At 39.7% G+C, this 144,179-nt stretch overlaps 2 protein-coding genes across 7 annotated transcripts; one reads left to right on the top strand and one right to left on the bottom strand.

Annotated features, from left to right (window-relative positions):
• Positions 1-50,441: 50,441 nt before the first annotated feature.
• ACTR3 (actin related protein 3) lies at positions 50,442-79,911 on the bottom strand. Its single transcript, XM_018072667.3, has 12 exons — positions 79,803-79,911; positions 64,437-64,492; positions 60,088-60,212; positions 59,453-59,563; positions 58,399-58,494; positions 57,762-57,869; positions 55,532-55,675; positions 54,637-54,810; positions 54,168-54,260; positions 53,599-53,724; positions 51,769-51,852; positions 50,442-51,363 (listed from the first exon to the last, which is right to left on the bottom strand). The coding sequence occupies exons 1-12, from the start codon at positions 79,844-79,846 to the stop codon at positions 51,268-51,270; spliced, it is 1,257 nt and encodes a 418-aa protein (XP_017928156.1). The 5' UTR covers positions 79,847-79,911; the 3' UTR covers positions 50,442-51,267.
• Positions 79,912-94,255: 14,344 nt separating this feature from the next.
• SLC35F5 (solute carrier family 35 member F5) lies at positions 94,256-123,947 on the top strand. 6 transcript variants are annotated; one of them, XM_029959835.1, is made up of 17 exons: positions 94,256-94,307; positions 97,391-97,461; positions 97,554-97,633; positions 100,045-100,186; positions 101,340-101,483; positions 103,718-103,780; positions 105,238-105,319; positions 106,639-106,829; positions 107,984-108,065; positions 108,814-108,901; positions 109,474-109,538; positions 109,893-109,997; positions 110,455-110,614; positions 112,106-112,196; positions 114,521-114,675; positions 115,128-115,216; positions 116,132-123,947. In XM_029959835.1, exons 4-16 carry the CDS (start codon positions 100,052-100,054, stop codon positions 115,207-115,209), a joined length of 1,443 nt encoding a protein of 480 aa, XP_029815695.1. In that variant the 5' UTR covers positions 94,256-94,307; positions 97,391-97,461; positions 97,554-97,633; positions 100,045-100,051; the 3' UTR covers positions 115,210-115,216; positions 116,132-123,947. The 6 variants fall into 6 exon arrangements, with proteins under 6 accessions (XP_029815695.1, XP_029815696.1, XP_029815697.1 ...); XM_018072608.2 differs by having other exon boundaries at positions 94,288-94,307; positions 97,394-97,461; XM_018072607.2 differs by lacking the exon at positions 94,256-94,307 and adding an exon at positions 96,447-96,716.
• Positions 123,948-144,179: the final 20,232 nt, after the last annotated feature.

Here is a 144,179-nt window from a genome sequence, read left to right as displayed (position 1 = left end):
ATAAAAATAATTCAGAGACAAGACTTTCCCGTAGCAGAGAGCTACAAGCTCTGGAGATGATGCTCAGACAAGCGTTAAGTGACAACCAAAGCTCCCAACCTGCAGCTTAACAGAAAGGCTTCACACCACCCAGTTTTGTCTAATATTCAGATTCTGCTGTAGTACTTGCTGACAGAGTTAAAACGCCTGCACCCTGACAGGGGGATGGCCTGCTTTGTGAAGAAGTTTAAAACAAACATGAGAAAAGGTAATATTTTGCAGCAGAGTGCTCCCACAGTCCTAATCAAAGCCTCCCCACCTCTCACAGGGATGAACCCTTCTTCTACACACCATGACTATTCCTTTTGAACTTCTGCTGGGGTTTTAGTTCTGATTTGAGAACAAGCTTGTGGATCGATTAGCGAGAGAAAGGGAAAAATCTGGCTTTGAAACTGTTCTTTTGAAGATATTTTCTTCCAATTTTGTGTACATATCCAATGAATTTTGGAAATATTTTCGGTGACATTCAAGTAGCAGGATACAATCTTAACATATACAGAAGTTTCTGATCTGATTCTACTGAGTGCTGCAGAGATTTGGATGAGTGAGTATGCACTTGCTATCTCCAAGAGCTACATTGTAAATCCAATTAGCATATCAAAATTAATTTGTATTTAAACAACTGCAGAAATTAGTTTCTTTCAAGCACTCACTTTTATAAATTGCAAATACAACTTCATTATCTGATGAAGTACAGTGCATGTTGTCAAATTCAGGAAGTGGCACACTAATACAGTAACCGAGCATGTATCTACGAATAGCTCTTATAACTTCTCAAATTTTAGTGTATAACTATAGGGACATTGGCTAATATCTGGAGAACTTTAGCTCTAGAAATTTCTGAAGATAGATGCCTTGATTAGTTGGGCTTTAGAGCAATGTATGTTACAACCAAACCTCCGTCACACCTGGGGAGATCAAGCAGCTCCCATAGACAAAAAAATACCAATTCAGAGCATGATCTAAACTGAGACAAACAAATGAGAGGAAAAAGCCTTAACCCCACTTGACAGAGAACTTAATCTCAGAGCAAGCTGCAGAAGGGAAGCCTCTGCCAGAGGAGGGACCTGAGCCAGCTCCTTCTCAGCTTTGGTGGTAAAACTGTCCTGACTCAAACTGTCCTGACTCAAACTGTCCCTCAGTGTTACACAGTGTTCCTTTCGAGAAGTGTTTATTGTTGACCTCTGCCTGCTGCTTTTAAAGTCAATGGCAAAGCTCCTACTGATGGCAATATGAGCACAGACAAGCTGAGCCGAAGAGGCTTTTAAGACGTTCCCCTTAATATGCACAGTGAGAAAGCAATTTTACTTGCACCGTTGGTTCGAACAAAGCATTATCATGCTTTGAGCACACCTATTTTCTAGTGAGCTACAGTGGTTGTTTGAGCATAAGCACAATCTGCCATCACATAAAGTCAGCACATTACAGCTTAATTGGATGGAGTCATTTACACAGTAGTAACAAGGACTGAGATGCAAAACACAACTCCTCATTTTCTTAAATCTACAACCAGCTGGTTTCACTGCAGGAGTAAAGGATATATGCCTCACTCGCCTCTTACTCATCTTTGCTTTTTGCCAGGTAATTTAAGAAATGTTTACTAAAAAACCCACTGTTTTCAGAGATTGAGGCATTCAGCAACGCAGCTGCTTGCAAAGGAGTCATTCTGCATGGGATTGCAGGAGGAGCTCCTCCAGCTTTAACAAAGGTGCAATATTCCTGGATACAGAAGGCAACAACCCAAAAGGCAAGCAAATTCCTTTGCCAGAAGAAAAGCCCCAGTGATGCAGCTGTTCCCTGAAAACCTTTGGTCTCATGTACAGCCCTCAGCTGGAAGCTTCTAGAAAACTTCCGAATGATAACTTCAAGTTGTAGAACCACAACCCATGTTTCCATAGTTCATGACTGTCAGCCACAGGCTGTTTGGAGACTGTTCCCCCCACCTAGAGTTTCACTTGCTGAGTGATGCCACATCAGCTGTGCACGCACCGGTCACACACTGCGTTGACACATCGCAGGAGCACCCAGGGTTGGCATCATTTCAGAGCTCACACTTTGCACCCAGACAATTAAGGGGCATAGCTAAAAATAGACAAGGGGTTTCTGAGGGTCCTGATGGCAAAGCTAAGTTCACCACAACTTTCTGAAGGTTTCACATGGCCTCCTTCCTAAAAACATCTATTCATACACTCCTGCAAAGTAGTGTGTGGTTTCTGAGTGTTGCCATGCATTTAAAAATTCTGGACTGAATCCCTCTTTTCTCTATAATTTTTGCTAATCTTCCAGTTAGAGGAGCTTCAAAGGGAAGAGGAGGCAAGACTGAATTTTGCTGTTTCACAGCACGTCTGAGGTTGAGAGGTTTGGGCAGGCAATGGACGCCTCCACCAGCACTGGCAGGTGCCACATGGGTGCCCCTATTGAGCTGCCTCCCCCTTGTTTGCTCCAACATGGAAAAATGGGAAAACATCTAAATGGATAAGCCAAGCTAACGACTCGTTGTTGGGCCAAACTGTCATTCTTTGAGTGGCTTTTTGTACTGTTTGATACTGTTGTGTTACTGAGCTGACTGGCGTGAGGTGGCATCAGATACGCAGTGTCACCACACAGTGACTAAGAGATGACAGATGTGGGGGGGTGAGAGCCAAGCCTCCCCCAGCATGTCTGTGGGCAGCTACCAAGCAGACAGCAGGAACAACACAGGGCTTGTCTGACAAAATACAGCTTAATGAGTAAGCTGACAGAGGCAAGGCATTCTACAATGATGTTTTAGGAGATTTTATTATATAAAGAGAAAAGCAAATGTAGCCATAATTGATTAATTATTTGCTGCAAGCTATTTGCCAAACTAAATCTCAGTATTTCTTCTAATGTATTTTCTGGTTACATTTCATTCTAAATGAAACTTTATAACCTTTTAATCACATCTTACTAATTCTCCCTTGCTGGCTTGATTAGCACTAATCAGATGAACCATTTGACTGGATAAATACACTAATGTCGCAAACATGCACTGATGGTGCCACTTTGTCAGTGTCAAACATACAACTTCAAAACGTAGAACTGCTGTCCAACATCATCTTGCCAATAAACTAAATGTTATGGATGATTTTAGAAAGTAAATTCTAAAGTTATGCAACCATTGCCAAACATAATGAGTATTTCCATAAGTTCTTTGGAAAAATTCATCTGAATCTCATAATTTTGTTTCTTCCCCTCACAATGTTCATGGAAGGGCTTGTTTTTCAGCAACAGCAAATACAGTTCCACAGTATAGGCAGTGCAAAATAATCTAATGTGAGAATATCTACATCCAGAGACTGACTCTCTGGTCATCTGCTGCATGGGTCAGGACTAACAAGTCAGACTAATCCCCAAATCTGTTTTCTCCAAGAAGCTCTATATTAGAACTGTCTAGAAAGAAGAACTGAGATAAAATTTTAAAAAACCCTTACTTCTCTGACATTTTAGCATGTCCAGAAAAAAAAAATCACATTTCTCAAAGAAAGAAAAGATCTTCCCAAGCAAGTATCTTTCCAACTACAATACATTCAGGAGGGTAACCTGTGCAGCCTGGGCCAGCTCCTTGCACTTGACAGGTCCTGGCTCAGAGCAGCAGCCTGGCACAGTTGCTGATGGGACACAAGGAGGGTTTCCAACAAAGCCCACAGTGCATTGAAAGATTAATCCAGTTCAGTGCACTTCCATGAAATATTTTGCTTATGGCAAAATTGACGTATTCTGAGAAATAAACAAAACACCATAAAAAAATTTCTGAATAGCTTCGATTTCTGTGATTTTGCTACATGGATAGATCTTGACAGTGTTTATTACCATCCACCAGGACTCCATTAGCAGAACAGAAATTCAGCATAATCCGCTTCTTCTAGAAGGCAGTCGTCATTTAAAGTTTCAACTTCATATATAATTTTATATCTTTGCTCCTGTTTCTCTTTAAGACATATTTTCCACGTTATGCTATTGTATTATATGTCCCTGAGTAATCTGTTCAGTCAATTTTTGGAGTACCAACTCATTGTAGAGACTGACCTAAATGAAGTCTTTTAGTTTCTTTAATGCTATCTACTTCAAAACAAATACATTTAAAAGCTTTTTTTAAAATGACAGCTCACATTGTATTGTTTGGATTGGCACAAGGTTATCCCTGCAAAAATCATCCTTTGAAAGTACTGTCAGGTCCCACAAAGCAAAGGTGTTTCTCCTCATTGCAGTAGGTTCCTCATCATCACCAACAACCAACAGCCTCCCTTTTCTTAACCGAAATATGCTTAGCATATCATGAAGCATTTGTTTGTCTCTCCATTTGTAGCATATGGAAACTTATGAAATAATGCCTTTACAGTGATGGCAAATAGTGCAGCCTGGTTTTAAGCTAAAATGCCTTCAGATAACTTGAAAGATGGAGTAAAAATTAGAATGACCAAGTCATTCTTAAATCCACATACAAAAATTATTCTCTAGTTCAAAGAAAGAATCTGGGAGTTTGTGAAATGTTTTCTCTCTAAATTGTTGAACAAAATCCACCAGTGTTCAGAATTAGCAATAACAATAAACTCCTTTAGTTTTCCCAGAGATAGTGACAAAGCAGTATTGCCTTTCAAACTAACATGATGTGAATAGCTTTGATACCAACTATTGCCTTTGAAACTGCACCTGAGAAGGTTGCTTGTCATTGTGGAGGAGGCTCATGTAATGTTTAAGACCCCAGTTAAGACCCCAGCGATGTCGGTGTAGTCACTCCAACCTCTCCTCTCTCTGATCTGCAGTGGGAGAATCACTGCCCACAGACTTTCAGATTTCAGATTCAATGCCTAAAGTCCTGTGGCAGGTATCCAGATCAAGCATTGCAATACCTTTTACTGTGTTACAAGGTGCCTCTGTAAAACCCTCCTTGGTCTGTGACAGAGCTTTATGTGCTTGAGTGAAGCTACAGCAAGAAATGTGGAAACCTATTCCTACAGTTTCTCACTCTGAAGAACCTTCTTCATCACCAGGACCACAATGAAAGGACAGTAAAATTTGCCAAAAATGTTCCTTTTAAAAAAAAGCCCACATCCCAAGGACATGAGTGAGCCCCAATTTGTGTCTTTAAACACAAATGGGAGTAATGGGGTAAATGATAGATTTTAATTATGTACAAAATATCTTGTTGAAAAAACAGTGAGTGTATAACCCTGTATAATCCGACAAAAACTTGTTCTTCAACATCAGCTTTGTGATTTACCAGGGAGAAATAATTCCTCAAAGGAATTATATAGTACCATTCATTTAGCACTGAATTTTCCCTAGAGGAAGGGGATTTTATTTTTATTTCCACATATTTGTTGACAGAGCCTTCACAGGCACTTGCCTGCAATAACTTCACTTTAAGAGGCAGGTCAAGAGAAAAGGCTTGATTTTACACCTCTGCTGTCGGGGGAGTGGAGGCAAGGGGGTAGGGACACCAAATCTTGCTCTCTAACCACCTCCATTGTCTTCTGCACAGGTACTACAGGACCTTGTACATCCTACAGTGGCTTCCTGCTTGTAGCAAATTGTGAGAGGAGAAATAGTCCAGGCCAACTTGTCGGTCCAGTGTTAACTGCACATTATACCCACCAGGAGGTTTGGAAGACACAGCAGCTGCCTGGGACTGAGCAGGCACAGCTACTCAGCCTGCTGCAGGCTGCAAATGTGCAAATGCAACATCAAATTTTCTTTATTCCAGAACTTGCTAAAAATATTTTGGATGCTCAGCAAACTTAGACTCAGGCATTCAACCTGAGTAAGAGAACAGAAAACCTTGTTCCTCAGATAGAATACTGCTCTTATTCCTTTGCTGTGATGACATTGCTCTTGTAACATCAGTCAGTCCCTCATGCAAACTAAATATTCCTGCACATCTCTCTCATTATCCCTCTAAATGAAAGCACCAAAGTAAATATGATTTAAGATTAGGCTGAGTACACTCTGGTTTTGATTAAGAATATTGTAAAGTTTGTAGTGAGATCCACTGCTTTCTTCACCCTTGCTTAAAAGTTAATAGCTTTTTCATGGCACACACAAGCTACTAGATGACCTTATTCTGGTCATAAGGGAAAATCAGGCCCTTATTTCTAAGGGCCTGATTAAAAACATGCCTCCTGGGCTTCTGATATGCTCTCAGTTGCTGCTGAAAGACCCAGAAGCTACCACAGCCCAGACAACCTGTTCCCAGCTAAGGTCACCTGAAGGCTTAGCACCTGTTCTCACAAGCGAAGACCAAGTAATAAACATATAGGACTTTAGCACCATAAAACCAGTCTACATTAAATGCTTTAGGGATGACCTTGAAGAACTTGGTAGCCCACATGGTGAGCAGTATAAGTCTGCTTCCTGAAGGTTCCCAAGTGACTCAAGATGTTGGTTTTATCAGACAAAGCCCTAGCTTACCCTCACACCTCTCTATTTCTTAGCAGCACAACTGCTGGGGCTGCAGTCGAGCTCAAGAACTGAGCATTGCCAGAATGAAAAAAGCCAAACATTCTCCTTTAGAGTCCTTGACCTTTAAAATTTATATTTACTCAGTTCCTAATGAACCAGAGACCAATAAACCTTTAAGGCACTTTTGCCAAACACAGCTTTATACCACTGCCCTAAAGCAGATTAGAGTGGTGGGAAACTGAACAGCAAATTTAGGAACTATTTTGATGCATATGTTTGTAGTGAGTTATTTGATTTCAGGTAGGGTTGAAGAAGAATTTATAAACATCTACTCTACATTGGATTTCAGAGATTTTTTTCAAGATATACACAGGGTTAGATCTTTTAAAAAATAATCCAAATAAATGTATAAAATATTGATCTTGTCTGACAAGACCAAAATAATGCAGAAGTTAAAGTACCCTGCTCTCAATGCACATCAAATTGATCAAAAACTAAAGCAAAACACTACAATTAAATGTTTAGGTTTGTGTCCTTTACGCCAACATCCTTTAGGTCCTGATGTCCTGCAAACATTTTCACCAGCTGCTGCTGCAGAGGGACATTCATTATTTATGCACTGTGCATACTTACAAAGAGCAAGCTCTTTGCCATACTTAAGTAGTCTCTGAATAACACAAAAAAAGTGCTGGGTTGTGCAGGGGAGCCCTAAGACAAGCCCTGCAAAGGCTCTTCGCAGGCCACTCTCTTGCAAACTGTAACCCAGAGATGTGCCGGGAATGCGGCTGCTGGAAAGGTCATATCGAGAGTGAGCAGCTTCACATGTCAGTGGGCAGTGGTGGCCCAAGACACACAGCCCTGGGACAGTGAATTACCACAGTGCAGCTGAGCAGTCAAAGATATTTTAATCCCTTTCCCTGGGCTGCGCTTTCTGTGCTTTACCTCCTACACACCACAAAATCCTACCCGTGGTTTGCTAAATACCTGGAAGTAATGCAAGACAAGTGCTACAGGATGTGCAGTGTTATAACTCCATGTATGTCTCAGAGAGAAGAGATATAATCCCAATTAGTGACCTGACATAGCTGAGGCTGACATGAAAACTGGTTATCCACTCATCCTCACAAACAAAGTGCTACTCAGAGGACCTGGGAACTTCTCAGAACCCCTGGGTCTGGGCCCCTTGTACTGGGTACTCTGCGAATAGAGAGCCAAACTATCCCAAGCAAGAAGAAAGTGTATGGAAAAAACAGTGGGGATGTAGCAATGCAAATGGACTTCTAAACACCATTCAGAAGGTCTTACTGTGGTTTATAAGAACATGAGTCGGTGTAGGTTAAAGTCTTTAGCAGAACAGGAATATGCTGGGGAAAAGCCCCTTTCACAGTCAAGAAGCTTCAGACAGTGAATATTTCATACCTGACTGAGCTGGTTTCACCCAGGGAATAGGATCAGCACAGTTCAGGCATTTGGGGGGTAGCAGGGGCAGTCTGAAACAAGACCTGGCACATCTGGAAACAGGGACAGGATTAAGGTGGATCCTCCTTATGCATGACTGGTTGTGTAACCCAAGTGCTACCTCACTGGTTAGGTAAGAAAGCGTTCAGCATTGCAATCCTTTTCCCTGACCCTACATTTCAGTTCACCTGGAGTGTAATGAATAAAGATTTTCAATGAGATTGGGAAAGGTTTATCTTTATCAGGCTGGCCAGCCACAAGTGTTTCTTCGTGTTTTCAGTTCCCAGGACAGATACTGTTTGTGATCTTGTTTGTAAGTATGTTACTACGCATTTTTATTACAGTGCTTTTATTTGTTGTATTCCTTAATTAGGATTCTCAAACTTTTTCTGAATTCACTCCTTTTAAATGCTTGGTTTTCTGAGTTGCTTATGGCCTCTGGTTATTGCTGTAAGACACTGAGTTACCAACTACTATGTGATAGTATGTAAAATTAAATGCAGTATAAGCTTGAAAAAATAGAAAGACCAGTTATGCAGCCATAGCTTGTTTCTCATTGGCCCACAGCAATTTCACTTAAAACTTCTGCCATCAAATTGTCTACTACTTGCTTTTTTAAAATAAAATACTAACTGTCTTTCCAGGGGGGTGATTGGAACAATACATTAAAAATGGAAGTTGTAGTGTCTTTAGCATACACTGTTTCTCAAAAGGCCTTTGTTCAATTAATCAGACATAAAGAGCTTGACAGTATCACAATCTGTATGTTGATGTCAAGGACATCACCCATGTGTCAATTCTGTAATCAACCCAATTTGCTAAGCTCCCGAGTTCCTTCCCACAGCCTTTAGAAGGAAATGAAGCCCACTTGTTAATCATGAGGATAATGGATTTTGCAGTAATTGACAGTGACAGAAGTAAAAATAAATTGCCTTGGGTAAACAATGAACTAGCAAAAGCCTCAGCAGCAGCCAGCTATGATCTGCATTTCTGAATACCAAAAGTTGCACAAATAATGCCAAAATAAGTGGCAGTGAGAGTATTTCCCAGTATTTCCTGAGCCAGATGCATCTTGTGTCAGATACAATACATAGCAGGAGACCACTCCTGCCCTACAAGTTAAGACCACGTAAGATCAGGTGGAAAGAGGGTGATAAGCAAGTTGTCCAGAACACCACTGCCAAAGTACCATCTCCCCAAATGCATATATTTGGAATATTCAGCTACTCAATGCACTACTCTTTTATCATAACTTCAAGTATTAAAACATCTACTAAATGTAAAGGAGGAAAAATCTTTTCTGCTAAAGGCATATCACTCAAAACTATAGCAGTAATTTAAGTCAATACTACTTAAATTGTAAATGTTGAGAGGTATGGAACATCTAGTGCTTACCACATAATGCAGAAACAAACAGTTCAGAAGCAGTGAAGGCCAAGATTTACAAGCAAAACTTATCTAGGAAAAAGCTTAATAATGGTCATTTTTATTTGCACCCTGCTGTCACTCCAGTGGGTGCAGTCCAACAACAGATGTTCATCTCAATACCAATCCCCACTTTCAGATTATTAAAAAAATAACCAATTTATCATTACATTTCAGAAAAGCACATCAATTTCAGAGCCAGCAGCTCCCTGGTTATGGCTCACAGATTTAAAGGACTGCTGGGAGAATATGATGAGAAAACTGTTACTTTGGAAAAATAGTACATTCCAACTTAGCAATGAAATACAGTCATCAGAAAGCAGGATGTGCTTGGTAAAGAGCATGGATATCCAGCCTCATAGTTGGCCTGGGAGCTGTGGAAAGTCCTTACTCTTTCCAGACGTAACTTTTCCCTTAGTCAACCTGCCACACAGCACTGTTGCGTTGTGGAAACAAAGACTGTATTTGCACTGTAGTTATCAGAAGACTTCACTTAGTTTAGCTTCTCTGGGCACCTGCAGGAAGCAAAAGATTTCACATTCATTTTGCAGAAGAACAAACTGAGTAATTATGAAATCAACTAAACTACTAAACTTCAGCAAACAAATGAAATTACAAGACCTCCATATGGTATATTAGATTTCCTGATGATACTGAAGATACAATAAATGAAAGACCCTAATACTCACAGGAATAAAGATTCTGAATGCTGCTTAGCTTCAGCAGCACCTGTCATACAGCTGGACATGACAAATCACTGGTTCTTTTGCTGTATCAGTATTTCTGCAAAACATGTCTAATGTACAAAGTAAGATTAACACATTGACAGGCATCATTAACAGTGCCACTGTGCTACCAGTTCATTCACTCTCTTATTTCTGAATCTTCCACATTTAAGAGTTTCTCTGTAACAAATGTAGGAAATTTTAAAATTCTAACCTTTCCTAAGTCTCTTTTTTTACTTTTAACTTTTTCCGCCAGAAGCATCATGGGCAACATGTTGGCAGCTTTGACACACTGCAAAGCACTTGTGCTCACCTTGCAACATTTGTCACATATCATCACTGATCCAATGCCTCACAAGCTGCTCTTATATATGTTATATGCACAATATGAATTCTGAGAACCTGCTGTCAAACAGCATTATAAAAATCCTTTAGAGCCAAGTTCTTTAAACGTTTATGGCTTACTGCTATGCAAGTCAAGTGCACTGTTTATATTACCAAATGTCATATCTAATTCCCTCTTATGAACCCTTGAAATAAAATTATGTGATAATTACACAATCTGTTTGAAACCTGACAAATATATTCCCAGTTCAAATGATTTATGAAGATAATGTGTTGCTATAGCATAATGGTACTTCCTAATGGAAGCAGTAAAGCTGTTTCCTATGCTCCGATAACCACAGTGATTTCTTACACAACTACTGATTAAGCAATAGATAATGTAGGCATTTTGGAAGCTATATGACACAGATTTGTTTCAGACTGTTTAAAAGTTATGGCCTGTCTGTCTAACTGGCCTGTTAGCATGGTATGAACTTCATTCAGGCTGTTTTACTCTCTCCTGCCCAATTTAGTACCATTGCACTAGATTTATGTTGAGTGTAATGCACAGTTTAGTCTCTTTTTGTAAGAACTACTGTTAATCAGAAAATTAATGACTTGGTTGGTGTGGTGTGAGACATTAGTAATGCCTACCCTGCTCTCCTGGAAGGGACTTGGGATTGGTAACTGTGAGCATGCAACTCCCACATGAGGGAAAGGCTCACTGCTGCTGCTGAGCTGTCTTTGATGAGCAAGCCCTGCTGCTCAGAGGCCACCACTGGTGACAGCAATTGAGGCAAAGGCAGCACAGTGCAGCAGAGTGTCATCTCCTGTGTATCCTCCCTTTGCTCTTCCACTGTGTGCTCTCCCTCCCACCTAGAGGGGAAAGTGATGCTAAGAGGGCAAGTGATTCAATACACCAGCAACTACATATTATATTGTTTTCCTACTTCCTTTTCCCACCAAATGAGAAGATAAGTCTCTTCTCAACTGTTTCAGCATCATTATAATTAGTATGTATGTCAGATGATCAAATTAATTGTTTCTGGGTTCAAATCTAGTACTGGTAAGATGTTAACAATTTAAATGAGACCCTCAATTTTCTACACATTTCTGCAGAGAGTTTAGTAATTGCTTTAGCTTTGTTCATTCTGCCAATCCATGCTTCAGAACACTGATTTCATTAATGAGCAGCTAAACATGACTGCCCTGCTGATGATTTGTTCCCATGCTACCTGGGAAATGTCATTTGAAATGGTATGAGCTCAGTAAAAGGGCACTGAAAAATTTTAAGAGGCAGCACTTTGTTTTACTCCAAAGTGCTACAAGTAGAAGAAAAATTGTAACTTATACAGCCATATCCAAAAGCCCATCAAGAAATTATTGGTGCAACTTGCAAAATCATATCTGGTGTGAAGAAAGAAGAAAACTCTCACTACGAAATTCTTTCTGAGTTTTAACTCTCATAAATGTATATTCTTCAAGTGTATTAATGCCAGAATGGTAGTCTGCTTGAGGAGGAGCTCTGGTTTGTCCTTGCCTTCACTCTACTTTTTCAGTAATGTAGAATCAGGAGATCAAGACCCCCAGGGCTGGGACCCTGTCAACTAGAAACACTTATTCAGATAATGGAACGCTTACTTAGCTACACCACACAAATCAATTCACTGAAATTCCAGGAAGGTTTACGATTGCACTAGGGTTTGCTTCAACATCTTGCCTGCTACTGACTGAGGTTAGATCTCTTCATATAAAAGGTTGACCCTTCCAGTGCTCTGTTGCGGGCTGATGACCAAGACACCTGCTGAAATTGTTGTAAGAGTTTTTTATGAATCAAAAAATACAATTTTTTTTCCTTGAGCTTTGTTCTGAGTCAACATTTCAGTTAAGGCATTCCTAAGAAAAATATGTCTGTGACACACTAAAGGACTGGTAGTTGGACAAAGTTATAAGCAACAGAAAGCACAGTCCTAAGAAAAGAAACAAACATACTACCTGCACTGCCAAAGCAAGAATTAGCCCTAAGAGAAGCATCAGCAAATTACTGTCCTCATGAATAATTTTAAGGCAGTTATTTAAACTAGAAGTACAGCAGGTGTTAGATACTAATCTGTTCTACAAAATAATTACATTAGTTCTATGCACTGTAATTGCAAATGAGTGTAACAGACACTGAAGTAAGGGTGAGAGATAAGAGTAACAAGGGTAAAAGCCTGCAACCACACAGGTGAATGTTGTGCATTTGTGGATGAGGTAGAAATGGGAACTTTCATTAGTTCTGATGGACATGTAACTATGCCATGGCCAAGCAGAGCTACCAGAATGCCTGCCATGAAGCAGTTGCCTGCTCTCCACAGCGTTTAAAAGAACAGCTTGAAAAGTGCAAACAGGTTTTGTCAGCTGCTATTTAGTTTGTCAAAAGGGAATAAAGTTCACTGATATTTTTTGACATTCACAGGTGCAAGAAGGGAACTTCAAGGAACCTCAGACAAATTTGATTCAATTGCTGACTGCCTGTTTCCCTTTCCACTGCTTTTCAGGCACACACATCAGCAAGCTTGGATGTCTCTCAAGAGAGAAGCTGGCTCACCTGGAGGCCAGTCTGCAACTTGTCTGCAGGACAAGGCAGGTCCACCAGCAGTCCTCTACCTGGGAAGGTTAGGAGTATGTTGCCAGCAGAGAGAAGGACCTACTGGTACGTGAGCCTGTGGGGTCCCTGCCTAGAGCAGGTAGTAGGTAACGTGAAAAGGTGCAAGGATTTCCGCAGGAGAAGATGGCTGATGGGAGGGAAGAGTTTAAGGGAGCCAAAACCAACTTCACAGGAATGCAAAAAAAATGCGTTTTTGGTTGGGGAAACAGATTGAGGTGGCTTGAGGCTGAGACAGGCCAGAGAACAGTGAAGGAAGGAGAGGAAGTTTCTAAAAATCCCACCTACTGTGTAGAGTGTCAGGTTACCCTGAAGAAAACAGGGTGACGACTGTTGAAGACCATTAAAACTTAACAATATGGATTAAGATCACATGATCAAAGGCAGATCTACTGGAAAGGACTTCCCAGGTGTACCAAGAAGTACATTGATTGCCCCTCTGACTTGCCACCAGCAGAGGACGAATGCCCAGAATCCCAACCCTTCATGAGGTTCTCTGCACATTTTGAGGTGTTTATCCAGAGCCAGGCACTTCTCTTGGCCTTTCTTTTGCAGGCATCTCCCAGGCACTTCCCACATGGAGCACTTCAGGAACTGAAACCCAGGTCCTAAGGTTCCCTGGGGGCTTTATGCTCTGAAATTCTGCATTCATCCATGACAAGACACAATCTCATGTCTGTTCTAGCTTCACATGGAATTACATGGTTTCTGTGATTCTCGGTTTTCTGTCTAACTAGAACAGAATGTTCTAGAGCTTGGAGTAGGGAGAGCACAGCTCTATTGCAAGAAAGAAGTTGGAGGTTTTTTGTGTAGACAATTCGCATGTAAACAAACACCTTAAAATCAGAGCAGGGGAAAAGATTTTTCTCTGTATTTTGTAGCTATTGACCTCTGTCAGTGTCCAAAAAGTAAATCACTTGACTTCTGAGTGGGTTTTAGTTGCTCTTTTAATTCTCCAAGAATCCTGGTGTGAGGATTAGATCAATTCCTGTCCATTAGAATTTGAAATTAATCTATTTTGCAACTCACGAGTGCCCTTCTATTTCACTGAGCATTTTTGATAGATGGATGAATTTGAATAGAACAAAAATGTATCTGATAATGAAGCCATTATGCTTCTTCTGATTTAATCTGAATATTTGTACCATATAAGTCCATTAGAATATCAACGAGATGATTCATATCAGGTTTCTTCAGGGAAATAACAAGCATTTTTTAAAATTTTATACTTCCACCAGCATTACTAGTCTTTTACAACCATCTACTTCACACAAAGCTTTGGTATGTTCATTGTGCATCTCTGCAGCCCTACAATCCTATTTCAGTGCTTTATTAACAAAGGTGCCATCATTTAGAAGGTGCCATTTGAAGAACTGTGTTTTACCTTGAACAGGTATCCATAGTTCACATGAGTGTTTAGAAGCAAGTGAGTGTGTAAACTCATGTCAGACAGAGCTTCTGGGGAAAATCTGCTGTTTCTCAGCCACATAAGGAGAGCCAGGAGCAGGTAAGGATCAGGATGATGGCACTACCAGTGCTGCAGGACAACAAAGTCCTGCCCACCCAAACCAGGAGCCCCCCAGGTGCTATGACAGTCTTTGGGGAACAGGTCTTTAATGCCCAAATACATGCTACATCTACTTTTGGGGCTGTCTCACAACCCAAACAGCTGTCGGGCCCATCCCACCTCCCAGATCCAACAGATTGGATCCCACCCCACTGATCCTAAAATAGTCCCATGACACAACTCTGATTACTCTCTCATCCTTCCTTACTCTCTCATCCCTGAACCTGGGCCCTGACTGATCAGGTGTAACAACTGCAGAGGCATCTGAGCACACGGATGAAAATTCATCATTACCTAAACCCCTTTTGTTGCCAGGCACCAAAAACCACTGTGAGAAACAGAAGAGCTTGATGTAAGCACTGCTCAGCAGTAGTTAAAACACTGGTGTCTTATCAACACTGTTTTAATCACAAATGCAAAACTCAGCACCATACAGGCTCCTATAAAGAAAATCAACTTCATCCCAGACAGGCTTAGAACAGGCTTTATTATGAATTTCATTCAGTGTCTTCACCAGTGGCATTTAGATGTTTACTAGTTTATGGTCATGTGAAAGGTTGTATCAAGGTAAAAACCAATTCTCCAACTTTGAATTATTCATATTAAACTTCACTGTAGGCTTTTCAGTGGCAAAACCAGGATTGTATGTCTTTTCTCATACTCCAGTTCCTGAAGGCAGGTCCCAGAACACATCCCTTAGGTCAACATACCTTTCTCTGGACAAGCCTGTGTGCCCAGTCAACTGTAAGCTAAACACAGGCTAAGGCTTAGCTCACACACATCATACAAGGGCTAAAGGAGCAAAAAAGGTATCCACATAGAGAGAATTCAGTAATGTGGCTCATTTCTATACTGACTGGTACAGGCTGAGGGCAACTCGACTGAAAGACATTTGATTGTGCCAGTAGAAAAGCAGAAGAGAACAACCTCTAAATGAAGTAGTTTTATGGGAAAATGAGGCATTAACAAAACGCTCGTAACTAACTGCTGTTTGCAAGGCAGTTTTCAACCAAACTTTTTTGGTCTATATATTTTGTCTCACATCCTTCCCCATGTACTGAACAGGTGATTATAACTAGTCACAGACATAGCTAAACTTTAGCACATATTCCTAATTACATCCTAAATGTTGAAATATCTCAGATAACGATGCTCTGAGTTCAGTCAATCTCTACACATTAGTATATATGATACTTGAAAGATACATCTCATTAGGTAAGGCACTTTAAGGAAGGATTTAGAAATTTCAGTTCCAGCATATCACAAATTTCAGCTCAATCCAGGCTGAAAACAATGAAAAACCTGAGGATAACAATGAATGAAACTTGTAAATGGTCCTTAACAAAAAAGGTGGAAAAAGCAGTGTTTCAGTAGTTTTAAGGTTCACAGGCACTTATTTTTAAATTAGAACCGTTTTTACTTCTTTGACAAGTATGAGTTTAATTTCCATGTTTGACTGGAGTTAATAAGGAAATAAGAGCATTTTCCCTTGTTCCTCCATGGTTTTCAGACCTGTTGAGTCTCACACACCAGGTGCTTAGCAAAGGTTTCACAGGCAGTAGAGCTCATTTAACCATGTATTACCCCAACACAGCAAAGCAACATTGCTCTCCACCCTCTCTAACCTCCCCCTGCCTCACTATAGTGTGCAGATCCCCCCTCTTCCCTTTTCCAGCTCCAGAGGTTCACCCTTCACCTTCACTGTTTAATTGAAATTAAGAGACCACTACCTGCTTCTCTGTACTGGTTTTGCTTTTCTGCAGAAAGAGGTGCAGCAAGGACCAGAGCAGGCACAAGTTAAGGGGAGAGAGGACACAACCAGAAGCCAAACCCCACCCACATTCCTCATGATGGGGAGTCGTTGCACCACCTCATGTCTTGGATCTGCACCCCTGACTCAGGCAGCTGGACCTCCCCCACCCAAGGCACAGTATGTTTCAGGTCAGCACCAAGCTCCCCGGACATCCATTTTGCACCTATGAAAGCCAGAGCAGTGAAAAATTAGTTTTTCATCCTTTTCCATGTCCCAGGACATAAAACTCCTCTGTATTTCACACCCTTCCCACCACATCTAAAGCAGCATCACCCCATGTAGAGGTTCTGAGTGCATTCAAAAATAAATGTTTTGATGAGAGGGCTATTTGACCTCCGATAGATACTTCCCCTCCAATCATTCCCTTTTCCCAACTGCAATTCAACTGAGGCTGCATTTGCTCTAAGTTGTTATTTATTGCTCTGCAACAACTCACTTGACATCAGGTGAGTTACTGGCTATTGACTGACACCAAATGCTGTCCCATCCTCTTCTGTCAGTCGTGCAGCCTGCAGAAACCATTTCAAGAGTAACACAGGAGAGCAGAAAGGGTGCTGCTGCATGGCAAAGGATCTTGACTCTTGCTTACCTCATGCTTGGAAATGAAGCCATGCTCATGCCAAGCATAGCTCCATGTTAGAAACCAGTTCACTGCCAGGAGAATTGATCTTACGGGGTTGTTTTCTGGAGGCCTGAAAAGCCACAGTGCTGAGGGATCTTTCAGAAATTCCTGCTCTAAGCATATTAGAGACTTCAAATCCGCTTTCAGGACAAAAAAAAAAAAAGTCACATGAAAAGTTTCATGAAGTCAGGCATTTTTTTTCCCCCATGAATGGATTGACCTGAATTGCAAGACAAGGTTTTCATAAAGCCGTAAGCAGTGCAGACACCAAATAAGTGGTGTCAGTGGCGATTAGTTAAAATTCTCTAACTGGTTTTTACAAAGTATAAACTTTCCTTTCCTCTACCATTTCTGAAAATCACTTCAGAACAGTCTCTGTTGGAAGCCAGGTTTCAGATGCTTAGCTATCCCTTTCATTCACATAGGCTAGATGATAAGTATCAGTGTTGCCTAATTCAAGTGATACAGTCTGCAAGAGCTGCCTGTATGTGCTGCACAACTCTAAATTCACAAAGCATCATCCAGAGTAGCTCAATTAAACTCTTTGCTCCAGGCACAGCAATGGTCAAAAAAAATCTAATCAAACAATTGGGTGCCAGGAAAATGTGATAGAAAATACTGAAATTAGAATGATGTCCTCAGATCAATATTACTCTTTCAGAATTCAAATAATGAGTGAACAGCACAGCTGCAAAGTGAAGTTATAAGCTTCAATTTTTACTCAGTCTACAGAAAGGCATAGAGCTGGCAGAAAAAAAGTATAAACTGGTGTTGCCCTGATTTTAAAATCACTTGGTTCCCTCATTACAGCAATCAGTGTGAAGGCACGTGAGGAACACAAACCCAAGGCTCTGTCAGCACTTGCAGTCTCTCTTCACGCTCTCAATCTTACAGCCAGAACACTTTATGGCTCAAGCTGTCTGAAATAGATACTGTGGACAGCAGCACAAATACTGAATTTGTCAAGAGAGCTGACACTGCGTTCAGCACATCTGTAATTGCAATCTGGCCCCTACCAGAAGTAATTCCAAGAAACCACTTAGGAACAATATTTTTTCCCCCTCCCTTCCTATTTTTAAAGAAACTCAGAGAAAGTGTCTACAGATGACTCAGGGCTCCTCGCTGCTTCATCCTACCAGACTGAGAAGCCGACCTATAAGTGCAGGTGCACCCACACACCACTGGAAAAAATACCAGTTGCTGCTTGTGTCCCTGCTGGATAAGTAGAGTCCTCTCAATCTCTTGGTTAATAACTTCAGAAGGAAAGTGTTTTCCTGCAGCAGTCTAGTAAACTCCTTTTTCCACTGCAATCTCATTATCATCCCACCTTCCCAGGACTGCTCCAGCACCAGGGAAATGCTAACTGCTTCACCAGCCAGAAGGAGCTACAGAGGCTGTCAGGGAGTACAGATACCTGGGCCATCACTTTCATTAAAATCACAAAATAAAAGCATTTACAGCTACATTTATCTGCAGCCTCTGAAAGCATAAAGAGGAAATGACAGAAGCTTCTCTCCAGAACTGCTTTTAGATGAATACACCATTTTCATTGAAGGAAGAAGAGTCTTACAGCAAAAAGTGGTTTTGCTATCGCGCCCGGTTAGCACACAAAACACATTTATCTGGTAAGATATGATCAAGAGGGAATTTTGGTATGGGTAACTTAATCACTGTGTTACTAATAGAAAGGAAATTCAGAACTGTTAAGGCTCACAGCAGGTGCCTGCTAGCAACCAGCATGTGCTTAAATCCTGCAGTACTCAGTGGTAGAGGTGTTTGCAGAATTGAGATCCCCACGATAATGGCATTCAAATGGTAGCAGACCTGAAACAGTTTCACTCATTTTAGAATAACATATGTAAAAAATTTGGATACCTTAACATAAAATCTCTGCTTCCCTTAAACAAGTGAAGCTGTAATTTATAGCTTTCATATCTAGAATCATGCACTCTGAATCTTGATTTTATTATTATGCATCTTCACACTGACTTCTATTTAAAACTGTTTATTTAGCACCTCACTGCACAGGACCACAACTGAAATTAAACTTGATCAAAGCTGAAGATGTTTTGTAGACAATGACTACTTAGAGAAACAAAGCATTTAAGAAAGAACAATTACCCAAGTAAAAACAAAAAGGAATAAGCTAAAAGGTTGTTACCAATTACAGTATTTTCTAATTGAATGGCATCTTGTTTTTTTCCAGCTTTTTATGAAAAAAATTGCTGCCCTGGTCTATGCAGAACTGGGACCACACTGCAGTCACTCAGACCCACAACTTCTTTTACCACTACCACAATATCATATAGAAAAAACCCAAACATTTTTCAGGTGAATTGTTTTGCCAATGTTTTTACTTTTTAAACAAATACTGCAAGTTTTTTAAAGACAGAAATCAATGACTGCTATAATGATTTTCAGTACAGCAGTTCCAATGCCAAGAAGTAATTGTGGTTTATTAGGTTTGCTATTTTACTGGAAATGCCCATACTTATGATAAATTATTACATCACTTGGTCTGGATGTTAGACCACATCCAACATTACAAAAAATTTAGAGTTTAATTAGACTAGCTGTGATACCGAGCTGTCTCCTTCCATTCAATGGTACCATCTTCCCTGTGAAAGTGCAGAAAATATCTGAAAGTTTAGATTGGACACAACTCATGCAATAAATTAAGGTTCAATTTTTCCCACAGATAATTTTTTAATACAAATTTAAAATTTAAAATACTTAATTGCTACCTTTCAGCCATACTTTCCCAACAGTCATTTTAGTTGTGAATGTTTTGTAATTATGGACAGGCATATTTGACTGACAAAGATATTCTCTAATCATTTTTGTGGCCTTTTTTTTTTTGTTTGGAATACGGCACTAGCGTCAGTGAGAAACACTGCCTTGCATATGAAGTTGAAAGAAGTTGAGCAAGCTTGAAGTAGTCACCTCTTCCATGACTTGCAAGCTCTTGCCCCTTGCTGTAGTGCAGAGATCCACCCGAAGGAAGGAGTGGAACTGAAAGAGGTCACCAAAGCACACACATGCTGCCAACCTCCCAAGGATTAACACAAAAAGCTGCCTGACAGGGGCTCATGAATGCCTGTCCTGCTCCATACTGTCCTCTCCTGTGCCACCCCAGCCAGCCCTGGTGCTGCTGGGATGGGCACAAACCCACTGGGTGAGCCCTGAGGGGGTGACCATGAAACCCCCTCAGGTGTGGGGTGGGAGCCGGGGAAGGAGAGCCCCCAGCTTCCCACAGCCACAGGCATGGCTGCAAAAGGAGTGTTGCTTTTCTAAATTTAGTTCCCAAAATAAAGGGAGGTTGTGAGTCATCAAATAATTAAAAACACTGGAGGGAAAAGTAAAAAAATTAAAAAAAATCAACTTACAACACAGGGTGGGAAGTGTGGGCAGGTGAGGACTTGCTCCTGGCAACAGCCAGCTGTTGGCTCTCTCGTTCACTTGTCACCCTTTGTTTTTATGTTTGGGATTGAAAGTTCAAATGTTTTCAGTCAAGCCTTGGGCTGGTTGTTCCTGTCCAGGTGCTGGCTGTGGGGACTCCTGTGAGGAGGTTCCTGCTGTCTCTGCCACAGCCCCATCGCAGGGCACAGCTGGGCCCCTCAGAAATGCCACCTCTGGGAAATTGTGTTTCAGAAAGCTCAGAGTGCGTTTTTGTGCAAAACTCTGAGGAGCACATCCATTGTAGTGCTTCAGTGGCCCAGAGGTCTTTCCTCGTATCAGAAATCACCAGATTTCTAGGGAATTCAATGCTGTTAAATAATGCACTTCTGAGATCAGCAGCGAGAAACAGCTCATGCCATAAACTGTAAAAGTTTTATCAGAAATATTCATCAGAAGACAGCTATGGCCATGGAGGCTGAATTATTTCTCTCTAAACATCTTGAGCTCAGCTCAGGACTTTTGCCGAATCTTTGCCTGGCTCCCAGAGCTGGGCTGATTTCCAGGGAAACCTTGCCAGAATCCTTAGATCTAAGGCAGATCTGCCACAAGGCATATTTCCTCTGAAAAGGGATGCTATCTCCAAGTCCTGTCAGCCTTTCCAAGACTTTTTCATTTCTGCCATACACTCAGGAAAGTGGCTTTCCAGCACTGCAGTTAGAAAGTCTCACGAGTGCTGAATGTAGTCAGGCTCCAACAGCTTCCAAATTCTTGCTGCAGGGGTGGAACTGAGGCTAGAAAAGAGCCTTCTTTATTTGGATGTTTGGGGTTTTTCCTAGAATTTCTGATTGGTAGGAAAATCTGAAAGTTTGCAGCGAAAACTGAAGAAATTCACTTGGGATTGAAACCACATATCAAACCCACACAGGCAGAAAAAATCCTGGCAAATTTGCCTAATCTGTCCTTTAAACCTTAGCAGTGGAAGTTCTACAGACTTTTTCACCGTGGTTCAAATGAAAGAGATGTGAAGGAAGAAGAAAATCCTTGCCCATGACTCCTTCACCAAGGCAGTGTGACAGATTAGCTAGTTGCCAGTCTGACTTGGGATGTATTTTAGTACACTATGATGTATTTGGAGCATCCTCAAAGAATCCTCAGAGGGCATGAGGATTATGCTTAGCTAGCCCAGAAGTACAAACATTTCCTAATGTCTGAGTCCCACTTGCTTCAGTTTAAGTCCACTTCTTCCTTCATCTGTCATATCCATGGAAACAGTATCTTTCTCTTCACACATTTTTTTTCAGCTATATTTTAGGGCTGAGGCATTTCATTGATCGTTCTACAGGACACAGGTACAGCACCTCACTCTTTGCTCATACATCTCACTTTTGGTAGCCCTGTACTCCCTGGGACAGGTCCACTTCATATTACTGAGGACAGAGCCACTTATACCAGTGAGCCCTGCCCAGAGCACTGTGCACACACCACTCCAGGCATTTTAAATTCCACACTCCTCCTTGCATATTGCAGTATTTGAGGAGAGAAGGAGAGGTGCAAGAGTATGATGTCTGTGATTTTCTGATAGCAGAACTGCTGGGGGGATAAATCTGTGTGACTCAAAGATCCTTTTTATAAGCATCATTTGTCACTTGCTTTACACTTTCTATAACAATTCATTTTAAAATTTCAGGTCACTAAAAAGGTGACCTGAAAGTTCAACTTCCCACCCCTTCTCCACAGCAGGAAACTTTGATCTCAATTCCGTAAGGAACAGCCATGCCTCCAGAATACCTTTCTCTGTAGAATTGTTTTCCATGCAGAAATCTTACAAATTGTTGGAGAGAATGAAAGTGTGCTGTCTTTTATTCATCTTCTTTATTATCTTCTCCCTCTTTCTTGTCTTCCCAAGAACATTTTTGTGATCATAATTGCAAAAAACTGCCTTTCACCATCCTACTCTAAATAAGTCCCTTGTGCTGATCATATCAAAGCAACACAAGTCCTTCTTCTGTTGACTCCAGCTTTCTTCTGGAACCTTAGTCTGTGTGCCTGGACAGTCTGTTCCTTCGCATAAAGTGTTTCATGAATCCCAGTCTTCCCTTCAGATGATGCTGCTTGTTTGTTGTTGAGATCCATCCATGTGCTTACCTTGGCTTCTACCACTGGCACACTTATCCTTCATTTCATTCAATGGCTTTATTGCCCACTACTTTCAGGACCTCAAAGTAGTTAAAAAACTCCTTCCTTCACTTGCCTCGAGTGCTTGTAAAAAAAAATCTGGTTATTTTTTAATTATCATTCCCAGTGCTGTACCTTGACTATGTAAATTCCCATTGCCACTCCTCTTCCTGTCACATCTTTGTTCAAGGAGCAGCTTGTCAGTCACAAATCTCATTTACTATTCAGCAATTTTACAAGCAAAGATACTCTTCCCATCATTAGATCATCTTTTAGATTTTCAGATCATCTTTTTTCCACAGGTTGAATCACTGTACTCTAGATAACTGATGGAAGGGGGCAAGTTCTCATAAATGTGTTGTTTAGCAAAATACAAATAATCACAGTGGTTTGGAACCAGAACATATTTTAATGATTCCTGGCTTTTGAACATTCATGGAACAAGAATAGAAAATATCTGTTATATGTACATTGAGAAATTTGTGTGTATGTATAGACAAACAGAGTTATATATTTATAAATAAAAAAATTTCTTCATCAGCAGATTCTATACTCTTTAGTGCTGTTTCCTTTGACTTTATTAGCCAAGATAGCTTTTCTTTAGATCAAAGTCTAGCTTCCTGGAAGCACATTTTCATAATTTATTAGTTTTAGAAAACAAAGTCCAAAATACTGCAAAATTTCACATGCATATCCCATGACACTTACTTTGAATACAAAAGGCCATATGCTGCTGATCTTGTGGCAGTAAAACGCCCACTCAATGAAGTTACATTTTTGCTTAGGGGAGAATAGCAGGTTTCAGTCCAGGATGTTATTTGCTTTGATTCTTAAAGATTATTTTCTGCAGAATTTTAAAGTGAAGACACTTTCCAAAATGCAAAGCTATGCAAACATATTAATCAACTGACAGGTGGGTACATCTCTTCCACAGAAAATTTGTTATCCCTTGAAGGTAAATAAGGTAAAAATTGTGTAACTCTTGCTCATAAAGGACCATGTCGACCCAAGAATGCTAAATGTTTTAAGACAAATGGAGCAGAAAAAAAAGATGACAAACAGTTCACTTTTACTGCTGTAACACCTTCTACACAATTGTTTTATTCATCATTTTGACTACATAGAAAAGAGTTTCACAAATCATTTCTTGTAATTAAAGTATTTATTCTCATTCCATGGCCCACCCCTGATGCCGTAAATAGAAAAACTCTCCAAATCTCATTCTGCTGCTGAAACCTCATGCACACGGGTGGCTGCTTACATCAAATAAGGTGAAAGCCAATGCTCAGCATGGCTAATGGGGCTCTGCATGACTGAGACTCTGCAGGAGCCCCACAAAGCTGCTCCGCAGTCCTGCAGAGCACTTGCACACAGGCCTCCTTGGCAACTCAGCTGGAACTGCTGCCACATCTCACTGGGTTCAAAGGAAATGAACTTACACGGCTTTCCTTGAAAGTTTCACAAATTATCAAGCTCTGGATGGTTTGCAGGACCAAGGTGAGGTCTGTAATTGCTACAGGAGTCAGCCAGATTGAACAGTTGAGAATATCAGAGGATATTTCTCTCATTGTTCCATAGGAGATATCTCTGCATATCTGCCTGGGAACCGCAGGCATTATGTTGGGCTTGGCAAAATATCTGTGTCTTGGCCTGGACCAGGGAACAGAAAGCAAATCCTGGCAAGGACTGCAGGGCAGCATCAGCACAAGCCACAATCATGGAGTTAATGAACTCAAGGAGCAGAGCTCTTAAAGGAATGAATATCCCAAAATTAATGAAATTTTTCATTTCATTAGGAAGTGAATACTCTTTCTTTTTATTCTACATCATTGAAACCATAAAGACAGCCCCTATGGAAAGGGAAGACTCATCTGAAAAACTGATTTCATCTTTATCCATTATCTTTCTAAATGCAGCATCTTAGTGCCTGTGCTCTGAGTGTTCTCCAGAGAGTCAATGAGATTTCATAATGGACTCTGTGCTGGGCTGTGGGAGGATGGCTCTGGCACTTAATTCCTTGCATAGCTTCACCCAACAATGTAAATGTAGCACTGCATCTGAGGAGTGATGGAAGTTGTCAGTTCTTGCCTTGCATGTGAGAATCTCTCTTTTTCAGTGCATTTGGGTGTGTCTTCTGCCAGAGACAATGCCAGTCCAAATTTCTGTGCAATATTTGAAACACAATTGTGTTTAACAAACCCAGAAAAAGTGGTAAGCATTGCAACAGTGAGGTAAAGCCCAGACTTGTTTCCGAACAAGCCCTGAGCTAACTGAGCCAGGGAGGTCTCAGGATCTGTGCCCAAGAACGCATTCAGCAGAATGGGGTGTCACAGGGAGCCACAGAGAGCTGCAGGAGGTGCATGGGGCCTTGTCAGGGTTGGAAGGGACCTCTGGAGATCATCCAGTCCAAATCCCCTGCCAAGGCAGGGTCACCTGGAGCAAGTGACACAGAAACAAATACAGGTGAGTTTGGAATGTCTCCAGAGAGGGAGACTCCACAACCTTCCTGAGCAGCTGTCCCAGTGCTCTGCCACCCTTAGTGTAAAGACATTCTTCCTCATGTTGAGATAAAACTCCTTTTACTTTGCTTTATGACCATTGCTCCTCATCCTGTCACTGGGCTCTACTTTATTTAACCAAAGATGCCACTCTGGGCCTAAGACAGCTGCTCACAATTTGAAAACATTGAGAGACTTCAAATCAGCTACTTCACTTTGTAATATGTTCTAGTGATTAATCATCCTCACTGCTAAAACCCGTGCTGGATTTCTCACTTTAATTTATTTGGCTTTAGCTTTCTGCTATTCATGGGGGTTTTTTCCCTTTTTTTAACCTGAGCCACTTAACTCTATAGTAAGCATTACTTTTCCCATGTGGATTTCCACTGTAATCAAGTTACCTCTCCATTTCCTTTTTGATAATCTAAAAAATTTAAACTCCTTAAGGCTGCTACTTTCAGATGGAGCCTAAACAATTCTGCAGGCTGAAATTCTGTGTACAGCTTTTTTTTCTACATCCCCAATAGTGTTCTTCAACATCCTTTTTAAAATACAAGGCTCATTAAAATCAGATTGAAATGCGTTTTGCCCAAATAAGCCCTGCCTCCCAAGTGATCTGCATGACTTTAAAAGATATCCCCATCCTTGTGTTCATTCCCACTTTGCAGCAGCAATGGGTTTACAGTCCATGTTGTTATATTTGCTTTGACGAAGTGCACTAATGTTGGGGTGCTCCTCTCCACCAATCCCAAAGCCATTTGGGGCAGGTGGCAACTCCTCATGCACCTCTGTAGCTTTGCACTCTAATAATACCCTGTGTAACATCTGCATTTTCCCCAGGCTGATTCTGTGAAGTGGTGACCTGTCCCTCCTGTGACAGTGAGCTGAGGACCTGCCCAGGGTTGTAGCTGCAGAGTGCAGCTGTTCCCTGCATCCCTCTGGATCAGCTCCAGCCATCCCTCCTCTCTCATGAGAGTTAGGTGTGTGTAGTACAATAGCATTTACACTCCTCTACATTTTTTGAGGTATTTTCTGTGCAGGCAGCATGATAAGTAAAACAAGCAAGGCACGCAACCCAGGGGTTTTGCTGATGTGTGGTGCAGTCAGAGCTCCCTTTGCTGTGTTCCAAAACCCATTTGTCCATGAGGAGGTGTGAAATGAGCAATTGTAAAGCCGAGAACAACTTCAGCTGTTCAACATTTTAGAAATTTCCTTTTTTGAACCACCATATGTATCATATTTTTCATCACAGAACTTCTACAAGTGCCTTATCCTTTTTTTCTTTCCAGTAGTGCTGGTATGTCCAGTTCGTTCAAGACAAAAAGACCATGAATAGCTAATAATAGCTAATAATATCTTAGCTAAAATTGCTATTTACAACCCAGAGTAACAGCAAAAAAACAAAGGCTGGGCGATGGTAAAGAGGCGGCATCAAAAGCACCACTCTTGGCCATCTCTCCTTCCTCCCCACCTTTTCATGCAATCCCACCCACTGCTCCAGAGCCACGGGTTTTGCAGAGCCAGTGATGGCCATGCCTACAAACTTGACCTTCTGGACTTCAACTGTGTAAAAGAGGAGATGCGAATTCCAAGCCCTGATGCCTGTGGGTCTACAGACACAATCGTATTGTGGATTGTATTTATAATTCAATGGAGTTTTGATATCTCTGGAGGAATTAAGGAAAATGGGGTTACAATGAAAGATCTCTTGTATTTTCAGAATGTGCCTTACGAAAACCCTCACAGGATTCACCTTAATGCATTCCTCTAGTCAGGAGTGAGTAATGTGATTTAGCATCTACATTTTATGGGATCTGCAGCTGTAGAATTAGAAAACAGAGCCAAAATAAATAATAAAAATAAAACAAGTGCCAGAAAGACACAATTTCCATTCTAAGCAGAAGGCAGCTCCTGTAAATGGGAGCGTCAGGCAGAGCCTGCTGGGCTTCCTTGGGGAAATAACGGGACAGCATCTTTCCGTCACTGAAATCATCTGGGAAACAGCCTCTGTAGGAAGTTCTCTACAGCTCCTTGCTTTTTGTGTTGTCTTAAGTTAGGTCAGCCATTACTCAGGGCCTGCCATAGCTTATAATTTGTAACATAAAGGTTCATATGTGCACAGAGTCAATAGCAGATACCAGCAAGTGTAAAAATGGGCAGCAGTGGCTGTTTCTAGCCGCACACACCCTCCTTTGTGGTGCACAAAGGCCAACACTAAGCAAAGCCTGATGTAATATTTAGGGGTTTAAAAGTGAAAATAGTAGAAGAGCCTAACCTGACCTAATCTCCTGGGAAGAAGGAATCAATATTTCAGGAGGTTGGTTTTTTTGGGGTGTGAACTTAATGTCAGAGAAACCCCTGCCAAATGCCAAGTTTTGTTCATTGCCTTTTCACTGGCCTGTGTGATTGCAGTGTGGTACAGCACAGCAGGCACGGGATCCATCACTTCCACCATGAGGGGAGAGCACTGGTACAGTGCTGAAGGGTGCACAATGCAGCAAACTCAACCCTCAGGGCAGCAAACGATTTTAAAGCAGATGGTTTGTAGTACCATACAGTACTAAGACATTTTAACTCTCTTCCTTTCCTTCTCTCCTCCTCCAACCACACTTCTCTAATAATTTAGCTTTTTTATTTGCTAATGAAGTCAAAGGAACTGAGAGCAGCACCTTCAATGCTGCATGAAATGCCCCTCCCCTGGAGTGCTGAGTGTGTGACACAGCACAGAGAAGGGCTGGAAGTTGAGTTGGGCTTTCTGTGGAACAAACTTGACATCCTTGCCTAGACACGCGGGCTGACAGATAATATATTTCCTTTTCCCTATCACCTTAAAATAAAAATCTGAACACTCAGTCTTTCAAATACCAATGAAACATATTTTTTAACAGTTCAGAAACTTCTTTCTGGTTTTATTCTTTTTCCCAGACAAGGACTCTTCTGCCTGGTACTTACTGGAATCGATTTTTAATTCAAATGATTCCACCTCTAGGTCATCTTGTCAGCCTGAAAGGTACAACCATTACATTTCTGTCCTCTAAGGTTTGGAACATATTTTTCATTTTGCAGCTACAGAAATTATCTCTCTTTTCTCCCAAAAGAGCAGTAGCTACCAGAAATGCACATCTTGAGCAACAGAAAAACAAAAAGTGGCATTAAGCAAAGCCCTGGCAGAAAGCCTGGGGAGTGCACCAGTGCCCCGTTGGTGTTTTGGGGCAGCTCATCTGTTTGTAGCTAATGAGGCCAAAACTCAGGGAGCTCTCTGGGTGGAGGAAGATGGCTGTAGTGTAGGGAAAGCAGGTCTGTAAAGGTGCAACCACATCCCAGAGACACTGATTTGCTGTGATTTCCCTTTGGATGCCATGACCAAATCCATACTTTGATATGTTTCAGCAGGTAGTTCCACTTCTTTTTTATTTTATTTATTTATTTATTTATTTTAATCCAATAAAGTTCAGGTTTTACATGAAAATCTAATTTCCATTTGGGATGCTGATTTACATTTTCCATCAGTTCTGCTGAACTGATGAACTTGGAGTTTCTCCTTTCTTTGTTTTTCAATGTGGCCAGAGCACTGCCTCTCTAAATGCTGTGTGCTTTGTCGCGTCTAGCTTCCACTTATTTTTTCTGCCTTTGTGAATGCTGTTCACATTTCACATTTTGGAAATTGCTTTAGATGAAAATAAATCCATTTGTGACTCCTCACTCAGGATTTTAAAAGTTACTAGAAAATTCAAAGTAACATACGACAGATCTGAGCCTTTGCTGCTGATTCACATAATTGGTTTTAGGGATTTTGGTTTTCTCATTTTCTTCTTTTATTAACAGATGTTCTCTTCCATTTTAAAAGGCCTCAAAATGTTAATTGTTTAAAGTACCAAGTCTGATCATTCTTTATCCTCTCAATGTTTTTCTGCTTTTTCTTTCTGCAAGATCACCAACCAGTATTCGGCACATTTAATAGACTCTGCAGACCACAGTTACAGGTTAGTAGACTGATTCCTTTCACACAGCATGCTGGGATTTAGAGAAATGGAAGTAAGCAGAAAATACTGGACTTTAAATAGAGGTTCAGGCACAAAAACAAGTTTCCTGGCTTGGAAAGTTTATAAGGAGCAGCTGGGCTGCACGTCCATGCTTTTAGCATGAGTCAAACAGGAAGATGCTGATTTAGTTTTGTCTGTAAGATAGAAAGAAGAGTAAAGGCCACCTGTTTGGTATTTCCAATGATTCAGACCATGCACACAAACCATAGGCACAGCTCAGCCTGGGCATGGCAACTTTCTTCATTTGTGGTCCCATTTTGCTGCCCTTGAGCCCCACAGTCATTGTCTCAGATGGAATATTTTGGATAGGCTGTAGGGCACATTGTTTGAGTTGTGTTTTATCATTAAATATACATTTGTGCTTCAGCTTCCTGTAGCTTTCTAGGCAGGTGAGCTCTTCCAAGCTGAAACTGAACAAGGCACTTTGAAAGACCACCTGGAAAATCCTGGCTCAAAAACATGCCTCCAGGCAGAAGCTCCAACGCCCCAGGTCACTTTACCTAACTTAGAACAAGGGACAAATATCAACACTTGAAAAGGGAAAATATCTTGCCCTTCTCTCCTCGGTTACAGTTCCCAGACCCATCCACAAGGGCCAGAGCACAGCAAAGGAGAGGTAGAAGTTTTATAGACATCAGCTTCTTCCTACTTGAGGAGCTTTCTCTAAGTATTCAGAAATAGCATGAAGAAATGGTTTTGGTCATTGAAAACTGCTGAAGGTGCCCCAGTGATGAAGCAGCAGCAACAATGGTTTGCCCCCCTCACTTTCCCTGCTCCTCTTCGCATCTGTCACGCACTGTCCGTAACCGAAGGGGGTTTTCTTACCCCGGTGGGCCTGTTTCTGATTCTCAAATAAAGGTTTTCCAAGACTTTCATGGGAAGCTCCAGAGAAATTCAACATCCTGTCAGAGCTGGGGCACAAACTGACTGAGGAGATGACGCACAGCCCTGGGGCTGCCTCAGGGAAGGGTTTCTTGTGCCCTCATTCCCGTTCGTATCCCTGTTGCAGCTCCAGCAAAGAGCTCTGGATAAACATGACGTGGGCCTTTAATAATGCACAGCTTACAGCAGGCAAGACAGCAACCTTGTGTGCCTTTGCCTTTTCAAATGCTGCTTCTCCTCCACTTCCTCCATCAAGGTGAGAGGCAGAGGCAGGTTTAACGCTTCCCTGGCTGATTGCAGGTTGGCTTGGTGATGGAGAGAGGACAAGCACGAAGGCTCAACACCCCTTGCTGGGGGCAGCCAGAGTGATGTCAGACAGGGGGAGTTTTGGGGAGGTGGCACAGATAGGCTTGGAGCTGCTGCCTTCCATTCTGTCAGTGATTCACCACTCTCATTTCAGCGTAAACAGATTGAAGTGTATGAGGCACTGGTGACTTGTCATCTTAGGAGGCTACTCGATGCAGTAATGATGCCAAGAGCTCCCTTTGGTTGTCTGAAGGACTAGTGCCACCCGAGGGGTTATTTGAGGGCATCTGAGACCTCCTAAAGGCAGATGTGACACAGGGCCCAGGGACATCCCCCCACCCAGCTGGAGGTATAGCTGATGCCCCAGAGGCATCCCAAATGGCACCAGATACTCATGTCTAAGCAGCTGCCTTGCAGCCCCCTGGACTGTAACAGAAGAGCACAGCTGCCAAAAATACGCATTTTGCACCTTAATGTCATTCCACAGTCATGTTGGGTTACAAATTACAGATCCAAGTGCTGACTTTGCCTGTCACAATTCCCAGCAAGAACTTTCAGTTAGGCCCATTAAGACTCAGTCTAGTTACTTCCTGCAACTTATTTCTGTTAGGATTTCAGCAATGGGCCTGGCTGCCAAGTGACATTTCTGAGCACTTTGTTCTAAGTTGAGGCAGCCTCTGATGTTCCAAGCCACCCTGCGAAGACATGAGCAGTAATCCCTTCAAAGACACAACCCTCCTTTCCTCTGAAATGTTCAGTTCCTTTCTGAAGTTCGTTCCTTTCTGAAGGAAAACAGCAAGAACTACAACATGATATATAGTTTATTGTTATTAATTTTTGGATATGTTCTTCCTGAGCATATCCTATCTCTTGAAATGTTTTATTAGCTGGAATCATTTTCACCATTTAAGAAAATTGGCCTTTTGAATTGTGGGGGTTTTCCTACTTATTTAAGCTCCAAATGAATTTCACTGTTGACTTTACTGATATTCACTTGCTCAGTTCAAATAAACTGGACACATGTTTCCAGTTGCTACAATAAATACTTACAGCTTCTTTGTAGCATGGACCAACTCACTTTTGTAAGGGTGGGAGATATCCGTAAGAGGATATGTCTGAGTGACTAAAAGCCAAAAGTCTTCAGGAAGTGTCTCTAATCACCAGCACTGCACTTGGTCAGCACAGAGCTGGCAAAGAGGCAGATAATAAAGGAAAGGAGGTTTAACCAAGACATGTGGTCCCAGTCCAGGTCTTCCTTAAACAAAGATTTCTCTTCATGCATTGTTTTCCATATCACCTTTTGAAATAGGTGGGAAAGACCAATGAAACTGCTTAGAGAAAAACCTGGAGAAAGAGCAGGAATTATTAAAATGCCATACCCTGCCTTTGCTTGTACCTGCACCTAGGTCAGCCCATGCCACAGGCACTGGTAACAAATCCTACAGTCAGTGCTTGGGATTTTCTGGATGGTATTTCATGTGTTTGTAGAGAAGGGAGTTCAGAGACAACTTTTCCAAACTCTGGAGGTGATCAGATGTGAAGTTTAAATCTGTTTCATAGTTGGGATAGGGCATAATAACATACTGCTTTACATATAATTCTGCATAATATGGTTTTTCTGTCTCAATCTGTCAGCTACAGCACCTCTCTTCATTATTACTGCAGCCCAAAAAGCCTCATGTTAAATCTTCCCCCATCAGTCTTCTCTGTCATGTTTACACCAGTCTATATTATTGTCTTTAATTTTGCTAGCCAGGACTTCATCATGCCTTACACTGTTCTCCTACTATCCTCTAATTTTATGCCATGTCGTTTATTTTGTATTTCCAGGCAGTTTCCATTTCTCTTAGTCCTGTTGTTTTACATTATTCTCTTGAATTAACTATAGGATCATTCTATTTTTCACCTTCTGTTTTCCCCAGTTCTGATGTTTTTTTAATTTATTTTTGCTGGGAAGGGCTTGGTGTCAATTCACCAATTAATTCTAGCTGTCACCACGTGTTATTAACACAGGTTAGGTGGCTATGTATCTTTGAGAACTTGAGCCCAAATTTCTACCAGTTTTAGGGGGAAACAAATGGCTCAGGGCTAACCTGCCAGTTTGGGAGCCCTGAGGTCTTCAAAAGGTGCTTGTATTGGATCAGGTAGTAGAAATCTGCAGTATCTCTCATGAAGAAAAGAATGAAAATAGGAAACTTACCAAGTTTATTACAACAGTAATGATATCACAGTGGGCATGTGTTGCCTTATTCCAGATTTATAGCTGGGATCTGTGAATATCCCAGGGCTCAGCATGCAATCCCAAAGACACTCTATTTGCGTGTACTGCACATTCAATAAATAAAAAATGGAAGTGTCAGAGAAGCATTTTAAAAGACTGTGTTATTAAGCAGTTACCAGCAGATCTTGTGCTTTTTGGTCATTAGTCTCCTACAAGCTCTCCCTGTATGTTGTGACAAGCTGTAAATGTTTGAGCTTTAGTGCCAGACTGAGAACCAAAGCGAAGGGGAAAAAAAAAGGAGGGAGAAAAAGTTATCTTTAAATCTGTGTGTCTTAAGAAAAATCCTGCCTGCAGAGAGACTCATGGCAGAAGGAGTGATGACTAAGCCCCATTTCCTTCTGCGAACAGCCACTTCGCTGACAACCTCAGACATGCAGCCCTACACACCAAGGGACACTGATGGTCCGTAAAATTTGAGCCTGTATCAATGACACATTTAACTTCCCATCCTTCACTCCAGTTTCAGAAAGACATCATTCATAAAGGACAGGTTCTGCAGTTAGCAAACAGAAACAAAGCCGGTGTTAAACAATCCATTCTTTTTCTACAGATTCAGGACCTGAGAGGTGATTAAAGCAACACAAGATTATTACTTGGAATGAAAGTATGAGGATATTCATTTCCCCTGAGGGGTAAAGCATGCAGAGGGAAGAGTGAGACGTGCAAGGTTTCTGAGCAGAGCCCTCTTTCACACCCCCATCTCCTTTTCAAGCTGTCTGTCCCCTCCCCAGCTCAGCTCGTACCTCTGTCCAAAACACACAGGACCACCATTGCTGCAGCATTTTCCTTCTTCCCCAGAAGTCTGTGTGAGTGGACAGACAACCAGATCTCACTCCCTCTTTCCTGATGACAGCAAGGTTGAAGTTTAACATCTCCTCTCATCAAAGCTGCCAACTTGGAAAAAAAAAAATCAGGTGGCCCAGAGGGAGGTCCCTGCATTGTCACTGATGTCCTCCCCGTGGTCGCCTGCCTCCTGAAGCTGTCCATGCCCTGGACCTCTCCTCTACTTTGTTGTCCATTTTACTGCTTATTTCTCCCTTACCAGGATCTCCTGATTTCACTTCTGTGCATCACACAGGTTCTTGTCAACTATTCAACCCAGAGATACATCATGTGTTTAACCACTACAGTCAGTCCCCTTACTTTTCACCCTCTAGAATGTAACTTTTTCTTTTCAGCAAAAGGCAAAGCATTGCCATGTGATGATCTCTTGAAGGTAAGTAAATTTATAGCTCTCCTATCCCTGCAAAGGCAAAAGTAAAATTTTTATTTACTTTCCTAAAGCAGGACTTTTCCCACTCCATTATTTTGGCACTGACCCACTGTCAGGGCCTTAGCACACTGCACAGTGTGAAAGAAAGAAAGAACAGGAATTCCACAGTCAGAGGAAATAAAATAATTTGTGCTATAAGGCACCTCAGCCACTAGGTAACTAATCTGAGTTATTTTTGTGTTTGGGCTGGAATGGAAGGATGAGTCCTACCTCAGTGAGAGGTGAACTTTTCTGTGCCTCAGGGTTTTTGTCTGTGCCTGCGGATATTTCACTACTAAGTACCACACTGGCACCTACACAGGTAATAACAAACATAAGCCTGTGTGTCTCATTTCCCCATCAACTCTGCCAGGTTTGATGACTTGGTTGAGATCTTGCTCTTTACCCAGTGCCTTGAAGCTATAGTCCCCAAAGTCAAGGTGCCAACAGGGAGATGGGTGAGCAGAAGGAAACTTGTCCCTAAACACCTCCTAGCGCTCCCTCTGCTGCCATGTCCCATCCCAGAGGGTTTCCATCAGCCAACACCTTCATGGCCTCCTCCTCCAGGCTGGGACTATGGCTGCCAGCTCTGCCCAAGCAGATGGGAGGACAGGGCTTGTGGCCCCAAGGAAAAGCAGTTGAGGCTAAGCATGTCCACCTTAGCAAGCTAAGTGACTTTTGCAAGCACACCTGGGGATGGGTAAACATGAGCCAAGTCCTTTTCCTAAACCTGAGCTAAGCTTTGCAGAGCATTTAGTCATCAGGTAAACAAGGAAGGTCACGGGGGCAGAAAACTCCTAATCACCATTTACCCAAAATGAGAAAGCAAGGATTGTTCTTCACTTAAACAACGTCAGGAGCCAGTTTCCAAGGAGCAGTTGCAAGGAGGACTGCAGCAAATGGCAGGTGAGGGTAGGGAGAAAAGGGAGGAGTTGTGTCTCATACACATCTTCAAACTCATTTTTGTCATGTGTCATTAGAGGGTCCTACCACATGTGAAATTACCTGCGTCCCCACGATCATTTTCCTGATTTATTGTTGGGTCATCCCAGAAAAAGCATCGTCACAGATGAAACTGTGAGCTTGAAATTCGCTGTCTTGGGCTTTTTGATTATTATTCTGTTTCCTCTGTGAGAGATGAGCTGCATTCCCAACTCCGTGTTCTTTATTTGCAGGTGATTTTTACTTAACTGCACTATTGATCCCAAGACAGATAGGAAGCCCAGCAGCTTAGGCCCTGTCCCCAGAGGTATGAAAGCTTCATTAGATTTATGAAATTCTCCACGATATACTGAGTCTCTGCAGTCCATCTAGCAAAAAGGCTTTACATTTTACTCACGTTCCCGTGATTTGTATTCCTTGTTGAATTATTATTTGTTATTACTATTAGCCTCAAGGTTTCTCCTCTAGCTCAACTCCATGTGAAATGCAGCCAATTAATACATAGGGAGAAGAGCAGTCAAGCCCCCATGAGTCTCAGATATCCCATCTCTCACACTCATCTTAACACTATCATCTCCCCTTCACATCCTTTCTCTCAGGCAGGACAGATTTGGCATTTTCCTCCAAGGGAATTAATGAGGCTTCAGGATCTCCCATTGTTTTTGCCTGGGATAAAAAAAAAGCATCTTTAGAAATGGTCAGATAAATGTAAGAAACAATGACCTACAGGTTAAAGATGTGTTCCAGTTTTGACTGGGGTGGAGTCAATTTTCTTCACAGTAGCTGGTATGAGCTGTGTTTTGGAATTTTTATGGAATCGGTGTTGATAACTCAGGAATGCTTTCAAAGATTTCCTTATCACTGAGCAGTGCATACACAATGATAAGACCTTTTCTGCCCCTCATCCTGCCCCACCAGCAATAAGGCTGGGGGTGCACAAGGGACTGGGAGGTGACACAGCCAGGACAGCTGACCCCAGATGACTCAAAGGATATGCCAGACCATATGGCATCATGCTCAGCATATAGACCTGGGGATGAAGGAAGAAGGGGAGGACATTTAGAGTAACGGCATTTATCTTCTCCAGTCACCTTTATGTGTGATGGAACACAGTTTTCCTGGAGGTGGCTGAACACCTGCCTGCCCTTGGGAAGTGTTGAATGAAAGTCTTTGGTTTGATTTTCTTGAGTACACAGCTTTTGCTTTACCCGTTGAACTGTCTTTATCTCAACGCACCAGTTTTCACTTCCACTCTTCTGATTTTCTCCCTTATCCCACCGTGTGGGAGATAGCAAGCAGCTGCATGGGCCTGGGTTGTCATCTGGGGTTAAAATACAACAAGATGCAAATAAAACCTGGCATCACCTTCAAGCAGCAATGCTCAGCAGGAGCATCACCCAGCAGTGGGGTCAGAGCTGAGAGGCAGCACACCAGCTTCATGGCTAAAGGATTGTGGAGCACCAAAGGGACCACTTAGGACCAGTATTTTTTAATAAGTTCCCTCACCATGTGTCGAGGGGGGAAGTAGTGGCCGATCCCTGACATTTGTAGAAGAGACTAATTCAGAGGCTGAGAATCCAGAGAGGATAATGAAGTCAGACAGGTATTAGCTAAATGAGAGAAGGAAAAGGCCACCGTGTAAATAGAAGAAATACAATCTAAAATGTGGAATTTTTGTTTAGAAAGAAAATTAAACTTGGAAAGCAGCAAAACAGTAGCAGTCCAAGAACAGACAATAAATAAGCTGAGTGTAAGCAGAAAATGGTAAATGTCACCAAAATGTGATTGTGACTCAGGGCTGTTCCCTGGAACAGCTGCAGGCTCTGCTGTCCCACAAGGAATAAAGGCAGACAGTGCTAACATTGGATGGGTACGCTGGCAGGATTGGTGAGGAGGATGGCAAGGACTGTTGAGGAGCAAGAAGGAGACATGACAGCAACATATTTGAGGATTTTGCAAAATAGGAACATCCAAAGGAATCCAAGTAGGTTTCAATATAGCCGTGTGTGCAGGGAATGTAAAATAGCCAGCTGGGAGAGCAGGAATACCACCTGACAGCCAGATCAAATTGTCTGTGAAGTCATACAGCTTCCAAGAGGCAGAAATCCTTCACACATTTTTGACCAGTGGGAGATGTCTCCACACGGACACTGGTACCCAGGTACAGACACAGACTTGCCCCAGTCACCTCCTCTGGACTACCCAGAGACAACTTCACACCTCCCCCAAGGCAACACTGCTCCAGCAGTTTCCCATCTATCTCAAACATTCCTGCTTGCCCTTTTCTGCAGTTTCAGGTGAAGCTTCACCATGAAAAACCCTTAGAGAAATGACATCTTTTCAGGTATTTGCAGTTTCTTGTCGAGAGCAAGAAAACATGTTTTTCTTCACATGAAATAGTGACTGCTCTTATGATAAAGTTTCAGTTTGGATTTTCATTACATTTTCTACTTGCAAAAACCATCAGACACGCCATTTTTTTTAAGCATAGCTCTGACAATTATTATGGCAGTAGTAATGAAAGCAGAGCTCTAAAAGACTCTTCACAGCTCTTCAATTTTCCTAACTTCTGCCCTTAAAGCATCAAAGTTTTTGTTTCCTTGTTTTTTCAAGGCAGTATTTTTCAAGTGATAACATACTTCCAGTATATTTTTAAGGAGATATTTCACAGGCAACCTCCTCCAGCTCCTCAGAAAGCACTATCAGATGTGAGAAGTGTAACTGTAATTAAAACCCCCTTGCTGAAAAACAATTGCACTAGGCAGCCCTGTGCTAAAAAACGACTGCTTTCAGCTCCAGGCTCCACGTACAGTCCTGGCTGACCTTTACAGAGCGTTTCTGCTGTGCCGTTAATTTTCACGGGTCCCTCAGGTGGGCACTTCAGAGAGTCTTCACTCGCTTCGCACACTGCAGTTCCAGGGTTATGGCATTCTCAGACACAGCAGCCAAAGTCCCATGCAGGCTTATTTTATGCAATGGCTATTTTTATGCATCCTTTTAATCAAATATTTGGCTGCTGCAATCATCTTGATTAATGAATGTGAGCAGGACCCCTCTGTGTTCAATGCCTGGGTCCTTCTCTTCATTTCACACCTGCAATAGACCATTCCCCCTCTAATATAGGGACAGGGCATCTTGTCAGAATCTAATTTATTATTTCTAAGTATTACTAGAATGTATTTCTTACTCTTGAGCTAGAGTCTGAAATAACAATTATTTTCCTGTAAGGTAGGCTACCTAAATAATTAAACCTTTGACCATGTTATTAATTTAAATATACTAGTTTTAAAAGCTGGGCAAGAACATCCACATCTCTTCAAGGCCATTTTTCAAGATCTTGCTTTATTTAAAAACACAGCCCTCATAAGAAAAGCTCTGAACGAGACCACTAAACATATTTCTAAGATGCCCAAGAATTATTTGGGCTGATTTACTAATGTCCGTGCATTACAGCTAATCCAGGTGAACACAGCAGTGACAAAGGGAGGCCAAGCCTGTTAAAGGTCCTGCTTTGGAAAATCACATCCCAAGTAGCAGCCACTGCCCTAGAAGAGCTTCCAGTAATTACAGCCCCACAAGAGGCATAATGGGATGTAATCCAGTGCATTTATGAAATTCGAAGTACACCTGTGGTGCATCCCAATTCTACGAACAACTATGACAAAAAATACAGAGCTTTCCTTTGGGGGACTAGTGAAAATTATACACCCAAGGACTAGAAATCTATTAAGCCATTCAGCAGGTAATAATTTCTGCCAAATCAGGCAGCAATGTTAGCTGCTTATTAGCTGTATTAGATACCTGCAGACAGAAGGCATCCAGCACCAGTCTGTGGCACAGCATTATCCTTTGATTTGTTTCAGGCCACTTGTGTTTGTCACCCATCCCCTCAGGAAGCCAGAGCCACCACCTGACATGGGTTTGCTGGAGGCTTTTCTCTGTAAACTGATCTTTGTGAATTACAGCGGCAGAAGCTTTGGGCTGAATTACACCCAGCGGTCTACAGGGTTGTTTTAAGAGAAGATTGTACTTTCGACTGAGGTGAGCCAAGGAAGGGATGAGCAAGTTTTGCTGCTGCAGCACATCATGCCCTGAAGGCTTCGTGGTCTGCCCCAAAACAGTGCGGCACAAGAACACACACGGACCAATGGTCCGAGCAGTATTAGCACTTGTATGCAACATCAGACTTAACAGATAAAACAGGCCATGCTCCTGCAAGATAGGAGTAGAGAGAAGATGCAGTCAGAGGCATTTTATAGGCATAAAGCATAAAAATTAGATTTCTGTAAGTTATGTGGCTTCTTAACCAATTATTGATTAGTAATCTTGGAGAGCAATCTAATTTAAATTTCTATTTACTGTAGCTACTAGGAAAAACAACAGCCAGTCCCTCCCCTCCTTTTTTCCTGATTGTCTTCATCCTTTTACTGTGGAGCTGCTTATCTGAAGCTCCATTTGGAGCACACAGGCCTTAAACCCTGGGGCTAGGGGCCCCACACTGCAGGGGGACATCCCCACTCCTGTACAAAGAGCTCAGGCACCTTTGTGCCCCAAGTGACCCACTCCCCTATTGCATGACTTACTCAAAAGCCACATCAGATTTTAATCACCACATTATTTCTACATTAAAAAAACCAAACAAACAAACAAATAAAAAAAAACCCAAACCAAAACTAAAAAACAAATACCCTAAAATGTCATGGTAGAGGGACATCATAAAGAAAACATTATGCAGCAAATCACTGAAAACTTGCACTCATCATATAAAGACCTGACTGTTAAATGGCCTTTTCCATCACATCTTATTTTTTTTAATTTAAAAGGGTAGATTGAGTTATCAGAGACACTTTTACCTAAAGCTTAATTTACACGACAGCCTCATAGTGTGTGATCCAGCCATGAATGTATAAAATGTCTTTTCAATATTGCCTGTACACATCAGCATAAAGACAATATTGAAGTCAGATGTGTTTACCTACTTAACATGCATCTTTTACATGCTCACTTAAGCCAGCACACTGTCAGTGGCAAGCCAAAGTTGTTAAGACAAACACAAGTACTATAGAAGAACTTAATTCAGTTTTTATATCTTTGTAGATGTCTCCTATTTTACATTCTCCTGCTCCTTTTTTATTCCCTGTGTGAAGTTGAGCACCATTCCCCTTCTGAAATACTGACACTTCAAGTTATAACTTCACCACAGCAGAAGAGCCCCAAGAAGGTGGCTCTTGATCCTGCTGGCAAAGTGCTGGGTGAGGGGTGAAAGATGATGGAAGTCACCAGGTTGGGCTGGTGGTGCCATGGCCAAAAGCTCGAGGCTTGTGGTTTGAAGCAAAGAGTCTCTCAGCCGTGCAGCCTTGCCTTCTGCTTCCTTGGCAGGTATTGATTGTTTATCAGGTATTGGAAAAGTACTTTACTTGACCTACCATCCCAGTCACTGAGAGGAGCCCCTGTACCATTATTACCTTCCTCCTTATGTCTGGACATTTGTCCTGCCTCAGGGCTGTCTCTGGGAATTCCCAGTCCCCCTCTGCTGCTCAAATACACCCAAAACAAAATACGCGAAGTTATCCCTGTGCTGAGCAAGGGGAAAAAACCCAAACCAAATAGTACTTGATAAGAATCAGGGCTTAAAGGCAAAGAAAGAAAATCCTGAGACTCTCTTCCACTCTGTCAAAAGGGAGACAGACTGTCTCTGTGTAAGTCAGCCACTTACAGGGAGTCTCCAGCTCCCTGCATGTGCGGCAGCCCCTCCAACTAAACCCAGTCCGAGTGCTCAGCCAGCATCCTCAAAATCCTTTTAAGTTTGCACAGACACCACCTTTTGAAAGCCATCCATGTGGCAGACATCCCATGGACAAACTTTGCTCCCAGAGAAGAAAATCCCCTGATTTCAAACATTATACATAAAAAAAAAGAAAAAAAAAAGTTTGCACACTGAAGTAAAATAAATCCTACATTTTCATTAATTCCCCCCTAATTTTTCCAAATAAAGAAAAAAAATAAAATAATTTTTCCTCAGGGAAAAGAAAGCAAAGCAGCAAAGTGACTTTCATTACTTTCTGGCTTTGGCCACAGCAGCAGGTTGTCAGGGGTCACACGTGTGAAAAGACTCAGGGGACTCACTGCAGCTGTACATCCCGTGGTGTTGCAGCAGTGGCAGCAGCACCTTCTCCTCCTCCTAGATCAGGGCTGAGGCAGCTGCCAGCACCTGCCACTAGAGAGAGAAAAACCCTGCAGATAGGATCAGACAGGCGCAAGTGTTTTCTGCCAACAAAATTTGAGATTTCCAGTATGTTTTGAACAAAACTTTTAACAGCTTTTTTTTTTTTTCTGGTGAATATCCCCTCAGTTTTTTTATTTAAGCTACTTCAACTTGCTTGAGTTTCTAAAGACCAAGAACTCTGAAAATTATTAAATTACTACACAGCTATGTATTTAACAAAGATTCAGTGCCTAAGGACCAGCAGCCCCTTCTTACCAGTCTGGCCCTGAATGCCCACCTACAATGACCTGCAGGATTCAGCCCTGTGCAATCCCTCTATCTGACTTCTCAGCCTTGCTCTGACTGCTGGGGCCAAATAGATTTCTCATTTAAAGGTCAATTAACCTTCCAGGTGAAAGTCAGGGGTCCAGACTGCACAGAGGTGCTGTTGCTGAGAAAACTGGAAACCCCAGTGGCAGGGCTGCCAATTCAAATCCCACTTCACTGCATAGCATTCTCTCTGTCTACACAAGATCTACTTATATTTTATCTGTCCCTCTAACACATCCGTTTACAACATGTTTACAACTTTAAGGGCCTTAGAAAATAGTGTTTCATGCTCGGTCTTTCAGAGACTGGAAAAGCCACTGCTGCATTTCTCATTAGGGTTGGAGAGGATCACAGCATGTGGGCTCTGACAGATAATACCTGGAGAAAGTATTTAACCTGCTATCCAGTAGGTTTTTCGGCTGGGAGAAGAGGTGGGGGGCAGGCCTGTAGAGGAAGGCTGTGTCCAGTCAGCTTACCCAACCCATGACCATGGTCTAGACCTCATCATAAATGGCACAGATTCCCCCAGCCCAATGTCTGGTTTCTCATCCTCCTTCTCAGCTCTGGTACAATTGCCATGGCAACCCCACCCCATTCATTAGGGGAATTATGGACACGCTGGAAAAAAAATCAAAAGAGAAACACACAAAGGCAGTTACAGAGTGCAACAAAATGAGACATCGACCCCACAGGTCAAGGAGCATTGTCCCCTGTAGTCCTCTTGATCATTAGTTTTGATCTATTTAACTCTGTAGGGCACAGACAATAAATGTGAAACACTTTCCCTGAGTACAACAGGAGAAGGAGGGGGAGCAAGGGACTGTAGGTATTTATGGGGCAGTATTTGTGCCAGCAGAGAGCTGCCATCACCAGTTTCCCACACAGAGGCTCAGGGGCCTTTGCCACATCCACGCAGCAAAGAGCTGAAGAATCAAGTGACTTAGTCCGCCTGAGAAACCCCCGTGGGGGCCCCAGGAATCCCAACATCACCTGGGAAAATACACATGGGCCATGCTGCGGGATGCACCTCCCCTTCACCTGCTCCATTACCTGTGCTCAGCCCCTCTGGCTCAGCTCCCAGTGCACTCTCTCACCTTTACCATGGAGACAGGGCTATGTTTGTCTGACTTTAACAGATTTTAGCAGCTGCCAGGGCACTGTAGAGAGGGTATAAGAGGTGTGGAAGGACCAAGAGTGGGATGTGATTGCACAAATCATCCTCCCCTCAGGATACTTCACAGCTGAGGAAAGGTGTACTCTGATGTTTTGGACCTCACTGTCAGCTTGCACAGTTTGGCAAATAAGCCATGTTTGACATTTTGTAGGTCAGAGGAGTTAATGGAGGTGAGAGAAGAGCAGAAGGTTGTCAGGTCATGACTTTGATGAAATCAAAGTGCATTAGATAATAATTAGAGGAGTTCTATAAATACACAGTGGTTTGTAAAATACAAGAGGCACACAAGGCTGCTGCCCAGCCCCAGCCCAGGATCACTTTCAGGGCTAAGCCCTGTGATAATACCAAAACAGCCTGGTTATGGTTCAGCTCCCCAAAAGAGAGCTGCAAGGTGCAGACTGTCTTGGCACGTGGCTCCTTAATGCTGTACTTCTCATTGAGTAAATCCTAATGTATTTTTGTATGCATTTAATCCCAGTTCTGTGTGTCTGCAGCCAGGCAAGCACAACTGGGGGGGGGCCACCAGCACCATATCCCTGGCCATGTCTCATCTCTCTACCCACCAAGAGCATCAGGTTTTGCAACAGCTACACAAGCAAGAGAACAGAACAAGTTTATAAGGCGATGGCCAGGGAGATACTTACGTATCCCACTTAAAATGTCCTTTCCAGGAAAAATAACTAATCTGGCTTTGGCAGGCACAGTTTGGACACAATTAGGTCACACTAGGCTGTTTGCATTTGGGGGAGGGTCAGCCCCATCCCTGCTGCCCATCTGCTGCCCCAGGGTCTGAGCAGCCCACCCTGCCTGTGGGACGAGTGTGCAGGTGGGATGGCTTGTGCTTTCCATCCCACAGGAGGCTTTCTGAAGTCTGTGCAAACCTAGGAAGCTTCACAGTTGCCACACAAAACTTCTCAGGCATTCAGAGAAGATATATAATCAGAGACACAACAAAAGTAGAAATGGCAAGTTCCTCAATGTAGTTCATCAGCTTGAGTCATTTCCACAAACCAACTCTCAGGTAACAGCACGTTTTTCTCAGAAACACCTGACGAGCCACACTGACAGCAGTGCTGAGACATCCCTGCAGTATCACCACAGCAGGGTGAGATTATCACTATCTGCACTCTGTGGATGACAAGCACAACATGCACCTCGTTACAACAAATCTCTATCAGGGCTATGATAGAGCAGAGCTCTGCCTGGCCTTATCTCTGCTTGTGGGTACATCAGGTCTTACAAGACATCAGCATTGGCCACAGCATCCCTGTGCTGTCTCCTGTGCACTCCCTATAACCAGGTGTAAGGAAAGGTTGAATTAATTCAGAAATGAATTGCAATGAGAGTACAAAACCTCCTCATAGTTATCTCCTGAAGAGGCTCCACATACTGCATGTGACATCTCCCCATTCACTGATTCCCCTCCAGTGCACTTCTGATGCTTCCTGTGCTGATGGACTCAGTCCTGTTCGACACCCAGAGGCAATCTCAAACCACTTCACTTGGAGCAACTTGCAGGTGGCTGAGCACCCACATATCTGTGGGGAGACACTGATTCATTGGCTCCAAACAGGAAGACAAGGCTCCAATCTTCCTCACTTTGATGTGACTAGAAGGCACCAGCCTTTCCCTGAAGGTTTGCCATCAGATGTTTTCAGTTAGATGTTTTTTTTCCAAGCAGGTTGTGCTAAAGGGTTTTCCAGGTTGCAGCGATGCTGGATTTCTTGTGGGAAGGTGCCATCCTGTGGCTAAGTGTGAAACCCTGACAGCATTGAGCCTGCTCACTCACACAAGGCAAAGCCTCCTCAGACAACTATAATATGACTAGTAAAGAGACATTTAAGTGCATCCATGCCAAAAAGGCCAATGGCCCTCACCCATTCCCACGGTAGTTCAGCTGCAAATCTGCTTTAGAAGAGATTCTTCAATTTTCCTTATTTTTTGGCTTCCCTGGGAGTTTTTACCAGATGCTTCATAGTTGTTATTTATTATTATTTGGGGTATAACTTTTATTATTCTTCACCACTAACAGGGTCTGGCAAAATCCCAGAATTCAGAAGTTGGAGAAAACAATAAAACCCAGCTAAAACTAAATGCCACCTTGCTGAATGGAGGGTCTCAGGGGTTTCATCTCAGACCAGAGTCACAGCTGACAGACCCCTTGCAGCACCATGGGCAGCACCACCCAGCCTTGGGGTTCTGCCACAAGGGAGGGATGGGGACACTTTTGGGACACTTGCTCGGAAAAGCAAAGCTGGACATCTGGACATATTTTTGCCTTCACACCTGAAGCCAATTTAGAAACTCCTCCTCCCCTGGGTACCAAGCACAGGTCAGGAAAGAGCCAGATTGTCATTGCCTTGAATCACCAAATTTCAGACATCAGCTCATTAAAAATAGCTGGTTTAAGACACAAGGCCTCTACACTGCAGAGCACTGAGCCCATGTCTATGGAATTTCTATGTGAAAGATCAGGAGTACTTTAATCTGACCTCAGTGTTTACTTACCCCTTAAATCCAGCTACACTTGGAACCTTTCAGCAAGTAAAACACACTAAACCATCCTGACAAAGAAGAGCACAGACATGCTGAGGATTCAGCAAAGCCTCTGAGGTGTTTCACACCTCGAGCAGAGGAGTGACAGCAGCAGTGAACGGAGTCCTCACCCTGGGTTGTTACTGCTCTTGCAGTTTTTAGATTCTGCCCTGTGGGGGAATTTGAGTCCCTAAGGATCTGCCCAAGTTTGTCCATCCCTGTGGGCAGCACCAAGCTGAGACCCCCAAAGTCAGCAGGCAGAGCAGGGAGCTGCTCACCCCAACCAGCCAGGGAAGGGCAGAAAAAAGAGGTGGTGTTGCCCCCAGGCCACTGGTAAAATCCACCCAGTTCAAAACCAAGGGAGATGCAAGCCTGGGATGTGAGTCATGAGGTGTAAGCTTTCTCCCAGGATTCCTGACCCAAACAACAGAACCAGTGAGAAAACTTTCCACACAGCTGAGTAGCCAGAGTAGTTAGCTGGGAAGTAGAGATGTATTTAAACCCCTGTCCATTTAAATTTATTAAAAAATTGGAACAACTTCAACTAGATGTCAAAAGAGATTTGTCCTGGATGCTCATGAAGTAGGTTGACTTCTGGGCTTTGGAGAAGTGAAAATGCCTTCTCTGATGGTCTGTCTTTTGAACAATACATCTTTCTTGATCTTTCTTTAAATTCATTAAAAGAAGAAGAAAAAAACCACACTTGTCTCAGTCATATCAGTGTTACACGTTCCATATCAAGCACTACGCCTTCAGTTCCTACAAACTCATTGCTGTTGCATTCTCTGGGTCTCTCTCCAGCAGTAAATGCATTTACACTGAAAACACCACAACCTTGGGAAAAAAACCTACAGCCACTCTGTGTGCTACTGTGAACCAGAGCAAACAAAGTAGCTTTCCAAACCACTGTGGCAAAACAGAAATCTCAGAAAGCATCTTGAATCTTCATCCAAAACATGACTCACAAGTCTCTCTCTAGTCCAGCTTCAGGAAAGATGCAGAAGGGCATTTTCCAGCTGGAGTAACACCACTGACGAAACAGCTACGAGTAACATGCACTACAATTACCAGAAAACATAGACAACCTATATAATATGGGAAAAAGCAGCTGGGGTAGTGAGAGCAAAATTCCAGAAACTGCCATCTATGTGCTGGTATGGGGATTCCAAGGGAGCAATACATCCAAACACACAGGGCATCGCTTCTCCTGGGGGTAAGGCACAGCTGCAGCTGACACAGGTCAGGCTGTGCCTTCCCTCTGGTAGCCAAGTTTTTGATAAAAATGTTGAGAGGAAAGAGACATCTGCAGTATCCACATGGGAGCTGGGATCTCTGCTGTTTAAAATAGAAAACTTCAAGGTTTATACTAGAACGGGGTGACTGGCACTTGGAGTCCAGCACTGCTTTTCTGAGGGAAATTTAAAAAAAAAAAAAAAAAACAAACAAAACCAACCAACCAACCAACCAAAAAAAAAAAACCAAAAAAAACCCCACCAAAGTGATGCTAACAACATATTTCTATTACTTTTACTGCCACATAAGTTTGCCCTGCACAGAAAAGGCCATGGGTATCAGGCAGTCTTTCACAGCCCTACCCCTCCAGCCCGCAGCAGGAGCACACTCAGTTGAGCCTGCCCAGCAGTCGCCTCCAGGCAGCTTTTCAAGTAATAACTCATTCATCCCAACAATACCTCAATGTTTGGTCACAAATGTTTTCACAAAATGAAGAGATGAGCCTAAACCGACTTGACAGTGACCTTTGATTAATTCCAAGTTCAGCTGCATGAAAATACAAGCTTTTAAGCACATCGAGCCAGTTAAACCTGGAGCCCTATGTCAACTAGTGGAATAAAATCAAACTCCTGGAGAACAGTAAAGTGATCCAAGTTTGGGCAGGCCAGTCGGCCACTTTTTAGTGCTCCTTGCAATTTTCCATGCAAAAACAGCACTGCTCCAAGTCACTGGGCAGGCACAGGACAACAAAAGTGTAAGTCTCCTTTACAGAGTTATAGTATCATTTAGGTTGGAAAAGGCCTTTGAGATGACCTCATCTTTCAGCACATGGGGACAGTCTGCTTCTGCATCTAAGACTTCCTTCTTGAAGGATTTCCAGCCTTCCTGGACTCCTTTGCCCTTCAGGACTGTTTCCCAAGGGGCTCTGTCAACCAGTCTCATGAACAGGCCACAAAGCTGCTCTGTGACATCAGTCGCATTAAATCTTCCATTACACAATAAGCACAGTCACTTTGTGGAATATTTAATAAGAAACAATGACACAGTTTTTTTGCCATCTCAGATTTCTGCATGTCTACTTTGTGTACTCCAAGCTTAATTTAAATTATAGGGGGGCAAATCATAATTGCCTTCTTCATGTAACCTCCCCAATGACAAGCCTTTAGAGAAGAAAAATATAGGGGTTTTTGTTTTTTTTTTTAAATACTTGCCTTTGCAATTAACCTTCTGGGTGCTTTAAGCCCAACTCAGCACAGAACAATGGGAGGTGCAAGTTGCAGGAGAGCATAGGGTTTTTCTGACATTACCCGTGCTACATGTTGTACAGTGTGTGGTTTATATGATGCCTGGGATGACCTACCCACAGGCTGCTCAGCTCCTCCACCTCACCAGCAGCAAATCAGATTCAAATGCGGTGTTACAGGTGCAGAACACTCATGTGAACCATTTCCAGAGAGTTATTCCCAGCGTACACGACCATAATTGAGTATTATGTCCGGTGTGTATAAGTATTAATGACTCTTCGTGCAGTCCAAGTTATTACTAGGAGCTGCTCATAGATTTTTTTAGTTCCTTAATGCACCAGAAGTCAGCTGTGTCTGTGTAACTTCTCTGAAATGATCTCTACAGTATATAAAAAAAAAATAGAAAACACATTGCAAAACACTGCTACTTCATTCTATGAGAAACTTCAGATAATTTTAGTTTACAGCTACAACAAATTGACTTCTGTGTAAGGGTATTTCTGCTTTCCCCTCCATTCCCTTCCACACAAATGACTAACAGAAGTTTAAAGCAACTTCCTTGGAGCCTCAGGAAGATGAACAAAAAGTTAACAAAAAGTATAACAAAAGACTGAACTCCTACACCCCTGATTCATGTGCAGGTAGCTAGATAAAATTGTACACATCTCACCTGAGCAAGTCAGGCAACACATGGGTTGCTCCTCAGCACGTGGGGCACGTCACCTCTTTGGAGAGCTGAGGTGCATCAGAGAGACAACACAGACACAGTTTCTCTCTGGAGCAGATTTCTAGTTCTGTGCACAGGATCAAGAGTTCGGTGCTAAAGGTGTCAAAAACCACACTGTTGTGGGTTGCTTCGTCGTTTTTATTAATTTATTTCTATTTTGGCAGCAGGGATCCCTTAACCTAGGAAAAAACTCCCAGCCTTACTCCTGAACATATGGCATTCATGATGAAAACCCTGGTAGTACCTGCACTTTTTGTACTTGAGTACAGCTGGAATGCAAAAACCATCTTATTTTACACTTGGCAGCAGGTCCTGCTCTCAGCTTGACACGTCAACTCTCCCTCCCATCACGGAGCTCACATGACCTGGCTCCATCCCTTGACATACCAGCCATTTGCTCATCCAGTTATGGCTGTGCTAGATGCACAGTCCAGCTCTGGAGGGCTCCTCAGCTCTAGGGAAGGCATTTCTGTAAAATCCCACCCTAACAGACCTGTGTCAGACACTGCTCCCTCCTGGTGCAGACTGTCTTTCCCTATTCCTCCCCTATCCTGCAAGAGCCCAGCTGACACACAGTCTATGAGAACAGCCCACCTCCTCCTTACCCACCACAGCCAAGTTCTGAATGTTTGGATGCCACCACTCTAATCCTGGTAGCTGTTTGCAAAGCATATCCACCCAGCACTCAAGCCCAGGGCATCAGAATCCTTACAGCCTGTAAAGGCTCCGTAGAAAACCACATTTGCTTTAAGTCTCACCCAGAGCACCTCCCAGAGCTTCCCCAAGCCATCTGTGACCACTCAATCATCTGCACCACAACTCCCACCCCTGCACATCAACTCAGTTCTGCTGGAGCCTCTTCATCAACTGTCTCAGTTCATCCCATACACAGCAAGAGAGGCCCAAACATGACAGGAAAACCACACCTGATCTGTATTCCAAAAGATCCACAGAGCTATGATTATATCTAGGGCTGCCTGCTTACAGCTTTCAGCTAATACACACCAGGCCCATCCTTCAGCTGAGAGTGTACTTATCTTCAGCTAAGATACACATTCTGTGCATCTTTGCACATAATCCTAGCAACCTACATACAGCTGGGTGTAACAGGAATAGGTATTCACTCCTTTTCTTTAAAATTCTTTACTCTTATGTATCTGCTTGTCAGGAACTCGAGCTTTTCAAGTGAACTTTTAAGGTTCTACTTTCTAGAGAGAGAAAAAAAATTGCCCTATCTTCAAGCCACTGTAACATATCAAAAAACCCAGTCACTAGAGCATGATACAGTTGCAGATCCAGGACCGCTGAAAAAGCACAGCTTAAATTAACTTCTTTATTTTACACATATTTGACTATTGGTGTTTCTTACCACATAAATCAGTCAATAGTTATGATTCAAATAGTGACTTTTTGAAAAACTCTAAAAAACTGTAACACTGATAGAAAGATGTTAATCATAAAGTCTCATAATACAATTATTTAACAATTTCTTGTTTGGATTGTGTTCTGTTTGACTCCAGCATGTAAATTTTTACAGTGCTTTCTGTAAAAAACAATTTCCTATATTTATCCTTGTTTTGGAGTCACATTTACCAAGCTTTGAAATGACCAGAAACTCTGGCAATTGATAAGCTTCCCTGAAATAATCTGCGGCATCTTTGCAATTCAGAAGAAACCAGATCTCCCTCTTGTGGTCTTCTATGTAAATAGCCTTAACTACATCTGTGTGCTCAGAAGTGTCTAAAGAGTTTTCTTTCATGAAATATCAACAGAAATTCACTATATAAAGCGTTCTTCCTAGAAAGAATGAGAAGGAGATTGTTTTCACTTTATTTTTATCTACATGGTATTTTCTTGCAGAAAAACCACAGAGATTGAAAATGCAGTGCTGACTCCTGTATGCCACCACCTGAAAGAAAGTGGTGGGGAAAAAAGTTACAGAACAAAGTAGATGAACAAACCTAACAGTGGAGGAGCCATTAGGTTTCTATAGGTAAGTGCTATCTAGCTGAACACACAAACTGCAGTTCTAAAATGCTCACACTTCAGTTACACAAAGCACATGACAATCTCTACCTCACAGACCAATCTTACTCCTCAAAAGCCACAGTGGATATGCAGGAACCCATGCTCAGAACTTCCCACTTCATGAGATTAACAAGTCTGACACCAACATAAAAAGAAATTTTGTGCCTTTATTGGAATGGTGTTAGGCTTTAAATACACCAATTTTGATAACCTGATTATTTGGTTTAATTAGAAATGACACTACAGAACTGCAATACTGGTCCAACAGTCTTGTCTTTACTTTTTTTTTTTCTTTTTTTAAAGCAAGAGATAGTATGAAAATGCACCAAGTAATCAGAAAGCACTAGCAGGCATCGGTTAATCCAAGATACTAGCTTCTTAGTTCCAAAAGCACTCGCATTGTATGGAACCCAGGATTTAGACTGGTCATGATTTGCAAGAGCTAGTTGCATGAGTCATGACTTTTTCCTCTTTTTTTTCTTTTTTTAATTTACTTTCAAGTTGGTCACTGGTAAAATTTTTCCTCAAATATTACAGTTTCTTTAAGTCATATTTTTTTCCTCAAAGTATAAAAAAGTATGAAATATAAACAAGCTCCTGTATTGCACCCATGAAAGGGTACAATGGAAGCATTAGAGAGCTGACTATCTACACACCATCAAATCCCATCAAATCTTGGATACTTCATTAATATACAAAATATCAGGGCACAGAAAGAACTAAAATCCACTTTTTTGTTTTGTTACGCACAGGTTCAAATAATCAATCTAAAGAAAAAATGTGATCATTTTGGCTTTCCACTACATCCGCATGTTGAGACACTTATTAAAATAATCCTGCTTAATTGTGTTTGGTCTTTTTCTTACTGTCAAGTCATGTTTGTTATCTTAATACCAGCCATCAGACAAACAAGTAATCAGAAAGACTCTTCCTCCTCCCCACTTCCCTATCCCTGACCCCTCCAGGGTCAGCTTTAAGACATGACTCCAAACACAGGGTTGTGACGACAGATGCTAGGACCAATCTCTTCATAATCTTTTTTGGTATGGCATACTTGGTAGAATTCAGGCTGCAAAAGAAAAGAAAAAAAAGTTAGTCTATGGTATATACACCTTGTTTGAACAATATCAACTTTTATGCAGCCATTGGAAAAAAAAAACAAATACAGACAGTACTAGAAGTCCTGAAATCAATACACATTATGCGTGGCTAAACACCAATGAAAACGTGTTCTGCCACAAAACTAAAATGCACTATTTAACAACTCATATAAAGCTGTTCTTTGGCTTTAATCTGCTCTTTCAAACTTTAAAGTCTAACACAAAAACTTCAGAGAGGGCAAGGAGGGTGTATTTGCTACCTGAGGCCTATCAGAAATCCCCTAACTGCATTTAATATGAAATGCAGGGGAGATGAGAACTCCAGAAGCTTAGTCAGAATGGCTCAAACATGCTCAGCTTTACAGGTAACTTACTGTGGAAGCCAGCATTGATCCTCCAAACCAAACTGCATATCTCTGCATATGGTGTGTGATGACTTGTACATCAATGGGCTTAGGCTACAGAAAGTAAGAGGGGAGAAAAGAAAGATTAAAAGTCACTTTTGCTGGTAAAAACTAGATCTATTTTTAAAGAAGTGTATCTACCAAGCTTACTTTCCACAAATTAGTACTTTCTTAAGTGTTGTGTATGTAAATTTACAATTATAGCATCAAATTTTCTCTTGTACAACCCAGATTAAGAAGCAGTTGTTGCTTACAGATCACCAGTTACCTCTTTTATCAGATATAAAGAGATACTTGCACTCACACCAATTTTTTTTCACACTATTTTCTTCTGAATTTCTTGATGGACTATTTATCTATGCAGTTGTAAGCATATATCCATACTACCCAGCCCATTCAAAACAACACACCTTAGAATGATAATTTTTAAGTTTCACATTATTATTCTAACAAAGCATCAGTTACAGATTGAAAGTTTACCTAGGACCAGTGCAGTGGTAGTCACACTTTTCTAAACTAAAACACTCATTCCAGTCAGCCATTCTCTTTCCCTCCATATCCACATAAACCTTCATTCCTTACTTTTGTTTATCAAAAATGGTAGTAAATGTAACAGTTTCAGAATTTGTTTCAGAACAATCTGCTGGAATTTGAAACCGTATCTAAAAATGGCCTGCAACACATTTGCAAAATTCAAGGCAGTGAGTAACTGCTTGCCATGCCTGGCACCCTGAAGAATAATGACATCAGATTTCCTTATTCATGTCCTACTTTCTTACTGAGTGGCACAAGTCTAGTAAGGAGAACTGAGAATAAACAAGGTTACTTGGACTAGAGAACCATGTGTAACTGAAATTTCAGAGTTGTCTACATGGCATATTAAGAAGCTTAGTGGGGGTTTAAGGGATTGTTTGAGTTCATCTAGCCAGATTACTACTAAAAACTAAGTCAGGAAATCACTTTAAAAGCACAATTTTTTTTTCGCTCCTGGTATACAGAGTCAACAGAAAAATGTAAAAGTTAGATCAGAGGTCTGAAGGGGAAAGAACACGAATTAAGGATTATGCAGTTTAGTGAAAACATGAAGTCACAGGATCATAAGATAACTTAAGTGGGAAGGGACCTCAGAATGTCTCTAGTTTGTCCTCCTGCTCAAAGCAGGGTCAACTACAAGGTCAGAGGAAGGTATTCACAGTTTTATCCAGCTGAACTTCAAAAACCTCCAAGGATGGAGACTGCACAACCTCTCTGGGAAGGCTGTTCCAGTGCCCAATTTCCTCACAATGGAAAAGTTTTTCCTTTTATCCGGGTAGAATATCTTGTTTCTATTCATCTGTTGCCTCTCATACACCCACCGCTCAGCACTGTCAAGGGCCTGGTCCCACTTTATCAATAATCTTCCCACATGTACTGAGGTGCTGCTAATTAGGAGTCCCAAAGCCTTCCTTTCTCTAAACAAGGCTCCCTCAGCCTTTCCTCACAGGACAAGTGCTCCTGACTATCCTGGTGGCTCAACAATGAGCTTGTTTCATCTCCTTTATGTTTAAGTTCAAAAGACTGAGGATGATTTGTAACTAATCATCTTACTTCGTGCAGTAAGCACAAAGAAAGCTGGGGAGTGATCAACTGCCAATATGTAACAGATGTAATACACAAATCTCTGAAGAGCTTCTGTAAGAACTTCATTTGAAGATAAAGACATTTCAAAGAACATCATCACTGCAATACGTCATCTGCATGTTTTCCAGGTAACAGGGGACCGACAGATGCTTGTTAAATGCATTGGCTGCACCAACTAACCTTCAGTCTGCCACCACTAAGTTCTTCACTAAGTTTCAGTCTGGCATCAACAGTCCTTTTCAAGTCTCGCTGTAAACGGCGACCGAAGTCCCTGAACATGGTTGAGCCTCCAGAGAGGACAATATTCTGTTTTGAGTAACAAAAATTGTTAATCACTTCTCAAAATGTGAGTCTCCAATTTTATCCGGTTGCTGAATTCTAAGCATCTAAATATATTTTTTAAAGCTCCAGTTAGGAGGTATGCTTTTACTGTAAGATTTAAATTATTTAACGCTTAAGTATGACAGAATACGAATTCACAAAGAGTTTGTCACAATGAAATTGGCTGTGCTTTAAAATCCATTTATGTCTTTTTACATCTCACCACTTTTGCTCATATTTGTGTTTCCCTAATGAAACACCACATTCTGAAAAAAAGTGAAAAACTTACTGAACTGCATATTGGATTACTTTCTACAAAAATAGTTAATTTTATTGTTTTGTGTGTGTCAGAGTTTCAAATACATATTTCTATATAAAGCACAATTAATCTAAAACAAGTATTAAAAAAATGCATTGTAGCTACTGACCTTATATAGAGGACGTCTAACATCAATGGGACAATTTTGAATAACTTCATCTACTACTTCTGAGATTGGTTGTGTAAAGTCGGGATTAGCAAACTACAAACAAGAATAAAATTAAGGCACATCAATGTGGAGGACCACATATTGCAAAAGAAAGGAAAAGAAAAAAAGAGAAGAAAAGAACCACACTTTCATACTAGATGTCGTGAAAACTAACAATGGAAATAGTTATGTTAGATATTTTTGCTGCCATTTTTAAGTGCTTTATGTATCAACCTGAAGTTGTATAAAGATGAGTGGCAATCAAGAATCAAAGTCATGCTGACTTATAACAAATATAGAAATAAATTTAAAAATAAGAAGAAATATAAGACAGGACAACAACTTCTTTACACGGCTGCAAATAGAATTTATATGCTATCATCCAAAATGCACTTAAAACAAAAAGCCTAGACAATTCAAACAGACTTACCTCAGGATGAAAGAAAATCTCTGGCCCCAGGAATCTCTCATAGCCAACATCAATGGTAAACTCTTTCTTTGAGATAGCATTAATTCCAGTATACTGTTTAATCCACTTTGTACCATCTGTGTCATACTTGTTAAATTCTTTTACTAAGTCAGGGCAAACATAACTAAAGCGCTCCTGAAAAATGAATATGTACAGTTAGAAGTACCCAAAGTATAGCAGAGAACCTACTGTGAAATTTTTAGAAGTACAGCAATTCAAACTTTTAAGAATAAGTATTAAATTGGCAGATAAAGAATAGGCCTCAAAACAGCTGGACTGACATTTCCTGTACACAGGTAGATAATGGCTCTGCTAGTACAGATCACTTCTGTGCAGCACTGAAAGCTCTTGCTGAGCTAAATTACTTTTCTTCTGCTTTTCCTCTGAACTTCTACAATTGTGAGAAATTAATTCTAAAGTACTTTGAAGAACTGCTATAGAAACAAAGTTTAAGTGTACTTTAAGCTGAATGTCTCTCAGAAGAGCTTTATACTACAAAAAAGAACATATCAACATTCAGAAAAACAGTAATTACAGCTCTTTGCATTACACATCCCACCAAGAGCAATTGCTATGGAATATCACAATAACAAAAGTAACAAGAATAATAACAACAGTAATAATGATAATGGAGGGGAGGAGAAAGGGGAGACTACAAGCCAAGAGTGAAATTCTAGGCCAAACTGAGTATAACCCAACTGCATACCTTAAGTTTAAGCTATTTCATGTTATTACATTTAGACATTTTTATATCATTTAAAAACAGAAAGATAATAATTGCGATATTATTGCATTTTCAAAACAGATATCAGGCTCTGATCTAAAATAACTTGAATGTCTGCAATGTTTATATTACCTTCACTGCTTTAGCTGTTTCCAAGGATTGTTCAGGAGGAATTCCTACTTCTCGCTCCCTCAGCAGCTGCTGAATGAAGTATGTTATATCTCGCCCTGCAATTGGAATGTGTTTGATACAGCTGCCAATCACGTATCCTTCAGCCTGTGAATAAAATTAATGGGAGAAACACACTGATAAGAACTCCTGTCAATAAAGCTAAGGAGTCTATACTCCCATTCGCTACCTGTGATTGTGAGGCTGAAGCCCTTTAGGACTGGCTCATTTAAATACCACAAGACCAATTCTTCACAATATAGCCTTATTTTACTTTGCATTGCATTGGTTCACAATTCTTACAAGGTTAGGAGGAACAGAAAGGTCACTACAGTACATAAGGCAGACAAATGGCTATACTCACTATTCCTTGGCCTTTATTTCCTCTTCAAAATGAGGTTACTCTTACCAAAAAGGTCAAGGAACCTTTTTCATGAAATATTATTTTAGAATAAATGATGTGGCCCTGCAGTCACAGCCACTGATGTAAGGTGTTACAATCCACATGAACCAAAATTAATTTTCTGAAAGCAGGGAGAAAATGCATCATTTCAGCACAGCAACTGAGACTGCTTAGAAATCAGACTGGCCCATAGTCATCCATCAGCCTACCCTTGCAAGTCACACTTGTCCTGAGGACCAGTATCAAGGCATTAAAATTATCTGTTCTAAACATAGAAACCAAGTTTGAAAGACTGACCCTCAATCTTACCAGACCTGCTATATCCAAACAGATGAATCCAGGTATCATACTGATATTAAATGCTTAAGTTTTTCTATATACACACTCCTTGCATTCATACAAAACATTCTTACTAACCTAGAAAATAATAAAGTCATAAAAACATGTACCACTATTGTTAGCTTCAGTACAGAGAAGCATTTGCTAATTCCTCTTTATCTATTTACAATAAAAGTGATAGACCACTGCTGACAACTTGTTCAACATGTTTAAAAATTCCAGAAATCAAGCAAATGGCATTCTGCAAAGGAGCTTAATGCTTCCAAGGGAGATGGAATACCTACTCTTATTTTAATCGGAAAAAAAAAAACCAAACTCAAAAATCAAGAAAAGTTCAACTCTTTTAGGCAGAAATTTGAAGTATAATTTTAAAAGTTTACCTATAGAAGGTCTGAAGTGTCAGTTGTCTCCTAAGTCTTATTAAAAATATGCCATCTTGGATGAACAGTCTGAACAAAGATTTAGTCACTATATTCCACCAAAATTAATAAGAAATTGCTACGACAGCATATGTTTGATCACCACCAATGCTCCTATTTGTTATAACAAAGAATTTTTAAAAATTGACGTTACTATGGCACGATAAAGCTTTGTATAGATTTTTCTCTTAAAAACTACAACCTAACATCATTCTAAAAATACAAATGCATTTGGTATGTAGACATGAATTTACTTCCCAAGGAAAGATGGGCAGAAATCTATAACCAGCCACTTGAAACAAAGCTCACTATTAAATATTTCAATTATAAAATTTCAAATATGTAGCTTTGTAAAAGGAAATCCATACCTGCAGTAAAAGCAGTAATTTGACAGTGAAGAAACTGCAGCTGTAAGTGTTCAATATTTAATAAAACATTACACAGTTGTATAAGTTTTTGCTTTTAGCAACTTGACATATTGGAACAGATATTTAACATTAATTAACCTTGAGGGTTGTTCTTTTTCAGTCAGGCAGGAACTTTTTTTTTTGCTGATGCATCACGGCATGTGACAAAACACTGGGCAGCAGACGGAGAAAAACTGTAAACAATACTACATCTACCCTCAAATACTTCCCATTATTTCTATTTAATAAAAAAATTGAATGAGTCAAATGAAAAAGTTCCCAAATTTTTGGAACTGACTGTTGTAAAGAGCATATGCACTCTCACCAGCAAAGCAAATTGGAGATGTGCTAAAGCAATATAATTTCATCCATGACTTGGCATGGTCTTGGCAAATCACCTTTTTTAAGGTAAGCCACTGAAAGACAATATGCCTTGACAAATTGAGGGTGTTCTTCAGGAGTTTCTGCACTACAAAATAAACCAAAACTCACACCCACAATCCTGGAAATTATTATTTTTGAAGATTCCTAGCTATACTTTAGTCTGTGTAGGTGTATACTTCCGAGAACTTACAGGACAAACTGTTCTCCAGTTAATTGCTTCTGTAGTTTTGAAGCACACTTACCACAGGAATAACGTGAGTGACACCATCCCCACTGTCTATAACTGTGCCAGTCAGCGTTCGTTCTCCTACTTGTCTTGACGTCCAAGATGCAGCTAAGGCAAGGACAGCCTGGGAAAAACACACACCAAAGCCAAATCTTAGTAAAACCACTGTACTGCAGATCGATCCCACTTTACATCAGTTCTCCCAAGGACACCCAGATTGACAACCCCAGGGTAATTTACAGCATGGAAACTGATTTAATAATATTATACATGTTTACACAATAGCTTAGAAAAAAGAGGCTGCAGAAATGCAGCTTTTGAATCCTGCCTGATGCTTTTTTAGCCATGCTCAAACATCTTCTTTTGTTACTTTATATAGAGAGGGATTAAACTCTTGGATTTATACAATTATTATGATGTTGTGTGTTTTTTTATTTATTTATGATGCAACAGATATTATACTCCACTGTTTAGAAGCCTTATAGAAGTAAGAGAAGAACAGTACCCAGCTAACTGACCAGAGAATCAATGCATATCAAACATGCAGTGGTGGAACTGCTAACCAGAAAAACATAAAATTATTCCAAACAGGAAATTAATTTTAGCCCAAGGAGAAATACTGTAGCCCTAACTTTCAACAGTCCTGCCCTTACCTGAACAGCAATATATAGCCCTGGAACGTTGAAAGACTCAAACATGATTTCAGCAGTATATTCTCTATTTTCTGGAGTATTTAATGGAGGCTCAGTCTGTGAGACAAAAAAAAACCCAAGTTTTCACTTACATTCAAACCAAACACTTGACTTTGAAAAAAAACAACCACCAAATTGTAAGTTTTGAAAGATGAGTCATTCAACAACAATAGAATGTAAAAATAGTAACAAGCAGAGGGTGCTTAAGAATTTATGCAAATTGCATTAAAATAAAGAAACACAGAAGTGCAATAAAAACATTACTGTAATTATTGCTTAAGAATTTATATAGCAGGCCCCCTTTGTGAGTTGCTTAGCTCATTACAACTTTTGATTTCGTTTGAAAGAATCAAGGGCTATCAATCAAACTATGTCAAAAGATGCAGTTTAGCACATTTTAAAAATGACAATTTTTAAACTTTCTCAGTGAAAAGAGCTGTTTTCCTTCAGAAGGCAATCACTATAAAGTAAGTTCATATGCTTAGCTGTAGAAAAGTACTCAAGTGAGAGAAGCTGGCAACAACATACAAATATGCCATGAAGATTTGAACATTGACCTTAATTTAGATCAAATGTGCCCAAATATGACAATCATTCCAATTTCACAGAAAAAAAATCCCAAAATTCACTCTAGATACGTCATCCAGATGGTAGCACTGTGAAAAGAAAGTAATTGCAGTTGTGTAAAGTCTAAACAGACAAAATTTTTTGTTTTGCCTCAAAAATGTAGACTTGAGATCATTGAATTCAGTGCAGAAGTAAAAGAAAAAACTGGTGAATCAGACACAATTTGGAGGGAAACAAAGAGAACAGAAAAATGCTTGCAGTACAGACACTCTGACATTTTTAGAAAAATTAAAAGAACCTGGATGGGATAAGCCAGGTCAAGAAAGTTCCAGGTAATTGATTTACTTCATTTTTCACAGTATGCATATTTATATTTAAGAATTTACAAAAGTCAGCACATTCTTATTAGTCATATACCATTTCTTATGTAGGACATAATTTAACTTACCAAAAGAAAATAATGATCCTCGGGTTCTGCCCTTAGATATTTAAAGATTACTTGCTCCATAAACCTCTCCATCAAGTCCCAGTCTTCAACTATACCATGGCGGATAGGCCACTGTTGCAGAAAAATATCGAATTATAACTGAAATCATTTATCAACAGTTTTCAACTGCAGTATGATCTACACATGCAAGAAACCTTGCTTTAGGTTCTCCCTATTTCAATGTGACACCTATGAAAAATTCTGATTCCAACCTTGAACAGCAGAGACAACACATTGCATTTTTCTCAGTACAACAGAATGGTGGCACAGGATAAACCAAAGGTTCCGCCCAGCCCAGCATCGCAACTCTGATGCTGCTGACAGAAGTTGCTAAGGAATATGAAAGAATGAGTATTTCTGCTTAACATCCTTCCAGCCTCCATTCACTTCAAAAGAAATATATATTCACATACTGTCTTGTAAATTCCCACAGGCTTCTGAAGGTCACCAAAACTAATACCATTTAATTACCATTTAAACAGAGTTGATAAAAAGTATTTAAGTTACTCAAAAAGTATTCTCAAGATGATGTTTACTGTTACAGGCAATGATTTCTAAATGTGTTAGAAAGTGGTTTTAAACATTTCTCTTAATACCTTGGTTGCATAAGTTGGTTTTTCTATTGCTTCGTCCCCAATAAAGAAGTCTAAATCATCAACACCTTTCAAAACCCTCCTTTGTGCTTGATCGACCACTTTTGCCGACTCTTTGATAGCAATACCTTTAACAGAGAAAAGACAGTATTGCAGATCATAAATCTTGAACTAAAGAAAGAAAACCAGCATTGAAACATAGACACACTAATTGCATTTATCCTTTGTTTCAAACATAAGCACAGAAAAGCTAAATAAAACACAAATAACTTGAATTCCACACACAGATGAACATAATTTATAAAGTTAACATAATTCAGACCTAAATGCAAATTGTTAGACACCAACATGCAATCCGGGAATAATATAAAATATAAAAAGAATCTCTAAAATATGGTATCCCTACAGATCTCATTTTATTCAACAAGTTGTGGGAGCATGCAGAAAATTAGCACACAATTATTATTATTATTGTCATTATTATTCTTTAAAAAAGAATGCTGTTACAGAAGCTGCATAAAAAGAAAGAAAACCTATTGCCTTATATAAATGGATGTTTTATTTCACTTGCACCAATTTGATTTCTGGACATACTATGAAAGTGAGATATGGCACGAGAAAGGGACTGAATAGGAACTAAACCAAAAAAACATACAAAGAATGCAGGAAGGAAGAAGCAGGAGAAAATGTAAGGCATACAGAAAAATAAAATTGGACAGAAATAAAAGCAGCATTTTTAAAAGGACAGAAATTTGTATGACCACATAATGCATCTTTAGATGCTTTAAAACAAATTTTCATTAAGTCTATGTAAAATGTCTCCCTTTAAATCCTACTCTTATCTTATTTTTACGAATGAGATGGAAAATTTCACTTAAGAAAGACTATATATCTCTGTCACTTTAAGGAATAACTGGTAAAAGTTAAGAGCTTCTTTCTTGACAATTCATTCCATCTAGGATAACAAACAGAAGCTTTTATCAGACAAATACTGGCTAAGGCTAAATACGGTATCCTGGAAAGAGGGATCAGTGATTAGATATCACAGGAACAGAGATGTTCCTCTCCATCTTTTGCATCACCCCGCCCCCAGCTACCAGGTTTGCTGAACCAGCAATATCTGCTGTATTTTTTAAGTCTTACTAATTGCCTTTAAACACAATCCATTACACAAATCAGGAAATTCATATATACATACATATACATACATATACATATATACATATATATACATATGAGAAGCATTAATATCAGCCTCAACTAGTCAAAGGCTGTGCTCCAAAAGCCCTTTCAATGGTAGAAGCATTTTTCTAATTCTCACCTTTGGTAAGAAGTTATGTTTGCTCTCAATAAAAATCTAAAATTATGAAATCAGCTGCTGCAGCCTCCAGCCCACCAGACAGGGCAGCACAGCTACAACAGCCTGCTAGGACCCAAAGCACCCTGAGTTCACTGATGCTCCCCATCCTCCTCCCTTCTCTTCCCAGAGAGAGCAACACAAGCTGAGCTGTGCAGCCAGACAAACTAAGAAGTGGAACGTTGTGAAAGACTGAACAGGATGAAACAGAAGTCATTATTTTGGGCTCTTCAGGAAGAAAACTGAATCATACTGCGACTTCTGTAGCTGCTTACAGGAGAACAGAGAGGAAGCAGAAGGCTGAGGAAGCCAAACAACATGGGGGGACAGATAGGAAGCAGAAGCTAAAAATCGGGGGAAGATGTCGCAAGGCCAGGGCTTGCTGCAAGTGAAAAAACAACCTTGACAAATACTTTTCACATCATCATTACAGATTTCACACATCTGGGGAAATTTTTCTGTCCAGATGTGTGCTATCTTCTAGAATTTTCAAGTAAAATCCACCACTTGCCACAGGATTATATTCACTCTCAAGTCCAAGGGGTTTCACTCTCTTAACAAGCCTAACATGAGAGGTCTCAATATTTTGCTGCCCTTGAGCCCAGTCTCTTCACCCTGAGTCTGAAAAGCAGAAGTTAGGAGCAAACAACCTGAATCAAGAATCATATCCTGAAAATACAAACAGGAAAATAAACCTTGCTGACACCAGAGCTGGGGTTACTGCAGTGTCTGAGAACAAGCAGCCCTCCAGGGGTACCCAGAGCCAGAGCCATTGCTTTTGGTTTGCTTGGCACAAGAATTAAGAGCTTTTAGGAAAAAAAAAAAAGAGAACATACTTGCGTCAAATCAATTTTTGTGCTGAAACACTACTCAAGCCAGTTTTTCCTTTTAAAGGTAAAGGAAAGGCCATCAGCTATCACAGATTAACTAAAACAGATGACAAATCAAGGGAACTACTTGGTAATGGAAAGATGCTGACTCCTATTTTAACATACAGCAGGAAAAACCTGATTAACTGAATAAAAATCAAGTAAAATTAATGATATAAGATCTAAAAATCAGCCAGGGAAGAAAGCAGCAAACCCAAGTCTCTTTTAAAAAATCAGCCCAATATATCCTCATTTACTTCACTTTCCATGCAAGCACTTATCATCTCTACAGAAGCATATTCAGATTTAAATCAAGAACACAGCATAAGGAGATAAAAATTTTTTAAGAGCAGGAGTAAATAAGATAAGCTGCAAGGAAACAAGGCAGAAGGAATGCTGCTCCAACCTGTTTAACAGCAAACATTAATTTTAGAGAATCAAAGTGATAAAAAGCAACCGCCACTGCTGGAAGCTGAAGGAGAAACCAAACCATCTTTCCACTGGGGATAATATTAAGGAAATTAAAGACACCAATGTGCTTTGAAGAAATCCACAATATTTGGAACATTTCACTTTGAAACTAGGAACTGCTGTACTCTATTTTCATTTCTCTAATGTGGATTACACCAGTGCTCTTCTATTTCGTTCAAGGCAGAGGATTAACGCAAACTCACGCAGTCAGTGTAATTATCTAACTTGGGTTGCAGCACACATGAGAAAAAGGCCTTTTTTACTAACAGAATTACAGTCAAGGACCATTTCAGCTCTAGGAGCATCTAAACTGAGCATCCTTTTTTAAATACACCACACCAGATCAAAAAGCTGTCAAAAAAAAAAAAATCTCATTTCTCCCCTTTCTCTTCTACTTTAACAGCATTACTGTTGTATAAATTTCTCTGCCTAGTGATCTGACAGATCATTTCATTCCCAAATTTGTTTAAAACGTCATATTTCTTCTCCATTTTTAGAACAAGAAAGTGATTTTAAAATTAAATAAGCCAAATCTGAAGATGCAGAAAAAGTATGAAAACTCTATTTATCTCAAATTAAATAATCATTTCGCCATTTACAACTTAATGACTGCTAAGAAGTTTAAAGAGCAATATAAGACAGTTTCAGTAAACTTTGTAATCTAATGTTAAAATTTTTGTGTGAACAGCAAAACTGTAGTGTTTTATATTTCACTGAGATAAACCAAATGAAGTTAATGTAGAAAACCAAACAAAGAACTACATATTAAAAGCCAAAGCAGAAGACATTTAAAAGATTCTGTTAATGCATTCTCCTGTTCTGATACAAGTACATGAATTAGCCTTAGCTTTCCATGAAAATTGCTTTTTGAAGTATGTTTCCTAGAAAAATTAACACAGAGCCAGAACTACCAAGTTCTATTTTACAGTGGCTGTGCTGAAGTAGTATTAGTCCCAGGTCTCTTCCTGTTGTATTTACAAGGAAACTGGGTGTGCTAATTATTCCTTTTTTACCAGGATGTAATACGTGATTACTTTGGCACGATGAACAATGACAAACTGCCAAGTGGTGTAGGGGGTCAAAAGGTGAAGCATTTCTAAAGGAAGCTGAGTGAGTTCCACTCCCTAGAGTAGAACTGTATCACTTCAAGTGGGAGAAACAGTTTAGAAAACAGGGAGTGAATAAATAAGCTGTTCCACATGGGGAAAAAATGGAAATGTTTTCTTGTTCTATTTGCAAAACATAGTAAATTAACATCACTGTAATACTGACAAACACCTGGAAGTATAACATTTTAAACCCTAAAAATATTAAACCATACAATTTTGAATTTTTTCTATATTTACAATCAGCTGAAGTTTTACCAGATAAATCACTAACAGGGGAAGAACCTTCTAAAAAGTAAATATAGCCATGCTACTGGATTTTAACATGACTTCAATTTCCAACAAGTTAACTAGTATCCTTTTTCAGTGAATGTATCTTTCTAACTGAGTATCCATAACAAAACAGATCAGAGCCACACTATTACTCTGTGTCATCTCTCAGATGTCTTCCCAAGTTGCTTGGTTTTATGTTTTGGGTTTTTTTACATAGCATGTTATAGAAACTCCAAGAGTAACTTCAGCATTCATACCCAAGTATCAAATACTTACATGAAGGAATAATGAACTGGGGTTCAGTATTACCCGCATATCCAAGCTTTGTATACCTGTTGAGGCAAAAAAAGGATTAGGTTAGAATATCAATAACACAAACATCAAGGATACTTCCCTTTTTAGTGAAGAGACCCCTCTTCCCTTATCAGAAAGGCCCACTGATTTTCCTTTAGAAACAAACAAGGCAAAATAATAACTCTTTTTTTAAGTGTAAAATAATGTTCCCTACCACAGATCAAGCATCACTGCCAACTTCTACTGTAGTAAAATTTTACTAAAGAATACAAAGTATGTAATTCAATTTATCACTGCTTTGTCAGAGCAGTTCCTCACTGCTCAGCAGTTAGCATTTCTATAGAAATATTTTCATACTATAAATATTAGTGGTAGAAGTGTTTTGTAACTGCTAACTATGGGGGAAAAAAGCTCCTCTGTCCATGGACTGCCAGCTGGGTATGTGGCAGGGCTGGCCATCATCACATCAGATGCATTTCCCAAGATGTGCTACTGTAGGTGGCAAGTAATGACAGCTGAAAATGACAAGTAGTAGTAAAAGACATTCCACTTAACAAATGAGAAAGTGTTAAAATGTGCCTAATAAGTTAAGAAAGCAAGAGGAAAATAACTACATGCCTTAGCCCACCCAATTTCCAGAAAGAGCTATGGATATATACATCATCTTCATTGTAATAATATAAGAAAACTGAAGAAATTAACAAAGTATTCATTAAAAGTAACTACAAAACTCAGGGTACTGAACAATCCAGCTGCTAAAATTTTTCCAAAGAGTTACCAATACCATAAGCAAACTCTAAAACATGCAGACCAAATTGCACTGCTCTAACTTCAGAGTTAGTCTACCCACATGTTTTTAACCAACACAGACATGACAAGTTCTCATTTTCTGTGTACAGTCAGACAGCTGCACTAACTAAATTAGCATCATCAGCAAAAGCACAGAGCACTGTAGTAGCACCTCTACAGTTTTCAGCACTCTGACATAAAACTGGAATATGTTAGGAGGTGTAGGGCAGGACTAACTTTAACAAGCCATAAATTCCTGGCAATAACACAGCAAAATGCCTGGCAACAAATACAGCAAAGGGTTGGGTTTCCCAGGTTGGAAGAGGGGTGCTGCTGTAGAAGGTTCTGCTGTGATGCCACTCACGAAGCCATGAGCAACTTGTGCACGTGCCCACACACAACACCCACACAAATTTCTATCACTGACACTAATGGCACTCATCAGTGTCGGGCAAAAAGACACATATCCTCAGCAGGAAGGTGTATTTCTTTCCAAATAGCAAAATGATTAACACAGGACTCCATCTGACACCAAAAATGCTTCACGAGAGATGTATTTTTGAAACTGTAAACCTGATCTTGTGTGGAACACAAGATAACAGCTGGGAGTAACCATGCAAAAAACCTGACTTATTATCAACAGGAACATTTATTGAAAAAAAAAAACAAAAACAAAAACAAAAACTTCACAGGCAAAAGAAAATAACAGGAAAGAAAAAAAAACTAAATACTAGAAAGAACTTCAAACCTCATGAAGTCATCAACATTAGGCACTGTATGTGCCTCAACTCAGGACACATGACTCAGATTTTGCACGCAAGTTTGGTTTTAATTTTCTTCTTAAATATCTAGTTCCCCAAAGAAATGTCAAGAATTCCACCAACTGATGCATCGAACCTATAATGCAGAGTAAAACTGATCACTGTATCTAGAGCGTTTTAAGAGGCTTTTAGTGCCACAATTAAGAAAACCAGCAAATACTGACTCACTTCCTCTACCTTCCCCTGCAAACCAAAACTGTGGCATGTAGATTTTAAAGCTAAATCTACACAAGAACTTTGGAACCTGATGACTACATAAACCTACAACAAGATTAGAAGTGCCTTAACAAGCAAAAGAAGTTAAAACTGTTGATCATTAAACTCACTATTTCAAAGAAAGCAAAAGCTAAACTGCTGCAGGTAACAGGCAGCTTATTTACTTGTGGGTGGGAATCTGCCCAGCACACACACAGCCAGCAGACTGAAAGAAAAACAGTCACATGAAAGATGCATTTTACATACTCTATTCAGACATAAAATCAGCATATATAAAAATGCTATGCCCTAGTCAGCAAGAAGTGTACTACTGACTCATGGAAAAAAAAAAAAAGTAGTGCATTTTTAGACTTCCAAAAAAAAAGAAAAAAGAGGGGAAAATCTGCATGACTTCTGGTCTCTGAATATCAAAGCATTTTATCAGCAGGTCTCCACTGTAGTCTCCAACACAATGTTTCACATCTCCAGTGTGCCAAGACTTCCTTGCCACAACTCCCTTCCGCATCCAGAAGGCCACCACTGCTTGCCCAGGGGTCAGGGAAGGACCCACTGCTCCCTCAGGCTCCTCAGGCCTGAGGGCACATCCAGTCTGCTGCAGTGCTCCCATAGAGACTGAGAACTGAGGGCTCTGGACAGTGGCACAATAAAGACTAAGCCTGATTTTCATAACTAAACATATATAGAGATACTCTTGAGTCAAAATGGAGTCTAAACATGTGATAGGTGAGACAAAAAGGTAACTTAAAACTGATTAACAGCTTATAAAAACTTTCAGTTCTCCAAATGCACCATCTAGTAACAATGGGGTTCTCTCTACAAATTAACTTGCAAAGATGAGGCGTTATTCAGACTAATCAGATCAATTCTATCACTGGAAGTACATATGTAAATCACATGAAAAAATACAGATTCCACAAAGTACACAGTTTCCACAGACAGTTCATACATGGTACGTGTGTCTGACTAAAGTATGATTCACAGGGGAACGAGGCACACCCCGTCTTCTTCAGAGCTGCAATCACTGCCAGTACAGAAAAAAATCCTGATATTTAAGATATCATAAGGCAGTGCCAATATTAGATCACAGTTTTCCAGTAAATCCTGGCTTGTCTTGCTTGCAGCATAGCACTGAAGAGTGGCAGGAGGGACTTCCACAGAGACAGGCAGGCACATTTCATTTAAGGAATCTCAGATTCAGCTTTCCCACACTGAATTTGGGGCACTCAGCAGTAAGAGTGTAAGGCATTGCACAAGTGAGTATAAAGGTATAAGCAGGTTTCTATTAAAATCTGTAACACAGAACTGATTTACAAAATCCCAGAGGTGAAAACCTGAATTTAACCTTGATTGCTCAGATGGTTTCCTTTATTTCTGCACTACCAGGAGCGTGTTTCTGTGCCCTATCAGCTCACTTAAAAAAAAAAAAAAAAGAAGAAAAAAACTCTTAAAAACAAATATGGCAAAAAAATTGCTGGATAATTGTGACCTTCAGATTTACTTCAGAAGATTGGTTACAGAGTATCCAAGAACATTCCACAAAGTCTCCATACATATGTGCCAATATATAGAGCACCATACACATACACACCCCTTCCATGGTATCTATCAATTTATACATACATGGCGCTAATATTGCCCAGTGACTCCCCTGCAACACCTTCTCCAAAAGGAAATGGGGTCTCACACACCACCCTCTGGCCTACACAGATGTAATGATGTGACGAACAAAACATGATTTTTTGTAAGGGACATTCATAGCACAAACAGGTTGTGGGTAGCAACCAATGAAGGTCCCGAGTTAACTCCACTAACCCATATCTCAGCTGTCAGTGGAGAAACATCTCTAGTGTCACATCAACCTCAAATTCACATCCTGAAACTGCATCTCAAGTCTGTGCTGATCTGTCTGGGAGCTCTCTGGAAGGACAGCCAAAGGGCTTTCCAACAATGTTCTCAACTGCACTAATGGGATTTCTTACATGTGCTCTCTCACCTAGAATAGATGTTTCCGAGGCCACGACATGAAAGCAATGTCACTTGAAGGTTACTTACGTATTAGTCACAGACAATTTTAAAGCCAAAAGGAAATAGCACTGAGGGTAAGAACTTCTAATGACAATGTCATTAACAGAACCTCCTTCTGCAAACCACAAACTGACCACGTGCCTTTGCTCCATTTCTGTCCTGCCCACAACAGAGGTCATACACTCTCCCAAGTTATACGCCCTGGCTCTAGCACAACTGTAATGGTAACAAAGGAGAGAGGAACAGGGGGACAACTGCTTTGTGGGTAATTACTTTGTTCAGCTGCTCCAAGTACAATAGAACTAGGGGGTCCAACACGAGTTGTGTGTCATTTTACTGACAGCTTAACACAAAGACACCAATTAGCCAAGCACTCGCAGAGAAGAGCATCTGAGGACAAATGTCACCTGACCTTCAACTCCAGTTTACAGAGCAAATCCAGGTTACAGCCTTCCCCTCAGCTACTCCTAATGACCTAACTAAAAACCATTTCATGCACAGGACACTCTTAGATGCACATACAAACACGAATAAGACACACTTTCAATGCTGGTCCCACTGGAAAGATGCAATGCAACTTGAAAAACAAACAAAAAAACCCAAAAATGCTTTTCTGTGAGAAGGGAGGAGTAATGCAAGTAGGAGTAACAAACCCAAAACAGTCTGGAAGGAAAGTCAGGATTAGGCTAAAATCAAAATGGTCTCTTTCTTGTTTACCTTCAAGGTGTATAAAGTTAGAAAAAAAAGTGTATATATAAGGATATTGTTTTCAGAGGGGTTTTTTTTGTTCGCCAAATTGCTCTCTTCGTGATGGCTCGGAATTACTGTCCACCATCTGAGCCACAACCCTTCTCTGCAAACTCTAACTCAAAATGCAACATATCCTTTGATTGTATCTCAGCCTGCATGATGCAATAGCCTTCCCAAGCAGAGTAACCTGTACAGCACACATGTTGGCTTGCATGTGTAAGTTCTAAAATTCCACTCTGGTGTGTACCACAGCCTGCACGTCAAACCCAGCAAAGTTTTTTTAACTAAACACACCTCAAGTCCTGTGCAGAACCTGTCCAGGGGGTCTTGCTCCAAGCAAGTTTAACATTCAGTGATGGGATTAGGCTTTACACAGAGTTAAATGCATTTACTCTTAAAGGTAAGCTGATACTGCCTTGCAAGGTGTCATTCTTGCTCAGGCAGCAGGAGATCTGTACTCCACATCCTCTTCCATGCAAATGGGTTTAGAGCCAATCTCCCATTTCCCATGACAGTCTCCTGCCATCCCCTTATGAACTCTCCTGAGGCAGAAGTGCTTTGCATTTCTTTCCTGAAACCACGAGGAAAAGACACCCAGAAAGGAGGGCCAAGGACAGAAAGTGAGATGATTGCAACACACATCATGCAACATACATTGCTGACTAAATTACTTTAACTCTAAAAGAACTGTAATTAATTAAGAAGGTTATAGAAGGCACTATAGGAAAGCTCAGAGTGGGGATAGTCTGAGGAGGACACACATGTGGTAATATATTCAAAAGGGTATGAAATAAGTCATATGGCAAAAACGAAGTTTTAAACAGAACAGAAAGGGATTCTGCTTTTCAATACCAGTTCTTTACAGATGGTCTGTCCATCAAAGACTTCATCAAAAAGGGCTTAATATCCCTTCCTGTTTTAACTGGATAAATTCTACACAAACAGTTATAAGTTAGATACTATGTTTATACTGTCTGATGTCTTCTGATAACAGCTGCTTTAAAAAAGAAGTGGAAAATTTCTCAAACATGGATGAATCCCTAGTCTTCATACACAGAGCCTCATGTGACTGGAAAGCCTGAACAAGCCTTTATTTTTTATATTTCTTGCCTTTCTTCTATCACCCTTCTTGTACACCACATGAGACTGAAAAGCCTAGGAAGTATTTGCTTTTCAAATTCCTGCAAAGAGAAATAATGAGAAAATTACAGTGAAAGAGGAAAGCCACTTTGCCCCTTTAAAAAAAGGTCCCAGCTCTGGTATCAGGTGTAAATTGGTTAAGCAGCAGCAGATCAGAAGTCCCTGAAGAACTGATTATATTAGGAAAATGGGACTTGTATTAATAAATTAGTTTACTCTTTTCAAATGTCCTTGATAAAACACAAGACAGTGAAAGACTTTGAAGTGAGTTGTGCTTTTTATATTTTATATCTTTACTTAATATATATTACCTTTTATACATTACTAGTTTGCAATTTTAAACAACAACTGCTTTTTTAAAATATTTTTGATCAACAAGTGTTTCAAGTAATCAATAGTGAAAGCCAGAGAAATAGTTCTATAAATGAAAAAAGCACACAAGATTAGAAATGCTCTCAGATGAAGAATCTTGTTAAACTGTAGCTGAGACGCATGAAGGGATGGTAAAAGGGAGTACAGTATTTCAACAACATAGAATACCCCACCTGGACAGCAGAAATGTTACAAATCTGGCAGTCTACAACCTTGGCCTTGGAATTAACTGCATTACTGCACGTCTGAAACTATTATTTTACAATATTTCCCCTAAAAAATATCAGTCCACTTGAGCAAGAACTGTCACCTTGACAAATACTACTTTGCCACACATCTAAACTGTCACTGTAAAACAAACCATAAGTAGACTAAAGGAATGTGCAATTTAGTAAATGAGCTCAAAATCAGCTTGAAAGCAAAGTGCTTCTAACACATATTTATTTCCTAAATACAAAAAATCACGCCTTTAAAAAAGGCTAACTTATCTTTAAAAGTATCTCTCTTTTTACATAGAAATTTATCCTGTGCTGCTTTTTATCAGCAGCTACATCTACAACTCAAAGCACAGACAAGACTATAATGTTTCCTAGTAAAATCCAGCTGAATTGGGCAGTGAAAACCACAGTCACAGCCACACACAGCCGGACCAGAGCCCTCCACGTTCAAGTCCAAGAGCAAAATGAGGCAAAAGCAGCCTGTGCTACACAGCATTCAGAACAAATTCACATGCAATGTAGTAAGAGGCTCCAGGTGACAGTTTTTATACCCGTCTGGAGAACAGAGGAAGCTACTGCATTGTGCTGCTTGTGGTTTTATTAATATTTGGATGGAGTATAAGAAAACAACTTTCCAATTTGCTCTATGTTTACTTGCATCACAACTTAAAAAGAAAACTCAAAAAAAAACCCCACACCACTAGGAAAGTTCTCTTCTCCTAAAAGTAAACAGGAAGATAAGATGTATTTATTACCAAAAGACCCTGGCTTAGGATGGAGCCTTGAAACCAGCCAATATTTAAGTGTTTTCAACTGAAAAAATCCCAGTTCTGGCATTCTGATGTTTGTAGTCTTTGTCAATTTTATTTATATTTGTAAACCCCCTTTCTAGTATTTAAAGCTGGCACATACTAACACAGAAAACGTTTCCTTTCCTTTGACTACCTTTCCCTCAAAGTAAGAAGAGCAAACTGCTTTGGATATTATCTTTGTATAATGAGAGTAGAGTAGTTTGTGTTGGCAAAAGCAGAATGCTCTCTTTCTACTTACTGCTTCCTTTGAGACTTCTAGAGTAATTCATTTTAACAAGTGTCTTAACAGTGTCTCTGTGTTACACCACACCCACACAATACTCACCTATACTGGTAGGGTTTTTAATTAACTTATATGTCATTTTTTGCAAGTTTTCTGAGCATTTTGCCCAGTCTGCCTACTCCATGCAATATTTCCAAATAATGAGGAAAGAACACCCCAAAAGTTTGGAAGTCTGAATGACTAATTACTTAATTGTATAAATTACTTATGAGGGGGAGATTTATTTGTCAACTTTCTACATCATTTACCCGAAATAAGCTAAACATCAAGAGTTGGACTCGATGATCCTTGTGGGTCCCTCCCAACCATATTCTATGATTGCACAGACATTTATCAGGAAATAAAAAACCAAGAGAATAAAATAATTATACACACTTTTCAACAGATAAAGCAAGGAGGGATCAAGTGAATGGACAAATACATAATATGCAAGTCAACAAAATTTTGCACTTGAAGAAATTAGACAGGTAAAATCTAAGTCATGATGCAGAAAGAGCCTTAGCTGATATAAACCAGACTTGGACGTTTTTCCAAGTAAATGCAATACAGTGGCTAAACCTTTTAAGTTATTCCACATTAAAAAAAAAAAAAAAAAAAAAAGTTGAGCTTTTGTGCTTGCTATTTGTACAGTTTCAGCACTTGAGAGCTCCAGCTTTGAACCAGCAGTCACTGCTATCATCCCAATCACACCAATCTGAGCAGAGCGTAAGATGAAACCAACTGGACTGGGAGCACAGGGACTGGAGAGCAGGAGAACCCAGCAAGCACTGTAGGACATTGCAAGTGTGTTGGGACAATCTTCTCTGGACACCAGTTACCACTTCAGCATTCCAGTAGGTAAGCAAATGTTTTCCATCAGGAACAGGCCTGCACTAAACCACCAGATTACATATTTATCATGTTACACCACGCTTCTAATAAAAGGCGGCTTCCGATTAGAAACAGTTGGCTTGTAGAAAAAAATGCCCCACTAAGCTGTGGACAAAACCACACCACTGGATCTTGTTTAATATAAAAAGCAGGTCTCGTTTAACAGGATCACAGAGATTCTGAAGTCTGACTGTAAACATGCAAGCAGTTCTATTGTGAAAGCTCTTGCAGATGATAAACAACATTCTACATCTAAGGGAAGTCACGACAAAATACTAATACTGAAAAACTGGATAAGAGATACTGCATCAAGTAAAGAATTAAAATTTGGATTCATTCACCGATAGCAGGGTACAATCAAAATAAAGTATCAGACAACCTCCTGTCTGCATCTTGCTCTCCACAAACTGAGCATGCCAAAACACATCCTGTGCACAGCTGCAAACATTTGCAATGACCACAAGAGAATAATGAAGAGAAAAAGGAAACCTCAGGAAAAATAAAAAACTTATATTTATCTAGAGTTTTTCCATCTACTCTTAAAAATGCAAACTCATGATGAGAACAAAAAGAAAAAAGATTCAATCATATTATACTCTAGATTAAGTCACTGGATGGAGCAATGACTTTTTCAATTTTGGATATAATCCTCCTTGATAACTGAATAAACAAAACCCTAGCAATACATCACTTGTGCTTGGAAAGGAATGATACTTCATTTTGATGGTTAAAGTAATCCTGCTATGGGCACTAACGAGTTTGCAATCCAACTGGTTTTTTAAGCATCTACCCAAGGATGATTTTTGTTAGATTGGTACAGCTAAATATATTTTAGTTCAGTGAACGAAACCAAAAATTAAAAATTATACCAATAGAGATTCTTTTTCCTACACAAAGCACAAAAGACATTGCAATTTCCTTGGGGACAAACTGAAGCATATCTTTAGTTATTTCACCTTTGAACTTAACATCATCTCCTTAAAGTCTTTTAATTTTGGACAAACGTTCATTAAAGTTTTTTTAAAAAGTTTGTTTGAAATTGTCAAAGCCTTTTAGCACTTCCCAAAGAAAGTCTGCAATGATGAAACTAAATGTTGAAACATTATGTTGAAACTTTTCAATTGCATGAACCAAATGACCACTGCAAAAAGTTTCTTATTTGTGCCTATGAAATAATACTGGATTACTACTCAGGAACTTGTGCAGTATTTCTGAGCTGCTAAAAACTGTATTTTCAACTATTTTAGATAAGTAAATGTCCACAGGACTCAGGCAATCAACATACTTTCTGGGTAGAAAGTCCAAGTCAGGTACTAAACACACCAAGGAACAAGAACAGAACCTGCCCTGTCCCAGGCACACCTACAACCCTGCCCTCCCCCAAACCTTTCCCCCCAGCCAGGAGCTCTTTAACACAGAAGGAGGTTCATTTACCATTAACCTTACAGATCCAGCCCATGGATGCAAGTGGGTTTGTGCTCTACCCTGAAATGCCACCACCCATTTACTCTGTATCAAGCATTAAGGAGGACACAGGAAAAGCAAAGCAGAAACAAGACCGGAAAGTGCCATGCATCTTGAATGGCTTCTGAAATGCACTCGAATAAGATATAAACTGATTCCTGCAATGGCATTACAAAAGAAATATATATATGTGTGTGTGTGTGTATAGGAATATATATATATTCCTAACTGAATTCCTATCATTCTTAACTATATTGCATACTCAGAACATTTAGTGTTGCAACATGAATTGTGATGTATTAGAATCATTTAACAGAACACCATAAGTCATCATCAGTCTTTAGAATCTCTTTGTAAATTTTTTTCTAAACCACAATTCTTAATCTAGCACAGCTCCTTTTTGCACTTTAAGGATGAGGCATTTTCCCCTCCCTCCCTAACCACTTCAGCCACTGGCAAGCAAAAGATATCCTTAAAACCCTGGAAGAGTATTTTTTCCATATGCCATTAAGGAAATATTTCGTCCATGCTTTCCATGTTGAAAAATTACTTCTGGGATGACACAACACACAGAAAATTCATCCCAAAAAAGAATGTTTTCATGAAGACTGTAACTCACAGAAAGTCATGACAAGATATCCAGCTTAACTGCAAAAATATCACAGTGTTGAAACTTTATACTAAACAGAAGTTATGCTTTGAAAAACCTGTGGAAATAACCCATGTCTGGAACATTAGGAAAGAAAAATAATTTCAAGGTCCAGTGTAAGATACCAAAAAATTTGGAAAGCACAAAAAATAAAGGCTGTAACTTCCCCCACCCTGCTTTCATAGCACTGGATTGCACCTCTCACAGATCTTTGCTGTCTATTGAAGATCAGTGCAAATGAGAACAAGACCCGTGAAAGGTAATATCAGGTGAAAACCCAGACAAGAAACAAGAAGACATAATCCTTTCGTAACCTTTCACATCAGAAGACACTCAACCCATAAATAGTTTGCTCTACTCAAGAGTATGAAGATTAACTAGAGCAGTAGGGTTTGTAGGGAAATGCCCCAAAGCACAGCTCGCTGCACTGCACTCCACCTGAGCACCACTCAGCCTCCACTTCTCTGACTTTCCATGTACCCAAAAGTTAATCCTTCCTTTATTCACAGCAAAACCAGTTATAGAGACTGAACAGTCAAGAAACTCTCAGATAAATGTGGTTCATTCCAAAGAACAACTTGCAACGTTATGTCAAGAAATCCTGGAAATCCTGAGAAGCCTCAATTCTCCTGGCTCTCACCTCAGAGGGAACCCAGACTGCCATGAGGTACCACGGGAATCTTGTGCTCCCGTCAAGAACCGGAAATATTTCTCCAGTCAACCCCAAAACCTTTAATTCTTCCCTAGCATTCAAGACAGAAGTAGTTAAAAAACCACACCCATTTCTGTGACCTGCATATGGGAAGTGAAAACAGGGCCCTAGGCTAGCAGAGTAGAGGAAGCAGAAGAAAGCAAGATCCACGACAACAGGTTGAGTTTTTTCCACACAATCACATAACCAACTGACTCAAGAGGATAACCAACACACACAACCCTTCCAACAAAAGACTCCTGGGTACACTGAAGAAGCTGGTCACCAGTGACACTCAAGTATTGAATGGATCCCCTGACAGCCACAGAAAAATGGCACACAAGCCTAGAGAAAATGGAAAGTTCAGGTATAGAAAATACAAGTAATTTCCTTCATATCCCTTTCATTTCTAAAATTAAGTTCTCATTTTGGAACTGCAGTAGTTACACAGTCACTTACTTCAGCTCAGCTGAAGAGCCATTAATTTGAAACTTGCAATTATCTGCCATCCTGAAAGAGCTAATTCAGTGTTATATAAGTTATACTAAAGGAAAAAAAGTGCATTCACACAGAAAGACACAGTTAAAATCTACTTTCTACTTGTCAACCTAATCAAGCTAAATTCTAAAGTGGCGTAGGAAGAGCTTTTAATCATGACTTGCAGGCAGTGCTGTGTTTGCCTGTACAACAGGCAGCAAGAACTATTCAAATACCCAAAAGGCACAGAGTAAAAGACTGCAGCCTACTGTGATTAAAAATGAGTAAGAGCTTTTTTCCTTCTTTGGTATGTTGCTTATCTACTTTATGGAAATAACTCCATTTTATTTTTCGATTTCCTATTTTTTACTTTAAAATGCATCTAATCCTTAGATACATCACAATATGAAGTAAGCCCATTCACAGCACACCTACTAACTTAGAGAAAATCATTAAAAATCTACTGTTTGAAGGATATGAAGAGAACACCACACAGGTGCTACTTCACAGCTCATTGCTCACGGACAGCATGCCCATCTACTGTGCAAAGAAGGGAAAGAAAGGAGCTCTCAGCAGCCAAGTGAAGTCAAATTCAGTACTAACATGGACAAATACTTCCTGAAAATAAGGTCCACAATGTTGTTCTATAGATTACCCAACAAAACTATAATATGTTTAGAACTAAATCAGACAAGGCTACTGATTATAGAAAGAATTAATACCGGTTTTAACAGTTATGTTAACCTAACTGGGCTCTTCAGATTTTTCATTTCATGTCTATAAGTTTACTGTATAATTAAGAGGACACTGCGTCAGACAAGCAGCTTTTTAAAACCACAATTAACTATTTACCTGCTCTTACTAGGTATCAATTACCTTATTTTCTAGGTATCAAGTTTGCTTAAGCAAAGAATGCAAATTTCAAGGTAACAATGTAACAGTGGAAGAATTTTTGCTGCACCCATAATCTGATTGCCATGTCTCTGACTTCACCCATTTCCCAGCTCCAGCTGTATGACACATACTTAGATGACTCCTAAAAAGTTTGACTAACCTGTCAAAACCTCAAGTGACAGGGATTGCATGATCTCCCCAACCTCTTCTGTGTTTTGGTCTCTTTATGCTTTGAAAGAGGTTCTTATCATTTGTATAATCTGCGCAGGCTGATGCTGAAAAACACAACTTTGTCACCTTCCTTATGCCTCTGTCTTAGGTGGCAAAAATGCACCTACACATAAAAAACCCCAAACTAAACACTCAGATCAACAGGCACAAGATAGGAAGACACCCTTAATATCTCTTCTACATCTACCCTTTTGCTGAGTGAGGTAAATTCTCCTTGGATTGTAAAATAATAATCAACCTCCCCCTCTAAAAAAGCCTACTTATTGGAAAACTGGTGAACATTTAACGCCTTACTTGTTCTAAACAAGGCAGTTCCTTTCACCCTTTCTGCTTTGGTTGCATTTTCAAAACATCTTTTCCTATTTTCAGGGGCTATCTTTCATTTGTCTGCTTCCTTTCATTTTGACAGACAGGACTGTACCCTGGGTGAGACCTCAACTGATCTGCACTGAGCACACGGCTGATATAATTTACGTGTTGTGTTCTCACTCTCACTTATACACACAAAATGAGATGGACAGGGAGGGCTACAACAATTAAAAACTAAAAGCTAAGAGCATTATTATGCTACCACATCCTATTGCACTACTACCCACCTGTTCGCTCTTTACCTTAACTATTAGATCTTTCCTTTGTAAATTCACCACTTTATACCTCTGTCTACTGAACTCAATGAATTCAAACCACTCCAACACTCTGTAATGATTCCAATGCTACAAATCTTTGTCCCCACTGTACTGAAGCAGAACTTCAAGGATGAACAACCTTGGATTAGGAAATGCACCTGAAATGAATGGCCTAAAGAGCAGATTAAGTTGGGCTGTGTTAAAAAATACAAAATACTAGTGCACAATTAAACAGCATCTTAGAGCATTTTGTGAAGACTTGGAGGGAAATAAATAAAACAGGAGCAAGACTTGGTCAACATCATATTCAAGAAGATTAGAGTATGCCCTGTGCACTGAAGTCAATTAATGGTGTACTTACACACACATCCTCCCCAGGATCATTTGTTTTAACACGTGTCCCTCAGTACACCTCTCACATGAAGACAAAGACATTTCTTACACAGCTCTATGCTAGCATGCTGCTCCTGCAGGGCACCACTGAAAGCTTTCAGTGAATCTCTACTCCAGTGGTCGAAAACTGTACTTTGCAAATCTATAAAGACATGATTACTGACTTTAATGGGACTACCTGCAATACACATGCATGTGTGATGGGGAAAAGCCTCTGGTGGCATATGGTGGAGTGTGTTACACAACTTTTGCTTTGAAAGATAAACAGCAATATACACGTTAAACTCGCATATACCTCCATTACACTCAGCTACACACTCTCATTCCTGCTGTGCAAACTTTCCTTCATCCCGCAAAATTCAAGGTTTTAGTTCTTTAACTACAGGTATGATTTCTGCATACAACTGTTAGACACACACATTAGAGACAGACACATGTGTACCTCCTCTTCTTAAAGACTAATTTATTAATATCCTACACCAAACAGATTCCCTTGAGGGGAAGATGAGCACGCGCTTTCAAAAACAAGTTTCAGAAGAACACGCTCTTTCAAATAAGTATTATAATTACCTGTACCTACACTACAGTGCATTCACAGAAAATTCTTTATTTTTGGCAAGACAGACAAGAAGTGAAAAAAAAACCAAAACAAAAATTAGTTAAAGAAGCAGCATGCCATCAGTGGTAGCTAAACAGCCTTGAAAATACACCAGTGCCTTCCTTTCCAATGAAAAACTGATGCACGATGCCTAAATCGCACCGCAGACGGGAGGTCACGGCGCGGTTTTCACTTCCCGAGCGCGCTCCTGGAAGCGGGACCGCGGAACCCGCCCAGGTCGGCTCCCTGCAGACACCTCCAGCCCAAACCTCCGGGAGAAGGGAGCCCGAATCCCGAGGGCTTTCTCCCGAATCATTCCTTACGGTATATACCGCTGGCACCGCGTTCTCTGCACAGCCTGGCAGCTGCCGAACGAAAAGAAGCGTTTCCAAAGCGGATTTGGTTCAGGTTTGACACTCAAAACTGCCTTATAAGGTATAAAAGCCCGAAAGCAGGAAGAGGCTTTGACAAAACTAAGGAAGTTCCTCTGCGCCTGCTCGATGGGAGGGGGAGGGGATTTTTTTCCCTTCCACACAGAGAGAGAGAGAGAGAGAGAAGTATCACAGAATAAATGACATTATCCGCACGTAAAAAAAAAAAATTAAATAAATACACAAAAGCCCCCCCCCTAGACGGCGCTGGGCAGAGCGGCCGCTCCCCTGAGCCAGCGCATCCCGGGGCATCGCCGGAGCCTTGTCCCCGGTGGCCACCCCCGGCCCCGGCAGCCGCACAGGGACCCCAAACCTCGGCCGAGGACCGAAGGGGGAAGCTCCGAGAGGCTCCGAGCGGCCCCCGAAAGCAAAGGGAAGGGACACTGCTCCCGCCGGGCGGAGAGCGATGGGCGGGGAAGGGAAGGCAGTGAATGCTCCCCCCGGCCCAGCCCAGCCCGGCCCGGCTCAGCCTCCCCCCCCCGGCCCCGGCGCGCGGTCCCCGGCCGGCGCGGCGACCGCTCGCCGCATCTGCAGCAGCAGCGCGGAAACCGCCCGGCCCCGCCCCGGGCGGCCCCGAGCTGTCAGTGGCGCGGCTCACCCCGTGCCGCAGTCTACCACGCAGGCCGGGAGCCGCCCTGCCATGTGGTCGGTAGCGGCGGTGCTGGGGACGGCGGGCGGCCTGCGCCCGGCGGGGCTCGGGGGCAGCGCTCGGCGGCACGAGGACTTCCGCAGGGCGGGCACTGCTCCGCCCCCGCCCGCTGCTCGCCCGGCCAGCCCAAGATGGCTGACCCGCCCCGCCCGCCGTGACGCGCGTGGCGCGGCCGCGCCCCGCCGGGGCGGAGCGGGCGGGAGGGTCCTCAGGGCGAGCGGGAGCGGGGGATTTAGTGCTGAATCACAGAATATCACGGGGTCAATCGCGTTGGGAAAGACCGCTGGGGTCACTGGGTCCGACCCCTGGCCGAACACCACCATGTCAACCAGACCATGGCACTGAGTGCCACGTCCAGTCTTTCCTGTTACTCCACCACGTCCCTGGGCAGCCCATTCCAATCCAGAATTGTCAGGGTTGGAAGGGACCTCTGGAGATTATCCAGTCCAACCCCCCGTGCCAAGGAAGGGTCACCTGGGGTTGGTGGCACAGGGACGCGTCCAGGTGGGTTTGGAATGTCTCCAGAGAGGGACACTCCACAACCCCCTGGTCAGCTGTTCCAGGGCTCTGCCACCCTCAAAATAAAGTTCTTCCTCATGTTCAGGTGCTAGGTGCCACTGAAAAGACTCTGGCACTGTTCTCTTGGCACCCACCTTTGAGATACTTATACTTTGAGATAATATATTTATGAGATCCCCTCTCAGTCTTCTCTAGGCAAGCCCAGCTCCTGCAGTCTCTGCTCAAAAGATAGATGCTCCAAACCCATCATCATCTTTGTGGCCCTCCATTTGATCATCTCCAGTAGCTCCTTGTTTTTCTCTTATTGAGGAGCCCAGAACTGGTCACAGTGTTCCATTGTTAAATCACCATTTCTGTGAAGAATTTCTACAAAATGTCCATCCTAAACCTCCCCTGGCACGTTTTAAGACTGTGTCCTCTTGTCCTGTCACTAGTTGCCTGGGAGAAGAGCCCAACCCCTGGCTACACCCTCCTTTCAGGTAGTTGTAGAGAGCGATAAGGTCACCCCTGAGCCTCTTCTCCAGACTAAACAACCCTAGCTCACACAGCTGCTCCTCACAGGACTTGTGCTCCAAACCCTTCAACAGCTTCATTGCCCTTCTCTGAAAACCTGAGGGGATACAGGGAAAGGGGCTATGTGTTGTGAGGAGGGGGCTAAATACGACAAGGGGTTGGATTCCTGCAGGTCCTGCTGCTGCAGGACTGAAAGCCCTCTGCAGAAACAGTATCACCGACTGGTCAGTGCGGGAGGCTGGGCTCCTCATGGAGACTGGCTGGACAGGAGCTGGGCTGGGGAATCAAACACCTGCTCGGGAAGGGACCAAATACCCAGCCCAGCCTCCCTGGGAACCTGATTCCCCTCAGGTGTATCCAAAGGAAACCCTCAAACCCTTTCATCCATAAGCCTCCACAGGAGTGGCAAACCCCCACTTCATGCTCCCCATCCTGCAGCCTGAGGCAGGGTGATCTGGAGCACTGCCTGTCCCATCAAGCCAGCAGTTTTTCCCAGATTCCCAGCAGCCTGCTCTGCTGCCCACCAGTATGTACCAGTGCCACTGTCTCTGTGCCATGCTCCCACATAACTGGAGCAAACCAGCGTGGCCCTGCCACAATCAGCCATCCCAGCACATGCACTGGTGGGGTCAGTGGTGTCCATCACTTTTTGGGTTTAACCATAAGCCACCAGCCACTATTGGAAGGATTTTCGGTCCCAAAGGGGGCAAGGGACAATCCACTGTTCAGGTTTGGTGTTCAGGTGGACAAAATACAGTCTGTACTCTTCTCTTTCTCTCTCTACCTTCCACAACCCTTTAGGCTTCGAAGGACAGGGTGCTGTGCCTACCACATCTGAACCAGTCCTTACCCCATGGTGTACTGTAGCCATACGCTATTTTTTTGTTTGTTTTCAAAGCATTTTAATGTTTTAATGGTTCTGATATTGGGGTCTTGGGATATTTTCAATTCTTTGCTTGCTGCTCCTGCCTTGGCAATGTGAGGATGTGAGCTTCATGGCATAATCTGATGTCATGCTGGAGACAAATTTGATAGTCCATCAAAAGGAGTAATTGCCATTGACAGGGTTCACTGGGCACTAATGGATCTTAATGACTCTAATCAGCCTTACCAGCAGTCTCCACCTCACAGTCCCTGTCTGAGAGGAGACCCATTTAAGCTCAGCCCTGGGCCCTCAGTTTTTGTCTGAGCTATGCTGTAGGTGTGTCCCGTTCTGACTTGCTTGCTGGCTTGTCCCTGTGGGCCTCCCTAGTCAACACCACTGGCCCCAGTCCTGGTCTGCTGACTGACATCCTGGCTTCACTTCCGACCTGTGTAGCTGAGGTGGCCCCATGTCCCGTAGGGAGCCACTAGCCCTCCAACTATCCTCACAGTGGTCTCACTCCCTTCTTCAAGCATTGGTTCTCCTCACTTAGTTTAAGCTATCTCTAATTAATAGGTTCATTTCTTGAGTGGAGGGATAGAAAAGCCAGTTCCAGAGCAAAGGAAGGACTAAGTACCTGCCCTTCAGGATGAGATAGGAGGGAGCAAAACCATCCCTTTTTGTAGCAGCAGCCAGGCCGTTTGGTTGGGAAGTTCAAGTCACCATCTGGCTCCTGTGGGCTGCCAGATCTTCCTGAGGAACATAACCAAGGAAAGGAGACATTGAGAATATTAACATTTTTATTTTAATGTCAGAGCAAATTATGAATAGAACATTGTGAGGCATTTTACAGATAATGAAAGGGACTTCTGCCGGATATTGTGTAGCTTGTGAGCTATGCTGTGCTGGAATATTAAAGATGACTATCTCTAAAAGCTTTTCAGAGAAAGTGCAAATAGCCCTTTTTTATGTACACGTCTCTGTGTATAGGTGAATATTTATCTACAATAAATACAGTTAGTATATAAAGTAGAACGTGGACTTTTCACTTCCCTCTTGGTTTTATTACCCGGTACTCAGGGTTATACATGCAGCAGGTTCAACTGCTGCGTCTGGCAGATGGAGCCCTGGAATGAGAGAGCAGCTTAGGGCTCCAGCTGCAGGTGTTCAAGTATCCCCCTGAAGGAGCATGAGGCAAGGGCCAAAAACCTGAGGCAGGCAGAAAGGATGGAGCTGGCAGGTCCTGTCCTGGCTATACAGCTCATGGAGCCGGCACAGAGGGGATCAGCACCACTGAGATAGTTTGCCCAGTTGCAATGAGATTTAAACAGAGCAGTCATTAGTGTCCCATACCTGACTGGTCTTTATTACCTAATATTTCCAAATAATGCTCCTGATTAGCCTAGCTAAGCCTTAATAGCAAAGCCAAAAGACAGATACTAGAACTATTGGCTATAAAAGTATGCTGATGACTTTTTGCTAACAGAAGCATCATTTCACTATAAAACATTAAATCACACCCAAAAGCACTTAATGTAATGCACTCTGCAGAAAATATCCCATGGCTGTATGTATTTTTTTGTCCTTGTGAGTAGTTTTTTTCTGTGAAATAGTAGGACACTGAGCAGAAAAAAAAAATACTGCAGTTCATATGGAAAGTGAAACAACTCTGTTAAGCAATTCCATTGCAATCTTTTGCTATCAGTTTATGTTCTTCCTGAGTCTGCACGAAGAAAAACAGCAGTGCTGGTCCTTTTCGTTTTACTGAATTACAGTGGAATTTACATTTGAGGACCAAAAAGCATAGGATTTCTCTCAATATCAAGGTGCCAAGTCAATCACAATTTTACAAGGGAAGGAGTTGAAAGGTTCAACTCCCTGGCCATGAGAGCTCATGTTTCATTTTATTAGTCTTGCCAGATGCAGTTCTTCAGGTGGCTGTGGACTCAGGCGCCAGTCCAATAAAATAAAGGGGCAAGATTTCTCTTTAAGCAATATTATCTCACATTGTTGAACCATAAACACAAGTTTGACATATTACTCATCAAAATTCAAATAGATCAATCTAAATTTCAATATTGCCTCCTGTATAGACCCTTTGTAGTTTTGTACATCGGCATCTAGATTGTCTTGGTAGATATTTTTAGCATACAAGTCCTGTGCTTAAATTACAAAACTGAGCTTATAAAGCTAAAGTTCAACTAGATCCAGCAGGATTGCAGTGCTGACTGGTATATTTCAAAACTTTCTTGCATGGAAATGTTTTCCAACCTTTACTTATTTCTTTAGTACAAGAGCAGTAGTAGCCTACGGTCTGTTTTCATAGTGTAATTATCTGAATCTTTTCATCCTTATTTGGCCAGAAGTCAGTTCCAAACTTATGCAAAGCTTTTCACCATTTCAGGGTGTCCCAGAAATCAAATTTTTAACGTCTGAGTATGTTCTCAATCTTACCAATGGAATGGGAGTGAATAAAACCCTGAATTGCCTTTACCTGGTACCATCCCTGGAAGTATTCAAAAGGCATGTGGCTGTGGCACTTGGGGGATACGGTTTAGTGGTAGCACGGTGGCGTTGGACTAACAGTTGAACTCGATGATCTTAGAAGTCTTTTCCAACCTGAATGATTCTGTGAAATCCCATACAGCACACAAAATCCAGCAATAGCATCAGTCTGTGATGCATCAAGTCCAGCTTTTATAAGCAGGATTGGGTTGCAGGTGATCTTTTCCTACATATCCATGATAACAGAAGTAATTACCATTGCAGAGCTCTGTTGCCATATGCCTCCAGGCAGTTTACATCCTAAACACAAAACAAGGGAGTGCAGATGAATACAAATGAATAAGGAATGAGAGGATAAAAGTCAGAAGGGAAGTATCTCTATTAGTCAACAGGTAAACACAGAAGCAGTCTAACAATTTGATTCAGATGGAGGGAATTTGCAGATAATTTTCCTCAGTTTTTATACAAAGTTTCCCAAGGTGCAGGTATGATTTACTAGCTCTGGCAATACTAAGTATTAAAATTTAACAAGTCCTTTAGCCTGATGAAGTGAGTACCTAGACAAAAGCATTTAAAATCCCTTGCTAAGCTATGTGGGAAGCTTTTCAGCATCCTTCTCATTCTGGATCGTTTTCATGCAGTTAATGGCCTGCCCTTGAGCATGCTGTGAATCCATATATATAGATCCAGGCTTGGGAAGCACAGTAAAGTGCAAGGAACAAGAGAGAAAAAGAAAAGAAAAAACAAACAAACAAAACCAAAAGGAAGTAAAAGTTGCAGGGGCGAAAGGATTTTGGAAATGCTCAGGAGGGCTTCGAAACTGATCTTGCCCAGGACAGCATATTGCCATTTAGACTGGTATAAACTGAATTTAAAAGGCATGCTAATATACAGTACATCACACTGAACAGCCCTTGAGCCCAGGTAAAGCTGACAATAAAAGCTAGAGAAACAGCCAAGGAAAATCAGATCTAGCTTATCCATTAGACAATATTCCTTTATTGTAAGGTTTTATTATAAAGTACATGGCTTAATCACTTATCCATTGTCTTCTGAGTATTTTAATATAAACAAGTTTTCCAATTGTTGGTAGGATACTACAGAGGCCTAAACAAAAAAAAAACACGCTTTATCTACCCAGATATAAGATGTGTATAGATTTCTTCCAGGAAGGGCCACGAGCAAAATTACAGTGTTAGTGGTTGATTTTGGCATAGCTATAGCAACAGCCATAATGGAGGCATGTAATTTCATGGAGCTGCACATGGTGAAGTCATGGCAAATTACCAGGAACTCATTTGATGTGGCTGCTCTCCAAGAGTTCTGACTTAGATCAACTAAAACTATTAACTTTCAAAATATAATTAGTCCAACCATAATTTTTTTCTACATAACGGATGGGAAATAAAACAAACTATGATTCTTTGTACACTGAAACTAGGTGTTCAAGGAGAGAGAGAAACTTATAAACTGGGGCTTGTTTATATCCTTGGACTATTATACGATAACACCACTATAGCCTGCTATAATTGATGGGAATAACAGCAAAATGTGTGTCAAAAGATAAACCTAGAAAAAGAATTTGACTGAAAATATGATGGCTTAAATAGTAATTTGATATTCTGGGCTGAGACAAAATCTGCAAAAGTCCCGCAGTCGAGTGAAACCCTGGATTCCTATTTACAGCTTGCTTTTCCATTCAAAATTGGTTATCTTTATGCTGCTGTTCTGTGCTTCCTCATAACCAATACATCTTATTCCTTTAAAAAGCTTCTGTAAGGGAATTAGCAGAACAATGGCAACAGGATTCCTACAACAGTAAAGCAGGATACAAACCTCTGCCCTGGAGTTGTATCTATACTGCACAAGCTCCACACAGTCACACCTGGTATCCAAGTAATAGTAGTACACAGCTTGACCATGGTTGGAAGATGCTTTTGCACATAATAGAAACATTATTATATGTTCTCAGTTGTATCTGTTTACTTTCTTGGCTGGAACAAATGTCTATTGCTACCATTTTCATATGACTTACACATTTCAACAGAACTGAGAACCTAAATCGGTAACAGCTGTAAGTACCTGACCTGCCTTAGTGGTTGTACTTTAGGCATCAATGTGCATGTTCACCATGTCATGAACCATTAACTTGAGTAAACCCCATGAAAACTTGCAAATTTATGTAAATCCACCATTTTTAATTTAGTGATTTTTATTTTTTATTTAAAGATGTCATTCATGTGCTAAATCAAACCAGCATGTTGCTAGTTTGCAGTTTAGCAGTTTAGCAGCTGTTGCATTTATCTGTAACCAATGAGTTTTCCAGTAGCTCACCGGGGTAAAGCCAAGCCTTAAAACAGTGGCAAGTATAAGAGCAAGAAAAGTGCCTGATCTTCGATGCTTGGAAGAGAGGATCCAGATAATCCAAGTGGGTCATTTCACAAAAGAAGTGCCGTGAAGAGTCACAGAACTTTCAATGGCATCATGGTTTATTTTAGCTATCCAACCATTTGAAACTGCAAGCAATGGAATGTGTGACAGGTAAACAAATGAGTTTCTCTTCTGAGACACTTGTTCAGGCTTTAACAGATGTTTACTAGTTTTTGAGAGGGTTTGGCTGTTAATGTTGGACTTCTCATGCTAAACGGCTTTTCATAAGAGGATTGTTTAGAAACACTCGTATTATGCGTATTTGGGTTTCTCCTCAGCTGTGACTTTGGAAAAAAATATATTCTCTTCAGTTGATCCAAACTTTGACTCCTCAGATTAGCTTTTGGAAGACAATAGATGATATAAAGTTATTATATCACAACTGTGGTCACTGTGCCGTGTTATTCTTACTTAAGATAATGCAAGGAGGAGAGAAGAACTAGGAGGAGGATTTGGAACACACCTAGACAGCTCTCCTTCTCTGGATGCAGCAGGGTGCTGCTTGAAAATGGTACCAGCCTTTCCAGTCAGCTGGATATTACAGCATCAACAGTTCCATTGCAGAAGCACAAATAAGCACTCCCTAATTGTCTCTAGACAAAATGAGACATAATTAAAAATATCCCCACTGATGGGTTAAATAATTTGGCTGCCTTCTTTCTATCAGGATGGGGAATGTTCTCTCTCACAGAATAAGGAATGTTCTCTCCAGCAGAGCTGTGGGAAGGCAATGAACAGCTCATGCAGTACCTTTTTCAATTATCACAGCTATCTGGAGTCCAAGTTTCTTATTAAGATGCATGATTTATTTAGAAACAATGAACAATACTAGTCAAGTTAGTCAACAGTGGAACACTTTAAAATGCTGTGTTCTTTGATAAATAAATAACTCTATCTATTTCTAGTGACAATGCTGCATGCATAAAAAATGGAAACAATTTGAAAGCACTATTTCTGAGTGCTGGGTAGCTTCATACTGGGCTTATTCAACCTGTTTGGTAATATATAGAGAAAGAAACCATTAACTCATTTCTGTAAAGCTGGGGTTTCTTGCTGTCCTGATAAAAGACTGTAGGAAATTTTCCTGAAATAATACTTCTAATGGATCACCAAAAAGTGTAAAAGCTGATTTGCAGCTCTACAGTGCTGTGTCAGCCACTATAAAGATTACATGGATGTCTTTGAAGAAGACCACATTTAATATGTGGCCTTCACGTGGGTAGTATCAAAAATATATCAAAACTAACATAAACATTGTATCCAAGTGTTTAGCTCATTCTACTGCTTTGAAAAACACTACTAAAAGCAAACACTGTGGTAAATTATGCTAATGAATATGTAAGTTGGGCAATTTGGCAGATTACATGAACTAATTTACTGTAAGAATAGGGGCATTAAAATCCCTATTTGGAGCACTACATACTTTTTCAAGTTGTTGCGCCATCCTAACAAGCCAATCAACTTGACCTTTTAGGATGACGTATTTTGAAACCCTTCTATCTAAAAATAATGCACTGGCAAAACCCCAAATCAGTAGCTCTGTCTGTGCAATTTCTCATCTGATAAAATTTCATTTTCGATGCATTTTAAGAGCACCTGCATTGAAAAGGCCAGAGGGACATATTAAAATTATAAGATGTGAAAAACGAAACTTTCCCTCCTGTACTTTCCTACAGAATGGCTTTCAGGTTAATCCATTTTAGTGCTCTCTATACAGAACCTCTATATACACAGTTAGTCTCCCTTGCTAATGCTGTAAGAATCAATATGGGACATTCATTCCTTTGCTTTGGGCCCTCCTTAGGAGAATACCTGCCTTATCTGGAATATTATGCATGCCCAGCAAGGGATCAGTTAACTATTACCATATTGGGCAATACTTCAATTCCCTTTGAATAGCACCTTATGTTGCAATGAGCCCCAGTGAATCATTGTGATTATTCACCCAGGAATGCGCAAAAGCACAAATGCAAAAAACTGTTCTGTGTTCTGAACATACAGGGTCAAATTACAGGCAATTCCAGCTGATTAACCTTGTGCTGGGAAAACTACCTGACTAGACCTTTAGAAAAGTTGCTTTAATGGGGATACTTGATGTGAGTAAAAATCACATTTGACTTTGTTAAGGCCTGTTTGTTTTTTGGATCACATCTCCAGGCAGCACAGGTATTCATGCTCTTCATGCATTTCAGCTCTGCTCTTCAAATGACTTCCTAATTGTCAACCCACATGAAGTCCCATATGCAGTCCCCTCCTGTGTGTGATTTTTCTCAATGTCATGGTAATTCTCTCATTCCGAACAATTCTGAAAGGTTTACTTTCCATTTACTTTTTGGCTTGCTTGAATAGGCTTCCAAATGGTTTTTGAAATTGTCTTTTTTTTTGGTTTTTTTTTTAACAAATTATGATCGCAACTCATCTACTAAAAATAATTGAGTGATAGCAATTCAGTAATTTTCAGTCTGGGAAATCCCATTGCCAATTAAGCTTCCTGTTTTCTTTCGTATTATAAATCAGCAGAGTAAAGAGACTGAAATAAGTGATGACAAGTTCCCCAAACGAGTTGTTTTACTAGTATGTAATTTTATTACTAGCTAATATTTGCAAGTAATATTCAATAGGAAGCAGAAAAAGCTCTCAATTCCCATTAATTTTCTACAGGTATTAAAAGTAACAGTTGATAAAAAGCACATTACAAAAATATTTGTGGTTTTTGCTTCTATTACATCTGCAGTGTAACATTTTTCCTGTTAAGTACTGGTAGTTTTCATAGTAATCACCATAAATTTTATTCAAAATAAAACATTTTTAAGCTCTGAGGTTTCTTAGAGCCTTGTCATCAGGTAAAACAGCTAAGAAAACAGCCATGTAACAGGCTCAGCAAGGGTCAAAAACACAAAATGTTTGGAAATACACCAAAAACAGGACTGAAAACAAAATGAAAATTGTAACTGTAACAGTCTAACTATATTTCATATATTCATATGAATACTTTCATTTCAGCATCTCAAGAATTGGACTGGGAGGAGGGGAAGGCAGCAATAGAATCGTTCCCTTGGTCACAAGTGGCTTCATGCAGAGGACATAGGATGTGAGGACACCTCAAGGGCAGAAGGGGACAAATATAAGACATGTTAAAACTCAAATAATGCAAAGAAGGTGAAATGGAACACGGATTATGAGTTATGTGACAAGATTATTAACCAGTGGCCTAAACCCAACGAAACAAAACACTTTCTTTTACATCACGAGACTCTACCTAAATAAATCCTTAAGAGCTCATGTCTTATGGTGTAACTGGGTTCGCAGAAGGGATTGGCCAAAACCATAGGTCCATCAAGAGCTATTAAATACAGTGGCTGAATTACAGACTTCCAGATAAGGATGCTGTTAACCATTTATTTCTAAAAACTAGAAGGGTGTGCCATGGAAATAACTATTCCCCTGTTTCTAACACCATTTTTCTCAGGCATCCATTATGAGTCATGTGAAGACACGATGATTCTGAGCTAAATGGACTTTTGATCTAACCCAACAGAACAGGGGAAAACTCTGCTGTCATACATCTTACACCAAGTCTAGTCCTCAACACACAGACTACATCCTTTCTCTAAGGAGAACAGAAGTTGATCAAAACTGACTTTGTCAGTTTAAATTTTATTACAGTTTCTTCTGCTGCTTTGCCTTGAATATCTTGTTCATCAAAGACCTGTTCCAAATCCTTTTGAAGGAAGCATTTCTCTAACGTAAGTAGATTCAATTCAATTGTAGAGACCTATTATGAGACCTACAGAGTATTAAATTTGCTTCTGGGGATCACATCTATTTTATCCAAATCAGCTGTTATGTTCTTTTAAGTAGAACATATATGAGCAGAAACTAAATTCAAATACTCTTGATAAGTGCAATTTATCAGGTCTGTAAAAACTAGCAGATGTTTTATCTCATGAAAATATTACAGTGCTCCTGGGAGGTAGATGTAATTTTGCTTTGCCTATAAGAAGTGCTATTTATCTAACTAAAATATGCACAGCAAGAAAAATAAATATGCAGTATGCGTATATTTGCAAGATACATATAGTTTTATGACGTGTATTTACCGAAATCTAATTCCTAAAAAAGGAACGGTAAAAAAAAAAAAAAAGGAAATCATTCTTATAATAGTTTCTTTTCTTTCAGAGAAGACACAAGATCATCATGTGAACTTTTACAATAGGAAGAAAATTACTTAATCAAGAGCTAAAAATACAGAAGTCCTGTAATATTTCTAAGTGCAATAAGTACAAATTTCTGGGCTTCTGACAATGTTGACCTGTTTTTCTTCAAATGCTTCAGGAACCACAGCACAAGCGTCTCATCCTGTGATGAAGAGAATCTTGGCACTCCACTTTAAGGACTGCAGTTCTCTTCTGTTTGCCTGCCCCGGTCTAAATGTTTAAAATCAAAACATTGACAAGGTAGATTTAACTGTGCTGCAATGTTGAGATGCGAACTGTGTAGCCTCCTAAAGAAGAAAACTCACATACAGGAGAGGACACATGGAGTTACACCCAGAAAGTTTGTTTTAATTCAGTTGGGATTTCATGTGCTTTCCACTGTCAAAGGAAGAAAAGACAGAAAATCTGCCTATCAGTTATTTTGCTATCCCTAGCACCAGCTACTGCCACTCACTGTGGGACAACACTTTCCAGGGGCAGCAAACCAAGCCAAGCTTTATTATGCTTGTTCTCAAAGATGAATTCCCCTTTTCCAGAGCTTTTCTATAAACACATTAACAAGTAAGACAGAGAATCTCAACTGTCCGTGCTGCCTTATTTATCTCCCTGTTCACAAGAACAAACACAGCGTTTTTCTTTTTTTTCTAATACAAAACATTCACCCCATCTTAATATAAATTATGCATAATATTCTTCAATATATTATTTAGTAAAAGCACTATTAGCCATAAAGAAGTCTTACGTGTAGTTTTTCTGTCAGAGTACTGTAGTCATAACTCTTTGGTTGTCTTCTCAGGTTTCGCCACTTAATAACTGGCTGACCTTGGATAAGCCATGTAAGTTTACTGAGTCTCACTATAAATACTTAAAGCAAAGATCTGCGAGACCCAACAAAATTAGATGCTGTCAGATGTACACACATTTTTTGCAATTGCATTTTATGTAATTTTCAGCTCCTCCAAATCCCACAGAATGCACTATTTCAAGAGCAGTGCTATTTTCCTGCAGCTTTGTCTAAGAAATTCGTTTTTCCTAAAATCACTTTCTGAAGCTGCAAAGAAAAAATTTCATATAAAAGCACCATACTGCACATTTTGGCAATATTGGCTTAAAGGTAGATGTTAGTGAGGACAGAAGCATAACAAATCAATACACTATCATTTATAATGTATACACTCGAGAGTACATCAAAAAAGGACAGTTTGAACCAAAAGTGTAATTCACTATATTTCCTTGTGTCATTTATGGTATAAATGCTTCAGGGTAGGGATTGTATCTTACTACTTTTAACAACCAGTTTTATGAGGCATCAAGCTTGTTAGAAGTCTCTTAGGGATATTATATGCCAATTAAAGTACAGCTATATTAAGAAATTAAGTCTCACATAAAAAGTCCAAAGCAGTTTGAGACGAAAAGTGCTTAAAAGTTTTTTCTTTTCTTCTTAAGAAGTAACTTTTGTTTATATATAGGAAACAATTCAAGCCCAAGCCAAGTAATATCCAGACAGATGATGATAAGACATAACATTTTTATATGAGAGATAATGGATTTTTTCAATCATTAACTTGTAGGAAGGGTGAAATATCATGTTTGACTTCAACACTTTGTAAGTATGAATAGCACTTAATAACTTCACAGCTATACCATATGTATCACCTAATTACAATTTAACATCATTTACCTTTCTACTCATATGTATACATTGCTTACTATTATTTCCTAGCAGTTTTTACTGTAAAATTCCCAAAATATGTAGTAGTTACATTTTAAAAAAAGCTTTATTTCTGTTAGCAGGTGAATACCGAATAATCTGGAACACATGACATACACCACCGGTTATCTTTAGGTTGATATTATGAGCTCAAATCCTAAATACGAATCAACACTGACTACGAGGAGGTAACATGGACTACAAAACCAACAGAAACAAGACCGGAACCTGATTTTGCGATTTCAACTAAGCCTATGATAGTTCTTTTTATTCACTATTTTTGGTGCATTTTGTCTAGAATTTCCTTTCACAGCTTGTTAGTCACTACCTTACACATCTCAAATTTAAAGGAAGTCTGCTTTAATATAGCTTATACATCTACACAATTTCACTTTTTTATACTATTAAAAGCGTGTTATGAAGCAGACATTTTGAGAATTTAATTAGTTGACACTACTTCCCAGTCCCATGAGATTTTGTACCACAGAGTGTAAAGATTATGGTAACTATGAAATAAAGGTTCTACCATCTCACTGCATTTCAGGACATTTCTCAAGGGTCTTGCACGTTGGTTTTTCTTTCTTCCCTTTTTTTTTTTGACAGACTAGTTTCAAGCTCCATCCCACTTCTCCATCTCTAGTTCTTCAGTCTGTGCTCTCTTCCTCTGCCTTCTCTATTCCTTCATATTTTAGTTTCTTTTCCTTTTTTTTTTTGACCTGCTTATCTCAGTGCTTTGGAAAAGCCCGTATAAATCCTAGATAACTGCCCGTCTATAGAGAGGGAGTTCTCCTCCATCAGAGCTGTTCTACCCATTCCCATGGGTCCAGCTCGACGGAACAGCCAGTTCTGCTCCCAGGAGCAGAGGAAGAGCTGCCCGGGAGCCGCAGGGGATGTCCCACGCCTGGTGGGACCAGCATAAATCCGGGTTTACCACCCGCTGTGGCTCTTCCCGCTGTCCTCCAGTTCCCGTTGGGCCGGAGAGGACTCCGGGAGAGGAGCCGGAGCCCAGCGCGGCATTCCCGGCAGCGGAGCGGGGTTTCCAAGCGGGACATGGAGAGAAGCTGCTCCCGCCCGCCCCCGGCCACGCCCGGGGACACCGCGGTGCGGGCACCGGGACCTCAGCCTTTGGCACAGCACCGAAGGACAGACAGGATGGGAACGGGGACAGGGATGGAGTTGGGGTTGGTCATGGGGATGAGGGTGGGAACGGGCATGGGCATGGGGATGAGGACGGGGATGGGACTGGGATGCGGATGACGAAGGGTTTGGGGACGGGGATACAGATGGGGAAGGGGATGAGGACGACGATGGAATGGGGATGAGGACGACGAAGGAGATAGGGACGGAGACAGAGATGGGGATGGGAACGGCGATGGGAATGGGGATAGGGATGAAGACGGGGATGGGGATGCGACCGGGAAGGGGAGTGCGGCCGGGGATGGGAAGGCGGCCGGGCATGGGAACACAACTGGCTCCATCCCCGCCGCTCCCACCACGGGCCCCCCCCCCCGTCCATCTCCTTCCGCAGCCAGGGCAGGGGCGGCGAGCTGCCAGCCGAGCGGCTCGATGGGGCCGTCCCGAGGGCGGGGAGGGGCGGTCGCTCGCGGTCTCGGCGATGGATTGGGGGTGTCCGGCGCGGGCGGGCGGTGCCGCCGCCGGACGGAGCGCGGGGGGTGCCGGGCCCGGCGCGGCCTCAGGTACCGTCGGGGGGGACCGGCCGAGGGGAGGGAGAAACCGCGGGGGTGCGGGCAGCGAGGTCGGGAGGGAGCTCTGCCCCCCGCCTGGGCCGGGTGTGTGTGTGTGTGTGTGTGTGTATGTGTGACTCGGTGCCGCCGCCCCTCGGCCCCGTCCGCCTGTGACAGCGGCGCGGGGAAGGCGCTCTGCGCTCCCCTCCTCGGGCAGCCCCTGCCCGGGATAGAGGGGGTGCGTACGGAGGGGTCCCGCTCTGCCCAGAGCCAGCGTGTGGCCGGAATAGTGTGGCAGGAGCAGGGAAGTGATTCCGCCCTGAACTCGGCACTGGAGAGGCCGCACCTCGTGTGCTGTGCCCAGCCCCGTCACCTCTCACTGCAGGAAAGGCACTGAGGAGCTGGAGAGAGTCCAGAGAAGGGCAACGGAGCTGGTGAAGGGTCTGGAGCACAAGTCCTCTGAGGAGCAGCTGAGGGAGCTGAGCGGAGGATCAGCCTGGATAAGAGGAGGCTCAGAGGCGACCTTATTGCTCCCTACAATTTCCTGACGGGAGGTTTTAGCCGACTGGGGTCGGGCTCTTCTCCCGGGCAGCCAGTGACAGGACGAGAAGACACAGTCTTAAGATGCGCCATGGGAGGTTTAAGTTGGACATTTGGAAGAAATTCTTCACAGAAAAGATGATTAAACACTGGAATGGGCTGCCCAGGGAGGTGGTGGAGTCACTGTCCCTGGAAGTGTTTGAGGAAAGATTGGATGTGGCGCTCAGTGCCATATTGTTTGACACGGTGGTGTTTGATCATAGGTTGGATTTGATGATCTCAGGGGTGTTTTCCAACCTGATGGATTCATTGATTCTGAGCTGGCACCGCTGTCCTGCCTCTCCTGGGGTGGGGGGGTGTCTGTGCACCCCCTGCTTGGGCTGCAGCTCTCTTTGCTCCAGTGGTCTCTAGCATTTTAGCTGCAAGTGCAGGATACTTATCTTTCCTCTTCCAAGATCCCAAGGGCTCGATCCCCATTTCTTTCTCCTCAGGCATCCACTTATCTCTAAGTGCATTAAGGAGACTTACTCATTTCCTTCCCTCTCTTCCCGCTACTTTCCCCCAAAGATACCAGTGACAGGAAGGAAGGAGGAGACCCTCCCTTAACTCTGAGTATGGTGATTCTGCCGATTTCTTCTGTGCCTGGAGGGCTCAGCTTTCAGCTGCCAGTGTCCCGTTGTAAGCTGCCCTGCTGGTCCTTATCAGGGATACGTGGCTGTATATCCTGTGACAAAGCAGATATGTTTAGTCCTTGCCCTAGACAAGATTAGATCTGCAGCATGTGAAAGGGATGTCATATGTAATCCTCAGCTGATGTTAAATATATAGCTACTGGTGGCTCGAGATTGCCTGGTACGTGGTAACACCTTGGCAGCTTGACATGGGGTTTTTTCTTCTGATGTTCCTGGACGAGCAGGAGAAGGAGGTCAGTGTTAGTTCCATTGTCAGCTTTCACTCTGCAGACCTGAAACTTGTGTGTTTCTAACTCAGTGCGGTCCGAGTTGTTCGTGTCCAACAGGGTCACAGCCTTGCTGGGGTGACATGAGAACGAACTGAGAACTGTGTGCTTGGATACTCTGGTAGCTGGTAAAGACTCTGAAGTATGCAATAGGTTAATATTTTGTGTTACTAGTTCTATGTAAGAAATGTTGTTTCATGAATTTTGGGTAAGTGCTGGATAGGAAGCTTGAATTTCAGGTGTTCTTTTTATCCTTAGATACCAGGATCCAGCTGTGCCATGACAGTTTGACAGTATAACTGTTACATTGTGTAGTGCCAGATTCCTAAAATGTCTCTTTATGTTAAGCTAAATTCTCTTGTTTTGGTAATACAATTAACGTCCCTTCTGTTCAAACTTTGGTGTTGTATAACTTTTTACTTAGCTAGGAACAGCGATCTCTTGTTGCAGTACTCAATACTGGCATGGAAAACTTGGCTTCTTGTTTTCTGGATCTTTTGCTTCACTATATTTTAAAGATCCTACAGGAAACTTTCTTTGAGTAAAAATGACAGGGCTGCAGTGAATGTAATAGTTGTGTTGCATAAGGCTCAGCTCTCCACCTCTCCTGGAGATTCTTGCCTTTTTTCTCATCTCGTGACACCCTTTTTAGTGGAGGTCAGGGCTGTGTTAGTTTAACATTGATTTAATGTACATTTCCTATAGGTGTAAAATAAGTTTACTTTCAGATTTTTTCTGGTTGGAGTGAAAGCAGTGTCTCTGTTTATCTTATCTCAAAAGTAATCAAATGTGAAACAAGAGTCACCTGATGACAGCACATGTCAAAGGGGGGAGGAGGTTGTATCCTAGAACTGGTATTATTGGAGCAGCCGGTATAACTGGAAAAACTAAACCCATTTCTTCTGTGTGCAAGCCTTATCTTGGTATGTTGTCTTTCAAATTGTATATGAAATAATCTTGAGTAAATACAAGGAAGAATTTGAAGTTGACTTGCTCGCACCATGGTTTGTGACTGAGCTGCTGTTCTCGGTCTCGTCATTCTTGTTATGTACTCTTTGATTTTTTTATTTTCCTTTTGGGGCAGGAGGGGCTGTATTTTCCTCATAGAACAGATGCAATACTTCTGTTTTGCAATTATTTGGCAGTTCTCTGGCTTATAATGTTCTCTTCCCTAACTGTCAATGCAATAGAAGTGATTTCATAATTTGTGAGTTTCATGTGATTTTTCTTTTTTTCGGGTGGAACTTTTAATGTGGAAAAGTGATAATCTGCACAAAGAAATATTTAATGCTAATAAAATAAGATTACACATGAAGTGTCAATGATGCAGTTATACATTCTGCCCTCAGAGGTTGCTTGTTGGATGTTTGGAACAGCAGAGTTTGACAGGCTGCTGAGCCTGGTGGCTTTAGTGCAATCATCTATGTGAACATACATTGTAGACTACATAATGAGACCATTTTTTGTATTTTTTTTGGTATCATAAATTAAAGCAGTGACTCTGCTTACATGATCTAAAATACTGCAACATTTTAAAACCAAAGTAGAGTGTCATGACAAGAAATGTTAAGTATATTTTTAATTGGTTTTTTTTCAGAAGATCTTCATGTAACTGGCTTAAAAATGGTTCCACAAGATGACGGCACCAAATCTAAGACTGTGGAAATGGTAAATGAATGAATAAAAAAAACACTTTAGAAGATCTCCATGCTATTTGCTGAAAATGTTTTAAACTTTGCTTTTTTTTTTTTTCATTTTAGGAGACTATCTTCACTTTGACATGATGTGTGAAGCTTTTTAGTCAGCATTTTTTCTTTCTCTTTTACTGTTATTGTGAAAGGTACGTATGAGAAAAGTAAATCTTATTCTTTTGTGTTCATTTTTGTAAGACCATATTGCCCTCAACGTACAGAAGCCAAACATAAAGAAGTGTGTGGAGATGTATGTCATTGCAAGTTCATCAGTACTGGTACTTTGTTAATTAGTAGGACAATGTATCTGTCTAAAACTTCTCAAAATAGTAGTTTCTATCTGTCTTTGCATTTTGTGTGATGTTTTACAGGGTTTTAATCCTGTCCTAAAACTTAGTATATCAGTTTCCATAGGGTTCTGTTTTTCTGCTGAGCATTATGGGTGTTTTAAGTATTGCCTATAGCTTGAAGGTGCATTGTGCTGCACAATGAGGACTTTGTACTCACCCTTTCTCCATAAGCTTTTTGCCTTGTTATGGAAGAATCAAGCAAAGGGCTATATTAGGCACACAGAAATGTTAAACAGACACTTTGTAGTCAGATGGAAAGTAATAGCTGCTCTTACTGTAACGTACAAAAAATTTCAACTTCAAGACATAATTATGGGCTCTTTATTTAGAATTTTAGAATCTACTTATCATGAGTACAAAGGAAATGGTACTGTGTAGTTAGACTGTGAATAACTTTATATGTAACTTCCCTAAGAAGTAGTGGATATTCTATCATTCTTTACTTCCTTCCTGCTGAGGGACCTTAGAGCAAGGGATTTGTACAAGCCTGATGTAGACAAGCTGAGTACAATACTGAGCAACTACAGACTGTGCACAATATCTTTGCATGATCTCTGTTCACAGTGTTTATGTGCTATACCCTTTGAAGCCGTTTGTGGTGAGAACAGAAAAGCTGTAGATGTGAGCATCTGATGTAGAGACATCCAGTTTATCAGGCTACTGCTGCTCCTTCCTGTCTCCAGCTGTATCTCCCCCTCCTTCCTGCAGCATGTAACTGGTGGGAGACAGGAGTGGGTTCCGTTTCTAGTACACCTTAATACTGTTCATGAATTGTGCTGTAGCCTGACATGGTATGACATTTCTTCCTTCCAGCTCATTTGAACCCTTTCATGCCCACCTTCCATTTTTGCTTCCTATTATGCAACCACATGAGCAATTTTTAGGCTGTATATAATATAACTTAATGGTTCATAGGCTGTTAGTCATAATAAAATGAAGGCAAAGTTTGTAGAGTATAATATGTAGCATCTATTAGACCAATTCATAAAACCTGAAAAAATCTTTATAAGCTTTCAAGCATGAAAACCTTTCTGTTAGTTTGCTCGAGTTTAATACACCGATTTATTCTCTCTTTTGGGAACAAATGTTTCTCCTTTATTCCTTATCGAGTAAAAACTGTAATTCCTTGCTGAGCCTTTCATAACTTTGCCCCTCCCTACTTACAGGCTTCTGCTTTCTTTTGTCAATCCCGCCATTCTGTCAGGAAAGCAGAGTAATTATCCAGAACTGATGCCCACACATGGAATATATCAGCATAGATCTAGTGGTATAATTACACTTCAGGAACTCTGCCTGTTCATTATTCTTTGGAAAGAAGCCCTTTGAGAAATGGAGGAAAAAGCATCAAGATTTGAACATGGCAGAAACTGTATTGTAAAGGAGAGGCATGAGTCAAACCAGGAAACAAAGCCATTATCTCCAATATACTTGTGCATATCTGGGCATTTGAATCATTAATCTGAGGAACAGGCTGCTCTGGAAAAAAGAAATGGAGCTTCCTTACTGAAGACATTGTGACACTGTCTTTTTCATAAATAATTTTTAAATAATGAAGAGATAGTAAGTATTTGTAAGTTGACACGTGGAAAAAACAAAGTTTAATTTAAATTCATCAAACTGTGTTAGCAAAGTAGATCACCTCTATTTACTGGGAAGATCAGGAGCTGCTCTGTAAAGGTGACTTTTAAGTTTACAATCAATGTTTCTTCTTTTTTTTTTTAAACTCTTCATGGTTTGAGGGATCATAATTTACCCAAATGTCCTGCTATGACTTTGGAAATGTTTGTTGAATACTTAAGTTTAAACATGTTTCTGACTACCTTTAGCAGAATTATATTTGACCCAAGACATCAAACTTATTTCTACTGTCAGGTACCTGAATTTACCAAAACATAGTAGTTTCAAATTTAGCAGAACTTGTAACTTAGAAATTCCAAGAAGGCATTGTATGTGTTACCTACTTGTGCTTACTTTCAGTGCTAGAGCAGTTGATAAATTCTCTAAAAGTCAAGATTTACTTTCTGATTGCCCCAATGAAAATTTCATGCCATATCTGTCAAAGATCTGCTTTTTAGCGAGCACAAGCATATGTGTACTTACATATGGGCCCAGTTCACATATATGAAACACTTATCCTGCTGTTTATTGGGGGTTTTTTGTGTCACTGTTTGTAATCTTCTGGTGTTTGTTTCTTTATTGACCTTAACCAGGTTACAAATGGTGTGGGTTTTTATCATGAACCGAATGAGCTCCCAGAGCAGTTCATCCGCTCAGCGTCGGCGACTGGCTCTGGGAATCGTCATCCTCCTCCTCGTCGATGTGATATGGGTTGCCTCTTCGGAACTCACTTCTGTAAGTACTGCTCCACACATCTGAAAGGGAATATAGAAGCCTGTTGAAGAGAAAGATGCAGCAGAAACATAGTCACTCAAACACTCAGTGTTGTGTAATGTTCAGCCTTTTCAGTAAGGGGAAGGTGATACCCTTTGGGTTAGTGAACCAGCCTGTATCCACTAAAAGTTATAAGATCAACTCAGTGACTGCTGCTTTTGAGACAGAAGGTGTTACTGATGACTTTAAAATAGAACAGCATAAGCTCATAACTATGTACTGTAAATAGGGAGTTTGTTTTGTTTATTGCCATAATGATTAAAATAATGCCCATATGTTTCCCAAAAAGTAGTAAACAAGGTGTAACATGGCAGGCTGGTGGTGGATTGTAGATCAGGGCATATAGAAGTCCAGGATGAAAGGACTCAGGTCATGGAGTTTAAGCCTTGTAATTGCATCTAGTTCATATGTTCACCATATTGAAACTTTGTGGTATTTGCTTCCTGTTAAGTTTTAGGACTTAAAATAGAGCTTTATCAATTGAAATTGAGTTTTTAATAAATTCTGATCAAATTCAGGTTTCTGAGCTGTCTTTAAGTTGTTATGTTTTATATCGGTCTTGAAATTAAACATATACAAATGTTTGTGCTTAACATGTTGTATTATTAATAAAACATTTTTTCCAATGAGCCAATGGAATCGCTATTGATACTGAAATGTTACTTAATCAAAGTACTCTTCTCTAATTTTTGATTACTGTATTATTGCTTACAAAAGGGGTCTTTAATTTAGAAAATATTTGTATATAAATGTATTTTCAGACCTATTTGAGTTCAATGGCATATAAATATATTACTCGGTTAGATACAAGTAATAAATAATTTTTTTCTGGTGGCATTATGTTCTACAAAATGGCTCAATGCCTTCTTGTTGGCAGTAGAAATAGCTTGGAAGGGGGTACCCCCAGAACAAGTAGGGCAAGTGGTTGTTTTGGTCATCCCTGCCAATGTTCATAGTGCTGTCTTTTTGGGAACCAAAATATGTATATATATATATATGTATATTATGTAACAAATATACTGTTCTGGAGTATATTCTCACACCTGTTCATTCATTTTTGTGAATTCTCACCTATTTGGTAATTTTGGATACTACAATTATTTTCTTTCCACAGTATGTTTTTACAAAGTACAACAAACCTTTTTTCAGTACGTTTGCAAAAACATCCATGTTTGTTCTATACCTCTTGGGATTTATTGTTTGGAAACCATGGAGGCAACAGTGTACTCGTGGGTTTCGTGGAAGGCATGCAGCCTTTGTAAGTATCATAACTCTGTAAATGTTGTGGTATTTGTTTAAGTTTGTATGAAGAAAAGCTTAAAATAGGGACTAGAGAGGAACAAAGTTTACATATTTATGAAATAGTACTTTCAGAAAAGTGATTATAAACTGAATCCTAGCACAGGAGGACATGGCAGTCATAGTTGTCTTGTGAAAGAATGAGAGGAAAGGAAAAAGCAATATGAGATGTGCCAGGAGTCATAAATGCTTTACTGGGCTAGACCATTGGCCTATCTAACCTGGTATTTAATTGTGGACTGTTGCAGAATATAATTCCTTTTAAGAAGAGCTAATGAGCCTCACCACTGCTGGCTGTTGCTTCTCTTTTATTTCCCCTACAACTGTAAGCAATGGAATCAGAATTTGGACTCTGTAGTTGATTTTTAGTACTGACTCTTTTTGTCTCTGGCACAACTATGAACTGTTTGCTAAGAGGTTTTGAGGGTTTTGAAGTTATATTTAGTAAGAGTGATAGAATTATGCTTTTGTTGTTGTTAATGCTGTTTTTTTATAGCCTTTTTGCATGAGTGACCTTCCTTTGCCCATTCTAGAGCTAGGCATAGTTTGTGCTAGAGTCTAAAATTATTGTTATATGACAGAAATATTTTTTTCTTTTGCAAGGAAATTAAGAGATGCTGGGAAGGGCACTTGTTCTGTGCCAGTGTTTCAGAACGCTGAACAGCAGGACTCAGGAAGCAGTGAGGCATTTGGCCTGATATTAATCTTGCATTAAAAGAACAGAAAATGTGATCCAAGAACATGCTGTTAATCAACATGTTGTTATAGAAATGAGCTTATATGAAAGGAACAGACTTCAGATCTTCTGGATATATTAAACTGCACTGATAGTGACACTATCATAATTAAATTTAAGCGTTACATGACTTTTAGCCAAATTATTTTTATTTAAAAAAACCCAGACCATAAAGAACAAAAATAACCCCAGAAAAATAAACATTTTGGGGTTTTTGTTTCAGATTTTGAGTTAAACTCAAAGAACATTTACAGATGGCTGATATCTTGACATAATCTTTGCTAGATCAATGCCAAGTGTCTGTGCATAGTATGGCACGTGTTAGACTTGATGTTGTTCTGGATCTTCATAAGATAATCAGGACATAAACAGAGCTTACAGTTTCTTTATTGGCAGTAATGTCAAATTAGGGTGATGTGCAGAACAATTATACTGACCAAATTTATTAATCTGAGCACATAAGTAGAATAATAAGAATAAGATGCTGCCTAATGTGAGTTGTAGTGGTTACATTGACCAGCTGAATCTTGTGCACTGCTCTCTCTAAGAGAGATAGTATGATCTCATGAACTGGACAGCTAGGAGTAAGAGTGCTCAGTCTGTCACGTGTGTGGCACTCATGACACTGCTACTGGAATCTCACTATTTTTCCTTTCTAATCCTATCAAAAAATAATATTAAAATAATTTGTAGGAAATAGCCATTACTTTGATGTTAGTCTATTTCAAAAGAACAGTGCAGACAGGACTGTAGTGTGAAGTTAGAAGACTCCCTCCCTCCCAAGGAGTGTAGTTAAATATTCAACTGTATAATCATTATAAGTGTCTTTAAAATGCCTTGTGTTTATTAATCTGGAACAAAAATACATTTATAGGGTTTTGTTTCAATAGTGATTGCTTGGGTAAACACTCACACCTTACATTTAAGTCCTCTTCCATATTAGAGATTTTGTTTAATAGATTGCTACCTTTGTTTAATAGATAATGGTAGAACAGCAACGTGCAGGTCGGGGAACAGGGGTTGGTGTGGTGCAGAAAGAAAGGGAGAAAGTGGTACTTGACCTCATCGTGTTGTTAAAACTGAGGCAGAGTCCCACATTTTTAAGCAAAGGAACTCTGCCTCAGTAAAATGAAGAAAGAAGCAGCTTGTTGTTAATTCCTGCACATGTGAAGCATGTCTTGCTAAGACTAAACAGGTTTTGGCTTTCTTAACAACCTCGTCCTGCATTCATACCTGAGTAGTTGAATTCAGTGGGGTTCTCCAAGAGATACAAGAAAATACCAAAATTATTTACTGAACTTGTAAACCCTCTTGGTAATGGGGAGGAGGGTTGAGGGGAGAGAGGGAATTGTGACAGAAATATGGAAAAAGTAATTAAAAAACTTATTCTGAAAACAATTCAGTTGTTAATAACTCTACCTTGATAGTTTTTATTACATTTAAAGTTCTGTAATTAGTTTGCAGATGCTGAAGGTTATTTTGCTGCTTGTACAACAGATAACACTGTAAACAGTTCTCTGGTAAGTGCCTGAATTTGTGAAGATCAATGCTTTACAATAACATGGCACCACTAACCTGAATTACTGATTTTAAAATATGGTAGTCTTAAATGTTAAAGTTTTTGGCAAAGGGGGTTGGTAACTTATATGTTACTAATAAGTGCTGCAAACGATGACATGGCTTATTATAAGAAATACAGGTTTCTCAGCTCAATAAAACACTTTTGAATGTTTCTGTAGCAGTTTGTCAAAGAAATACTATGCCATACAAAGGAAACCTTTAAATATTCAGCTCAGTACCTGCCAAAGCCACATATGGAGAGCTGGTGGTAAAGCTAAATAGTTTTCAAGTCTAAAATATACAACAGAATCATTCAATCAGTGGAGTATTTTGTACACTGTGATCCTGCATTGCATTTTGAGAGAGAATCAGACTCAGTTTCAGTGTCAGTCCTGATAAGCTGCACTGCCAGGCAGCATTTTTGGGGTGATTTTCATCATCCAAAGATGATGGTTTGTTATGCCTCTGTTGATCACAGGTTACTGCTTAATCAGTGTACCTGAATCAGAGGGCCACATGCAGAAATGTATCCAAACCACAAAACTTCTAAAGTTTGCACCATCTCTGTAACAGAATAGGGGGATGCAATTGAGTTGAAGAATTATTTTCAGACATATTCTTCATTTAATTTTTGGTTGGGTTTTTTTTCCCAACTTTATCTATCTACATTTAAGAATAAAATCTTAGTCTGCTCGATTTGTTCACCACACTCTAGAATCTTGGACAATTTTGCATTAATTTAAACATCCACAAAAATTCTGGTCCTTAACAAGGAGCCTAATTAAAATGCAACTACCAGATCTTTTCCATTACTTCACTCTTTGTGATGGTTTGAACAGCACGACTCTTACAGTTTATTAATTCAATCTAAACAAACAGTTTAAAACTTGTCTTGTTAGCAGAAGTTTTAATTGCTTAAAATACTTCTAAGTGTCTTATATGTTGGAGTTCCTTTCCCAAAGTTTTTTGACGTTTAGTTCTAGTTTGTGAGAAAATGAGAACATAGTAATTTTTGTATATATATTCTGTATTTTCTAGTTTATGTTTGTAATTTAAAATTTAGACAGAAATTATAGTTCTAATAAACATCTGTGATATTGATCAGTTATTTTATAATTTTAAATCAGTAGGTTTGAATTTTCTGGTCATAATTTTTGTGTTCATGACGATATACACAGAAGTGCAGTGTTCTCTCTGAATACTGCATTTTACCAACATGTGCAAATATATTATATACATTATGCATGCACATTTTTGACAAGTCTATGCACTGTGTTCAAACCCACTTTGAGTTTGATTCTGTTACTATTCACCAAGCTTTTCTTTATTTAGTTTTCAAATTTGCTAGATTAGTTCTACTGCTTATAATTTAAATATCCCTCTTAACTGTATTTTTACTTATACCGATTCATTGCAGAGTGAACCTTTATATGTTCCTGTAAAGTTTCATGACTTGCCAACTGAAAAAAATGGCAGTAATAATAGTGATGCAGAGAAAAGTGAGTAAAGACTTTTGGAATGCTGAAATGTTAGTTCTTTGGTGAAGGAAGTACTTTCTTCTTTAGTATAACTGCTGTCATGTCGCAGGTCTCGCCTCCCCCTTTCCCCCCCCCTTTTTTTTTTCCCCTTTCCTTAAATCTCTTATTGCATGAATTGCAGTCTCATATATTTATTTTCAGGTAGAGAAAACATAGGCCTATCGTTCAGTTTACCTTTCTTGGTCACTACAGATCCAGCCTATGTTTATCTCAAGGGACCAACTGGGTTCAATACTTGTGATTCTTTCCTTCTGGGCTTGTATGACCAGCAGCAGTGAGTCAGCCTCTGGAAAAACAAGCTATTGTCCTTTTTAGAGCAGGAGCAAAGCAGTCAAAGTAAGAATTTTAACAGTCTCTGTGCATTCTGATTTTATTTAAGCCTCACTATCTTGTGATAGTATCTGAAACAGGCCTAATTGTCCCAGACAGTTGTAGAAAAGTTAACTGTCAAAGAAGGCAATTATCTGATCCTCAGCAAAAGAGTCCCTGCTTATAAAAGGCAAAGTCTCTTCTTTAATTTCTAGATGTTAAGAACCACTTTGGTAACCCCTGATGTCCTGTGACAACATGCTCCAATCACTTCAGAGTTGTTTAAGCCATAGCTTTTCCCTTCACATTTTTTAGGAAATAAGGTATTTTTTCATATTGAATTAGGATAACATTTACATGTAGTGTGTAGTGTAATGTTTTCTTTACACAGAAGACTATTGATACTTACAATACACTTATGAATAAGAGCTCATCCTGGTTAGCAAGATTAGTTAGAGGGTGGTTTTCAAAAGGGCAAGTGACTTTATGATCTCTGCTAAGCTTTGAGGTCTGTTGGACTCTCATCTTCTGAATGAAACATTATCCTTACAGTTAGGTGTAGTTGTGTGCAAGTTTGGGCTGTTTGGCTACTAAACAATTAAAGAAAATCTTATGTGTAATATTTTATCAATATGGAATAATTCCTATCTAAAAATTTGTTGTTACCTTATGTTGGATTTTTTGACAGGGAGCAGAGATGATGCTTTTCAGTGAGGTTTTTGTGGGTGGACAACTGTACTGATTGAAAACAGTAATTGTACTTTGTCTTATTAGTAGCTTCTTGAGTAGCAAAATACTAGCGTTTATTAAAAAATAATGGCATGTCTTCTATTTGGGTAAAAACCTGTTATTTGTGTAGCATCGTAATCAATGCTGTATTGGAACATGTTGGTTTTGTTTACATGTTGTGTTGGCTCAAGAAGTTTAATGATAATATGAAGCTTTTTTCTTTCTTTTTTTTCCTTCTCCAGCTCCCAAAAAGCCTCGTGTAAGGTTCAGTAATATTATGGAGATCCGACAGCTCCCATCAAGCCATGCATTGGAAGCCAAGTTGTCTCGCATGTCATATCCAACAGTTAAGGAGCAGGAATCAATACTAAAAACTGTAGGAAAACTCACTGCAACTCAAGTAGCAAAAATTAGCTTTTTCTTTTGTTTTGTGGTATGTTCTCCATTCTTTCAGAAACTCACACATAAATGTCATTAAAACTTGTATAATATTAGTGAAAAAGTATTGAGGTGACTTGTATTCTTAAAGCCTTGTGTCATAAATGTGGTATAGGAAGTAAGGCTTTCCTGGTGCTGGACATGAAGGTGCAAGATTTCCTTATGAGTCTGTTGGTTGCTGATATTTCTGCATCATGCCTTAGTTCTGGGGGGAGAGAGAGGTAACAGTGGCATGATTTTTGAGACAGTAAAAATGTAGAGAGCAGATCAGTGACACCTTTTCCAGAAGCAGCTTCACTGATACTGCCAAATAGGTTCTATGTAATGTGGACCCACCACAGCTTTTGCTCAGGAAGTACTGCTCTGTAAACATTATTATTATTACTGTCATCATCAATAATAATAACACTGCTGGAAAATGGTAGTTTAATTTTTTCTAGGGTAGTGTTTTCATATTCAAAATAAATCCTGTTTATGCTGTTCAAGCTGTTACTGGCACGTATATGTATTTCTTTTTGGGCTGTATGAATATTTCCACTAAGACTAGAGAGTGGTTACTTCCCTCAGAATATATCTGAGATCTTATTAATGAGATCTCAATCAATAAATGAGTAAACACTTGCCATTTTATTCCTTTATGAGAGAATTAACAAATATTTTTTAGGTATTGAATAGAAGTGATGCTTGCTTTTTACAGTAGAGATGTGTCCAGGGTTTTAAGTGCTCTAAAAATTTAAACTCATTAGGCTGACTAATGTTCCGTGCATTCCTGAAATTTCTTTGCAGCCCTTGCACAGTTATCATCTGGAAGCACTTCCAAAACAAGTTAAAAGTACCTTTAGTTACTACAGAATAGCTATTATAATGTCATTTTAATTATTTTTAGGTTCTGAAGTATGTTATTTCATTATTAAACATGTACTTTTATATGGTTGGTTTGGGCTAGTTCTAAGTGCACTGCTATCTTTTAATGTACTTTCCCCTTTAATAGAAGTTAGAAATCACTTTAAGGTAAAAATCATGTTCTGATTTTATTTTTGGATGACCAGTTGGGGGTTTTTTTGCTTTAAGTAGAATTTTATTGCGCTGAGCAACTTAAACTCTGTTGCTGCTACTCATATAAAACAATTATTTTTCCTTTTTCCCCAGTGGTTCTTGGCAAATTTCTCTTACCAAGAAGCTCTGTCAGATACCCAAGTTGCCATAGTTAATATCTTGTCATCAACCTCTGGTAAGATTTATTTACACCACCAGATATGCCTTCTAAGGCTGTTTATAACGTAAAAATCTGTTTGGCTACAATGGACTTGTGTAATGTTTTACCTGTGGTTTTGGCTTAAAGCCATTGAATATGTGCATTTAAGAAAGTCATTATATATTTGCAGAGGTTTAGGGTACCTTCATGTTCTCCTACTTTTTGAGTTCGTGTGTGTATTTCTGCAGTTATGTCTGTGTATTAAAAAGATATTTTGGGAATGTAATAGCTCTAAAGGAAAGGTGGTATAACTGTTTATCTTGCTAATGATTGTTTTTTAAAAAATGGGTTTAGAGGTAAAGAACTTAAACCACTTAAATATTATGCATATCATATGCTTTACAGGTTTTATGCAAGGCTCTAATACAAGCTTTAGAGTATTTAAACTATGTGACAGTACATATTTGGAGAATTAACTTTTTTTGTTTTATAAAGTCAGTTTTAGAAACAGAATTATACAATCTGTCACTGACTTTTCTGACTTATTGCAGTTTATTTTGTTAGTATGGCTGGCCTTTTTCAGAGCTGAGCATGTATTTGCTTATCTGAGGATTCACATCACAAGGTGTTAATTTTCATAACAGTTCTGACTAAAATGAAGGATGTTAAGAACACGTAGTTAAAACAAGTACATGAAATATAAAGAAGAAACTGTCTGTGCAGTTTTCTGAACAAACTGGTGGCAAAACATGATTTTATAAACTTCTCTTAATTTCTCTTGCAGGGCTTTTTACATTAATCTTAGCTGCAGTCTTTCCCAGTAACAGTGGAGATCGGTTTACCCTGTCCAAATTATTAGCTGTTATTTTAAGGTAAGATAATGGGATAGAACATTTGGTCAAAAATTGTCTGATACAGTGAGAGGACAACTGTACCTTACTATACTTGTGGTATCTGTGACCGTAAATTCTACACATCACTTTCTTAAAAATGCTCATTTCACAGATAAATTGAGCAAGTTGAATTAAATCTTTTTAAATACTTCATATCATGAACAGTTACCAAATCTCATTCTCCTGTAGGAAATTAAATTAACCAGGTTATTCTTGGAAATAAGTGAACTTATTTTCTTCTTGTTTAATTATTTTTTCTGTGTAAATGGGGAAAAAGGAAGTGGTTTGACATTCAGTGTTGTCAACCTGTTTCATTAAATGCCTGGTGTATTGTTCTGGGTGTTAAAAGTGGGGTTGGTTGGTTTGATTTTAGCTTAGGATCAGGCCTTAGCAATAGAGAACTCCTTTTGGCTTTCCAGAAGTGGGTTTTGATTAAATAAAAATGCCTAAAGATAGAACTGTATTTTTATGTTTTTCTTTCTTTTTTTTTCTCTATTTGTCAAAAAGTTCCTGGGTTTAAGAAACCTTTTGCATTTCTTTTCTTTTGCTAGCATTGGTGGTGTGGTACTTGTTAACCTTTCTGGATCTGAAAAATCTGCTGGAAAAGATACAATAGGTATTTACTTATGGTTTTTAATCCTGGAACATGCAGTGATGAGTACCATCTTCTGACAGTACCAAGTAGTCATATAGCAAGCTCCATATTTCTTACTCATGTAACCTTCTACAATCTGGCTTTTTAGTTTGAACTTCTGAAACTTGTCATTTATGATAATTTTCCACTCTATGTATATAGCTTAATTGGGAAAGTATTTACATTTTTGAGCTCTACATTTTTCCATGCTTTTCATATATTAAGGGATTCTGTAATAAGCAGTTTCTGAGTGATGGTTTTGTAATAACTGTGTGTTTAGGGGAGTTGATCCTACTGTGCTTAACATGCTTAGCATGTCTTTTTCCATCTTTCCAGGTTCCTTGTGGTCTCTTGTAGGAGCAATGCTATATGCTGTGTACATAGTAATGATAAAAAGGAAAGTAGATAGAGAAGATAAACTTGACATACCAATGTTCTTTGGTAAGACTAAAAATAACTCTATTCAACATTTTAATTCGGTGTGTAATTAAATTGTTTGCTCTCAGGCACTGAACTGTGTATCAGGGGCTTAGAAAAGCCAAGGAAGTAGAGAAAGCCTGTTATTCCTGTTAGGAGTACTTTAGGTACTGGTTGTGTGGATTGTTTCTTGTTTAAAACCTTAACAATGAGTGGTAACACTACCTGTGGGAATGCAGACAGCCCCTTTGACTTAATGAAATTCTAGAATTTTATTTTCAATTTAAAACCTGTAAATATCTGATGCAATTTTTGTTTGTGAATTTCAGGTAAAGTTTCTTATATTCATTTCATTTGAAAGATTTAAAATACTGCTTCATTGCTTGTTTTTTTTGTATGCATGTTGTCAGAGTTTAGATGAGATTTTGGTTATGTTGAAGGATATTCTTTGTGATTTACTTAAAACTGTTTTTATACTCAGGTTTTGTAGGGCTGTTCAATCTGTTGCTGCTGTGGCCAGGGTTCTTCCTGCTTCACTATACCGGGTTTGAAGCATTTGAGTTTCCCAACAAACTGATATGGATGTGCATTGTCATTAATGGCCTTATTGGAACAGTTCTGTCAGAGTTCCTCTGGCTGTGGTATGTACTACATACATTGAATATGGTTGACATAAATTATCTTACCTGTGTTCTCACATGTCGAAATGTCAGATTGTCTGGGTAGGTGGTTTTTCTTTGTTTTTAAAATTTTTTCTGTCCATATATGCAGCTTAAGTTAGAGGATGTCACCCATCATGTCACAGTGTCCTGTTAGAAAGCCACAGCTAATTTTAAAAAGCAGGTGATGTGGTCTTGTAGTATTTATTAAAATCCTGTGTGCATAGCTCATTTTAGAATTGACATTTTGTGACAAAAACACTTTGTGGTACAGAGTTGCTGTAGCAATAGGAGAGCATGAATTTCTGTTGTAACAGTTCTGTGACAATACTGCAACAAAAGATGTAGGTGGAGTTCCATGAAAACCTTTTTGTTTTGTTTGGGGGTGGGCGTGGGGGTTTGTGTCTCTTTTTGATTTTTTGGGTTTTTTTTCAGATTGAGTTTAAAGTTATTTAGGAAATCTAATCATGATAATTTTTGTTTATTGGCAAACTCTTACACCAGTCCTAATTATATATGCATTGTTCCTTTGAATTAAACTTGTTTATTGATGGAATATTTTTGTGATGTTAATGCCATCCTGTAAGATTACACTGCAGCTCAGTATCTGGTAAAAAGGTTAAGTGCAATATTTTAATATAGGTGAAATAACAAACAAACAAAATTTCCCAAAACCCCAAACATTGGCTCTGGTCCCAAAATCAAGTATTAGGATGGGGTTAAGTACATGGGTGTGCACAGTCTTCTTTTTGTGCAATTACTCAGAATGATAATCCAGTCAATCAAAGCATTAGCTTTATTTCCAGTTCCTTTTCCCTAGAGTTTTGGACTGGGACTAATTTCAGGGCTTGTGCTGACATCCTCCTTTTATCTGTCCAGTGTGCCACTAGTATGGTCCTCTTCACTTTCTTTGGAAGTAAATAATGCCATTTAACCTACTGCCACATACTGCCAACTATATAATGAAGGGATAGATATGACTCTTAATTTTAAGGGGTTTTTTAACCTGATGATAAGTTTTTATAGGTTTCCGTGCCATTTATTCATTTACAGTTTTCTGGTGGACGGGCTGGTTCTAATTCAGAAGCAGACAGTGCAGAGATACAGGAGTATTCTCTTGTGCTATAGAGAACCATGGTATAGAACCAAAATGCAGATTTTTCTAGATGAAGTTAAAGAATGTGAAGTAGGGAATTTTCCATCATCTCAAAAGGTTTATATGGGAATTAAACCTCACCCCAGAAGACATCAATTGTCTAGTTAGGAATTGTAAGCAGTTTCACAGATGGAGTGTGGGCGTGTGAGCTTTAATTTTTGATTATTAAAACAAACAATGACTGTTAAGCTTGATCAAATGCCTTCCTCATTTGATGTGTTACTTTGTCTTTTAACTTTTAAATAAGACCTTTGTATTATAATTATTATTTATTATCATTATTATTTTATAACTGTTATTATTTCATTGTCTTTCAGGGGCTGCTTTCTTACCTCATCTCTGATCGGCACACTTGCTCTAAGCCTTACAATACCTCTGTCCATCATAGCTGACATGTGCATGCAGAAGGTAATGTAATTCTACATTTTGAGCATTATTTCTTCAAATTAAATGGCAGTATTATCTTTATTGATGTATACAACGAGCAGTATTTTACTTCTGTCACCTGTTAATACTTGTTGAACTGCATTGGGATTGATGCTCTCTTGATATTGACAGTTACAGTAATTTTGCACTTTAAAGTGTGCTCTTGCACAAAATTGATTAAAGTGCAGCTTGTATGAAAAGTACCCAAAGTCATCAGCAGTACCTGGCCAGATACATTACCTTGAACAGGCACTTTTCAGAATTAAAGAACATCTGCAAATACAGCACACCTTAAATTCATACCTTTACAATTACAGAATTGTATGGACTGCTTATCTTGAAAGTACTCAATTAGTGACAAACCCAAAAACCTGCAGGTTTACCACAAAGGAATAAAGCAGCTACAAGAAGTTCTTTACTGAGATGATAAATCTCTATGTGAATTGGGGAGCAGTTTGGTCAGGTAACAGTTTAGCTAAAAATGATATCAATAAAAATGGGCAAAACTGACCAAATGCAGAACTAACTATACAATACTGCTGAAATTTTGAGTAGACTGGTGGCCTTGCTCTGCCAGCTGCTGCTTGGTTACACTGCTTTGATACTCATGACTCTTGTAGCAAATGCAATTGCTGTTTATTTTTAAGGTCTGTGCAAATATAAGTGTGAAAGTATGAGAAGAGAAAATTGCTGCCTGTGCCTGGAACATGGCTTAACTTGAGCATTCTCTGAGTAGGGTCTTCCCCAGAGCAAGTGGAGTTTGTGCATTGTCTGTGGTGGTTCAATTTGTGACTTGATTTCAGTCATCACATTTGAGGTTTTCCTTTTGAGACTTGTACTTGTTTGCATGGTACAAGAAATTAGTCAAGTAGACTTTGAGGTTTTTTTGTAGAAGTGCATTTGTGCAAGTGTGTCTCTGTTATACGAACATCTAAATATCCCAAGCCAAGCCCTACGCTTGCTGAAGTCTCAGGTGTCCAAATTGGGCTCATAGAAATTTAAGCTTCGAGCTGCTCCCTTAGTGCCTCTGGCCAGCCTTGTCTTTACTTAAAAGGAACCTACACAAGAACGACACTGTCATGACTAATAATGTAAAGATTGAAATAGTAATATATGCAGTCTTCGTATGACTGTCAAATGGCACGGTAGTTATACAGTGTGCATAATTGCTGACTTTCTGGATGTTATTCTGTAATAATCTAGCATAAATCTGAATCTTAAGAAATTACAACCAAGTTTTTGATGACTAATTAAATATTCCTTTTGGTAATTTACGTGTTTCTGAATTTCTGTTAGAAATCACTAAGAAAACACAAGGCTTAACAATTGCAGTTTATTAGAATTTTGAGGGTGACCATCAATGTTGGGTGCCAGATTTTCTCCAAATTCTTCAATTTTGGATATTTTCTCCACACGAGGGTGCTGTGCCCACAGTTTATGGCTCTTTCATCCTGAAAGGCAGGTCCCAGGCCGATTGTGCTCTTCATTTGGAATTGTAGAACCATGCAATGGTTTGGGTTGGAAGGGATCTGAAAGATCATCTAGTTCCAACCCCTGCCATGGGCAGGGACACCTTCCACTAGACCAGGTTGCTCAGAGCCCAGTCCAACTTTGTCTTGGACACTTCTAGGAATGGGGCAGCCACAACTTCTCTGGGCAACCTGTGCCAGGGCCTCACCATGCTGTAACCTCCTATAATTTTAAGTTTTAAACAGTATCAGAAGGCTGCTACTGAGTGTAGTAATAGCTGGATAAAAGTAGCAGTGTAGATACAAGTAGAATTTAGTTTAAATTGGGCAAATAATGTGCCCTGCCTTTTTTTTTTAATTAAAAAGAAAATTACTGTAAATTTCAAGTAGCAGAGTCTTTTTATGTGCATTTATATGCACTGACCAGTTACTGGTCAGTGACAGTATATTCATAGTGAATAGACAGGTGCACAAATCTTTCAGGTGAGATCTCTTATTCAGGATTTCTGAAGTGTCTAGTTTCTCCTTGGTACCAGAGAAACAGCTAAAAACCTAAAAATGAGACTCCTTGGAAATAGGAGTCTTCATTCACCTCACAATGCAAACAACATGTTCCATTGTAAAGAACGGATCAGTGGAAAAAGATATTAGCAGCAACAGTGGCTATAGAAATTGTACCAAATAACTCACCCAGTGTAAAATAATTCAAACTGCATCTCAAACTTACAATAATAATCTCAAACTTGCAATAATAATTATCCTAAATATGCAGCATTTTTTTTTTTTTTTTTTTTTTTTTAAACTGTTGAGTGAACGATGTTTGTGTTTTAATTCCAGGTGCAGTTTTCCTGGTTATTTTTTGCAGGGGCAGTACCTGTATTTTTTTCTTTTTTCATTGCAACTCTCTTATGTCACTATAACAACTGGGATCCAGTAATGGTGGGAATCAGAAGAGTTTTTGCCTTTATCTGTAGAAAACATCGAATTCAGAGGTAGGACATTCACAAAGTATTATCCTATCTCTTCTCCAGCCTTTCCGTTAACCTATATTTTTTATAAGCTGCAGTACTCATACTCTATTTATTTTCAGCTGATTTTATATTCAGTAGTACTGATTTCTTAATAGTAGTAGTTACCAATCCATTTATTAACCTCTGCAATGCTCAGAAAATGGAAAGATGTGAAGTCTTTTTACCTTTTAAAAGAAATTTCCTAGTGGCTATCAGAGTTTTTCCTCTTAATGCCTTTATGTTAATTGCTATACCCAGAACATGCAGTGAAAATTGTGCAAACTTAAGTGTATTTGATGAACTTAAGGGGTCTTTGCATGTTTTTAATGGCTGCAGTTCAAACAACTAGTGTATTTAGTTAATTACTTTCGCTTCCTAACAACCAACTTAATATTACTGTGTTACTTTAAATAAATAAATTTGTTTCTTTTAAGAATGCCAGAAGAAAGTGAGCAGTGTGAAAGCCTCATTCCTATGCATAGTGTTTCACAAGATGGAGAGAGTTGCTGTTCATAGACAAAAGGTATGCTTAAAAACCTCAAACAATACACAGAAAGGTGAGGATTGGTTTCCATGGTGGCATTTGTGTTATGCAAGGACACATTTTTAAAAAGCATACAGTTAGTCTTGTCCTGTATTGATGGACACAGTTTTGAAGTGTGTCGTCAAAATTATTATTCATTGCCAAGCATTATTCTCACATTGATACAGTTTTTGGTTAATGGTTTTGAAATGTGAAGTAGTTTTTAATTAAAATGTTCGTATAAAATTGGACATGAGTCAACAAACCAGAAGAAGCACACAACTTCTTGACATGGATTATGTGTGTGGAAGAGAGCTGAAGTAATTATTTCACTCCTTAATGCTGTTGGGGTCTCCGTTTGGGTTACTGCAATTCACGAAAAACACCAACCATTTAAGGAAGCTCAGAGAACATCACCAGACTTTATCATTATGGGTCCAGAAAATGGAAGGGAGCCCTTGTGTTTGTAGTTGACAAGAATTAAGTTGTTAAATTCCATTAAATATTAGGGCAAATATTTCTCACGATAACCATAGGGAAACTAAACTAGAAAAGCTAAAGAGTTTGCAAAATATCCCTCTCTAAGAGGGGGTTACACAAACATCTAAAAGGAACATTACATGGTCAGTACAGACATAGTTTAGGACTCTCCTAGCCTTGTGCTAAAACCAGGGCTTTAGTTTTCAAATAATGCATGCAGAATTACATGAGAAGTATATTTTTATTTTCTAACATTGCTTAAATCGAATAAAGAAATTGAAAACATTCTAACCAAAACAGTAATTGTGATGTCTTAAGCTTAAGACAGGGAGTTATTTCTTTTATTAGTAAGATGGAAACAAATATACATGGTGATTCTTTTTTTGAAATCCTGACTTATGTACTCTGATATTTTTTTCTTTTTCTTCTTCTTAGTTTAAAAATGGAATGATGCCCAGCGAAGAGACAATCTTCTGGAAAAGTCCCTAAGGAGTCATGTTTCAGTGCCTATTCTGAATTTGTAGTAAAAATAAGAAGTTTCAGTTCTTTTGAAACTCTAAACTTTTCCTCTTTCTTGCTTTCATCTGATTTTATAAATGAACAAAGTTACTCTATGCCTATCACCATAGGGAGTCTTAGTCCATCTGAGCAACCAACCTGCCTTATAACACTTGAGCTGGTGACATTACTTGACAAAATCAAGAAAGCAAATGCTGTTAAGTGATTTCTTTCTTTTTTTAACTCATGATTTTGTTAAATGCTGGACAATATTGTTTTTAAAAGATACTTTCAAGTGAGTTATGTAAATAAGTTTGCAGGTCATCAAATCTTACAGGCTTTCAGAGGAAAAGCTTAATAGATACATTACCTGTAGTAGGTACAAATTAAATTTTTTTATGTTGTATAAACTATTTGCATATTAATAGAGGAAAACAGAATAAATAATTTATTAAGTGCATTCTTATGATTATTGAGGCAGGATCTTTGTTCGGTCCTGGAACACTACAGACGTGTTGTCTTAGGCCATTTTGAGAAGCCTTGTAATGGCAGTGGGTGCCGATGTTTAAAAATCTTGCTGCCCAACAATCTGGAATGCTTGAAATTTCAGTGAATGGGGAAATATTTCTATTTACAATACGTTTGGGTGTCCATTCTCAAAATCAATGTTTGTTTTAAGCAGACTGATTCTGTAACCCGTTCTTACTCCCAGTTATCTCACAGACATGTGAAAATTTTCATGTATGTAGCTGCCAAGTTGCAAAAGAGGTCAAATTAATTGAGGAAAGTTTTCAGTCAGTGAGTTGGCTGCTGAGCAATCTAAAAGGTAAAGGTGTTTGCATTGATTTTTCTTTTCCCCTAGTTGTATTAATAAATTTATTCTGAAAATGGTAATTTTCCTTATAACCTATATCTTCCTTCCACTGCAGTGTTTCCATCCTCTTTAATTCTGAGAAGCTATTATAATTATATTCAGGAATATTTGAAATTAATCAGTGCCATTTTCCAACTTCTGGCCTATAAGACAGATCAAAGTTAATTTTGGCTTTTGATGGATTTTATTTTTATATAATGAATGTCGGATGGATTTTTAGCCAGCAGTATTCTCTTCCACATAACAAGGTAGGGTAATGTGGGGTATTTCTGCTGTCCTTCCACACAAATACAGAAGGATGATGTAGCAGAAATGCCTTTTCATGTTTTGGCACTCAGTAATGATCATTCCAAAAGAAATTTTGGTCTTTTGGTGATAAAACTACTATATGAGAGAGAATGCAGGAAAGCAATATGCTTAGCTGTACATTTATAGAAGAATTCTAACCAGCAGCTAGAATTTAATAGAGAAAGAAGAAAAAATGGACCTGGGTACTATTCTGTTCAAATATTTCACCTTTATCATTTTTTTCCTTCCCATTTTTAATACTGGGTTGCACTAAAGGTTTTGGTGATCTTTCTCTTTAAGATGAGAGACACTAAAATAGGAATTAAAAAAACCTCCAAACCAACCAAAACAAAATCACAAACCCAAAACAGACAAAATGTTTATTCAATTTTTGTAGACATTTTGAAAAATTCCACATTTAAATTTCCAAACTCCACAAATAGAGGGGTTGAAAATACAGTATGTTGAAGTAATTTTACTTTGGCAGTATTTTCAGGGATTTTTTGATAAGTGGAGTTTCCTTAGGTTTTTTGATTTTTTTGTTTGCTTGTTTTTGGGGTTTTTTTAAATTATGACAAGTTACAGGATGTTAGCTTCAACTTTTTTCCTAGAAGTAATGTTAATGCCTACTCACAATAAAAAGATGTCTGTTTTCAATTAATGAAATGTTTCAATAAGATCCTGACAAATATGTAATACCAGGCATTAACTCAAAATTTGGATCAATTGGCACGTGTGGAATCAGTGAACTAAGCCTGGGAAAACTGAGTTTGCTTTCAGATGGGCAATGACAGTATTTTTAGCAAAATTTTCTATTACTGTTCTTTGAAATTTGCCATACCAATAGAATTGGAGCTGCAATGTAAAATGGGCAGTTGCTGTTCATATTTACCCTTATGTTCATGGTTTAAAGTGAAAGATCATCATAATCCCCCACATATATGACTGCTGTTAACTTGCATTATTCATGATTTTGAGAGGTTAAAAAAATAAGTACTAAGAGAATATTATTCTGTCTCTGACCCCAGGAATGTTGAAGAGCGTTCAGTAAACTCAGTCAGGGCCTTCCCACTGTTCTTGTTTTTAACAAAAATGTGCTAATTTTTTTTATAAGATACAAGATATTTTTATCTCATGGCACTAAGTAGCTTAAGCAGTGTTTTTGCATTACATTACAGTTCTTTAAAGAGTAAGAACAAAGCAAACTGTCCTTCCTGAAAGGATTTTTAAACAGTGGTGCCCCTGTAGTTACAAGAAACGTGTTACGGTTTTGATTATGGAAGCTATGACATATAACATTGTTCCTGCATTTAATAGAATGTGATGATGTTTTTTCTATAAAATCTTGTGATTTTTAGTACAATAATATTTTATAAATATACTGTCTAATTTGAAATGTAAATTGCTTGACTCTCTAATGGGTGCTTGGTAAATGCACAAGAGATTTAGCTTTGATTCTCAGGTACCTCTGACGAAATGGAGACGTGCTGGGTTTTTCTTCCTCATCACACAACTGGAATGTGAAGGAGCTCTCTCATCAATGCTTTACCTCTCTGTGCTGGTGTAAATTGTCATTGCTCTTACTGTTTCAATTTGGGAATGTCTTTATCCTGACATATTTCTTGTAGGAACCACATACACTTTAAAAAAACAACGATTTTTTCTATGTCTAGCATTTCTTTGATTACCATTAGCAACAGCAATTTCCCATATCTGCAAGATGGAAAATGAATACCATGTGTTGCTCTGTCAAACAGTTTAACTAATTCCTGTAATCATTTGAAATAACCAACAGTTTTTCTGTGTGTACAGTTAAGGTTTTGGAGCTGTTTGGTTTTTATATATGAAGGAAATGCTAATAATTTGCCAAATGCTACAGAGCATGCCTTTGGTTTTAGGGTTTTGGTGAGTCTATTTGATACACAGTGTGCTGCAGTTCAGGACAAAGGAGAAAAAGAATTTCAGTTTCTCTGGCCACTTTGTGTTAGGTTTCAGTCATGCTGAAAATGTGTTCCCTACAAGCTGTAGATGTAATGTTAATTCACCAGTGGACTGAGAGAGATGCCACATTGGTACTTAGCAATTACTTGCAAAGTCTGGGGCACATGAATGCTGCTGGAGGCACCAAGGGCCTGATGTTCCTGTTTTCCAGTGTTCACTGCATCCTGCTTGTTGGCTTTTGGCCTATGGAAGTCCCTGTATGAGGGCAGGGGCTGTACTGTGTCACTGGCCCTGCTTGCCATGGAGTTGGGCTGGAGTGGACTGCACACAAACTCAGAAGCAGGGTGGCTGAGGCACTCCTGGGTATCTCAGTGAGGTGTGGCGGATGCTGAAGTATTTTGTGGAAATAAGATGTTAATCAGGGGTGTTGTTTGAACCATGGGGCTGCAGCTGATACTTGACCCAGTGTGCTGGTCTGTGTGTGTCAAACCTCCTTGGAACATACTGACAAAAATAGGGGATACTGCAAATCACTTTCCTTGGTGTGTGCTGCTGTAATTGTCATTCCTTTCGCAATGCTCCTCGTGCCTAGATACTGCTATTCACAGCTATGATGGCTTTAAATAAGGTGGCAAAACGATTTCTTTGTAATTCTTGTTTCCATTTCTCTTGGTGTTGAATGTTATCGTTCCTATTCTCTCTTGAAAGATCTTACTATCTTAGGGAAATTAAGTTACTGAGCTACACTAAGCTATCAGAGGAGGGAGAAAACCAGTTCAATTTTGTTCATAGAGTGAATTTATGGGGACACGTTCAAATTTCATATGCAAACAGGCCTCGATAAGGCAGAGTGTTTGTAAATTAAGAAGTGGCATGCTCAAAAAATCAAGAAACAAACTAATGCTAATATCATAATGTTGAGTTATATGGCTAACTATAGGATGGTGCTTCTAATCAGCTTTCTTATCTGGAACAAGTTTTGAGTTAGTTACCATTTCTGTTATGGCTGTCATGTGTAGTGCCTGCAATTTAGTAGTTATGACTCCAGTAGCATTTCTGTGTTCACTCAAAAACAGTTGTTATGCATTATTTCCCCTATCTAATCCATGATTTCATTAATGCTGTAATTTGTTTTACATGATTATTGCAGGGCATGATTTCTCAGGGAAATATGGATGATACCATACGTTGTGAGAGCCGATAACTAATTCCTGCTTTTAAAATTGCTACAAACATTTCCGAGTTTCACTCAAAGCATTTCACATTGTGTAGCTTTCATGTTGAACTTCCTTTAGACTTATCAGGTAAATCATGATGAGAATGTTAAGAACATTTAAAGGTGTCAATAAAATACACTCTGCCCAACATTTGTTACTGTTTGTAGAAACATCCGTTCTAATCCGATGTTGCAACATGTGTGGTTTTACTTTGTTGTCCTCTGCGCCGTACAAATGAATAGTTACTCTGCTGATATTGAAGATGCACTTCTGGCATGACAGTGACATTAACTTTCAGGGTTAGGCAATACCATAATAATAATAATCTGATTATGGAGTAGATCACCGGTATAAATCTCTAATATAAATATATTCATTTATATCATCAAATTTTTACTAAGTCTGTTCACTTTGGGGATTTTTTTGTTTGTTTTTCCAGTAAAGATACTTTGTCTAGACTGGGATTTGATCCAAAGCCCAAGAGAGTCATAGACAGCATTAATAAAGTAAAACTTTATTGAAAAGGAACTCTGCAGTCAGGCTGACCTTTATGCCTTTGCAGTATTTCTATCTGCAGCGTATATTTGGAGTGGTTTGCTTTAAGACCTCAGTAATATAAATGGAGGGATTTTAGTGCTGGTAAAAATGGTAAACACACTACTGTAACTGGTCACAAAAGATATGTTCTGTATAGCCAGCAAGCAGCCTAATTATTTAGAAGGTGAATTTGTCTTACTACATGACTTTTGTTTAAAATCATCAGTATGAGAAATGTTAACCTCTACACTTTGTTGTATACTTGTAGGAGAATTTTTTTGTCCATAGTGAGAACGTGTGATCATAGTCATCAGCCTTGAGCATCACCTTCTTTCTCTTGATGATTTCTGCTTTGACATTTCCATTTACATGCCCTGTTGCATTCATTGCAGAGTGAATTTCCTCTCTAGGTAAAGCCAGTGTAATTACATTTTGACTATCCTAGTTCTCCGTGGTGTTAAAAATCTAACATAAAACATAAATCTGACACATAAATGTGACTACTCAGATATCTGTGTTCTCACTCTCCTCTGAGGTGAAGTGTTGCATCATTACATCTGGTATTAGGAGGTAACCAGAACTTTTCTGGATATGCCTGCCATGATGTGAAACACATCCAGAATTTCATCTGGCTTTCGCTTCCTACTTCTAAAAAGCATAAAAGGCTTTTCTCTGAGGATTTTTGTAGAAAGCAGCTGTTTAGTTCTACAAGTGCAGAGTCCTTTAGGTGCATCTCTGTTTCTAAAGTTGCATCTAATGTTCCTTTTCTTTTGTTAATGAACTTCTGTTTTTTCAGGGAGGGTGCACAAATTTTCTTTATATCCCACAGAAGAAATATAACCGGCTACTGGAATCGCCTCAGAAATAATAGTTCAGGGCTGCTCTGCACATATGTTCCTGATTTTTTTTCCACAATTTTTTTTATAAAACCCCAAACAAAACTTCACACTTATGAAGCTGGGGGAATTAGCCATTTAGCATAAAACTGATTTTATAATATGCAAATGACTGTCTTTTCATTGATGATATCCTTCGATATATTACAGCCCACAAATCTTCCTTGTCTGTGTAATAGGAGGTGATGCTTTTCTTCTACCTAAATCTGACCTTTTGCATACTGATTTAGTTAGTTCCTCTACAAGAATGAGTAATTTCTCAAATATTTTAGAATCTTCTTTTTCTTCTAGGTAGGGAAACAGGGGGGGCTTTCTAGCCAAACTGTGTCACTTTCCTGTTGGGTAAGGAAAAAAAAACCACGAAAATTAAAACAAGAACCTTAATTGAAAATTAGGGAATCTTAGTAGGAAGCATATGGAATCAGCTGTAATATCATTGAGGTAATTTCCTGCATAGCCCAATTCCATATAGGAAGTGCTTAGGCAATGGTTTATTGGATTGATCTCTGGTTGATCTTGACCTAATATAAAAAGTGGATATTTTGAATAATCATTTCATATTGAAGCTAAATGCTTAAATTAAGCCCTGTGATTATAACAAAAAAAACAAAAACAAAAAAATGGAGACAAATTATATTTGGAGACTTAGGAGTTTCTTTTTTTTTTTCTTTTTCTTGAAGTACATCCAAGCAGTTACAAAGGAATGCTTTGCTAATTGAAAGTCATGAGGCTGTTTACACAAAGCTATATGGAAAGCATAGCCAGTTGTTGGAGTTGACATTTCTGAATGGGATTAGAAAAACATAATAAGTATGAGGTACAACCTCAGCATTGTACAGCTGAAGGGGTAATGATTTAGAATCTATGTGAGGTCTCTTTGGAGTAGATATTAGTAAAGCAAAATTGTTTGTGAACCTTGATTTATGAAAATCCTGAAACTTACTGCGTTAAAAGATGCACAAAACCAGTAGCAGTTTTAATGTTTGTTTTGGCATTACATTTTGTACCAAGTTTCAGGGCATTCTCAATAACACTTTTAAAGCAGATGCTGCTTCAACTGAAGAAAACTTTTGTTTGCCTGAAGTCTGTACAGTTTCTTGATAATTCAGATGTTCAGAGAGCACAGAAAGTTCCAGTATATATCCTCTATGAAACGTCTTTATGCATCATCTTTTAACCATTTTCCTTAGCGAGACCAGAACGTGAATTACTGATGTATTGCATTTGCACTTAAAAACCTGAGTCAGAGTATGTTAAAAACCTTGATCTATTTTTGATAACAAAAGAAATGTAGCATTTTAATCTGATTTCCATTTAATGGTAAGGATATTCATGCAGAGAAAAACATATAATGGAGGTTTGATGCAGTGATTTTTTAAGCCAAGAAAACAGCAGGATGGCAGTGGTAAATCTGAAATAAAGATGCATGTCTGCTCAGAAACTCTGGTTTCCTTCTGCCCTCTTTATACCAAATTGGTGTCTCCATTATTCCAGGATAGTACAGGTGAAGCAAGGACCAGAACTTTACCCTTTGTTCTTTAAAAGTGAACACTGGCTTTTGCCTGGAATGTCTTTGTCCTGTCACTTCATTTTCTGAGGGGAAGTCAGTTAAATGAGAAATATAGAATAAGTATTTTTAATTAAAATCAGATTTAAGCTATTCATTATTTTGAAATCCTCTATATTAATAGAGATCTAGTGAATGGAAATTAAAGTCCTATATTGCAAATACTGAACAGTGCTTATATATTTTTAACAAGACCAATATATATATGAGTATTTAAAACGTGTGAAGGTAAAAATTGGACAATTTTTCTTGTGTTTATAGGTTGAAATTGAAATTCTTAATACCCAGTACCAAAACCCTATAAAAGGGCTAATGAAAAGAAAATGTAATGTATTCTGATTAACAGCCTGTGTAATACAATCAGTGTGTGTGATGTTTTTGTTCTGTATTATATTTATTATATGTAAGTAAACAATAAAGATTATAAATCTTATTTTCTTAACAGGAATTGGTATTTGGTTGGGGTTAATACTGAATGTGTTTTATATAATCAGTTAAGAAAAAATGAATGGTCTCTAAGGGTGGGCTTAAAAGTGAGTTTGGAGATGTCTCGTTTTACCTGAAGTCAGCCAGGATGCCAGAGGTTATAGTCTGGTCTCATACCGGCCTGTGTGCTGGCTTTGACTGGGGTAGGGTTAGTTTTCTTCCCAGTGGCTGGTGTCGGCTGTGTTTTGTGTCTGTGCTGAACACAGTGATGACAGATGTTTTTGTGGCTGAGCAGGGCTTGCACAGAGCCAAGGCCTTTTCTGCTTCTTGTGCTGCCACAGTGGTGAGGGGGCGGGGGGTGTACGGGAGTCTGGGAGGAGACACAGCTGGGACAGGTGACTCCGACTGACCACGGGGATATTCCAGACCACATGACATCGTGTTCAAAGTGGGGGGAAGAAGGAGGAAGAGAGGAATGTTAGAAGCAATGACATTTGTCTTCCCAAGTAACCGTCGTGTGTGATAGGGCCCTGCTCTCCTGGAGATGGCTGAACCTGCCCATGGGAAGCAGTGAATTCCTTCCTTGTTTTGCTTTACTTGCACGCACAGCTTTTGCTTTCCCTATTAAATTTGTCTTTATCTCAACCCACGAGTTTTCTTGCTTTTACCCTTCCAGTTCTCTCCCAGACCCTGCTGGTGGGGGGTGAGCGAGTGGCTTCGTGGGATTTGGTTGCTGGCTGGGGTTAAACCACGGCAGTCTGGTAATTTAAGTAGTAAAACAGCAATTTTTTAATCCATTTAGCGTTTGCAGGTGATTTTTGTTTGCGAATACCTGAGTTATAACTCAGTGTGACCAGCAGGAGGAGCTACTGCAGTGCCCATCCCGCTATCCCGTCGCTCAGCTCCCGTGTGAGAAGTTATTACATAAGCGGTAAAAAGACGATTAATTTACCTGTTTATCATTCTTGATTCCTGGAGTTAACCAGGGCTAGATATTGACCTTTCTTCATGCAGCTGAACTTTCAGTGTCTTTAATAATTAAAATCTCGGGGATCATAGGCATTTATGTAAATACTGAATAGAAAAAAATCTTCTACCACAGGCTTTTCTGAGTTTTCTTGACTTTCACCTACCGCTGAATTCTTTTTACTGATACCATCAATATTACTACACAGCTATAGAAAAAAGCAGCTTTTTACACTAAAACAAGGGGATACTTTCTTGGCCATACCTAAAATATGCAAAAATGCAATAGGATGTTACCAAGTTAAGTTTTAGATAGTTTCTTAAAAAAATGTCAAGTATATGCATAAAGACATCATGCCAAATATAAATCACAATATGGAGAGGCAAGAGCATGCATGAAACAAAGGGAGTTTAGCTAAGAACTTGGAATGGTGTAATGCAGGAGGGATTCCTGTCTGAACCAACTTCAGCTGCACAAATCCACTGGGAAGAGCCATGGCTTTACTTGCCCCTGCTCTGTCCTGTCTAAAATGAAAGCTTGTAATGAGCAAGGGTGATGTAATCAAAAGTTATTTCATAGAAGCAGCTCATAGAGTGTCTGCCCTCTCTTTTGAGTGTTCTGGCCTTGAAACATAAAAACTTTAAAAGTATCACTTTCTTAGGCTGTGTCAGTACGTGATGAGTTGTGCTGTGCATGAATGGCCAGGGCAGGTGGTCACAGAATCACAGGAGCAGGTTTTGCAGTGGAAGTTTGTAAAGATGTGTGGAGGCCTATAAGGAGATTGGGGAGTTGGCAATGATGTGCTATGGCTCACTAGCCCCGAGGGTGGGGGAGCTCTTTTGTAAATGACTGAGGTAAGAAGCTGTTTTGTGCTTTGTTCTTTTGGCTTGTGGGGATTTGTTTGTTTGTTTTTCCTTATCCAAAATGTGAATCGATGTATTGTTATTCTGTTAGGCTAGTAAGATCTAAACTCTTTTTTCTGTGAAATCTTGACACCTAGTACTTTTCTATATACAAAGGGATAAGTCAGTGCAGGCTGGCTAGATTGCTTTCAATCTTTAGGATGTAATTTGTTGACACATTATCCTATTCTGTCCTGTATACTCTTCAGTTTTAGGAGACACATTTCATACACGAAACTGCCACTTGCCAGAAGCTCAGTGTCACTTGCTAGAAGGTGAGGTTTAAAGCTTCTGAAAAGGATGATTTAAACCCTATTTTCAAACTTCTCTTTTTACCAACAGTATGTATGTGGGAGACATTCTTGGATTTTATTTATATCTGCAACCCAAGTATATTCCATTTATATTGATTTTAAAAAACTTGGACAAAGCTTAAGGTTTCCAAAGAAACAGTGGCTTATTACTTCAGTGTGAACTCCTCTTCCTTTCTTACCCTCATTTTCCCCCCTCTGCTCCCAGCCCCTGCTTCAAGCTTATGCAAAAGAAAAGCCAGTTGTTCTAGTTTATGGCTTTAAAAGTTTTCAGGACTGTTTTTTGGTAGCGTTACCTAATATGTTATAATTTGCTGTGACATGATGTTCATATCATAAAGTTTCCCTAATTATCCAACTAGGCTTTTCTTTGTGGGAACCTTCCAGTGTTGGACCATTTCCTAGGCTGCTTTCATTTAACTTCTAGGATCCTGCTGCTAATGATGATGGAAAACTTATGATTACACTGTGAGTGTGCGTTTACACAATGCAAAGGAAGATTCATAAACATAAAAGAACATTCTATCTGTCTGTAACAGTGTTCCCATTTAGAAAGAAGCTTATCTGCCAGTAAGTGTAATTTTTTTTTAATCCCATTGGAAGGAAAAAATACATAAAATTTTTTTAAAAAATCAAGTAACAGGCAAACAGGCAAGTGAGAGATTTCTGACCATGGGGCATGTGGTAATCTAAGAGAAATGGGAGATGAGGAGGAAAGGACCACAATGAGTGGAGTTTGGTCTCATGCATACCTTTCCCCAAGTCCTCCTTGCCTTTTTATGTATTTTCTTACTCTTTTCACTAATTGAGAGGACATCATTATTTCATAGTATAAATATTTTAAAATATTATGGAAATGTGTCAGTAATTAAACAAATGTCTTTTATTAAAAACAGATTTTGACAGAAGTGCCAACACTGACTTCTACCTCCCCTCTTCACTGTTAGGTAAAAGCTGATACATCTCCATCTGTCACTCTTTTGCATGTGATGTTTTCCCCAGTGCTTAAAATTGAAGTTGGATTCACTACCATCCATACAGGAATGTGTTGGCCATACTGAATTTCAAGTGTAGGAAGAGAAGCTCCTGAAAAATGTGTTCCTAGAATAGGGTAAAAAAAAACTCTTACCAAAATGTTTTTCTCAAGGAAATGGTTATGGACTAAGCCAGCATCCTCTCTCAGATATAAAGGGGCAATCAGGACCAGCCTAACCTAGACAAGAGAAAGAACAAAGTGATGATCTGGCAGGAGCTGATGGAGAGCCATGGTAAGGGAATGAACAGCCCTTCAGAACTAGATGTGTAATGGGTTTTCAGTAAATGAGGTGCACCTGAGCTCCTGCAAAAGGAGTCAGCCTGAGTTGAAATTATTCCTGTCCTTGTCTGTTCCTTTTATACTTGAGGGTAGGGTAAGAGGTTGAGTTCTCAATAAAGCTTTGAGACAGACCAATTTTTGTGAAATCAGATTCTCACAGTTTAAGTTTCAAAACACACAAAAAACTTAAATGGTAGAAGTGTTTCATTATTTTAAAAACACTAATTCACTTTCAGGGTCTAACTGATATAAAAGTTTGATGACACATGGAGTCTGTCATGAAATAATCCTACTGTTGCCTTGGCGCTCTGCCAGAGTAATTCCTCAAAACACCTAGTTAATGCTTTTAATGATGTATCTCTGCTTTCTGGCTCTGGTCTGCCATTATACCTGCCAATCTACCTCCTTCCTTTGCAGATGATTTCCAAAATTGACACATTTATGTGCCCCTTTATAAGTTCTTAACTTCTCTCTTTTTTTCTTTTTCCCTCTCTCACAGGTTTAGAAAAAGACTGTTCAATTCTAAATTGTCTGAAAAATTGGCAACAGTCACCCTAGCGGTACAGCAAAGAGGCACAAGTACAGAGGAGTTGTGAATACTGGCTTTGCATATTTCTCCTCACGTGCCAGACTATTTAAATCTGAAGTTTATGTTGGCCTTGGACTGTGTCTTGAAGAGAACTCCTTAACAAAGCTTCTTGTTCCACATAACAATATTTTGTTATATGTTTAGAGAACACTATACTTCCTGCTTAGTTTGGTTTTCAGGAGAGGATAATAGTTTCAAGATAAAGGTTGCTTGAATGTAAATTCAACACAAAATGGACTCTTAGAGAAACTCTACAGTGTTACAGTCAATTCCATAGTGTCCTGAATTTGACCTGTTCCAAGGACACAGTCTTTTATGTGATGCTTTGAATGTCACAAGTAGACACAATACTACCTCTTCCCCTTCCTTATCATTACTGATTATACTTGGGGAAGTTCCTTCACCTTTCAGTGGTTTGAGTTTTCCCCTTCCTAAAATTATGCTAGTGATTGCAATTTTATTCTTTTATGAGGTGAAAACAGGATAACAAAGTGTTGGCACAGTTGCTGCAGGGCTTGGGCAAAAAACTGTACTTCATGTGTCCTTAAGAACACCTCAGTTCTTAAGGAAGCAATAACTACAGCTCTCAGCTCAGGCCCTGCAGCAATATTGCCATCTTGTCTCTCATAGTCCCTTAAATCTCCCTAATTCCTTCTGCCCTGTCTGACCTTTGCTACTTGGGCAGTCAGTTTGCTTCCCGAAGTCCTTAATCAGTCTTCACTACAGATGCCAGCACTAAGACATCAGTGCTATTGCCAGTGCTGGGCCAGGACCTTTAATACAGATGTCACAAGAGAGACACCAAGGAAGATTAACTGCTATTTGCTAGATTTTTAAAGGAAGTCTTTTAGCTGTTTTAAAAAGAGAGTAGGGATTTCTCCAAACAGCTAAAAGACTTATTTCTTCAGTGAAACAAATGTCAGTTTGCCTCAATTGCTGCTACTACAGAAGCTGTGCCTGTACCAAAGGGTACAGAGCCATGGTAATGGAGATGTGGAAATGTTAGAAACTATGGCTGAGATTCACAGTGCTTGAGGAACTGGCCTAGGGTCCCCCAAACTCACATCTGTAGGAGACCAGGAAAAGAAATGAGCCAAGAAGCACAGATGTAAATAGGGTGGCACACATTCAAAATGAGTCCTCTCCCTCTGGCCATCTCTAATTCTGCCCCTTAAGGTAGTTACCAGTAAATCCCAAAGCTGGAAGATGAAATATTTTCCATGTTTATCTACTCTATAAGCTATTCATTTTTAAAGCATTGAAATAATTTTTATGTTCTGTGTCCCCTTAGCCCAGACACACCTTGCAGCATCAAAACACCCAAGAGATGTCTGCATATTTATTTTTCTGTCTTAGAAAAATCTGCATATAGTAAAAAAAATTTGGAAAACATCCTGCTAGCAATAATATTTCATCACTCTCCACCCACAATCTACTGAAACTGAATGTTTGCTTCCTCTGAGCCACCTTGTTGCCTCTAAACCTATTCATGGATCTCTAAAAATGCTTTTCCTGCATTCTGCAAATCACCAAGCTCAGGTTAGGTAGGAGAAATTCCTCTACTGGTAAATGGACTCTGCTGGTGAGTGGTACCCTGGTGTGTTTTTTGTCTGGTTTTTAATCATCTGGTAGTCCCACAAACCTACTGGGTTTTTCTTTTTCCCATCTTTGTATGCATCAAGTTACTCCTTGGAGACAGTCTGGCTTCCAAAAGTTGGGAGTCTGAAATGTGTGTCTTTTACAGAAGGGATAATTACTTACATGTAAATTGTAGCTCTCTGAAGGTATATCTAAAAAATTACCCCTCGCCCACACTCTCACTGTCCTGCTGAGCTGAGATTTCTCTGTGCTTTATGGGCTTTAAATATAGGATGTCCCTTTCCCTCTTCTTAATTTGCTGCTGTATTGGGAGGGGTTTTCACCTTCCTTTGCAGACAAAGCAGACTTTTGGAGAATTCAGGATAGCTGAAACATCTCAGCAGGTGTGGTGTGAAACTGGGCTTGCTGTGAACGCTGACTTACAACTTTTTGCTCAGAGGCATCCCACTGAGTCTCTGTTCAGGTGAACAAAATTCCACTTCTTCTAAGAATGTTACAGGCTGGATCAACTGGGCGTCAAAGGCATGGCCTTCATTTATTTGAATGGAGCTGTGCTATCAATAAAAGAATCTGACTTTATTGGATAATCTGCAGTTAATCTCTACAATGGGTAAATAACTGTCTCTAAATGCGACCTTTAGGGTACTTATTTTCTGTTAATTTGATTTTGTAACTTTTCTGTAGATTTTTCTGGTAGCAAATTAAAATTTGTATGACTAGAAGGAAGAAATATACCTGAGGCTTGTTACAGTAAAAGTGAGAGAGTAGAAGGAACAGAGATTTGTCAATCTCTGTCAATCCAATATGGATCATATGAATTAATTCTTCATACTTAACATGACTTCTTTATTGTCCACCACCTCAAAAGTAATGCAGAGTTTTAAACTTTATCTTTCCATTTCTATTCTAATTACTGCTTCAGCTCTTCCCTGCACTGTACTTGGAATGGTGTTTTTAATACTACTTCCCAAAACAGTTTTGTTTTAGAATGATATTCACGTTAACAATGTTATTACTAATAGTAACTGAAGTGCATAGCTTCCTGGGTTTAGTAATTTCATGTCTACATGCTGGCTATAAATTTCTGGATAGGGTTCAACAAAACACGCCAGAAGAACAGAAGGACAGACTGTCCTTGACCCTTATTAATGTTGTTTTTCCTGAAGAAAGTTTTTATGTCACTAGTCTTGATCCTTTTGCAAAGTAAGTAGGTGCTTGCTACTGTTTTCTGTCTGCAGAACATCCTTTTAAGAATTGGTTATGTACACTGCAAAAATTATTTACTCTTAATTAGCATGATAATTTTATTCACAGCTTCCTTTACTGGTCATCTGTTCTTTGATTTCAAATCCAGGTCTGGCAAAATTTCTTTGCCTGCAGTTGCCTGAGAGGAAGGTTATACAACTAATTGAACTACTTGGCTCTAGTTGATGGCCTGTAAATGTCCATCTTTCTCAAACAGCAGTGTATAGAATTTTCCAGGCTAATAGCTGGTCTGATATGCAGAGTCAAGTTTTATTCACCCAGTACAATTATCATTTATTTAGCGATAGAAAGGTAAAGACACCTTTTAGTGAAGTATGAGTCAACAATTAGGAAAGTGATTCACTCTTTAGGTGTTTAGTTATCCACCAGTTATCAAAATGCAATGTATAAGTTGGTTTATCTAAATAGCAATATCATATTATGCACAATTATTAAAATATCCAGAAAATTACAAGATAAAGGCAGGAAGCCAAGCCTGATAGCTGACACAATACCAAGGATTCCTCCTTGGCTTTACAGGCAGCTAAACTGAGCCAGTGAGAAAGGGAGAAGATCCATGTGTTGCATTAATAGATCATCACACTGAAGTGTGTCATTCAAATTCACTTTAGGAAAGAGGTCCAGGTATGTAAAGTACAACATGCAGCTGTGCTGCAGCTTCCTGAGAACAAGAGGATCAGGTAGGAACCAGGAATCCTGTCATGGACCTACAGGTGTGAGTGGGTACGAGGAGTTTCTAGTGCAGCGTGGAGAGAAGAGGCTTTCAAAGCCATTGGAGGGGTAGCTGGTTGTGTTTGTTTATTCTTTCTCCATGAAGGAATGTCTTATCCTCTGTCTTTCTATAACCTTGTCCTTTGGTGGCCTTGTGGATACGGTGTTCTGCTGTTGCCTAAATGATATAAAGTGGCTCTCAGGGACCTGCCAAAATATGACCTTGAAGTCATAATCTTACTAACATAAGCTTATATTGGTTCTGTTTCATGCTGATCTGCTTATGTGGACTCCACAGATTCCCTTTAACATTGACTTGGGTTCATCAGAATATTACAGTGTGACCTCCATGGATCCCTACTAAATTTATTTTACCCCTGGCTTTAGCAGAATGCCACCCCACACAGCTGACACTCCGTGCTCATCAATGTGATCATGTAAATAAGGTCAGAAAAACACTACAGAGATTACTAGTTTGGTTATTGGCACATGTGTGCTTTCACAGACTGGGAGCTGTTCTGTTCCTGTACCTCTCTGGTGTCTTAGGCTTGGAGAGGGTTGATTACACTTGGAGTTGGCCAGGTATGTGTGTTCTTTTTGAAGCCTGAGAATTCACTCCCAGCAGCTATTGCTGTGCTGGCAACAGCAGTGTGGCTTTGTTTGGCTTGGTAAGGTGTTTAGTGGGCTTACTTGAGCTTGACCCTGCACTGGAAAGATTTCAAGGCTGATGCTGAAATTTGCAGGTACAGATATTGCCTCTGTCCCTAATCATGCAAGCCTAAATCTGGGTTTGGTCAACTGCACCCCACTGGCTTAAGCTGTGCATGGATCTAAGAGGAAAGGCATTCACTGGAAAAGGTATGCCCTGCCCACTCCCTCATAGCAATCCAGCCTGAGGCTCAAAGAGCAGAGGCAAATGGATTACAGATCTCTCTCTGCCCTGTATAGCTGCTCCTGCTTCTGCTCTCTGGCTATCTGGGTAGATTTCCATGTCCCAGAGCATTCCTTTTGGTAACAGCAACAAGGTCTTTTAGTTTCCTGCATTCTCTGATTTGAAATTTAATGTACAAATGTGAATTGAATTTTAAAATTCAAAACCTTCATCATCCTTCCTTGCAGGACATTGTGTTGTCTTGCAAGCCAGGCCTGAGGTGACTGAATGTGATAACATATGGTAATGTTTGATTGGGCAAGTATACTCTGAAAGTAGAACAAACCTGATGGCTCCAGTGGAAGGAGTCCATGATCTCTGCATCATGATTTTCTGAGGAAGAAACTTTGGCTTCTTTGTCCAAACATAGTAACTTTTTACTCGAGTAAGAATTTTTGATGATATAAAGAGGGGGGAGCTAAAGAACCTGAAATATAAAGTATTAAATACAAAATAATTTCACAATAACATATATCTTTGAGTAGTCTTTTTTTACCAAAGAAGAACATGTCCATCACATATCATAGTCTTTCAGATATTACTAGCAGTAGTATAAACTGCTCTCCTGCATAAAAAAGGAATTCAAATAGCCAGAGTTGCTGTTTCTCCAAAAATTATCTTTCTTGAAAACTAAATAAAGCAAATGTACAGAACAGCAAAATAAAAATTCCTTGTCTAGAGGTAATTCTTGCTTGCAGCCTGACAGCTGACGAATTACAGTGACAGCAGATTGTCTAAGCCACTCAGGGACTGCAAGTTTGCATGAGAGCCAGGCTGCTTTAAATTGCTGCTTTCAGAGCTTTTCTCCTGCCCCTCAGCTGAAAAAGCCACTGGCTTAGCAGCTAAGCCAGATTCTCTTTGGAGAAAAGGGATAACATTAAGAAGAGTGGTTTACAGAAGGAAAAGGATACCTATCAGGGAGAGGACACTATCAGGAATTAAAAATCTGCTTACCTGGTGGTATGTAGGTTGTTCAAGTTGATGGAAATAGGATTTCAGATTATTTTATCTTTACTTCTGTGTCTGGTCGTGACTTCTTCAAGTATCAGGTTGATGAGATCTGGGTAATGTCCCACTATCTCAGGAGCTCTTGAGAAGGACAAGTCAGGAGAAGCAGCAAATTGTTTTGTATTCATCTTTATATGGATGCCTAACAAAAATCTTACATAGCTATGCCAAAGGGATCGGGAAATAACTAAGTACCACCTCTGTATTTTTTTTTAAGGATCTATTTTTAATCTTGGCATATCATCTCTATTTTACTGATTTTTCTGGTTCATTCTCCTTTTGTTTTTTACTCATGATCAGCACACATATTTCATATTTAACAGCACACATATTTCTTGGTAATATTTGCTATATTTATTTGGATAAATTTAGACCCAATAATACTTTTTTAGTAAAAATTTGACAACATTTATCATCACTGGAAACTGACCCTTTATGAGTTTTTATCTGTGCAAGAGCAGTGTTGTTCAGGATCCCTTGAGCCCCAGTTGTGAAACTGTACAAAGAATGAAATTATAACCTTACTGAAGCCAGTGGGAAAACACATTTTTCAACAATGGGGATAAAAGAACACTTTTTGGGGAAATACTGGACATCTACAAATATAAGTGGATATATTATGTCCCTTTTCTACATCACCTTTAAATCTAAAATGCTCTCTACTGAAAGAGACTAAAATACTTGTTATGTTCTCATGGGATTTCTCCCTCTCCAGCTCACATCATTGTGCCTTTTTGGAATCTGTGTAAATTTCTGACTCCTAGGAGTACTTTTACTTTTAATTTAAGACTAAGTCTTAAATTTCTTACTTTTTGCAATATATTCTGCAAAGGAACAATATTCAGCTGACGTGTGTAGTACTCCAAGTAAATGCGTGGGTGAAATGCATTGTCCAGCATCAAATAACAAACATAAGCCTGCACTTAAACACTGTGGATTTCATACAAATAAATAAACATACACTATTCATTCTCATACAGTGTGAGCACAGCTTTCCTATATTTCTAAGATATTTTTGCAAAATTTCGTGATGGTCTTAATTATTCAATACCTGCTATGAGCCTCCAAGACTGGAACTAGAAGCGTGTTTCCTAGAAATGAAACATGGACGTGTTCTCTAAGCTATTTTAATGCAAATTCTTGTTCAATTCTTCAGTGTCTAAGCTTTAAATACCACATCTGTGAAAAGATCAGACCAAACTGAGAAATGTATTTTGGCCATAGAGATGAAATTGTGAATTGACATTTAATTGTGGGAAGTGATTCTGTAGTAGGTCGTTTTAGATCTTTCAATTGGTGTGAGTCAGTGAGCTTTTATGGAAACAAAATTGCACAGTAGGCTTTAATTGTGCATAATTATTGCACTGCATGGTGCAGAGTACTATACTGTAGGCATTCAGCTGCATTCTGTTAAGTTTTTATTGAACTCTGTGAAGAAGTTTACCTGATGGTATTTGATATATGCTTGTTTAATCCGCTCATGCTTTTTTTGTCTTAGGAAAATGAAAATAATTATAATAGAATATTTTTTCCTTCACCTCAGTTTCCAGATGACTAATTATACTCTATGGGATACCTGTGGGCATCTGCTAAATTTAACCGGAGTCTTAATTCTGATTTCAGCTGCAAGAATCTTACAAAAGGTCTCTGGGTTTAAGAGCATAACTTTAAATAGTACAGAATAAGACAGGGTTCAGTTTTTTCTGCATCCATCTCTACATTCTAAAGGCTGAATGATACTTGGTAGACTTTCATCTTGTTACTACAGTAATCTGTAGCTGTTTCCAATTTGATTATTTTTCTTTCCTGAGTATTTTATGTCTGTTGGATCTGACTACTGCATTCAGCTAGAACACAGCTTCTGATTCAGGATTAGAAAAATTTTATTTCCTCCTCTCCAAGTAAGTAAAACATTTTTATCACTATGGACCTAGTGATTTGTGAAATCCTGTTGTACTTTCTTATTTCTCCTGCTAGGCTTTCAAGTTGTCAGCAGTGATCTGATTGTTTCCCATCTTTTCACCAATAATGGAACCCAGGCCAGCACTCTGTTGCTCTCATGAATTCAGTATCACAGCTCTCAGTCATCAAAAGGGCTTTATGATGTGTTTGGGAAAAACAGCTTTGGGTTCAGGGCTTGGGTTTTGGGGGAAGATGAAAAATAGAGTCTGATATTATTGTCATTACTCTACCACAAGACTCCATAGTTCTCGTGCCCTGCCAGGGATGAAAGTACTGTATAACTTTCATATAGTAGCTCTGGCAGATCTTTTTCCTATCTGTATTGATGAACTTGCCATTGTTGTAATGTAGATAACAAACCTCAAAATAGTCCTCTTTCTTGTTAGCATCTTCCAGCACAGTGACTTCGGTAGCTGGCCTCAAAAAAAAAGAAAAAAAAAAAAAAACCACCAGGAAGAATGAATTTTGATTGCACCTCTGCAAAGCCTTTTATTGTTCTTGTTTGTATAGTAAAAATGAAGCAGCAGGAAGAAGCTTCATTTTTTTTTTAATAACTATTCTGTATTATTTCAAGACAGCCTGAAGAATATTGTTACAGGCGAGGTTAAGCCAGGCAGGGATTTTTTCCTCCTTCCAGACTATTTCCCTACACTTATACCTGGTGATCTATATAATTCAAAAGGAACACGTGAAAACTTCTCTAACAGCTTTATAGCTCTTTTCATAAGAGTGTGGGCAATTGGGAACAATGCAGGATCGTTGGCATCCCACCTTACTCTGAATTTTTACAGGGAGGTGAACTTTTATCATTTCTGTTTCACTACTTGTATCAAGGGGAAGTAACTCTATAAACACTGAGTCCTGTCTGACACCTGCCTTCCTATGGTGCTCTCAACCCAGAGTGCAGAGAACAGACACCTCTGCGGGAGACTGAGGGGTAACTGTTGATGGGAACTGTGAAAGGAAACATTTAAACACTTTTTAGGACCCTGCTCTTCTTTATAAGCACTAGCTGTTAAGTGGGGTCTGATCCTCAGTTAAATAAGGTCGTTTTACGACATGGCAGGTTTAAATGTTTGTTTACTTCAAAAGCCATTGCACTTCCAGACATAATCAAGTCTGATAATATGACATAGAACTGTATCAACTCTGATGCTTCAGTCTGTTTGGTTTTTTTTTGTTTGTTTTTTTTTTTTTTTTTTTTTTTTTGTTTAGTTTTGTTCTGGGTTTTGTTTGGCGCTTTTTTTTTTTTTTGAAGGTTGTTACTATTTTATTTTCTCCTTTTTCTTTGCTTTAGTTTTTAAGGGACAGGAGCAAGAATGAGCAACAATAAAAAGCAAGAAATTCTTACTGATTATCTTACCGCCTTAGAAGACAATTTGGATGTAGTCCCAGATTATACATCTGCCCCTCTAATGTACATCTGAAATGATATTAATACCAAATCAGACATCTGTGTGTTATTTGTGTTCAGCTGCTTGGGAGTGTGCTGCTGCTGCTGCATCTGCAGAGAACAGCCTGAGCTTCCTCCTGTGCTTAGCAAGGAATGGCAAGGGGAAGGAGCAGCCTTTGTGCCCTGGCTCACCACCCAATTCAGAAAGCTCTGTTTAGTGTTTCACACTTTAGTTTTCATCCTGCTTTCTCTAACACTCATACTGTTCTCTAGCTCACATTAGAGTCAGGTTATGCTTCAGAATTACAGGAGGAATTAAGATAAAAATGTTCTCTCAAGGTATTGTTAACTGGACAGACACCAGTGCTGAGGTCCTGATCGGATGGGTGAGGGCAATATTTCCATTCAGGGTTGAAGCCTGAAATGGGGAAATTGCAGTGCCCTGGCTGCACCAGTTGCCCAAGCACACTCCTCTGACTGTTCCTATGGTTAAATTAATTATGTTAAACACTTGCAGCCTTTCTAAGAGAGCCAAAGCTTCTTTGCAGCTCAGGTCAAGTTACACCTGCCAGGGCAGGATAATGAAAAGGTCAGGATAGGGAAAAGGTTTACCATCTTTACTTATTCATATAAACATATCTATATTTTTGTATTTTGCTAATACTTCTGACTAGAAACTAGTCCCAGAGTGGAAAGACCCATTTATATTTGACATCTTTTGTGAGATACCTTCATTTACAATGTAGAAAGACGACTGATATTCAATAGGTCCCTCCTTTCAGGTTCCTTTTCCAAAGACTTCATTTATAGGTTGCCAGGTAACCAGAAGTCTTTGACTTTTAAATAGTGCTTCATAGAGGTACAAAAAGTGAGCTTTTCCCAGAGCTGAAATGGCAAGAACTATCTGAAATGAGCACTAGTCTTAGCAAATGCCTGAGGAGCTGACCACTGATATGCCCCACACAAACGTGAAAGAAGACATTTGCCAAACTCTTCAGTGGCTGGATGGGTCCAATTTCAAGCACAGGCAGTGTGTATTTTCCTAGCTGGTTATTAAATTGAATCTGCATATTCTTACTTAAGGTCATAGGTAAATAGTATTCTTCATCTCCTCCAGGAAAAGCATAAAAACTGCTCCCAATCTTCTTCTGCTTCTCCACTGAGCTGGCTAAGGTTTCTGCAGTATGGAAGAGAGGGATAAAAAAGATAAGGGTAATTAAAATTGTCAGCATTAACATACCAAGTCAAATGTCCCTAGAGGACAGTGCCAGCTCTTCCTTCCTCCTTCTTCTACCTTAATCTCAGAAGAAGCAGCTGAGTGCTGTGGAATACCCAGGATCACTCATGGAGCTGTAAGAAAGAGCTTAGACATGGGTCTGCTAGTTTTTCAGCCATCTACAAGGCTATGGCTCAGTTACCATTTAGGTAGTAGCTACCTTATTCTAAGGATCTAATCCAATATAAACCACAGTTAGTCATGTGCTTGTTACTGTCCTGTGCTAACTGGCATCAGGGAGAGGATGCAGTGATTTTAGTTGTAATCCCATGTAACTAAAGCACCCCAGTCCTGACTGTGGGGCGGGAGAGCGCAGATTGGAGCCTGGGGAATGGAGTGCATCTCAAAAGTTGTTGCTGCTGCCAAAGGTGGAATTAACTTTCACAGCATTTAAAGGAAGCTGTACCAGTCTAGAGCCAGCCTTAACAGCAAGAAGCTCATGGAGTGGGATTGTTTCAACACTCCTCCTGCCCCAGCTGGCTTTGTGGGGAATCTTGCACAAGAGCAGCTTTGCTCTGTATCTTGCTGCAGGGAGTCCAAGGGGCAATTTGACTGCCTCAGGTGATTGCCTCTAGTTCTCACCTCTCTCTGATGTTTAGCAACAGGGCAGGAGTTCCAGTGCAGCCCTGTTGGCAGGGAGCTGCCTTGAGGCCAGTACCTTGTGACACACTCGCTGTTTGTCCCAATGTGGCAATAAATTTCAGTTCTTACTTGCCTAGCTTCGAGTTTAAGCTCTCCACACAACCACACCCTTCATTCCTCTTTAAAGGTGGGGTTTTGAACGTTTGTTTGTTTGTTTGTTTGTTTTTCACAGTATTTTTACTTTGGAGTTACTTCTGAAGCCATTGTGAAATATCTTACTCAAACGTTCAAGCCAAATCAATTGTACTTCCAGAGCTTCATCATGGCAGCAGTGCATTAGAACAACTTAATAAAATGTTTATATCAATGTCTGAAGTTCACAGTAATCTGAGAGTGTGCAATGACATCTGTAGGATAAATCACACAGCTCAGCACTGAAACATGACCACAGTACAAAGCATATTGTTTGGAAATCTACTGTTGGACATGAAATCCAGCTTTGCAATTTTTGCTTCAGAATTTACACTGACACTTCTTTATCATAAATGAGAGATACTTACATGACACCTTTTGGGGCATTCCAGAGTACTTCAGGATCAAAACCGGTGCTGAAAATGCAGCCTGTGTACTGCTAAAACCAGCCAGACTTTTCCTAGCAGCATGCTTGTGTTAGCTATTCTGATAAGGTAAAATTGATAGCATACTTATTGTTTTACTAAGTCTGTCCCTCTGATGAAGTGCTCTGAAATTGCAGCATAAAGACTGCAGGCTTATTTCAACAGAACCTAAAAGTCTTAATCCTTTATTGATGCAAAAGCAAGCAACTGTTCTTATTAGCAGCCTAAAACAGAGAAACAGAGCACAGAGAAGAGTCCTTCCACACAGAGTTACTGCAGTTCTTGGGTAACAGGTAAACTTGTACCTCAGTATATGTTTATTTATACTTGTCAAATTAGGAGTAGTTTGGTAACATAAAGTAGAAATTTGGCATCTGCACCCTGCATTCCTCTGTTTGCACTCAGTAAAAAACTCACAGATTCACACCTCCCAAAGTACCAAAATTCCTCTATCACAGCTAATATATCAGTTTGCTAAAATTGTAAATGGAAGTGATTCATCTTTTCCAGATGCTGGCTTCCTACTGTTAGTTCAGGAATAGTAAGGAGATGTGGGGGAGCTGCAAAGATCATTTCAACAGCTTTTTTCATTCATAATTCAATTGTGGTTGGACCCAAACCTGTTGAAGAACTATTGCAGTTGATTGCAGTGGGATTGTAGTATCCATCCCTCTACTACACAGACAGAGAAAAGAAGAGCTCAGAAATTAAATACAGCCATATGCTGCAGTGGAATATTCCAGTCAAATCAGAGCCCAATCCTTCAGACCCTAATCAAGTGTTAGGCTGTTTCCAGGTGAAGGCAAAAAAATTGTCTGTAATGATTTAGAAGTGTTCAATGAAGTTTCTCGGTTGATATCAAAGAAGGAAGATGTAAGTTTTAATCAGCAGACTCTACAAATCTGAAAAGAGGCTATTTAAAAGGGCACCTCTGGCCTTGTGATTCTTTTTCAAAATCATGACATGTGGGGTAAAATAGCTAATCTAATAACATTTTCCGAAGACTTAAAAAACTTGATGTGGGTAAGAAACTATACTCTTAATCTTATGTCAGTCCTGGGCAAAATAATGGAAAAGTTAATAAGGGACTTAAATTATAGAGATTCAAGGGACAGAAATGTAATAAATGCTAATCAGCACAGTTTTTCTGAAAAAAATAGCTGATGCAGCAAAACTGATTTTGAATGAGATTATGAATGTGTTGATAATGGCAGTGGTGTGGATTTTGATAATATTTTCCTTATATTCAGATGAAAAATTTTGCCTTCTATGGCTTCAGTGAAACATGCATTAAAAATGAGCTAACAGATCTCAAAAATGAGATATCACTGGCAATTATTACAGAACTCTTAAAGTGCTCTAGGGAGGTTGGTTCGGGGAACATTAAACAAAATGTGGCAGATAGACTGATCAGCTAGGGCTAATCAAGGGCTGGAGCCAGGCATCCCCTCTGGGAATCAGAAAAAATTGCATGTATTTCAAACAACATCTGAAACTACTGGACATTTTCATCAATGATCCAGCTGCAAATACGTGGATTAAAGCCTGGGGCAGTGGGGGAGCACGAGGGCAGGGTACCCGGTTTGCTCCATAGAATATCTGATCATCTGAGCCCATGCATAAAATGCAACAAATAGACAAGCTAAAAAGGATACTTCTGCAGAAGGGAGAATTCCCTGGAAAACAGCAGCTTGGAGATTAATCCAATACAACCCACCAATGTGATACTGTAGCAGAAAGCAGGAGGATGAGTTTGAAAGAAGCATTAGCTGAGAAACAGCTGATAGGACTGAGAAGGCACCTCCCAGGTGTACCATCCTGGTGAGACTAAACGCAGTAATGCTTTTTGATGTGACTTGAAAGATATAAAAAGCTGGGTTCCGTGTAGAAAAACAAATATTACTAGAGGGCCAGAGTCAGCATCTCTTTATAAGGAAAAAATAATCAGGAAGATCACACATAGGTGACAATACATAGGTGACTGGGATAGACTATAAGTCCTTTTTCAAGGGCTGTTTAACCTAAATTAGAGTCACAAGGATTAGCATCTGGAGGTAGAAATCAAACAAGCAGAAACAAGAAACTGTACTCACATTTTCAAAGAACTACAAAAAGAAATGATGATGCCTTCATCTTTTGAGGTCTCCAGGTTAAGAAGGGCACAGATATCTTAGCCAAACAGAAGCTAATGTACACACTGCAGAGAGACCAGGTGATTTTCATGGGATCTGAGTAGCCTGTTCACTTCTGATTTTCAATGTAATGAACCCACAAATAAAAAAGCAGAGCTTTCATTGAGGGCAGTCAAATTTTGCCTAGAGAAGTTCTGCAGCATAATTCCAGGTCTTTGAAAATTGAACAAAGTTCTTGGTTCTGAATACAAATCTTGCCTTACAGTGTTGCTGTTTGCACACATCACAGAATTCTTGAGCTATTTAATCCTCATTAGTGAAGCATTATTAATCCACAACACTGAAGGACAGGAGGTATAATTTAGAGAAATCCTTATGGGAAGGATCTCATAGGAGATAAAAAGGAATTAAAGTGTTTCCATGGACTAGTAACACAAATCATGGCATTCTAATGCAGTTATTTTATTAATGTTCCAAATTTAAAATTCTGCAGAAGAGTTCCGGTTTCCTATGGGTACTGTAAGGTTAGGGAGTAATTTGGGGTTTTAACCTATGTTATATCTAGCCTTGGTCTGTGGAATTCCTGTATCTTGAGCTCCTTAAGGCTTTCAATAGCATAATGTGTTAGAGAATCACTGAACTGTTCAGCTCACTATCTTGGGATTATTTTCTTTTATACTCACTAGCAGTTTAACCTGTCAAAAACAATTATTGAGCAATTTGTAACATAGTAGAGATGTAAATGGCCTCAAAAAGCCTATGACTGGAAAAAAGAGCAACGACTTGCCAAAGCTTGTATATTTGTAGAAATCCATACTAACTTGTTTCCCAAAGATTAGAATACTTGAAAATATTTTGGAAGGTTAGAGTATTCAGAAATTATCCATCTGGACTTTTGACAACCTCTCTAATGAGCTAAACATTGCCACCTTGTGCAGGAGAAAGGGGGAAGAGCACTATGGCCACCTGCTTAGGGAGAAAGAGAAATCTCTCTGCGCATGGGATTTGCTTCCTACATTTCTGTAGGGATTGCAGAGAGGAGCATTTCTCAGGGGCACATCCCAAGTTCCCTGGGAAGGATGTACCTCCCCTCAGTTTGAGAAGCTGGATCTGTCATTTCTCACAGCTCAGAAGTAAGAGATACAACGCCTGGAAAAAGCAGTCTCCATGAGCAATGCTGCAATCAAAGTGGGAATGAAACCATGGTGCTTTACACAGCACAGTCACAGTAAGGGTACAGGCATGATATTGTATTCCGAAATGTTTCAGCGTGGGAGGCAAATCATCTCTGTCAATAACAGCAAAGTGAGCAAATAAAATAGCTTGTATTTTCAGTTAACAAAAGGAAGTGGCAGTTTTGACCATATTTAGTGCTTCCTCAGCTCCGTTTCTCTGGATTCACCACATAGTGGTGTTAAAGATGTAAAGTACTTACATTTAATACTGACATTTGTTTTTATGACAGCACTATATAACTTCCAGAGGAGCAGTCTTCAGTTTGGGGCTTTCTCAACCTCTGACCTCTGTGTTGGTAGTATGAGACTTTGCTATTTCAGGACTAAAAGAGGAGAGAGAAAAACCTTAGTATGCAGGAGTCTCTCACTGCAAGTCTGTTGAGCCTGGTCTAAATGGAAGAAAACTATTATCCTTTGGCACCCACCAAACCTCAAGCCTGTCTCTTGATTTGCTCATTTCTTATTTCCTTTCTTTTACCAAACTGTGTTTACATAAACCCCACCTAGGAGAGGAGGATGCTCGTTAAACTGCACTGCTCTGTCTCTCTAAGCATGTTCTTGGGTACAGATCCTCTACCAAGAATTTATTTTGGAGATGGGCATGGAAATTGGAGGGGGGGCTGTTTTAAGTCCTGCACAGCCTCCAGAGCTGCAGAGCAGCAGCAGAGTCCCTGAGTCAGTCATTCACCTACAGTGTCCTGTACAAATCTCACAGAGGGTTTGCAAATGCATTTTTAAACTTAGCTCACATGTAGACAAAATCCAAGACCAAGTCTAAACTTTTAAAAACACACAAAACTTTTTCTAGGAGACCTCCCCAACTTATCATCCTTTTAGGATTTTGATTGATGTTCTGTAGTTCCAAGTCTCTTTTTTTTCCCAGAGAGCCTTTTCTTGCTGTACGTAGTACACAAGTCTGAGTTAAGACTTTGTGTTTTTATAAATGTCAGTTCCTTCTTTCTGGGTAGTATCTGGAAAGACTGTCTTTCTAGGATAGTTACTACAGACAATTTCTACTCCTTATCAAATGTTTGTTTAGGAGCAAACCAGGCAAACTCCATCCTTGAAGAGTTATTTCCTTTAGCCTAGATCCAAGTCTTTTATTCATCTGAAGGGATGTCCTGTAAAAGTAATGACTCCTGAGCAGTCTGTATTGCTAGCTGGTTTCTGCATGCAGTGATTCTTCCTATAGCTCTTGAGTCAAAGAAAAGTTAAGACTGGAAGCTACAATAACAAAGAAAAGGCAACCAACAGTTGGGCAATCAAAGTAACATTCACAAAACAGGTGGGATATATCAGCTGATCTATATACAAAGATTGGATTTGTCTCACATCCCTTTATGTGCTGTCTCCACACTGTATTTTTGCTAGGAACTCCTTTTGTCAACAGAGAGAAAGTGATATTCCTGGGGCAGCAGGAATGTTTTACATGTCTTCTTTAGG

The sequence above is a fragment of the Manacus vitellinus genome, unplaced genomic scaffold (genome assembly GCF_001715985.3).
Source record: "Manacus vitellinus isolate BGI_N305 unplaced genomic scaffold, ASM171598v3 scaffold_22_pilon, whole genome shotgun sequence".
In the NCBI taxonomy this organism is placed as follows: Eukaryota; Metazoa; Chordata; class Aves; order Passeriformes; family Pipridae; genus Manacus; species Manacus vitellinus.
The sequence above is the reverse complement of the archived record's forward strand: the minus strand, read 5'-3'. Positions and strand labels throughout refer to the sequence as shown.

Excerpts from the sequence above, each read along its gene's own strand:
- SLC35F5 (XM_029959835.1), top strand. The coding sequence starts at position 100,052 with ATGGTGTGGGTTTTTATCATGAACCGAATGAGCTCCCAGAGCAGTTCA. Across the intron at positions 105,320-106,638 it reads TAATAGTGATGCAGAGAAAA|CTCCCAAAAAGCCTCGTGTA; the intron begins GTGAGTAAAGAC and ends TTCCTTCTCCAG. Across the intron at positions 109,998-110,454 it reads TGACATACCAATGTTCTTTG|GTTTTGTAGGGCTGTTCAAT; the intron begins GTAAGACTAAAA and ends TTTTATACTCAG.
- ACTR3 (XM_018072667.3), bottom strand. The coding sequence starts at position 79,846 with ATGGCAGGGCGGCTCCCGGCCTGCGTGGTAGACTGCGGCACGGG. Across the intron at positions 55,676-57,761 it reads TCACTCACGTTATTCCTGTG|GCTGAAGGATACGTGATTGG; the intron begins GTAAGTGTGCTT and ends TTTTATTCACAG. Across the intron at positions 51,364-51,768 it reads GATCAATGCTGGCTTCCACA|CCTGAATTCTACCAAGTATG; the intron begins GTAAGTTACCTG and ends TTTCTTTTGCAG.